Source organism: Falco biarmicus, chromosome 6 (assembly GCF_023638135.1).
Source record: "Falco biarmicus isolate bFalBia1 chromosome 6, bFalBia1.pri, whole genome shotgun sequence".
Classification (NCBI taxonomy): Eukaryota; Metazoa; Chordata; class Aves; order Falconiformes; family Falconidae; genus Falco; species Falco biarmicus.
In genome coordinates, this window is record NC_079293.1 from 5,743,620 (window position 1) to 5,887,798 (window position 144,179).

Sequence of the window (144,179 nt, forward strand, 5' to 3'; positions counted from 1 at the left end):
GTAAAGCAACCTTTGCCATAAAGTGCCTTAAATTCTGGGAGCTGGTGCCCAAAAGAATTAAGTGCTTCTTTCTTTATCTAGCTAAACAAGATTTGAGAGAACATTGCCTTTGAGAGTGCTGTAACTCAAAAGCTTCTGTGCTGGTTCTACTCAACAACAAATCAATTAAAAGACTCAAAGAAGCATTACGATTTCCCTTTGCAGTACCTTTTCAGTGTTATACCTTCCTCTTCCTCAAACACAAAGGGCTCTTTCATTGTGCATTACATTTCATGGGAAAATTTGATTTAAACCAAAATTGGTTTCACTCACATTCTCATGACCATGCACTCATAAGCAAGAGTATCCAGGTGGTCTGGCCAAGATTCACTGAGGTGACAAAGTGGACAAAGGAACACACCTATCATGTCCTCACCATATCTCCTGGGTTAGAAGTCAGGTTAAAGGGAATGGGGCACAAGCACAGCAATAATGCATTTATATAACCATCTAAGAACACTCCTGTCTGAATTCTTGTTTTGTGAAAACCTGTTGAATACCCCTGAATCAAGCTTTGAATCTAGAAAATATGGTTAGGGAGACCTTCTAGCTAGTTTACTTTAGTTAACAAGTGTTAGCATTTCAATTCCTCCAACCTTGCAGCCAGTGAAGGTCACAAGACAGAAAGAGCAAGTATTTGGCAGTCAGAAGTAAGATGTTATACCTTAAAGGAAGCGTTTTGGGACTTTCAAGAGATGCTTTCCAAGGCTATTTAAAGCTATGACTGTAAACAACAGCTTATGTAGATCATTTATCAAGTCAGGCTGGGAATGTAAGAGAACATTTATCCCACTGAACAGTATTTTGGAGCCAGACTCCTCAGTCATTTTCTCATGACAGTCAACTCTTAATGGTGCAATTAAATGTTCTAGTCCAGGTATCTTTTCTGAGAATTCATCTCCTCATTACCTTTATTTCAAAAGTCTCCAGATTTCATTTCTATATACAAAGGTGGTGTTTCTAATACAACAGAAAAAAGAAATACAATAGAGAAAACTATTTTCCTCAAAATATAGGAAAGGATACCTTCAAATAGAAACTATTATTGCTATTTGAAATGTCCTTCGTAACTGAGAAATGAGATGCAACATCTGAAAAGTCACCAAATGTGAATGGTGATGTTGTTCAGCTCGAAGCAGGAGAGCAGAAAATGGGTTTTGTGGATGAGATGAAACCACCTAGTTGATCCAGAAATAAGCATTTCTTGCAGACAGACAGATTTAGTATTTTAAAGGGAATGTCACAGAAGGGCTGCAGGTGCTCACTGGAATAGTGAAGTGTCTCACCATCAGATTCCTACCAATATAATGAAATTGTGAGATTCTTCAAGGTGAAGTTCAAGGCTGAAGGTCCAGATCACTGACTTTTAGACAGAACTGGATATAAATCAGGATGATAAACCTCATACTAAAGAGGGACTATCAGAAACATCAAAGATGGTTAACACCTTAGGTATTAAGTCAAAGTGGCTCAGATGCTAGCCTCAGAGTTAAACTACTCTTTTTGAGAACCTAACACTTGCAGTACTGGCAGGTAAGGAGAAAAACCTCCACAACAATCAGGAATCATTGTGGGATGCCACAAGCAGTATAGGGAAGGGACTGCAGCTTTTGTGGCAGTAGTACCCAGAGCCCTGCAACTGATCTGGCATCAGCAATATAAGTTCCTGGGAAGCTTTGACAGAAGACAGAATGAAGTGTAGCTTAAGTTCAGCCAGCAACATTCCATTTATAGCGTGGCTTAAGTCTTCAAATAAACAAGCTGAAAGTGCCTGTGCCTTTTTTTGAAGGTTTATTAGAGGAAGGAAGAATTTAATCTTATGAGAAAAATAATGGAAAAATGTGGTGCCTAGACACTTTCATGGGTAGGATTTTTCTCTAGTCACTCAAGTTTTAGAACAAGCATAACAAAGGACTACAAGCTGTATATTGTAAAAATCCAAGTACGCAAAAGAAAGGCAAGATCCAGTAATAAGAATGAGACAGCCATATTTTTAGAAGAAGACAAAATAAAGTGCTAGAGACCGTTCTAATACGAGCAAGACAAAGTGTTAATGATCATCTAGAAGAAAAGCCAAGATGTGGGCATGCCTTGTCGCCATTGGGGTACAGTACTTGGAGTACTACTTGGAATTAGTTTACTAGAAGTTGTTAGTCAAGCTGTTTACCTGACTCTTCGTTTGCCCACTGGACCAAAGAAAGCTAAGGTGATGTGTTAACTGCTAGTCCCAGTAAACGGCAGTGGAGGAGGCACAGGTTTCCTCACTCCCTAGGATGGTTCTATCATTGTTGTTGGCCCAGTCTTCCTTCTAGGATTTGGCTTTCCCTCTGGTCACTGCCGACATCCTCAGGCAGAACCCTGCCTACACATCCCCAAAACATCCATGTACTGTGCCTATTAGCCAATAGTAATGCTAGTTGTTCCAACATCTGCATCTCCCTCCAGCCACTTGATACATTTTGTGATTAGTCACTCACATTCCATTTCTCAATCTGTATTGTAACTTGCATCAAACGTAACACTGAACTGTTGTTAATTAAGCCCAGCAAAGGAAAACACATCAGTAACTTAAATCACAATTACTCGGTTTATATCTGTATGGGTACACTATATCCACGCATAGACAGAGCATATTCATTCTGCAGTCTGTTGCCCGTGAGGCGCTGCAGTTCCTTAATTGCCTCACACGCACAAACAGCGTGCACTCACACTCCAAATGCTACCAGCATGATTAGTTCCTTTCACACTTCATTTCTCCATGCCAGGCATTCAGAGATTTCACAATCTGCATATCCTCCTTTTAAGACATCACAGATCTCTTCTGCAGACCTTTGAGGGACTAACAAGCAAGATGTCTCTAGTTTATTAATTAGCTGCTTATCAGCCGTGTTCCACAGCTCCCTACTAGTTCAGCTGCTCAGTAATTAGAAAACCCACTTTTCAGTCTTTTATAGCATTGCCTTAGACAGAAAGTTTCACTGTGCCTGAGACTATGGTACTTTCTGGCAATTTTAGACATCTCCTGAATGACTAATAGAGAAATCCTGCTTTGTGTATTATTCATCACAGCATTACAGCTCCCTGTTTGAGGTTTTGTCTCATGCACTCTGCTGTCAATATGTGCCATCACTGGCACCCTAGCATCCAGATGTTATCTGAAAGCTTCTTTACATCATTTAGACCAACAGTCAAAAAGCATGTATTCATGCTATCTCTGATTCAGACTGCAAGTTAAGTGGGTAGTATTACTTTTCGTGCTGCAGTCCTCACACAGGAACAAAATCAAGCCAACAAACATATGCTGTCTCTGCTTCATGCAATTAAAGGCTTACTTGTATGTCTGAACTTCCAATTTTTATTAGCTACCAATAGCTCATGTGCTCACAGATTTCCTTAGTTAAGTATCTGACATGCAGAAGCTTACAGAATATGAAAAATGGCCTTTTTTCTTGGCTTGCCAGTCAACCATAATTAATAGTGTGTAGTGAGTACAACTAGAAGGGGAAAAAGAAATCTCTTAAATCAGGCTTAGTTAGATACTTTACCTTCTAAAGTATTTCCTCGAAATACCAGTGTCCATGGCAAATGGCTCTCCAGTTCACACAGCAATTCCACTGCTTGCTTTTTTGTCCATTTATGCTGCAGAGCTATGCACTTAGGCCAAGCTGTGGCTCCTTTCATCTCTACACAACCAAGCACACAGATTTCAGAGGACATGCTGTTTCTAAGCAGAGCAAACACAACTTCACCTTGACATTTGAAAGCAGTAAACCAAAATGGTTTTCCTTTCCCAAAAGGCAATGAGAAGCAATTCCAGTGTCTGACAGCTGTATATGCTGTGCATACACTAGTGAGTAACTCCATCCCAGAACGTGCCTGCAGTATATGTATGTATAGACACAGCTGACCAGGTCTTGAGCCCCTTCCACCTGTCTCCAAATATGCCCCCAAGGCTGTGGGTCAGGAGGGGCATGGGATGTGCACTCACAGGGGCCCTTGGTCTTGTCCGGATGACTGAGGTACCCAGGACTAAGGTCCACCACAGAGAACACTTGCCCCTGCAGCAGCCACGGTCTGCATCAGTCACTGCCACTGTATCTCAGATAAAAGGTGGACTAACCCTTTCAGACAGGGTGACTTATTTTTTTCTGAAACAAATGCTAACAGTAACGCATTGCAGAAGTATATGATGATTGTATTATATCTTTCTCAGCAGAGAACACAAAGATCAACTTATCTATCACTGTAAGAGAACCTGAACTATTTGTTCAAGGGGAGTTGAAGCACTTAATCGTCTTGGTTTTCTGATAAGTAAGATGCAGAATTGCCCCTCGTTGTCTCACGCACAGACACACACATGCAAACAGCATGTCTGGTAGCTGGTGCAGCCATGACCAGCAGCCAGCCCTCAAACCTCACAGCCTCTCAGTCACCGGCTTTGACCATCTGGCCCCTCAAGTAGCTAAATCTCAGGTGGTTTGGTCTCTCCAGTATCTTAGGTTTATGGCCACTCCACCACTTGGCTCCCTCACCTCTTACCCTATTTGCCAGCTAGCCTGTCTTGGTATTTGCTAGTGATTACACACTGACATACATATACACATAATATGAGTTCCAGTATCCTGAGCCCACAGCCCCTGTCATCTGTGGTTCAACTCCAGCTGCTAGCAGGTAGACCTCCATGCATACACGTGCACACAGACAAAGACCTGCACCCCGGAAAAAGTTAGAAATGGAGTTTAATGAGAAGACAGGACAGACTGCACTGATCAGGCACAGGCCATGGTCAGCTACAACCAGCCTCTGTTTACATGAAACCCTCCTCTTATACCACCTTACCCCTCTCTTTTCCCACTCTTTTTCTTCCCCTTTCCCCACCTTTAGTTCTTTCCCTAAACATCCCATGGTAAGATTTTCTACAATCCCAAGATGCTCTTCCCTCATCCCACAAGGAGTCCCATACCTCCAGGCTGTATCCACTCTCTGTCTGCAAGGTGCTCTAGAAAGCCTCTCCAGTGGTGGCTCTCACTCCCAGTCCATGGGGCTGATGCCCTCCTGGGAGGGGCTGGATTGCAGGCTTATTCCTCTGACTGCGTTGTTGGGGTTCCCCCAGCTGCTGCTGTGCCTCTGGCCTCTGCAGTGTGTGCTGAGGTGAGCCTTTCATCAGCTAACCCAACAGAAAGCGTTCATCAGCTTTAGCTATTTCATGATGCAGCTGCTATTTAGTTCCAGTATTTTACTCCTGCAGTTTCAAAAGACTTTTATGCTTGATGTACTTGTAAATGTTTTCTTTAAAAAAATGGCTTGTAGTTTATGGAGTATTTCAGACTGCCGAAGAACTGTTAAGATGTAAACACGAGTTTAATCTTGGGGTCTGTGAAGTTTATGCATTTGATTAGACAACTGGTCAACACGAACTTTGGATTCTTTTCATTGGGAGCACAAGAGGGGAAATAAGCAGGAAGAATCAGTTCTTCCACGACTCAGTGAGGTAGGGTCTTACAGGCATTTACGTCAGAAATAGTGCCAGAGCATGCCAAATATCCGTTCAAAGTATTTTATATGAACTAAACTGTTCCACAAGAAACCAGTGACCTCACTTGTCTTCACTTTTTGGTTTGGTACAGTGATGGGTATCTCTGAGATTATTCTGCTCTTTTGTCTTCTGGGGTTCTTTATGAGCATGAGAAAAAGAAGGCAGCACAGATTGCTTTTAAAATTCCCTTAAACAAGATGCCTATGGAGAGTTTCCTTCACCATATTATACTTTCTATCACCTACAGTAAAGACCAGCTCCTTTACATTCCCCAGCTCACGCTCAAGATGCTATACAGTGTTTTCAGAGCAACAGGTAAAAAATGAGATAGACACAAAGCTTCAGTGAATATTAAGTGAATGCTTTAAGAAGGCTTATTACACAGTGAAGACTAAGCAAACGTTTAGGCAGGCTGAATCTCAGACCCAATCGATGTATTGAAGCTGGCCTAAAGCCATGAGGCTTCAAACTTGTGTGAATAGATAAACTTGAGTTCTCCCATAAGAAAATTATTTTGTGTGCCTGCTGGCACATACTTTTTGCCCAAAAGCTGTCTCTCAAGCCAGGTGAGTTTTCTGCTCATGTAACCACTCACTTGCAAGTACTCTACATAGACATACACACTGTTACCTAGAATAACTGCCCTGTAAATCTCAGAACCCAAGCTGCAAGTGTTCAAAGCTTGCATGTCTTACTCTACACATGAGTATTCAGGGGAAGACAGTCCAAGTGCTGATGCTTAACTAAATGACAGATTTTCTGATCAGATTTTCAGATATTTTCCTTCTCAAGAAAAACTCAGTGGGAAGCTCCTCAAGTGCTACATATTCCAACCTCTGCCCTAGCATTTGCAAAACAAAAATTAATGCATAATTTCTAAGCATGTCTCATCACATCATTATTTAATATAGTGGTGGTTATTTTCCTCTGTATCATTCTAACCACACTCATATCATTCAGTGAGCAGAGATTAATTTATTTTTCAGCATCACCTATTTGTAGTTGTGTTTATCCATGGCTGTGAATCTCACACTTCTAATACTAGTTCTTTTATATTCCTTGTCACTGTCCTCTGCCTCTTCTGGGGTGTCCTTCTGCTCAAATGCTTTTCTAAATGGCAGAATAAAATCTCATTATCCAGGGGACAGATTAGGAAATGCGGCATCAATATACTTTTGAAAAGCTTGTCTCATTGCTTGTATTTCAGTTCCCAGACTGTCCTTCCAATCTGTCATCTTTTCCAGTTCTTGCATCAGTCTTTGCCTGTTCTTCTGCTGCTTTCAGCATAACCGTCACTTTTTCCAGCTCATGAAGATGTAGGGTCTCTGCTTCTTTGAGCTGTTTTTCAGTCCCAATCTGATTCTCTTTTCATGTGATACTCAGGGCAATATTAATCTCATGACATTTTTCTTTGTTTAATTGCTCTATACTCTTATGATATAGTTCCTCGGCTAACACACTTTCTTCTTTGAGTTGCTCTAAGTGCTTTCTATTTAAAAAAGAAAAAGAAGAAAATATTTGTAGGGAACACCTGTTATTAAAGATTATTTAAAAACCAATTTAACGGTATTCAGGTTGTTATAAAACCTCTCTTATTCAACTATAAATATACATGAAATCAGGACTTGATGTAGAACTTCTGAAATAAAATAGGGTAAAAGAAGGCCACACAGAGAAAGGCAGCTGCAGAAGATTCTACTTCTGCATGTGTCACATCCAGTGATAAATTAATGATGCCTGCTTCCAATGAAAAATATAAAGGATTAATGTTTCACTCTTCATTCAGGTCTCTTTTTGAGCTAGCACTTAAGTACATACTGATTTTCAAACAGACTTTGAACAATTCTCTCCTCAAGTAAAAATGCTGTCTTGAAGTGAAATCTAAGAACTGATTTCTAGACTATAGATTCATTTGTACTTTTAAGTGGTACTGAGAACACCTCTGTGCTAACACATCAGTAATAAAACATACAATTTATATTATGTAGTCAAAACGTTACGGGTGCTATTCACCAGAGTTGGCTCAAGGGCATATAAAGAATAGTGTATCAGGCATCCATTGAAGTTACTGAGCAAAATACTTCAATGTAGAGAAAACTATTTCTGCCCTCTGTTATTGCTCCCTCCAGTTTGCTGGAGATATTTTCCCAGAACTCTGCAAACATGACAAGTTAGAGAACAGCTAAATTTATGTGGATTGTCATTTACCTTTGTCAGAAAGGTCATGCTTTAATAGTGAAAACGGCTTTGTGATACTTCCTTTTAGGAACAAAAATTGTTTTATTTCTACATGGAGCATCAGTGAGAATGAGCCTGTGACTCCTGCTGGTCACTTGACATTTCCAAATAAGTTTTTTTTTTCTGAAGGGTCTAACAATCTCTTCCTAGAAGACCCACATCTGCACAATGCGGATGCAATTCCAGTCATTAGCATAGTATGTTTACCAGCCAAGTCAGGGGAAACACTAAGAGCACCTGTGCTGCCTGGCTGCTTCTTTCAGGGCTGCCTCCCTCTCCTGTTTCCTGGCTTCAGCCACACTGCTTGCATCTTCTCCCGGGCACACTCCACGAGGGCACACCGAACTCTGTGAGCCATGTGCTGCTCTGCAGCTTCAGCCTTTCTCTTCTGCTCATCCTCCATGTACTGCTGCATCTCTGCCTTTGCCTTCCTCACCTCTTCCTTAAGTGAAGTTAAAAGTACATGGAAGTAGTGACAACAGCTTATTGTCTTTACACAATCCCCAGCAAAACCCAGCAGAACAGACTTAAGGCAGATATTACGGGGCAATTACAGTGTCTTATTGCAGCATCATTCCACATCATCCCTGTTTTCTACAAAAGGCACAAAAAGTTCCCAATACATTTTCTTCACAAGCTCACATGGCTGGTGGCATGGCTTTAGTGTGACATGGAGGAGCAGCCTGGCCTTGGGTATGCATGTTAGCAAGATACTGCTTGGGCCGATACATAAAGGTATGACAACACTAATCTTAGGCGGTCCAAATGGACATAAATACATCTGGAATATCAGACAACTCAATATATACCAATATACCTCCGTTGCCATTATAGTCCACACCAAACCTGGCCATGCAGTAAAGCAATCCAACCAACTTAACTCACTGCCTGGTGATCTATGCCTCTTTACCACCATTCACAGTTCTTTCCAAGACCCCTGACAAGTGCACCTTCTGTGAAAGTGGCAAGACACTACTGGGAAAGCTTTGGCTGCTTAGATCTTGGTGGGTTTTCTAATACAGGATAAGCAGAGTTACATGAGGTCTGCCATAAATCTCTTGCACACACATGTACGAGCTCTGTATTCTGTGTATTTTCGTGAATACTGGTTGTTTGTCTATTGCTGCCAAGTGAAGTGACAAATAATAAGACCTGCCTGAAAGAACCCTAGCTTAAAACCATTTGATCATTAGTGGTAGTGGAACAGCCACATCAAGACTGCTGCAAAAAGTCACTCCTGAGGCTATCAGCTGAAAGCAGTTGTCTTTGACCTATCCTACATGTAAAAACTCACTTCAGTCATTCATTCAGTGATATGTTCTGTTGCCTGCCACTGTTGGCTTAGACAGATGCTAGGCAAATTTTCTGCCACCACCTCTCCAAACTAGCTGCTAGTGAGCAGTTAGCTCACTGTTAATACACCTCTCAAAATGAACTGCAAGAAAAAAAGCCCACCCAGCCTAAAACATCTTGCAATTACTTTAGTTACATCTGCCTCTTTTTTTGTTTCAGCTGTAGAATTCTGTATCTGCTCCCTAGTCCTTAGTCACTGATGCCAATGTTATCAGGAAAAATGGTACATGTTTCAAATTCTGAGCACTCAGGTCTATGAAGATATAGAATCAGCTCATGGCAAGTAATTGAATGGTTAAACACAAATTAAGCTTCTGCCAAGTATTGTTGGCAGACGCTATGACAACAAAAGACAGCTCCCATGGAAAACAGCTCCATAAAATGGAATGAACTCTGCTGGAAACTTAAGACTGCTGTAAACCTCCCTGCTTTTCCTCTTCAGATGCCAAGCACATTGCTTTGATTGCCTGCAGTATAAACAGATAGCTATTTTGAAACTCGTATAAAATAAAATTCCAAGGCAAAACACTCCAACAATTCTCTGTGTGCCCTTCATCCACTAGTAGCAGGCTGCAAGACTAAGGATGACAGGTGTTAGACGGACTGTGTAATGCCTGACCGAGAAGTGCCTGGATGCTCTAGTGGTAAAAAGCCCTGTGAAGTGGTGCAGAAAACAGGAAGGCTCAGATCCACAAGTCAGTTGCCTTCCTTTCTCTTTGTGTATCTCTGAGCCTTTTCTCAGATATCCAAACAGCCACATAAAGCATGTGCTAAGCATACATAGAAATATAAAGCTACAGGTTGTGTGCTTCATTTAGGAATATACACATGCTGGCAGTTTTCCTTCTCCTCCACCCCACTTAGGGTGCAGGTTCAGCAGATCAGTTAAACACCTTTCTAGCTTCGAAGGGCATGAAACTTCAGGACGGATTTAAAGTTAAGCCCGTATTTAACTGTCCTTAAGAAACACACCTAATCAAGTTCAGTGGCTGGCTGAATCAAGGCCTGACAAGGAATTTTCAACCAAGTCCACAATCTTCATTAGATAAATTTTTAAAAAATGTGAAACTTGCTGCAAAGTGAATTAAAAATCTAGCTAGCTCCAGCTCCATCTCATCTAGCACAAAGACAAACCTTTCAGGCCAAGTACTTCTCCTGGCACCAGAGTTCAAATCTCAGATGAGTAAAGGTCCTGGTTATGGCAAGCATTCAAAAACTCCAGTGAAAGCAAACTGGTTTATACCTTTAATTCCTTTCCAAGATTTTGTTTAAGGTCTTGTACAAATGCACTGTGGTTAGCGGCTGCCTCTTTGAGAGTTTTATCCACTGCATCTTCCCTCTGCATTTCAGCCTTTAAAACAAGTTACTACTTAAGTATAGCTGCTCACATTCTATTAACATCCTATTAAGATGAAACAGAGGTCACATAATCAATAGTTCTGTATTTTCTATTTAAGAAATCAGAGGAAGTTAAATTTAAAACCAGATGGCTAAATACATTTTGGCCCATTTGGCAGTTTTATTGCAGTGATTCCTGTTAGTTAAACCATGGCCACACAATAGCACTGAGGTGCCACAGTTGTAACCACTATATATATAAAACATAAAGGGCAGTTTCAGAACCTTACATAGCACTATGGGGAACAGCTTTAACAGCTGGTAACTTCTATGTGCTTTAGAGGCCATTTTCAGACCAGATGCAAAATTTGTTATTAATTCAAAGTATACTTTGTTGTGATCAGAAACTGGAGAAATATGTGTGCGCAGAAATCTATGAATAACGGAGGAGCTGAAAGTAATGACAGCTCTATAGCAGTGACCTCAAAGTTCTTTATTAACTGTTTTAGCACTATAACAATTACTCCAAAGAATAATTATCATTTAAATGACAGGAGCATAATTTAATTTACCTGAGACCAAAGTTCAGCTTTCCTTTTTCAATGCACTCTTGTATCTCTGCCTCCTTCTTTCCATGTTGTTTCCTTTGAATGTCTGCTCCGGCCTCTGCACAATCAACACAAGCAGATCATGCACAGCAAATAACCGGGGTGCAGGAACCTGTGCCTCTCTCCTGACCTTTTTGCTATGCTCCACAGCTGAATTAAAAATCAAAAGGCTAAAAAACATGCACCCTCACTTCACATATAGGAAAACACAATTATTATTCCTTATGCAGGTCCACAAATGTAATAGGAAGGTGCTGAACCCAACTCTCACCTTCTAGGCAAGGCTGTGCAACTGGAGAGCATCACAGGTTCCCCTCCTGACTCCTTGTTCTGGTGGCCATCTACACAGCACAAGCAATACTCACTCCTCAGCTTTCTTGGGAATGATTCACCCTTTTATGTCTGTGGCTAAACCTCATGGCAGCTCAGGGGATGGTTTTGCTCCCTTCAGGTGCTACAGGTGAGACGGTGCCCTCTTTGGCTCCCTGTGCCCTCAGAGTCCTCCAAGGTTTTCAGCAAGGTCTCTTGCTCCAAGATGCCCTTACATTCCTTCGTGCCACTCTTGGGGCACATAATAAATATTCTTGGCAGGATATGGCAGAACATTTCAGGTGTTTGGAACAGAGCATGCACACATAAAGCAACCCCTCCATCTCCAGTGCTGTTGTGTTTGTCCAGGTCCCGAGCAGCACCAGTGCTGCAGGAGCACAGCTAATCCCTTCTAGAAAGGGGGAGTGAAGCAGCACGGAGGTGAGCCACATAGCTTTCTTCACAGGGCCTAGGCCAGGGATGCTCCCCTTAGCAATATGGATGGGGTAGAAGCGAGATGTTAGCATCACCATCTATCTCTTCCTGTGGACATGCTGTAAAAGCAAACAGGTAGCCCTGTTAACTCATTTGAAAGGCTGGTCTTCAATTGCCCAGAAAGGAAGCCACTGCAGAGGGAGGTGGATAAAGATGCCTTCCTGCAACCCAAAACTTCCCCCCTGCCCCCACAACAGTAGGATTTCAGATCCTCTGCCTTGGCCCTTCCTACTCAGTGGCAAGCCTGGGCACTGCTTTGGATCCCATTCTCTGTGCTTGACAGGGCCACGGAGTCACATTTTCCTGGGTTATTATAAAGGAAAATGAAAAAGGACTAGGGACACAGGAGACCTGGCTTTCACAGAGGCACTGGAGGATTCAGTCTCCCTTTTTCATTCCAGTCCCCTCCCCGCTTCATACAGGTGGGCAGAGTCCCCTCATGGAGCTAACACTAAGTACATGGAAAACAGTAGCAGGGTGGGACAAAGGGGTCAACTCACAACAGCAAAATAGAAGTCCAACAGTGCATAAACCTTAGCAACAAGCATGTCGTGCTCTGACTGTGTAGCTTTTCCCCAGTCTATTATATTAAGCAGTAAACAGAAAATAAATTTCAGAAGATACTGTCTCTGGCCTTCTGGATGTGTTTTACACTGTGCGTGCCGATGTAGGGCTGAAGCCTTGTGTTCAGAGACACACATGGTACTCACCCTGCTGCCGGGGCTCCCAGGACACTGACAATCTCTTGATATTGTTTAAAATACAAGCCAAGCACACTCCTCTTCACAACACATGTTAATTAAAATGCATTACATAATTTCTGCAAAACTTAACACTGCTGATCAGAAACCTCTACGACAATTAGGCACAGCATATAAAGATACTTCAGAACCTTGTTAGATCCTCAAACATATGAATGCTACCATACGCTTCATCGCTGAGGTTATGATTGTGGTGTTCCAGAAAAAAATCAGACCTCAAGAGGCTCTACAGAGCCTCAATCCAAGGTCAGTAGCCAGAATCAAGTATAAGGCAGGATTCAGGATAAAACATCCCCGTTGTGTCCTGTCAAAGGATGATGGGATGATCTTTGCAAACATTAAGTCAACCATAGCTCTTCCCAAACTAGTTGAGCCTTACAAAACATTTGCTAATGGTCTTACAGGTAATTCTCTTTTGCACTTCATTATGCCCAAACCTGAATGCTGCCATGCACCACAGGACAGGTGACCCTGTCCCCACTCTGAATATACTGCATTTATTAATATTTAGAAGGTATGTGCAGTTCTTTCTTACCAAGATGTGAATGCCATCATGACAGTCAAGAACAAATGGACACAACAGCTCTTGGAGTTTTCCCAAATATCAAATTGTGAGGAAAGGATTTCCGAAACAAACTTACCCAGTATATCATGATGAGTGTAATACCGTGTTCTGAAAGGCTTATACTCCCGGATCCAATCAAAAGTAGCCTTGGAAGGTGGTAGTGGTATTATTTTGGAACACTCATCACAACGAAGAAGTCCAGATCAGGACTTCTAATCATTGTGGTATATACAGTTACTAAAATGTTGGAATTCCATTCCTGATAGATCTCTTGCTTGCAGGTAAAACACTTACGGTTGCTACAGAAAACATGCAAGCTGGTGAAGAGAGAAAAATCATTGACCATTACTTTTTACCGTTAGCCAAAACTTTTGCCTTCAAGCTCACACATGCTGACAACTCAGTAACATGCTGCAGGCAGATGATGAGGGAGGGCTGTATGAAGGGACCCCTTCCAGCCTTAATGCAGCTCCCTACGCAGCAACTGGTACTGGGCAGGGCTGGCCTTGCTCACAAAGAACTAACTTTCCCTCCTAACAGTTAAGTGGTATCACAGCAGGCTTTGCCTTTTTAATGTTTTGTTGTTGTTAAATGTCAACAATTCCTATTCAAACCATGTAGTCTAAGGAGATTTTAGGAGCAGTAAAATAGCTACTGTTCCAGATACCTGAATCCTAGCATTTTGTTCCTGTTATTGGTGAAGATGTGAAAGCCAGTACAGATAGTAAGCAATTGGCAAAAAACTCTGCCCAGGAAATCATTTTGACTCACAGCTCCTGTCAAGCCAGCTACCACCCACTGCAGATAATTATTACTATATTGAAGATAAAATTGAGAAAAGCAGAACAAAAGAAATTGTATTGCTGCCGTTTCTCCAGATGCAGAAGGGGAGCTGTGCTTTCAGAGCCGAGTGAACAAATTTTGTTACTGATATAGTTTTGTGTGGGTAGGTTTTTTCCCCTTTACCCCCCCTACACACATAGTTTTTATGACATAAATCAAATACTTAAAAACAGCAAATGCCAGTAATGATACTATAACACCCATTAATTTACTACATTCTCCTCTGTATTTGCACTGCTTTATCTCCTTTTCATACATAATTTTTGTAGCATTAAGAGAGTTACTTGTACAGCAGCTGCCACAAGTAAGTACGGAGAAGCTCCTTAATAGTAAAGACAAGTTTAAATACTCACTCTGCCTTCAGACTGGGCACTTGTTAATTAACCTGGTTAACAGGACTTCAGCCAACAGGTAAGAGGCCCTATCTCAGACAGCCTTTCTATGAAGTGCCGCTGGCATGCACATCACCTCCACCCTGCCCAGGTCAGTCCCACACCTTTACCTTCCACACGCACACACACACACACACATACCCCCTTTCCCCCAGTGACTTCCAGATACATACTCACTTCACAAAAATAATTCAAAATTTTAAGAACCCAAATCCTGTATTATTCCCAAGTATATGAAAAAGTGAGACTGGGCTCTCTCACTTCCAATCACCTGCAGGTATAAGGATCAAAGTGTGTACTTTAAAAGCCTGCAGAAAAACAGGTTAAAATGCTTCCTGATTTTGGAATAGTTTAGTCAAATTCATGCAAACATGCAAGATTTGTACACTTTAATAAACTGAAGAGAGCTAAAATCCTGTGTGACCCTGTTGTGAAATTGCTTGGAGGAGGTGGTAAATTGGACATCACCTAGAATTTAAACCTAGCTGCACCCAACCTCTCACCTCGGTGAGGAATGTTGGAAGGCAGGGAGGGGGTGGGTATTTCCTGCTAAATTACTCCATTCCCCTTTAAGGCAACAGACCATTTTTAAAAGAACAGATTAATTCTAAAGATCCATCACATCCTATCAAACAAAACATATTCTACAGGATATGCACAGTATGTGATAGTTACGAATATTTGATCAATTCACCCAGAAATTCTTTCACCAACCAAAAGGCAGGTTTTTGGATTCGCCCAAGACCTTGCTGTTGTGAGGCAGCTAGGCTCACAGAGGGGAATATGCTTTTAAAGGCTGTAAAAATGTTATTTTTTTATAGCTTTATCAAAGGTAGAGCTCATTTCCCTTCTCGGGAAGGAGGCAGCTAAGTAAGGCCCAGCTGAATTTAAGATACTACATTAGGATACAACTACAAAACACTAACAGGAGGAAAATCACAGGTTCAAAGCAAAGGATTTAGAGGGAGATACAGAGAAATCCCATAGAATAACTGCTGTTTCTCAAGGCAATCAGTCACCTTTTTTATCTTCAATAACAAAATCTTTCGATAACAAAACCCAAAGCAATTCCCAGAGTGGCAAAGCAGATGTCCCTGCATGTTCTTTCTTCCCTGGCCTGACAGAAGCCACCTTGGCCAGAAGAGGGTTAACAAACAAGTCTCTTGGGAGCCTTTGATGGGGTTGTAAATCTGAGGAACTGAGTGCAAAAATGTAACCAGAACATTAATAAGGTCCTGTGGTGGAACCACCTGGTATGCGCCTTCCCACCACATATTCTGGAGTTTCTTTTACTTGGACCATTGTTAATTATCAGCTTTCAACAGATCAAGAGATCAACTTATCCTTTTCACACACAATTCATTATGCTTTCTGTTTAAAAAATAAAAGACTAACCCGTTTTCACTTAATCAAAGCAAAGAGAGAAGTGAGCTGAATTATCACATAAATTTCTAAGGCACTTAGCAGTCTTGACTGCACATCTGAGGTAATTTCCTGTCTTCTGACATATTGTGGAGATCACAGACAACAATTCTTAAAAGCACTTTTATGTTCATATGTATCTCAATTGCAATTTATTTGTATGCGCACAGCATTTTATAAAGGATCTTAAATTGGATTAAATAGCAAGAAAGACATTCTTTCAATAGACAGAGAAAAAATAGTGTTGCCTTGAAAAGTTCGGCGACTGATTTGTTGACTTCCTTTCTTTAAGTCCTCAGTCCCACTTGGAAGTTTTCCTCCTCACATGCCTGGACCCCTCACTGTCAATTGCTTCATAGAGGTCCTTTTTATTCTCTACAGTTGCATGCAAATAACCAAGGTAGGCCACGCAGAGGGTAATTGCTATGAGTCCAAATGCCATCACAGGCTTGTTCTGACAAGAAAAAAAACCCACATATTTTTAGTCAAAACATTTTTCTTTCAACACAAACTTTACATTTTCCTATCTTAGCTTAGAAAGTGAACCGTAAACTACTGTGAGATCTGCACATTGCCTTCTTCTAGACTGATCCAAATTACTTTGAAAAGCCACAAGAGGGGAGACTTGATTTCCTGATGGCAAAAGGAATTCCCTTGGAAAGAGAAGACCCTTTCTGGAGACAGAACATCACATTGCCCAGTGCTCTTGTCTTCTGCTGGTCACAAATGCTGCTTGAGCACGAATGAACAGGCCAAAACCAATTACCGACGGTAACTACTGCAAACTTCTAACAGAATTCTTCTGGATATTCTGCTAGGGCAATGCATTCTGCTTCTGCCAAGCAACCTTGATTATATTACTAAAACAGATTATGTATTACTATCACAAAATCTACTTTTATTATATGCACAAAATTTCATCCGCTCTTGCTGGGTTCTGCAAGTGTAAATAAAAGCTGAGTATCATTGACTTAATTATAAAAGCAAGAAAAAGAAAACCCCAAAATATTGAAAAGCTACCAAAAATCCCCTCCTTTCACATAAAAACCCTTGCATTTTGTTCTCTTTCAAATATTAAATTTAATTTATAATATATTTGTATATATATTTATAGTAATATATTACAAATTTAATTATAAAAAATAAAAAAAAGGACTCCTATTACTTAACCTGTCAAATTACATGGGTAATATGCCTGTAAACAGTCTTTCTGAAAGCAACTTGGCTAGGCAGAAGAGAATCAGACAATATAAAAGTGAAATAAAAGCCAGATTAAACCATGTAATGTTCTGAGCTCTTAACGAACAGTGGGGAAAAAAAAAGTAAAAATATTTTTAGTTACGACTGGTTTGTATAACGAGAGATGGTTACATAATGCACACAGAATTGCAATGATTATTTTAAAGCAACTATGTCACTCCAAGCATATTTTGTTTCTCTCAGAATGAGCCTCTTACAGGTTTAATGAAAAGCTCTGGGTTCACTGCTCGGAACAGCATAGTTGTTTGAACACTCCTCAGTCCTGGTTTCCTCTCTTTGGGTGTTTCATTTTCGTTTGGAGGTTTGGTAGAAGACATTTTAATTGATGTTGAATACTTCCTAAGAACAGAATGAAAAATAGGTGTCATTTTTCCTAAAAACCTGAAAGAACTACATTCAGTGGGTACAAGTTTTCACTCAGCTTGTCTTCTTACAGCCTGAGTTTTAGTTTGTGTATATATTGATTGCCTTTTGTGTTACCTAATATTCCCAGTTTAAGCACAGCAATTTTCAATCTTGTCAGTTTTGTGCATGCTAAAACTAACTTTTGGAGATGCAACAAAGAGCTGAGATATCACTTACAAATAATCTCATGGACCGGACACAGCAAATCTAAGTCTCCTGATAACGGGCTTGGGCTTTTTCACTTGCCTTTGACTAGCACTTTAGCTACCTGTGCACCGAGCAGCAGTCTTCAGACTACTGGCGAAAAAGACAATGCCAGGGAACATTATTTCATTTTTCTAAACCTCACATGTGACAGGCCAGGCCAGCCCACACCCAGCTGTAGTGCTGCTGCTCTACCCACCTACCCCGACACCCTGGGATTCAGGTCTCACTTTTACACTCACTGCAAGACACAGAGGTGCCCAACACAGACCGGCGGTTAACCCCGGTTATGAGGGGCTGAGGAGACGCGGTGCTAAGGACCCCCTGTCCCGCCGGCTCCAGGGCTCCCAAACCCGGCCCAGCACTCGCCACGGGCCTCCCCCGGGCACGGCCCCGGGCACAGCAGGGAGGCCAGGGCAGCTGAAGGCGACCCCACGGGAACAAGGTGCTGCCAGGCACAGGGTGGCACGTCACCAGCCTATACCCGAGGCCCCAGCAGCTTCCCCGCACCGGCCACCGAGCAGCAACACACCGCCGGGGCGGCGAGGGCAAGGGCAGAAACCTCCCCCGGGGCGGCCGGCCAGCTCCCGACGCCGCTACTGGCTTTAAGCCGGGGACGAGGTGGGGAGTTTCCCAGAGGAAATGCCCAGCGGGGACGCCCGGGACATAACGAGCAAGGCCCGGCCGCCGCCACGCCTCAGGAGGCGGCGGGTACCGCGAACGGCCGCGCGCGCCCGCGCCCCCCGCCCCGCGCCGCCACTCACCCCGCGCCGGCACCGGGCCCCCCGCGGGGGGCGGGACAGGCCGGGCCTGCGCTGTGCGCCCCCTCCTGGGCGGAGGCCGGCGGCGCGGGCGGGAGGGGCTGGCGGCGCGGGGCGGGAAGGGCGGGAGAGCGCCCGGGCCCCGTCCCGTCCCCTCCGAACGGCGGGGCGAGGTGCCCCCCCCGGGCCGGGGCGGTGGGGTCCCCTCACCTCACCTCAGAGCTCCGCGTAATGAGGGGGCGGTGCGGGGGGCCGGAGCGCCTCACCTCAGAGCCGCCCCGCAGCGCCCGAGCAGGCGCGGCCGGCCCATCGTCCCGCGGCGCAGGCGGTGGCCCTGTGGCGGGCGGTCGCTGGCGGTGGCCCGCAGGCGCCCCGCGGCTGTGCCACGAGTGGCTCGTCCGGCCAGCGCCGACCTGGGCAAAGGGGCCGGCGGCACTTGTGGCTCACGTGTGGGAATGTAGAAAGGGGAGCGGGGGGACCCCGGCCTGCTGGCCCCGGGAGCGGTGTGCCGGGCCGGGCCGGGCCGGGCTGCGGCGCGGCCACCTCAGCAGGGAAACACGCTACGATTTCAGCACCCGATTTCTGGTATTTAGATCTGAACTCAAGGTCTCAGGCGTCTGGAAACTCCTGGTTACGTAAATGCTGCTTTGCAGCAGCGTTTTGGTTTCTATTATTTGTAAACAGTAAAATTAATGTAATTGCCTGGAGCCCGGAGGAAAGGAAGCCCGTGCGATCGCGTCTGCCTGCTCGAGCCTCCCTGGCTGCCCCTGCTGACCTTGATGCCATCGGGCAGTTTCAGCCACATAGGGTAGAAATTTAACTTTTTAGAAAAGCCAATACCTGGAGGGTAGGGAGAGACCCACGGTGGTGCTCTGCTAGGTATCAGGTAGGCAGAGCTGAGACGAGAGCGGTGACGTTAGCGGGGCTTGGCTGCAGCAGGCCGGGGGTCAGCACACGGGTATTTCAGGCTCAGTAACCCCAGTGCCCTGGCACGCACTTACCTGTGTCCGCAGGGCATACGAGGGGACTTCGGTGGGGTGCCTGGTTATTGCAGCCATGGAGGCAGAGGGGGACAGAGATATACAGACTCTCAGAACCACTTGCTCCATTTTCTTTTGCAGTAATCAAACTGCATTTTTTAAAAAATGACAGATTAATAGGATATTGCAGGTTAGCTTGTCCCTTCTAAATCCAGATGGAGTATATAAAGAATTGTATTTTTTTTTTTTGCCGTGTGTAAATATCACGAAGTGAGAAAAATAGTAGGGAAATAAATTTTGGTGTCAAGAGAGGATTGAGTGGTATATCTGGGTTTTGTGTCAACATTTCATTCACGACATACCATCTGCTAATCTGGTAGCTATTGTTTTGGCAGCATATGCCACACAGCTGATTTTGTTTGGAAACTATGGAGTAGAAAGTCACGTCTGAGTGAAGGTTGCTGCTCGCATTTGTTTTCATGTTTGTGTAATTGAAAGAAGCTGGTAAAAGGTTTTTGCATGAGCCTTGGTTTTTGGGAAGGTAGCTTGGTTTTCTTGAGGGAAGGGGGAGTTTTTACAGTACTGTAGGAGACCTGCATACAGCTCCCAAGTAACTGACACCTTGTATATGGGAATGTAAAAGATTTACATCATTAGACTGAGAAGTGCCCTTGCTTACCAGCCCATGCACCCCTTCCCAAGCAGTTACTGTCATTACCTGACCCCATCCATGCAAGATAAAACTTCTGACCCAAAGTCAGCCAGGGTTGTGACAGTATTTTCCAGGTCGCAATAGGATGGATTTATGCCAGAACACATTTGCCTGATAAGGACGGCAAGGACTGCTGCTAGTTCTCTAGCAGTTCCCATCTTTTTTACAAAGGACAAGTAAGTCCCAGACATCATTAGTGGGGGACGAAATCATACGCAGTTAAAAGAACACCATTGGCTGGAAAGAAAATATTCTTCATATCAAGAGTTGTGGGATAAGGCTTTATGTGTAGAAAGAGAAGCAGAGAAGGACTTAGAAATGGGGTTTGACATGAATGGTGGTACTTGGCATACATTGAGCAGGTGCTAAACAGATTAACTCTGCAGTGAAGAAAAGCCTGGACTCCTTACTGTCTCTAGTTTTGCTTTATGACTATGGGAAAGCATTTTATTTTATCTTTAATGTGAATATTATGTTGCTATCATCTGACCCAACAGGATGTTTAAATGCTCAATCCATCAAGGCTGATAAAGTTGTCTGGCATCTTTTTATAGCAGACACTCTGTAAAGGGTAGAATTGTAAACATCTGTGGTATTTCTGAGTCACCCACCCTCTTACTATATCTCTCCTGAAAAGTAACCATGCAAAAACCCCTTTCGTTTTCCAGACCTGAGGCTGTTACTGAGATTTATTTCTCTTTTAAATAAATTCCCTTGGGATTCTGCGTTTGGTATTGTGTTGTATGCCATGGCCATTCAGAACTTAATAGCAATTTCTGCTTATTCTTGAGACTCACATCCCCTCATTGTTTGAGCTGCAGGAGAGCCTCTGCAGAGAACAGAGCAAACCTGAAGCTGTGTCCCGCAGACGTCGTTAGCATGCGCTAGCCAGCCTAATGCAGTCCGGGGAGCAGCAGTGCGCCTCCACGTCTTTGCTGATTCACCTCACAGCTCCTGCTTATTTCAAGTACTGCACAAGAAGAGAGCTTCACATTGTGTTCAAAATAAAGATAGGATGCCTCAAGCTACTGATAATCTTACCCCTACTTTAGAGACACAGTTACAAAGCTGTTGTGGACAAAAAAAAAAAAAAAATAAATAATTCTTTTTGCATCAACACTGGGACTTCAGCACTGGTATGACTTGTAGTGAGAGGCGCCACTTCCACCACGCGTTTGTTAGGGTTTTCATATGTGAATGTGTAGTCTGTATTTGCATTCCTGCTTTGCCTGATTTTTACAATACACTGTGAGTTTTATGGTATTTTAATTAGAGTTGACAAATGGGACTTTTTTTTTTTCCCCTGAACAAAACCGGGGGAGAAAGGAACACAAAACTTATGAATTACAAGTGCTCCCTCCCCCTTACAGCTAACAGTGAGGGGAACCGTTATTGCGCTAAGGCATGTGAAACAGTATTGCTGTATTAAGGACGTAAATGCAGAAGAAGAAACAAACAGATCTCCAGCTAGACAGAGGCGGCATTGAGAGCTTTCTGTGCGCCTGTTGTTCGGCTCATGTCAGTCTCAAGAGCCCTTATTCTGCTTTTCAGGTGATATTGCTCATTTGTATAATTCCAATTGAAAGAAAGCAGTTTTCACACAGCAGCATGGAGTGGTTGGGACCCTACCACTGACAAGCCAGAACAGTTTTAAGGCAATATGCATTTTAGAAACAAAAATCTGTTAGAGTGACTCCTCTGTGTTTCGTAACATTATGTGTATGTCTTCTATAACACTTGTTAGCCAGATGTGTCTCTGAGAGACAAACAATCACCCGGCCATGCTTTCTGGCAAAGATTAAAGCAATTGTTATTCTTCAAGTACTGATCAAGCTTATAAATCTTTTTAACTGAATTAAATACAGAAGGGAAAAGGCACTTTGTTGTGTTCTATTTTCATTAATGAGTGGGCAAATTGTTTCCGACTGGGAACAGAATAATATCAAAACCCAAAGCATCCCCTCTGGAAATAAAAAGCTAGTTTCTACTAAAAAGGAAGAGCAGAAAAACATGTGCAGCACTGAATTTGCTCACTACAACAATGGACAGCCAGATAACCTTAGAATGGGGTTTAAAGAAAAACTGGAGCTAATCTAAGACTGCATCTCCAAAAAGGAGGGTGAAAAGGGAGACCTGCTTTCAGTTGTGGTTGCTGTGGCCTTCCTTGCATAGGAAGAATGCTTAGAAAGAAGAAACTCAAACTGCTCAGCCTTGGAGTGCATGAACTTATTCCATTACTTAGTTATTAAAAATAAAGTTATGGGCTTTCTGGTGGGGAGTGTCTTAGGTCCCAAGTCCAATGCGGGAATTGATTAGCATGTACAGTAACCAAAATACATTTTAGTAACAAAAAACAGGCTTCAGTAACTTGAGGAAATCACTGTAATTTAAAAATTTTAATAGAAAGACCTGTCTGGACATATGCCTGTTAGGCATAATGTGTGCCTAAAGAATATTTTTCTTTAGCAGACAATTTACTTGCTAAAGAGCACCCAAAACGCAAATCTGACGTAAAATGTCATAGAGGAAACAGGGTGGGAGTTAAGGCACTTAGGTCAGTTACCTGATTTCAGAAGGTTATCATAATTCCATACAGTGGTTTCAAGTTTTTCACGTGGACAAAGTTATCTGAAAAAAAATGTAGAAGCCATACTATAAAGGGGTGATGAGTCAAGAAGTGTATCACGAAGGCCTTTTTTGCTGTTTTGATATTGCAGTAAAGTTAATATTGAAGAGACAGCGTAAGCTGGATGAGACAAAAGTTAGTAATGAAGCAGCATCTGAAATGGGGAGCTACCCAGATCCTCCAGGTCCTTCCCGTAGGAATGGCATATGAAAGACAGGCTCTTTGCAGGGAGTCTTCTGCACACGTTCATGCATGATTGACTTGCTCAAGTGACTTCTTGGCTTGCAAGAGCACAGGCTGCATGGGTCTCATAGAGGGTCACTGATCATTGTCCGCTGCTTTGGACGCCCCAGCATGCATGCCTTCAGGTTGTGCAGTTGCTAACATGAAAGCACAAAGCATGCAGCGTTGGAGCTGATACCGATGAATGCTCAAAAGATGCAGATAAAGCCTGCGACTTTAAACAAATGCCATAGTTTCCTCCTATCTTTCTGATAATACAAAACACATCATGGTTCTGGTTTGAACAGTGTGCCAGGAGATGTGATCAGGTTTCACTCGTTTAGTTTATATTACCTAGGAGACGAGCAGTTTCCATTTTCAAGGCTTAGAGCAGTAACTCCCTTTCTCGGAAATGAATCGTTGATTGTTAATGCCACTAGAAAGCTGGGGTTCAGCTATAACTGATCACTGAGACTCAGGTAAGTTAGCATTTCTTGTTATAAAACAGTTTTACCGAACGAAAAGTTGTTTTTCTAATGTCAAACAGGCTTGATAAGAGTCTCGTGAAAGTGTCCCATCAGCCAGCATAAATCACAGATATAATCCTATTTTCATTGTGTTATTACAGTACTTTATAACTACTAAAGAGCTACAAACTGTAATGTGGCCATTGACAATCACTTGTTCGAGTGGAAATCTTCTGACTTAGTCAATTCAGTTTTTTTACAAGTTGATGAAAATGTTACAACAGTAGCCTGAATGGAGCAGTAATACTTAATGTTGAAGATCGTTTGATGTAGAGGGATTTTTTGTTGACATTGGAAGAGTATGGGAGAGGTGGCTTATCTCTTTGGTGTGAAGGTGATGAGAAATGCAGTAGTAGTTGTGTAGACGAAATACAGACATCATGACTTAAAAAAAAAATTAAGTCATTTTGGCTTTAATTTTTTTTAATTACATAGTTTACCAAAGTAACAAAGAAAACAGTGAACTGTGTCTGCCCTCTCTCAAAACCCATTCATTGCTGCAGAGGAGAGACCGCAGCAATTAGCAGCTGGCAAAGCATCACACTCAGCAGCTGCTGGGTTATTAAGTGGTGTTTGTGGTTTCCCTAAGTACAAAACAAGATGGGATTTTGCCATCACTGGCTATAAAAAAGAACGCCAAGCCTGCTTAAGGTTACAAAGCCTACTGAAGATGTAGTTTAGAAGTGATATTTTCAGAGAAGTGAATGTTTGGCAGCTAAGATCCTGAAGCCCAGAAAGGAAGGAGATTTGTCCCCAGCTGCTGTGGAAGCTTATGTGAAAGTCAGGTGTAAAGGCCAAAGCAACCAGCTCTGGTCTAGTGCTAAATGACCAAGTAAGCTCTCTTGCATCTAGTCTTTTCCTTCCCGTAGTTAGTTGGTAAATAAATACCTAGGCTAATTTTTATGACTTCTCTGTTTTCTCTTGTTGACTCTTTCACAAGTGCCTGGAAATCGCCTTACACTGGCACTCCCACTGTTGGACAAGAAACAAAGGCACTGCAAGGTTAGTGACTTGTAGCAATAGTTTTTCAGCTCCTATCACAGATGTGCAACGGTTTGGATAGCTGGTGCACACGCCGCTTGGTTGGGTGACTTAGAATGGAGTTACACTGCACCTTGGTGTAGCCAGGAGGTTTCCTGCTCCCCCTTCTTCTGTAGCAGAGCACTGGAAGAGATGCACTGTGCTGGGGTGGGGAGGCTAGTGGAGCTTCCATCAGTTTAAGAGCAGACTGAACTGTCAGGAACAGTACAAGCGCAACCAAGCCTTCTTGGGGCCAGAGAATGAACCAAATCTGTTCCATGGGTAGTCCATGAAACAAGTGCAAAGACTCAGTGACCATAAAATGGTTCCTTGTATCAGGAACCAAAGAAAATAAGGGGAAAATGCAGTTACTGAATGAACATCTGAAGCTAAATTTCGTTCCTTGTTGTTTATGGAACCCACTGTGGCAGTATTTTTTTTTCTTTTCCTCGTAACACTGAGATGATCCTTGGTGTTAAAAAAAAGCAAAAAAGAGCCGCAATGATGCTTTAGGTTGTAAAACAAAAACAACGGAGGGTGAACTCTCAGGATTGTTACCAGCTCTGCTTTTTTATGATCCTATATTCTTCTCCGTGATTTTCTACTTTTACTCTCTGCTTTATCATTTTTGCCACAATTTATGGGTCTCTTTCTTCCCGAAAAAAAAAAAAAAAAAAAAAAAAAAGCTAAGTTGTAGGTGCAGCAAAATACTCCCATTAGCAATCTTTGTATCAGAATAAGAAAGTGTTTTTCCATTTCTCAGCATGTGAGGATTATTCAGCTTGCTTGTACAGACTTCATACTATTCCCAAGCTCATGTCCTTTCTGTTATTTCTCACCGTTCCATCTCCATTTCCTATAATACTGCACCTTCTTCCTGTAATTTGCCTGCTGCCCAAGCTCCAAGCTGCCTGCCCTCTTTGTGCCCCTAACACTCTGAATGCTTTCCCCACTTCCTCTCTACTTAGTTTGATCTTGCATTTTCTTACTTTTTTCCCCATTTTCTTCTACACAAAGATACCTTTTCTGCTTTTAAAGTAATTAAATTAGCAAAGCTGATTGAAATCTAGGTGAACTAATTCTCTGAGTGCTATGCTTTTCAATGGACGCGTTGCTCAATACACATTAGCCAGCCTTCTGTAGACCTCATTGAATGCCAGAAATGATTATTTGATGAATATATTCAACAACAACAGCATTATTCAAACACTTTGCCCAATAAATTACATTCAGCACAATCAGAAGTTAATGGTGTATTCAGGTTGCTGTTTGCTCATGAGAGCATGTGTGCAGCCGTAAGGAGGGAAATCAAGTCACTGATAACATCTGAGGGAAACGGGCTGTGGAGGCTCTTCTGGTCATTTGTGTCTCTAGTGAGCAGGACAAACTGTGTGGGTGTTGGGGGGTGTGTGTGTTTAAATCTAGGGAATAAATGATACATGTGAGGAGGAAGAGAGATTACCTGCCCCATTGCCTGGCTGGTAGCAGAAGCAGCCCAGGCACTTGTTTTCACGCTCATCCCCAGTACTTCAGCTAGAAAGGAGTACAACGAATCGACGTATCTCTAATCTTCAGCTTCTGCCCGAGCTGTGGTGTGTGTGCGTGTATGTGTGTGGAGCAGGTGGTTGAAGTAAATTGCAATAGAGGCTAAGTCTTTTTGTGGTCTTTATGTCCACAGTGCCAAATAGATCCCCTTTTAACCCTTTTGTTGCCTTTTTTTAAACCTTTGAGTAATTTCATTGTTAGCCCCAACACTGGATATTACCTTGATGCAAATTAATGTCATCTACATTTTCCACGATCTGCTCAATTTCTTTAGCCAGCTTCCTTTCTTGACTCCCTTTGATTCATTCTGAACCTCCTTGGAACGCTAAGGGTGAAATTTCTCTTTGGCTACAAGGATTTGGATCGCATTTTTTCATCTCTAGTCTTTATATTAGTCAGAATATAATTTTGCTGAAGTGTCATGCTCTGACACTACGCTTGGCATCTGCTTCCACCTGTACTGCCACTTGCAGAAGTGTTGAAAACCTCATACACTGTCATCTTTTTCCTGCTGCTCAATTGTGTGCTTACTTGAAGATTTCCCTTTTTTTGTTGTCTGAATCCTCACCTTGCTCTGAATTTCATACAGCCCATGTAATGTCTTTGTCTCCTCTAGCCTCAGCTAACTTAACCTCTCATCAGTCTGTGCCTGCGAAGTCAATTTTATTTTGTTCACCTGTTGAGTAACTCTTTATCTTTGAAGTCCATTTTATTTTTCCCATTCCATATGTTCTTTGCAATGCTTCAGTGAATTAATTGTATTTTCAAAGGATACAAAAGCGTCAGTTAACATCCACAATCTTCTATAGGAACAGTGGTGCATAAAGCAAACATAAGCTTTTAAAGGCACATTTGCAGCTCCTTTGAACAGAGGAGCTGTGCTGGTTACAACCCCAACAATACCATGAAACAGGGTTATCCTATACAACCGCTGCTCGACATCAAGTGAGGGCTGCAAGTGGAAAAATATAACCAAAGCTCTGCAGACTTCTGGCTGCAGAAGCACCGCTGGCTACAAGACCTCCCCAGCAGTCCTTCAAGAAATGTCAGTTTCTCATCCACAGAGCACATAGACCAGGAACCACCTTTAGTTCTGTGAAGTCCCTGCTGCCTCACTGCCAGACATCTAGGCGGCAGAACGTGTTGCTGTCTTTCAAATAGCTTTGCAGAAATTTAATCCATCCGATCTTCTGGCTGGCTAGAATTTGCCCATTGCTCAGGATCTGCTGGACATTTTCATCAAATCCTTGATCTGCACTTCTTTGGGCAGGACTTTCTTTTCCCCTTCACATCCTCCTCCTCAACATAGGATTGGCAAAATAAAGTTGTTCTTTTCTAATCCCTTTTGTTGCTCAGGTAAAGAAGCAGTGGTTCAGCTTTGGGAAAAAAAAGAGACCTCAAGGTAAATGTCTCAGTCTGTGTTTAGGTATCTGCATGGCCTGATTTCCACCAGTGTTGGTTCCCACTGATTTTTGTGCCTTGCTGGTGACCCAGCATGGCTTTCATTTCTGTCCTGACTTGTTCAGCTGGAGGCTCAGAACTGGTGTAACCCCAGTCATAGATTGACAGCTGACATTATGGGTTTTATATTAGTAAAGGGAAGGAGCAGCTCTTACTTACGGCCATTAGCAAAAGGCCACTCACAGCTGTACTAATTTTCCATGGGATAACAAAATTCAGTCTTCCCTTTATCTTAAAATCCTAGGAAAGGCCTTTTGAGGTTTTCCTTCAGATCTCCTCTAGAGGACAGCTCATCCACAAGATGTGTTCATAGGTGTTAATATTCATGCTCGCTCACGTGAGCGTTTTGTTTCCTTGCCTGTGCTTTATCACATAGCAGTATCTTCATGCTTTGCCATTCACCTCCTTTGAGACTGATGTATTGACTGCATTACTTATCTAGAAAGCATTAAAGCCCTAGTGCTGATGTCTTGAAGAGCTTGATTTAAACTTCTTATTGAGCTCTAATTGCAGACATGGAGGACAGAAATAGCTCTTTAATGATAAAGTCACCACCCTGCCAAACATATTTAAAAGCATACAAGCGTATGTCTGATAGGATATAAACCAACTGATATTCCCCTGTTATTCTTTTTTATTTGCAGCATAAAGGAGTAGCTTGGTAACTGTTCTGCGTGAGAACACCTTTTTTTCAACATCCCTCCCAGTATAAATCAGCAACATACTAATTTCTGCAGCAGTCCCTCAGCTCCTCAAGTAAGTCACCAGCTCTCACGGTAGCCATGTAGCAACACCCAAATAGGCCATAGGCAGAGGTAATGATGGGCTGCAGAATCAAGGGAGAGCAAAAGAAGAACTTTCCATCTGTGTTAAGCTTTGTGATGCTGTGGCCCGATTACTTCTCGTACTTGCTCATACATCAGTACTAACTGCAGCTACAGCATTGGCAGCAGGATTTGCACGTGCCACTGCTGCCCCAGAGAGGTACATTTTTCTCTCCTGCTAGGCAGAGCTTGCAGGAGCAGTAGATAGGATGAGGACATTAAAAGATATTATTATATTTTATTCAACATATATATTAATATATATAATAAGTTACAATTATATATATAATATAATAGTATTATATTATAGATAATATTAAAAGATAGAAAACACAGATCTGGAAAATTCTCAGATTTCCCATCTCATGTCTCCCAGCCATTCTGTGTCCTGGGAATACAGCTACTTTTTGCTCTCACGAAACAAAGGAGCTTGGTATCCTTTAAGATCTGCACAGACTTCAAAGGTGGGGTGAGGTGGGAAGGTGACTGTATGCTTTCGGTGGTTATCTCAGGTCTTCTTTTGACTTTGAGTGTGGCTGCCAATGGCTTCTTAGGCAGCTCTTCTTTTCCAGAAGTGTTCTAGGACATGGTTGAGACTTGTGCAGAAAAAAAACCTATTAAAAAATCCCATTTTTGAAGTAAAGTTCAACACATTTCTTAAATAATGAGAAATATGACAAATAAAATCTAAGGAAGTAGGACAGGATTTAAAATATTGCACAAGTTTACCGAGAAGTTAGATCACAGATAAAAAGCAAACAATTTGCATTTTGTTAGTCAACTTATTATGGGACACGTGGCTCCTATACAAAAATTTGAACTTGAAATCTGATTTAACTGTGCTTAGTATTTGCATAACTGACAGGGCTAAGTTAAGTGTACCTCAGTGGTAGGCTGCTAGCCTGAACTTGCCAGAGAAAGCTCTACCTGACGCTTGGGAGACCCTTGGGAATAACAGGCACGTTTACTTGCAGAGGACAGTTTAACAGTACAATTAGGCTTCAGTCCAATTGACAAAACCTATTTTAACAGTAAATAAATTTTGTGTAACAGCCTCAGAAGGTACAAATTATCAGAACTAAGAGCAGTTTGTTGCTGTTGTTTTCCTTTTTAAATAATAATTTTAAGTTGCCTAGCTACTGGTTATGTTTCACCTTGAAATGAGTGTTTCGTTTTTCTTCACCCAAGAGAAAGCATCTCTCTGATCTTGTGTTTCTTCAATAGAGCTTTCCTTCTTTCCTTGAGAAGAAAAATGAGCTGGGGATTCCTACGTGACCTGCTGAGTGGAGTGAATAAATATTCAACAGGAATTGGAAGAATTTGGGTAGCAGTTGTGTTCATGTTCCGCTTACTGGTTTACATTGTGGCCGCAGAAAACATCTGGAAATATGAACATGATGAATTTGAATGTAATACCAAGCAGCCTGGTTGTGAAAATGTCTGCTTTGACCATTTTTTTCCTGTCTCCCACATCAGACTTTGGGCTTTGCAATTAATCATGGTCTCCACACCTTCACTCTTGGTTGTTTTTCATGTTGCTTACCGAGAGAACAGAGAGAAACACCGCAACCAGAAACTTTATAAAAGTCCAGGACAGATAGATGGTGGATTGCTGTGCACTTACCTTGTCAGCATTATTTTAAAAACAGGATTTGAAGTAGTGTTTCTTGTTCTGTTTTATAAATTGTACAATGGATTCAAAGTGCCACGTCTTGTGACATGTGACATAAGACCATGTCCCAATACCGTAGACTGCTATATTTCCAAACCCACAGAGAAGATGATTTTCCTCTATTTACTGGTGGCAACGTCATGCCTGTGCATTTTGTTAAATTTAAGTGAATTGAGTTATCTCATTTTCAAATACTCCATAAAATGTTATCTGAAGAAGTACATAAAAGAACATCAAGGCTTGAAAAGCAATTGCCACAAATCAAAAATCATCTGTGACGACAGACGAGCAGCTGCAGGACATTTCCACCACAGCTCCCTGTCCTTGTCTCTGAATATACAGGATGAATGTGGAAAAAGTTCCCTATTGCCTTGAAAGAAGGCTAGAGAGCACCTTCCTGTTACACAAGATGTATCTCATGAATTGTTTTTCCAATCAGTGCTTTACAGAACTGGAAGGATAGCTATGTAAGAAATACTTTTTCTCTATTAGTTCCTCCTTACTTGAGCAGATATATTCAGTTGCATTATGTATGCCATACACAGAATAATCTAGATCTTTTCATGATGAAACGAGAGGTGTAGCGGTCTGAAAATTCTGTGAAGTTTTAATATAAACACAGATGCTTATGATAAATCATGTTGAAACAATTGCTCAGACAGTTGTGTCTTGAGTATTACACAAATTGCTTTGGTACAAGCAAAGAGGCTTTTTAAATGCAGAGCTGGAAGAACCTGGAATTGATCAAGACACTGAACAGTACGGTGCTGTACAGCGTTTGTCAGGTGGGTGGATGTGATAACTCTTGAAGTTGCAATTGGAAAGTGCTAGCATACAGTGGTTGCTAGTGTCTTGGAAGTGAGCTGGATGCTCACAAGCCCATTCCACTCTACCACTGTAAAACATGTCCAAAAAAAAAAAAAAAAAAAGAAAAAGGAGCAGATAGACACATCTAGTTTAGCCCGTGGTGATAAAGACAGACCTGGTTATTTAGCTATTTGTGGAGCACCTCCTTCTGAAGGTATGTGAGTCCTTTACAGTTTTTAGGGTATTTCTCATCAGAACACATCGTGTACAAAAAGGTACTTGCTCAGACTTCTACAGGCAGCATATATCAGAGTACGGAGTTAACTCCTGGTCACCTGCACGAAGCAGCTCCTGAGCCCCCAGACTTTTATTCTGCTGTGCAGCTGTGGCATTTAAGGGAAAAGATCATTCCTAGTTCCCTAGGATCTGAGTAGAGAAGTGTAGACTGCACAATATGGCAAAACAGTAGCCAGTAATCCTAGTATTCAGTAGCCAGGAATCTGGTCCCTTTAGTAAGGCTGAAGGCACTGCTACTCCTTCGGTAGGTTGCTCTGCCATAGAAGAACGTGTGAAATCTAAAAATATGAAAAGCCTCCAGGAGAAGCAAAGTAAAAAAACTCCACATCTATTTCCCCCATATCCCCCCCCCCCCCCCCCCCCCTTCAGAGCATCTCTTTGACACCACACACCTCTGCCCTTTATTATGCGTTGCTTGGGCTAACAGGAAAGGGACAGAAATTAGCCAAGACATTTTCTGGTAAACCTAAACCTAGACTTCTGAAACTATCCGGACTTCTGAAATGATAGAAATTAGTGCCAAAAATTACTTATTTCAGGGTAGTGTTCTCTTTCCATTGCTGGGATGAAAGGCCTTCAGATAAGTACTGAGCCTCACTGAAATACACCCTTTAGAGATAACCACTGCCTGCAGTAAGCAGAGCTGCCTGAATGTTCAACCAATTTTATTGTGACAGGATAAAAAGAAACAGTACCAAAAGCATGTAACCCTTTTTTCACTCTAAAAGCCTCCAGCTTTAGTTACAGTGTGTTACTTTTATGAGTACTGGGGTAGCGGTTATTGAATTAAGAACAAATGAATAAGCTATCTGCTTTTGACTCTGATTTTCAAGCTTTTTTTTGCTAACGTAAATCTGCTTTTATAAAAGGTGAAATAACATTTGTTGCTGCTGAACTTAAGAGAGACAGCTTGCCAGCTTGTGGCCAGTTAAAGTTTTACATCATGAGTGGCGCTGAATCAGTGTGTATATTGAGACAATGCACTTTAGACAATTCAGAACATCTTCTGTTAAATCTCTACGTACACAGAATATGGCTTATGACAGAAATGCCGTTAGAAACTCTTGCAGCTGCTGAGCAAAACCCACCAAGCAGTGCATGAAGCAAAGCCATTGCCCATCAGCCCTGTGTAACCGTGACCGCCACAGTTTGAGTAACAGAACAACACGCAAAATTATCTTGGCTCTTTTGTACCCTAATGCATCATTTTTTAAGACAAGGGCAACACTATCAAAATAAAAAATGCTTCCAAAATGTCTGTTTTTTACTTATTGAGGCCAGATTTTAAGACAGTACATGAATGAAAAAGTATTCATTTGTTTTTTAAAAACAAGTTTTATTTGAGGGAAAACAAAGAGAAGCAAACACAGTTTACTCAACACAGGTTTCTGATTAATTTTGTGCATTAGCTGCTCTCTAATAAAAATGTATATTAAGTCAGGGCTTCAGTGGTTTTAGAGCATCCCCTAAAGCCCTGTGGCGTTAGAGGTTCCCACTTAGACCAAAAATTTTCCTGTGAAACAAGAACTTTTAATTCTTTGGAATGTATATTCAAGGTTTTATTTCTATCTTCAATAGCCATGAAATGATAAATAAAATTCCAAAATCACCAGGTTTTCAAGTCTTGGAGGATACTTCAGTATGGACAAAGCCAGTACCTTACATAAGAAATATTCTGAAAAATTGTGTACAATCTTTGTGTAACCCCTGATGAACTCGTAGCAAACCACCAAGTGGCTTTTATGTCATGCGCTGCAAAATTAGGAGTGTTTGACAGAGCTGCTAATGAAATGAGCATCACACAAAGCAACTCTGTCAGATCTATCTAACCTGAGAGAACAGAAACAAACTAATCTACTTTCTGAACCATTGTTCTTGGCCAGTATTTGATCTTTTACTGGCTTCTTCCCATCCACAATCCTTTCCCCCACCTTTATACTTCTTTGTGCTCCAGTGTAATTTTCACTCACCCATCCGTCCCTGAAGTCATTTGCTCTTACACTTTTGGTTCAAATGAGTTTGTAGGCTCAGTCCCTAAACTAAAGGTTTAAGGGCTTTTTTGTGTATTCAACTTTCAAGTCACTTGGACAAGTTTAAGAAAATTTCAGTTCAAGTGGTATGGTTATTTATGAAGTGTAAAACTATGTCTCCTCAAACACTCAGCAAATGGTAGGAAGCTGATCTAAGCCCACACTGTAATGAAGAAACATGATCACTTCATACACATTCATACAAAAAAATTACTTACCTCGCTCATATTTCAAAACATCTCTGCAAACACTAAAAGATCCAAGTCTTATATAGATCCTCATTTTCTTTAAAAGCCAAGTAATCTCCTTGCCTTGTGACAGCTCAGGTTTGAAAAAAAGTCACAGAAAAAAAAAATTGTTACTTGCCAATAGTTCTTTCCTCTGCTCCCATCTCCAGTACCCCTGGCCCTGTTTCCCACCCCTTCTACAGGACCATCTTCTCCGTACCAAGGCTCCAGCAAGCAGCAGGCAGAGCAGGAGCAGAAGCAGAAGCTCCTCTCGCCCAGCCGGCCTCAGCCTCGGGGCAGCGTGTCCCTGCGCCCGCAGCTGGGAGCCCCAACCAACTCCTGGGCATAGAAACCAATTGCAATACAGCCAACTACTTGTCCTCACCTGAACCAGTGGCTGTTTCTAGAGTTAAGTTTTACAGGCATCGCTCCCTTGCTATCTAACAGCTGTAGGCAGGACATCCCAGCAGAATACTCTAGGACCAACAGTCCTTCCATCCCGCTGATGACAACCACCCCAACACATGTGAGGACAAACGCACTACTCAAATTAGGCCTCAGACAATTTAAGATTTCTTTAGAAACAGCCAACCACAAGAGGCTGATTGCCAGTTTAAAGATGTCTTTCCATCACGTAACAGTCTGTATCCAGACTCTTTTGCCTTGGTTGCTTCCTGATCAGCAACTCCTGTTGTAGTCGTCATATTCCTCATGGTGACAAGGGTTTCAAAAAAAAGCACCTCTGCTCAAATGCACCACTGATGTCTGGAAGACAGAGACACAGAGGGGAAGGAGAGAGAGGGGAAGAGGACGGAGAGGGAGCAGGTGTCAGGGCAGGGGCCAGCAGCACCTATGGGTGTCAGGGCAGCCCGCAGGCTGAGGTGGTGCTGGTACAGCTGGGCTCAGCCAGCCCGCAGCCCCATCCTGCCCGGCAGCCCCAAGGGCAGGGGTACGGCTCCAGACTCTGCAAGAGCTGTCAGTTCAGGCATGCTACTGCACCTATATAGCAGGAGATTCTTATACATCAGTCATCATAATACAAATACCGAATATATTTCCTCAAAAACTTTTGTTGGTGGCTTCACTAAACCACAGTGCCCTCCCCTTCCATGACATCATCTTAAATCACACCCTGCCTTTGGCCCCTTGCTTTAAGTTTAAATTTGCATTTTTTTTAAAAAGGAAAAAAAAAAATCATGATAGCTTACCTGTTGGAGAGGCTGTCAATACCCACATAAAAGGGAGTGTGCTGTGGAGGGCACAGACTATATTGGTACTACATCTACTTTAATTGGATTAATTGGGATAAGAATGAGACAGTATTTGAAATTTCATTCTCAGAAATTCAGACCCTACTTTCAGATCCAAACCAGAAATTATTTCCTGGCTATTTAGGACACTGGATTTTGTTTTTTCTTTTTTAAAGAAATAGTATTCTAGTGTAGCACTGTGGAGCTAAATAGTTGTATGCTATTCTCAGTCTAAAAACGGCAAATGATGCACTACGTACATTAGGAATGTCAATGTTGAAACTATTTAACTTACACAACACAAAATTATTCTAAAAATTAAGTTGTGAGGTCTGTCAACAGTTATTACAGTGGTTAGGTACATCTGAAAACATGATTTCAGGCAAGCTTTGTGAATCCACTCCAGAGGAGGTTCTTGGTCCTCTTCTCCCCTGCAGAAGATCCCCTCTACAATCACCGCGGCTGGCATCCAACAACAACCCCCATCCAGGGAGACGGCGCAACCTCTGGCAGGTAGAACATGGTATCATGTGCTTATAGCAAATATAATGATCTCTCCTCAAGTTAAAATGTAAGGATTTCTTTTGGTTTTATCATTCTCAGATAGCACCTTTGATTTACTAACTTTGCAGAATTATCAGTTTAGTCACTTGGGAGGGATTAAAGCGAGAGGAGCGAAGGAGCTTCGTTCAAATGGAAGCACGGGCCTCCTGTGCGGGTATGCAATTTAGCACCAGGTAGGAAACCAAGGGCTATGCCCAAGCTGAAATGTTGTCGCCTTTCTGATTTTCATACATAATCCTCACTCTCACAGGAAGTCGCTTCATTTGGTTGTAGGAATGTGCCCTCTGCATTGATATTCAAGTAAACTGTCAAAGATTCCAGGTGAATAGCTTAAGAGCAATCAAGTGTAGCATTTAATGCAAAGCTTTACATGGCAAGACAAGTTTATAGAAAAAAAAAAAGTATCAAGCCAATCTCTCCCAAGATAAAGACTATTTTATATTACTGAAGGTAGGTCACATCCAGTAATGAGAATAAGCCAAGAAAAATTTTTGGTACCACACAATCCAGCTGGCTCTTCCCAACCGAGTTAGGCATAATCACGCATGAAAAACAACATTTGAAGATTCCTGGGTACTGACCACTCCCACCAACGCATTCACACTTTTGGTTACTCAACAAAGTGGATACCTGTCATTTCTGTTAGCAGCATACAGAGAAATTGCTCCAATCCCGGGCACTACAAGCGGCACCGCTTCTGAGGCTTGTTCCAGTGTGGAAAAGAGAGAGGTGGCGAGAGTGCTGCCAGATACAGTCAGCGAGAGGCAGAAGAGCACGGAGGGAGTCTATGCCATCAATAGAGCACAACCACCGAGTTTATCTGTAAGATCACAATCTCACTTCCCTTTCAGAAAGTGCCTTGTTTATTCAGTTTTTAATGGTATGGCATAAAGACTCACGTATTCTATAGATAGATACCAAATTGGTATTATCAAAATAAACCATCTGTTTTATAAACCCACTATTTACAAAAACGGTTTCTGAAGTTTTTTTGTTTTGTTTTTTTAACAAAAATTAAACTATACACCAATCTAAGTTACAGAAACAAAAATAACCTTTATAAGATCACATGTATAAAACAAGAAATGAAATGTGATTTTATTTAAGGCAATACTGGGCTACTTCACAAATCACCACCTCAAATATATACACTGCTCCACACTACTAATTTTCTATCACATTCACAATGGATTCTTTAATACCAAATATTGTTTTAAATCTCCAATGTAGCAAACTATTTTTATTCACATTTCCATTTTTATTATGGAATCATAAATGCTTTGTATCCAATTAAAAGCAATGAAAAATGTAGCTATAAGAAAACTATTATATTTATGTGTTAACTACATATGAATATCATCCATAGATACTGGATGTTAAAATTTACAAAAATGAGAGCGTGTCAGTACGTTTAACCTATGAAATGTGATCTTATCCAGCTCCTCTCCTGTAAATAAATGCTTTATGCAAAATAAACTGGATATGACAGACTTAGCTAGTTTTAGTTCAAAAGTTCTTAATTTAAAATGAGTAAAGGACAGCTTTAAAAACTTGCTTACTTAGTTACAAATTAAAATTCCGAATATAAATGTGTCATTTAATAGTTTAGACTTACAGACTGCTGGTGGCAGCAAATGATTTACAATAATAAATATATACAAAAAAAATGTATCTACAAATAAAGAGTACTGTTATATAGGAGAAGTAACCTGGTGAAAGATACCAATCACAGACAACTCACAAAGATTTAGTTCATGGAAAGGACATCTGATAGAAAGTTGAGGTTTCGATCAAGTATTTACAAAACTGAAGCAATTACTCTGTTCTTCAAGTCCCATAGGGATAAAAACAAATAAGACATTTACATGACTCATGTCATGTTTTTTGCTAGATTAAATCACTTCAAAATAAAAGAGCTCCACAGTTACTAGCATGCTTGATGGCTTCCTATTCAAAATAAATTTTATTACAGATCGTGGTTAAACACATTAGGTTTTCAGTATTTTGCCTCCCCTTCCTCGGCACCCATAACAATTACTTTTGCAGCTGTAACCTCTGGATTATCCTCCCAACGTCCTTCGAGCTTTCTCAAACTGACGATAGGTTTCATTTCCTGAAGTTGCTTCAACACACGCTCAGCGCAGTCTTTAAGAGTCTTGTCTAAAACTATCTTTACATTATCACCACATGGAAGCCGTGATGGGTTGGCAAACGGTACGAGGGTTTCAGTTTCAGAACATGACCAAGTGACATTACTTGCTACGGAGGTCTTCTCATTGGACTTTCGCGAGTTTGAATGGGATCCTTTTTTGGTTCCGCTGCTATGGTACTCTCTTTCAGTGTTTTTCTTTTGCTTCACAGCAGACTCTTCAAGGAACTTAAGGAATGACACTTCAAAACCCATTGGCTTAAATGAGCTCCAGTCAAAAGCTGCAGGTTGCTCTTCAGCCGTTTGAATGGCGACCGCGGTCTCTTCCTCCCTGGGCATGCTGCTCACATCAGCAGGCAGTACTTCCTCAGTTTTTTCAGCTCTCCTCCTCTTACTCTGAGATACATTTTTTTCTTTGTTTGCTCTTTTTAAGTTGTTTGATTTTTGCTTTTCTGAGGGGCAGGAGGCGGTTTCCTGCAAGTCACTATTTACACTAGAAGAGATTTTCGCTTGATTTTCAGCGCTTGAACAATCCTCGTTAATCAGTTTAGTAATGAATAGTTCTGTCAGTTCATCAACTTCATCCTTCTCACCTTTTTCAGTTTCCTTTTGCGGTAACATAGTTGTGCTTGAATCATTATTGCTCACTACCACACTCTGTTCAGGCTCTTTCACATCACTTTTTTTCTCAGTCTCTTGCTCACCAGAGGCTTCCTTCACTTGTGAGACAGAGTGCTTTTTAGATACAATAAGCAGATTTCTGTGCTGGGAAGTAAATGCTTTGGACAGCTTGTGACATTTGTAATGCCTTATTATGTTACTTTCGCTTGTAACTACAGATGAACATCCCTTTATCATACATGGATACTGAGTTATGAACCTGCTTGTACATTCCGATAACGCATCGTTTCTAGCCTTTATTGAATAAACATGCTTGCCGCGTTTCAGTGAATAGGCCTTATTTTCTTGAACTTGCATTCCTTTTGAGTTTTTGTTTTCCAGGCTGACATTTTTCTTTCGTTTTGTTTTCGCTGACAGCCTGTTACCTTCTTTTCCCGATCTGTTTTTTAGTCCTCTCTGTTTGGACTTCAATGGTTTCTCCTGATTTGCTTTGCTTGAAATGTTTTCCTGACCTGGTGTCAGTCTCCTGGGTCTTATTAGGTGATCTTTATGCTTGTCATTATGTTTGTTAAAAATATGCCTCAAGAGGTTAGACCTAGTAGCATAAATACGGTCACAGCCTTCACAGTCACACTTGAATACACCGTCATCTTCTACTTTGTTTGGCCTTATCTTAATACCGTGATCTGCCTCAAGATGTACAATGTAGTTAAGATATGCTGTAAATGAAGACTTGCATTGAGACTGATCACAAGAAAATCTTCCTGCCTCTGGAGCAGATTTCATATTTCCAATTTGCTCTGGGGTCATGTCATGAAGCTTCATATAATGTTGTATCAAGCTGGTAACTTCCTGGAAGATGCGAGAACAGTCGCTCACCTCACACCTGAATTCTCTGATGGTGGGTTTGGTTTCCACCTCATTGCGTTCCTCTTTGCCTGGCTCGTTCTCCTCCTCCACTTCAGCAGAGAAGGCAGGGAGGTCTGATTTGTGCACAGCTTGGTAATGAAGGATTAGGTTTTGTTGTATCGTAAAAGCTGCGAAGCAGCCCTGATGGACACATCGGTACGGTCTATAAGGGCTGTATCTAGTAGGAAACTCCAGAGATTTTGTTACGGGTTTCCTACGTTTCCTCTCCTCTTTTTCCTTCCTGTACCTCCTAACCTTCCGTACTTTGGCTTGTGCCTGTGTACTACCAATAGAGGCTCCATTATGTTGCCCTGGTGGAACAGAAGCCACTTGGGGAGGTTTTTCCAGTCTTTCAGGGATATTGTTTTCTGGTGTAAGTTTTTCCAAGATTTTTACAGGCTCTACAGCTTCCTTTATCTGAGCTTCTTTGACCAATGGAGGTGCAGCTTTGTTTTCTATTACTAGTGTCTGCAAAGTTTTTACATCAACAGGTTGTGGGGCTGTGTTTACAGTCTCATTTTGAGATCTTCTGCCATAAGGCCTTTTAATTTTTAATTTTACCATCTCCTCTGTCGTAAAATGATGTACAAGCTGACAGTGTGCTCGGAGATTAGAGTTTCTTGTGAACGTTTTTGGACAGGTAGCTACAACACATTTGAACGGGGCATACTTCAGTTGATGTTTCTTAATTTCTAGTATCATTTCTGCAGTGTACTGATGAACCTTGCCATAGTGTTTAAATAATGCATCTTTTGTCATAGCACTGTAATTGCAGCCTGGATCCTGACATACAAAAGGCTTATTAACTTTATCACTAAACTGAATGTTACTTGCCTCCAAAGATATCTGGACAAGGGGTTTACTTTCAGTTGATGATACAACAGGAACTGCTGGTGCTAGCGTATCTGCTGGAGGACACTGGGAAACAGGCTCAGAGACCTGAATGGGTGAATCATTTTCTAGTTTCAGTTTTTGCAAGCCCTCCAAAATTTCCAGTATTTGAGTATCATCCTTTTGAGATGTCTCAGACTGAGCAGGGCTACTCTTTGCAGTGGTGACATTCCCCACGTGCACAGCAAATTGTGTAGGAGTAGGTAATTTTACACTATGTGCAGAATTTCCCAAGGAAGCCTGTGCATTATTTGCTTGTAAGCTCTGTCCTGAAGCAGCAACGGTATCCTGAATTTCAGTTTTCACTTCAAGTATCTGTGAATTCATAGCAGTTTTGATTATTTCCAGGGTTTTTTCAAAGTTCTGCATAACACTGTCTTCTGAAATCTGCTCCTCTGAATTTGCTTGGACACAAGAATTTACAGCCATCATTTGGGAATCCCCATTTTCAGTTTTTACTCTTAAAGGGGGTAGCATTGTATGAGCATCGGTATTTGTTTTGAAGTTGTCTTTGATATTGGCCACGAATAACTGATTGTCAACATTATTAAGTTTCTGTGTGAGATTTTCCACCACTGCTTGAGAGCCACAATTTGCCAGTAAGTTGGACTGAAAGCCTTCCCCCTGTATTTGCACATTTCCTTCAGTGCTTTTGGTTAGAAGTTCCATAGTTGTATTATTTACTGCTACTTTCTGTGATATATCAGGTACAAGCAAGGGTGTAGTTGCTTTCCTCTTCCTCTTTGAAGCACTGGTTCCCTTCTTATTCAAGTTGCTTGATCCTGAACTCTTGGGACTACTTATAACTGAAACTCGTGAACTGTTCCCTGCGAAGTTGTGTGCTGCTGCAACAGCATTAGAAAATGAGCTAGGACATAAGCCATTTTCAATAGTCTTTCGCATTAAGTCCTCTGTTGCAAGAACTGGCAAACTCTTGCATTCGTTTATTGGAGGAATTTTGGCATTGAGGGTCCTGTTTTGGTCTGTTAGCAGGGTACTGGGGTTACAGACTGTCTGCAGCAGAGGGGACGCAGATGAGTTGGAGAGAACAGCTGCATTTATTGGAGTCGTATCTGTGACGCAACTTGTTGTAACCACGTGTGGAAGTACTTCTGTATTATCAAAGGTACTTGGGATGCCTGCAGTTTCCAAAGCTTGTTTTATAATTTGATTTCCTTCTTCATTCCCACTGGTATTAAAGTTACTCACATTGGCCCGTGGAAACATGGTCTGCAGCAAGGCTGCAGAACGATTTTCAGCTGCAAGTAACTGCAGGAATGATGGATCTTTAAAACATGTCTCTGGATTGAAAGCAGACTCCTGGGGCTGCTGCAAGTTTAGTGAATTTGAGGAAAGAATCATACTGGCAAGCAAAGACTGTCCATTCGCTTGCAGAGCTTCTGGAGAAATTTCTGATCCTTCAAGAGGCTTACAGTAAGATCTCTTAGACAAGTGACCACCAAGTGATCTAGGATTAGTGAAAGCTCTGAAGCACCTGCTACAGATAAATTTGCCATCCCTAATTATTGCTGGCCACTTTGCCCGCTTGTTATGTTTTGGCTTCCTTTCTTTCCCATTTGGGCCCCGGCCACGATCTTTTTTTACTTTTTCTGAAGCTGCATGTTGAGAGCTAGTTTCACTGAAGTTATTTTCATTACCCAATCGCGAGGGAAATATCTGATCAACAATTTCCTCTTTTGGGAAAGCAGAACTAGTGTTTCCTTCTAGTTGTGATGAAAAGTTATTTGTGTCATTGTCCAATTGTGAGAAGACTGAATTTGGAGGATTCTCTGCTGATGAAGGAAAGAGAGACATTGGACCATTTTCTGCAGGCAAAGGCAGAAAAGGATCTGAACCCCCGTCAATATTCAGAGGCATAACTGTTTTTGCCAGATCGTCCAACTGGGAAGGTAAGGTTGCACCAGACATATTTTCCATTTGTGAACATAAAACACTCTCAGGCTCACTTTTAATACGAGTAGACAAACTTGGATTTATGACACTTTCCACTATAGGTAACATAGGACTGGCCAAATTCTCTAGGTGAGTTGGGAAAAGTGTACTTGAGACATGTGGCACTTGACTGGAACAGGTGGGATTCAAATTAGGTTTGTTCTGTGCAGTAAAAGCAGCACCACTTGCATTGCCCACTTGTGATGGCAGAAGATACACAATCTTCCCATCATTCAGCACATTTTGCAGATTGCTGGATTTTCGTGGTTTCTTATTTTTACGCTGCATTTTAAAAGCAGCATATTCATCAGGGTGTGCTGCCTTCATATGTTTGCCAATGCTCTGTGATGAGTTGTATGTTCGAGTACACCCCTCAACCTGACAATTAAATTTCTGAATTGGAGCTGCTGGTGACACAGCTGGAACTAAAGAGCTGTTTATGTTAGGCTGCGAAGGAATAAACGTAATACTTTCTAAAGTTTTTAAAGGCAGGTTATATAGATTAGCGGCAGCCTTAATACTGTCTTCAATTTCAAGTTTGGGAATGGGTACGCTGTTTCGATATCCTGCCTGATTCTGCATGCTGAATGGATTTACAATACTCACTTGTCTTTCTAAGCTTTTTGATTCAAGGGCTTCTGGTTTTAGTGTGTCTGAGGTCACAGAAATATTCTGAATATTCTGAGTCTGACTGAGACAGTCTTCTTCCTTTCTCTCTTGGAAAACTGAAAGACAAGAGTCAACCGACGAGCACAACTGCTGGGCTCCAGGTTTAGTGGTATCTACTTTAACGGCAGTAACAGCCAATTTACCTCTTTTTACAAAGTTATCTCGGATCTTCTGGTTAACAGCAGGCACCTTAATGCTGCTTGCTGGAATTGCCACTTCTGTCTTCACTGAGCCTGCAGGAGACTGCTCCAAACCAGCATTAGGTAAGGAATCGCTTTGCCGCGGTATACTCACTGAAGTATTTACACTTTCATTCCCTTCTGGTTCTGCTTTGATTTGATTCCAGCCAGTGTTTTCTCCTTCAGTAAAACTACTCTGGTTGTCCGCCGGAGGAGATGTCAATTCCTCTTTAACAGCAACTTCGTTGGTATTTTCATTAGCTTTAGAAGACTGACTAAGATCAGGCTGATTAGTCTGGCTTTCAGGCTGTTGCACATTTTCAGGCTGCTTGTTGTGATCGTCAACGTGCTTTTCCAGTTCATTCTGAGAACGGTACACCTTTCCGCAGCCTGTGACTTTGCAGGTGTAAGTATTATAGTGTTGTGCTTCATGATCATAGAGTAAATAAGCTTCAGAAAACACTCTGCCACATTTAGGAAACATACACTTTGCCCTGAAGACTTGATGCTCTTTCCTATGTGTCAGCAGCTCAGCATAACTGTTAAAACCAGCCTTACATTTCATCTGTATGCAGATATAAGGTTTGCTGCCACAGTGCATTTGTAAATGATCATTCAGGTGAGTAACACTTACGAAATGTCGTCTACAGTACTGGCAAATCACTTTTTTGCTTTGCATTTCAAGAAAACGTTTAGCTTCTTCATTATCTTTATGCCCCTTTGCATGTGCTATCAGATTTTTAAAATACTTAAAGCCTTTTTTACAAAACGTTACAGGGCAGGTGAATTCATTAACAGGGAGTGGCTTTTGAACTGGCACTATCTCTGGTACATAAGGTTTATCTTTGTCATCATTTTCATCATCTGAGCCATCGTTATCGTTAAACACAATGAAATCTGTTGAATAGAGACTGTTCTTCTTAATGGGTCGCTGCTCCTGTTTGGATACAGAATCAGTTTTCTGATTCTCATTGGCAGCTGCTATTTTAGGAGGTCTTCCCAGTCTCCTCAGTGGTTTCATAGCAGCCAATCTCTCTTTGCTGGACTTTTTAACATGCAAAGTTACATGGGGAACAAAGTTTTCTTTAGAATTAAAATTTTGGGCACAAATAGGGCAACTGTAAATTCCATCTTTATAATGTTTTTGTGCATGCCTAACTATTCTATGACCTAGGAATTCTTTGTCACATAACACGCAATACTGCATATAAGCTTGCCAGTTCCTAAATCTAGCTGATATGAACCCCCTCTCTCTGAGTTTTTTAATTTCTCTCTTTTTCTGCTTTTCATCTCTGATACCCTTAAGGAGGCTTGTAGCTTCATCAAAAGTGCCAGCAAGCCCATTCACAGAAGTTTCTTTAGTCTCTTCTTGGCAATCCTCAACCTTCTCATAAACTTCACTATCGTTTAGTTCGTCTATTGATGACACGATGGATGCCTCCTCTCCCATAAGTGCCAGACACTGACGCTTGAGAGTTTTCCAGTCCCAGAATTCTGGATCAAAAGGCCACTGAGTTTTCAGTACAAGTAAGAGCTCACAGCGCAAAGAATTTGGTATTGGAAGATTCTCTTCATCATACTTCTGGTCAGGTTGATTATATAGCATTTCAACAGCATAATATGCATCCACAGTGGGTTCAAGAAGAAATTCACTCAGCTGACAAGCACGTTTAACCTCCAAATCATCCGGAAGCAAGCAGGAGATAGTCTTGCAAATAGATATCTTTACATCTGTATTTTCACTGGATTCCAAGCGCAATGCTTTCACACACAGTTCAATGCAGGTTGCAAGTCCAGCACCATCAATCTGTAAAGCAAGACTAATTTTAGTAAGTCACCTTATCTTAACCCTTTCTGTATTTGTAAATAAAAGATATCATTATTCAACCCCAAGTGTCAAAAAAAAAAAAAAAAAAGCACCTGGAATTTGTAATACTACTTTTTACTTTAAGAAACATAGTGGTTTGCCTTTAGATGCTATTCCCTAAGTTTCGTAATTTGTCTTCATGCTACTAAAAAAAAAAAAATAATGTGAAAGTTTACATACAGCTAAAACAAATTAATTTTATGTCCTGTCTAGTTTGAGGACTTCAGGACTGTATGTTTGAGGTGTCCAGTTTAGCAATATTGAGCCTTTCCATGAAATAAAGCCTGCCAGTTGTGTCAACATCACTTGAGATGAGCTTCTATGGAGCCTTAAATTAACACTGGGTAGAATACAAACAGTAAAAAGTGCTACAGCTAAAAGTAAGAGAAGCAAGAGATCTTCTAAAAGATCTCTTAATTTGGAAAGCACTTAAGATATAAAAATAAACCTTTATTTTTAAAGATTATGTCACTTCAAAGTCAACTGACCTCAACTGAACACATAACTTCATTCCAACTGAAAGTGATAAGTATAGTTAAATGTTCCATCATTAAAGTGTTCCAAATGTCACATGGTCTTTTCTCATTCATACCCTCAGGCAAGGTAAATTACATTTACATCCACTTTACAGTCCCTTTATGCTGCCAAGGCTGCACAGAGAGACTGTGGCATACATGTGAATAAAGCCCAGCAAATTTATGAATACACAAGCCTACTACCCACATGGTCTCCAGTTTCTGCCATCAGTGAAATGATCCACGGCTCATGAGAGAAAAATCAGTATGGCATAGAACGGACAGAGCTCTTATGATCACAAGACTCTATGAAAGTTATTTTCCTCCCCCTCTCTAATGCCAATTTAGTTCAGATCTTTGGAAAAAAATAATCTTTAAGATTAGAAGTCCATGATTAGCCATACCAGAACACTGCAACAGTTAAAAAGGAATTTTTATTCTTAGAATATACCAAATTACAGAAAATCTCCCAACTAAAAGATTTTGGAAGAGCTCAGTTTAGCTATAAGCATTAAATAGTGCAACTACTACTACTAACTACTGAGAGGAAACTAGGAAAATTAGATGACAAGGTTAGCCGAGATAGATGAACAGAGTTTTTAATACAACATTGGATCTAAGTCCACAAAAGGCAAGTACTTCATTTATCAAAACAGACTGCATTCTTAAGTGGCAATTCAAAAGGGTTTTTTTTGTTTGACTGGGTTTTAAGCTTTTGTAATTTTCTTATCTACTAATATACAGCCTCCATTTCCTCTCCTCATAAGCTTTTCCTCACTATTTTCTGTAACAGCTGAAATATGGAAAATACTGAAAAGGTCTGTTAGGACCTGCTAACAGAAAATACATTTAGAGGACATGGACAATAGCAGAGGCTATAACCCCAACCTTCAGTTCTCCTTGATCTCAGTTGTGGCGTCCAGCTCTTCTGTTTATTCCCTTTTATTTTTCTCCAAAGGACCAAAGAAATTTTAATGATTCAAAAGGGACCAACTGATAGTTTACCTGCAAAAGGAGGTTGCTACATCCTTTCCTAAAACCAATTAGGACTGCCCCAAAACTGATGCTACAGAAAGAGACAGAATGTCTAAGCAGCTTTCATAAATTTTCCTGATTACAGTTGCATTAAAAGTGCCAAAAATATTCTTTCAGGAGTATCCTTACCTCTGAATTAATTACTTTAATCAGGAAGAAAATGTGATAAACAGTCTTAGTTAACACAGAAAGTTGGCGACATCTCTCTAGATACACTTGAATAGAAGGCTCTACCCTTTGCTGCAGTTTACTCCAGAAAAGAGTCAGTTCCCTAGAACAAGAGAACAATATTTCAGGGCCAGCAACACAACCACTAATCTGATCACAAGAAATGCAAGGTTGAAAACAGTTTCTATTTTTTCTTTGGGAAAGGAAAAAAAAATCTGAATTTATTCACACCTTATCTTACAGGGAAAAGCTTTTATTAATTTACCCACAGTATTAGTATCTGATTTTCAGAATTATTACCATGACTCAATTCTAGAAGGACAGATCAGAATACAACCAGTATTATCACAGTTTATGCTACATAATTTACAGACTTATGATGTGTCTTGAAAAAAGTCTTGCAAAGTAGTTTACTCTTCACAGAACAGAATTTTTACACCTCTGAATCCTTAGTAATTACTAACAGCTATAGGAGGATGGCTTTTCTCTGTTGTAGATACATTTTTCTTGAGCTGCTCTAAGAGCTGAATCTGTGATTTAGTGAGAAATTAGAACCAAAGCCAAACAGTATTACTGCATCTACATTAAGTCACTAGTTCATTCCTCCTTAGGTGCAAACAGCCAGGGGTATTTAGTACCTTGTGGAATGGTGTAACCCCCAAAACTTGAGCAGAATCTGTTAAAGCAAAATCCTGCATTAGCAGATGTTCCCATGCTGTTGCACATAAAAATGACATGCACAAAGAAAGCGAATTGTACAGGTTTGGAGTACAACCAAACTCAGCAGTTGGAAATTCAGACCCTAACAGCTCGAACAGCTGCCAAAGACCAGTTATTTGTTCTCACATTAATGAGAGCAAGCCTTAAAAAATAAGTATCTTCATCTAACTTATTATTTTTGTTATAGTAGCATAGACCTCCTTTTCTAGAAGTTTGTTAGAGAAAGAAATACTGTGTTATGATGTAAGGACAGATGGGAACTGCATTTATGCATTAAATGTTGACATAATGCTGACTAGCTGCCTGCAGATATTAAATTAGTTATTTCTACAGCCTAAGATTATTGTCAAGAAAAATCATTAACCAGCTACTGGTATTTGTAAATGCCTCATCATACCTGCAGCCTTCAAATTCCCATAATGGAAGCTAATCCTGTCAAATATTCTTTTTGTTTTAGCTTTGAGAGCCACACCTCCTTCTTGTTTAGCTCCTGAATTTTATCACCTGAAGTAAGTTAACTTATGGCTTACATACAAAACTAATTTTTGTTCCACTAGGCATAAAGCAATATTCAGACTCACCAGGCACAGTACATCTCTCCTTGCTGCAGCTGGCGAGATAGAAATGCTGCACATAAAATTAGAGCACTTTTTTCATCTCCATCAGATTCTAGGTTACAGATCATTTCTAGAGCATCTTTACAATCTACTTCCGCGATCTAGAAGGTAGGAAAGAACACAAGACTAAGAAAGTGGTTTTGTTTTCAGACACACAGTCATCTGATGATTTGTAAAAAGATAGACTGATTATGCCACCAGAAGAATTGTTCTATTAAAGTGAACAAACTTTTTCTTTTGTATCTACACTTCCTAAATTTTTTTAGGTACAACATTAATTATTAAAATACATTACATACATATGATAATTATAACAAGCAGATTTATAACTTCAAACTGCAGCATAACACAAAAAGATTATTACCTGAAATTCTAACATAGATTAGAACTAGTCACTGATATTACTACTGCTTTAATGCAATAGGCTGGGCTATTAATGAATCCAAAGTTTACCATGAACATCCCAGTATTTTAAAAAAAAAATCAAAGATAAAAAGAAGAGGAAAGCTGAATGCTCCTCTAGAAGAGCATTACAGTCCCTGCAATGCAACTTATTTGTTCAAGCAATGATGGAAGCACCGTATTTTTGTAGCAAAACAAAGGAAAAAACAGTCACCCAGTACTACTAGACTATCAGTCCTGAATCAGCACAGCTGTTACAACAACTACGATCTAATTCGATTTCCACTAGACTGGTTTGATTACATCAATCATCACATCTGGCAGGACTTGCTGGTATTTATTCTTTGACACAAGCAGTTGAAGAATAACTTGACCACTGCAACGGCACTGTCAGAAGTCTCTCTTGAGAAATCACATCACCACCCAAAGCAAGAAACAGAAAGGCCAAACACCAGCTAGTTCAGCACTTTGGATAAAGTGGCAGCACAGCTTGGGGTGATCACCATGGTATCCAGGTGTCGGTCCAGCAATCAAGCTACAATTCTGAAGGGTAAAGGAACTCTTTTTTCACCTGAACTGACATTTTGTAAATATACTAATGACCCTTCATTGAACACCATTTAAGGTTTAGTAACCTCAAAGTCATCTTCTAAAGAAAACTGCATTTCTCAAGACCTTAGAGAAGATGCATTAAAATAACTGTTGTACCAATCTAGACTGAAGGTCTGCTTTGCTGAGCACCTCATCTCAGACAGGATCCATCAGTTCAAACCACAGGGAAGAAGATGGGAAACTGAACTTACAATAAAGGGATTTTTTTTCTGAAATGCTTTTCCAGCCCCTCAGAGTTCCTAAGGGACCCAGCCTGAGCAAAGGTCTGTACAGGTCCAGCCATCACATCTGTCAGTCTATCGTTTCACACACTGCAGATTTGAATTCTTCACATAACTGAACCAAACCATTAGACTAATCCAAGCTGAAAATGAGTTCAAATGCTACTTTTCTGCCTGTTCTGAATGGGTATCAAAATTCCCACACCTTCACAGAGTGAGCTATACTTCTTTATGGTTTACCTTTTTTTCCCCCATTTTCTTATTTCCTCACACTACAAAATTACTATCCTTCTCAGTTCAGAAGTTCACCTTGACATGTTTATAGCATATCTGTCTTCTCCTGGTAATACACAAACTTTCCAGAATGGTTGGTAATATTAGCTGAAGCTCCAAAGCTAAGCAATCCAAGGTTTGGAAAGTTCTGAATTAGGTTCTCTGTGATAACCCAGTCTGAACTTATCTGTATGTTATGGCATCCTAAGAAACAAGGCTACCCCGTTCTTTTTGTCCATGGGATTCACGGCTCACCCACTGACCATTCTGCTTTGGGAGCATGGTGGGGCTGAATAATGAAGGCAGCACGTTTGCAGGGTCACTAATTCCAAATTCCATTGAGTCTTCAGCAAACAAACATGAGACTGGCACAGCCTTGTCACAGCTCCTCCTGAGCCTGTTCTGGCATGGCCTACAGCAGCCAGGGCTGGCAGGGTAAGACCAATCCCATCCTACTGAGCATCAGCAGAATGTGCCCAGTGAGAAGCTGTCATCTTAGACCTTAGCCTCTATCTAGGGTAGGAGACTTCCAACTCTAATCACTGCATAGTTTTCATCCCTTTAAGATCAATTTTAAGATGCTTAATACTTATTAAAATAAAAAGATGACAGAGACAAAAAGAGAGCAGAGAGATGCAGACAATCAAGAAAACTGACAATTGCAGTTAGTTTTCCTTTAACAACGAAAAAAGGTCAGACGGGATGGGGTGAGAAATTAAGACATCACCTAAAGAATGCAGAAGAGCAAAGCTGTTATCTCTTCTTTGACTTCTGCATTTAAATAAGAAGGATTTTGTATTTCAAGCCAGATCAAGTATCTGATTTCACCTTCACTTTTACCAGGGCATTTGGGTCAAAAAATGCTACTTTCGGTTCAGAGAATAAACGTTAACATCTAAAGGGCCCCATTTATGTATGGGGTACTACACAAAAAGCTACAGTTAAAATAGTAGGAGTGGGAAAACCACTATCCTCACCTTACTAACAAGGTCTGAGGCAGAGTTCTAAAATACTTCGAACAAAAAACCCCATGAAGTTGTGGCAAAGCCAGAAATTCCTGCTAGCAACCTAGTATTACGCTTCCACAAGTGTTTTAATCAAGTCATTACTAGTCCATTTAAAAGTGACTTAAATGAAAAGAAAAAACAAAATATCAAAAATATTTTACATCATATTTTACAAGAAAAACCTCTTCTACAGAAGAACAGCCTACAATTGGTGACTTTATTATCATTAAAGAAATAAGTCTAAGAAAGTTCTTCGGTTTTTTACTTACTTCTTCCATTAGCTTTTCATTTGGTGATCCTGAACAAAGACAGACCAAGTACGTTTGCTTGAAATTGCCTTTTGCACTGATTTCTGGATGGTCAGAGCACAGTTTTGCCAGGGCAGTAGCCTGCATTAATTGCTTTGTTTTCATTAGGTGCTTAATTCGCATATCCAGCAGGACGGGACCTTCGAACACTAAAAATTCATTCACTTCAAAGAAAAACAAGCCAAATTATTACATACACATTTCACAGCAGGTCATAAGAGTTAACACATGTCATTTACTCATTCATGGTTAACCTCTAAAATTTATACAAATCACAAAAGCTACAAAAGGTATGAAACAAAGATGAGAAAAAGCATCTTTGAGAACTGTACTTGTTTATTATAAGGATTCCCTGCTACAGACCTTTTACCTACTTGCAGGTTTTAATTCATTCTACTTTCTTGGCAAAACAGCTGCATACAAAACAGACTTAAACATACACTTCTTAAAATATTTAGATACCATTTGATTATATTCTATAGAAAGACAACACAAAACCACTACTCTCACAACCTTCTTTATACATATATACAACTATTAGCTATGCTATTGCTAATAGTTGCCTTTTTTTAAAGACCTTGCTATGAAAGGATAAATGTGACAAGTGTAGAAGTATCTGAAGTCCTTTCTATTGGTGTTAAATATTTTGTATTACACATTCACAGAACGCAGTCAAACTCCTTTATAAGTTTTTGTAGGAAACTTACTTGGCTGAAAAAGAGGCTTATCTTGTATAAATTTGGCTGTTTTATAGTTTAAAACTCAAAAGACACAGGAATGGCTGTATTTTATTCAATTATATTTTGCAGGTATACTACTACCAGAGTTAAAACTGTCTACACTAACAACCCAACTCCAGGTGCTTCAGTGGAAAGTATAAGAATTCTACAATAAGAAAGGGGAAGCATAGGTTAATGTTCCTACTGTTACATATACATCTCAGGTCTCATCCCGATCTTCAAGATCAGAATTGCTTCAGCTTTGAAGCATGAGGTTTAGTATTACTTCCAAAATATTTAAAGTCAATTATTAAAACTAAATAGACACGGAGACAACTGACTTCATTTAAACCTTTTCACATCAACCCCTCCCTGTGACAACTGTTTCCATAAGCTAGTTACAAGCTGTGTGGAAAAATCTTTTTTGGTTTTCAGTTATCCACATCTTAACTGCATTCTCTCATCTCTTAAAACCAACAGGTTTCTACTGGGTTTTTTTTCCATTCATTCACAAAAACCGGAAGATACATAATAGTCTTTCAGCATTAGGGTAAAATCTTGGTCTTTTCTAAAAAAAAAAAAAAATAATAATAAAAAAATATATATTTCCATCCTTTGAGTATTTTCTTCATCCTTTCTTGAAACCTTCTGGACATTTGCAGTGCTCACTTTCTAACACATAGAAATATTCATTACATCCCTCTTCATTTACTTGCCTTGAATTCCACTTGAATTATGTTGCCCATTCACCTCATTTTTTTTACTTCCAAAGTCCTGTTTGGTCTTGATGAAATAATTCAGTAATTTCAGCATATGCAAAATTAATTGTCTCTCTAGTATTTTCAGTATTAGTATACCAAACAGGTTTACTCAGCGAAGGAAAAAGAAAAAAAAAAAAAGACCATCTCATTTTATTCTTTGCTTCCTTCCATCCTAGTTGGTTTTTGATTCATGCCTGTCTTTCATTTTATCTCATGATTTCTCCTTCTTCTAGCTACTTATACAGGATATTACTAAAAGCCCGTCTTGCAACAGAAATTAGGTCAACGGTTTTCTTTATCATTTTAGTGCACACAATTTTAAGACAGAAAATACTGCCTTTTGCACAAAACAGGCCTGTTAGACCCCATCATTATCTTTCATGCATTTTCAGATTCATGGTTGAATTACCATTTCAACCAACTTAGTTGGTTAGTTATTTGGGATCCTTGTGCATTATTACAAATGATCAGCCATGGCTCACTGATGTGTAAGAATATTCAGTCGAATATGCGCTCTTTCTTCCTCTCTCCATGTTGATGAGTATATGACCAGATTTTTGTTCATGCAGAAATAAAGGAAAACTAGAGCGCAGTAACAGACAATTGGTAGACTATAACCATTTTTGTGTTTCTTAGAGGACATCTGCCTTTTAAACAGTAGAATAAACGTTCCTTTAATGTCATTACCAATGCTTCGTACTCAAACACTCATACTCTTTTGTCAGCCCACAAATGACCCAGCGATGAATTAAATTCAATAGTTTTAGCCTTGCTCTTCCTTCTACCAGGTACCTGTAATCCTTTCACCCACAGCATTTATTCCCACATAGTTTGCCTGGAATAACATTGGAACATTTTACCTTATTTCCGCAACAAGATACAGGAAGACCTTGGACTTTAAGCCATGTTGGTAACCCAAGATGTTTTGCTCTGATTTATTATTATAATTACTGCATTTAATATTGCAGAGACTGTGTTCTGTCTGCTAGTCCTCAGTAATCCTCCTCCTCTAGTGTTTACTGCTTCAGCCAGCCTACCTTGCATAAGCATCAGAACATTTTCCGTTATCTTCTCAATAAGATACAGGAAGACCTCAGGGTTAAAGCTACATATTAGCTCTTAAGCCTTTATTCTAATCCAAGTGATTATAATCATTACAGTTAACATTTGAAAGCCAATTCAAAGCACAAGTTTTAATTATATTTATTTCATAACTGAACTATGTACTGCATTTTGAGACAGAAAACAGTGCTGAGGTGGCAGAAGCAAGTCTATCATGAGGAAGAGTCTTAAGGACAAGATTTTGGGGTGTTTTTATGTAACACTTTGTAAACATATATTTATAGTGCAATGTCTATTTCCAAAGTTATTGTAAACAAATGTTTAGTTTACCATAACAAATACACCTTCACAAATACGCTTTGAGGCACAAGTGCTTTTTCAGTGCAAGTCAGAGCCTCTATGAGCACAATACCTGAAGTATTTAATGAGAATGATCTAGTTATCAATGGCATGGTTCTTGGAAAAATTATGTCATTTTTGTGCAATGCTCCACCATTCATTAAAATTCATAAACTTATGTTTGTGCAAGGCGCGTGCAGAATTCATATAAGATTACAGAACTAACATGAGAGGAAAAAAAAGACTAGCAGATGACATCTGACGGATGATACTATGATCTACTAAATCCAGCAAATAGACTTGGAGATACTGGAATCTAACCTTTTAGACACAGTTTCCCTGTTATTCCTTTGAATCCTATAGCGAGCATCTCACATCATACTACCAAGTGATTCTGTGTCAAGCCCGCAAGAACTACTATGAACTTTTATAGCAGGTAACACACCATACATGGATTAAAAAAAAATATGTAATCCATAGATTAATAGCACAAAAGAGCAGCATGAATAAGCCACAAGCACAGTACTGTAGTAGGAAGTTCTCTATGGTGGACAGTTCACACATATGTCCTGTTTTGGCTGACTGCAGAAACTGTAGAACATAAAAGCAGAGAATTTTTGCCTTAAAGCACTCAATCCTACTACTCTACACCAATTCTTGGGTACGTATAGATTAACCTACCATAGACCATGTCTTCTCAACCTCATTCTGGCCAAGGAGGATGAAAGCAGGTGAACGTACATATGGGCTATCCATCTCAAAGAACTTTAGTTACTAGTCAGTAACCTCTTTAGCGTTAGTCCACATGCATGTTCACACTGTGGGTGACTCTGAACAGTACTGCACACTTCCATATTTATCTGGAGCTGGGTCTCAGAATCCTTCACACAAACACCACCTTAGCACAATTCTATTGAATGCAGCACCAACCCTGGATGCTCCTATAATGGCATATTGTTTGTTGAAAGGGTAAGAGAACTTCCAGGTGGCTGTTTTGAATACACTCAGGATTTTTATTATTTTTTTATTATTTTTTTTAAAGTGAGGCTGCTGGTATCATTTGATTTCTGGTGGTGGATGCTCTGATTACTGAAAATTGTTCCATGCTGGCTGTTTAAGTTCTAACCTGCCTGTTATCCACCTTGATAATCTCTGAATAGCGATGGTTGTTTCCTTGAAGCTCTTTTCAGTAGGACATACTTCAGAAGTATGCCTACTATATTCAAACTTAGGAAAATTTCAAGAACTTACTTCTTGGCACCCAGGTTTAAATCTCTAAGGATAATCAGAATCAGACAAAAAAAGCAGCAGCCATCTGGCTTTTTGTAGGATTCTCTCAGATATTTTCCTTCACTCGCCCTCAGTACCAGCTGAGGATACCAATGACAGCTTTGAAGGATTTGACCATCACTGCAAGAACATGATAAGAACAGAAAGATAGATTCACATTGAAGAGCACAAGCCACTCTGACAAATACTGAAGATGAAAGCGCAGTAGAGTGTTTTAACATCATATATAGGCTACCACATAGCCCAAAACATTGGGCATGCTTCCAATTTTCAGTCTTTGGTGCACTAAGCATTAAGGCCATACAGATTAGCCACACAATGTCAAAAAACCATAAATTTTGGTTGCCATGAATGCAGATCAGCCTCAATTCAAGATTAAAATCAGTCCCGATCTCAAATTAAGCTATCTGGTAGTTCAGAAGGAGGCCAGTAAGACAGAAGACCTACTGTCATGTGAAGAATTAAGATCAGCTTAAGGTTTCTTTCCCTAATCAATTAATGAAGCAGGGAAACATGGAAAATTCCTCTCTCTAAATTTAAGTGCTTCTTGTTCATCATACACAATCTCAAGAAAAAAGTAGTCACGCAGCTGAAACCTCAAACAGTAGCAGGTCCAGTCAACACGCAAATGCAATGCAACATCTGATAGTAATATGAAAACAGCTGACAAGCGCTAAAGCAGGTGAACCATTTACTTTCAGACTACTTAGTGATCACAGCTAATACTGCCATCTTGAATTTAAATGATGTGGATAATTTATTTTCACACATCTAGGATACCTTTCCAGATTTCTTTCTGCTTTGGTAGTGAACTTTTGGTAGTTGCTCCCACTATTTGAGGTGGAAACTGGTTGAGCTGTGCTCCACAGAGAGAATGTTACCAAAGCACTCAGTAACAGATCTATGAAGTGTTATTTTAGAAGACTAGTACTTTGCTATCCTCATGACCTGATGGGATCATGTAACTTTGGGTGATCTTTCAAGTCTAAAATGTCTGTATAGCATCGTGGACAAAACACGAAAATTTGATAGACATTCTTTAAATGCACAGGAGACAGTTTTAGGTGAAAAAGAAGAAAATTCGCATGAAGAAAACCCAAGTAGTTTATAGCTCTTAAGCGCACTTTAAGAGATAATACTGCTGAGGAACCAGAATTTGAATCAAGAAGTTGCAGGCCTACTCACGTAATTGTCGTGGGTCCTGTCAGGTAAAGACATAGGCAAGGGACAGAAGTAAGAAACGATGTGTAACTGGGGGAAGGACTTGACTTTGGCACTGAACTGCTCTGAGGGAGCAGAAGGTTGCCTGGGCATTCTTCAAATGAATGTAGATTGATCCATGACACAATACCAAACAGATTCAGGAAACTCAGGTTTCTCTCAGATGGCAGTCATGAGTAGTGCTATCAACTCCAGATGTCCACCTAGGGGGCCCACAAATGACATCCAAAGACCCTGCTTACAACTTAGTTTCTGCAAATAAATTCTCTTTGGAGTCACCAGTCAAGAATAAGAAAAAAATAACACTCCTCAGCTCAGTAGGAATCCAAATTCCCATTTCCAGGCTAGTCCTCCATACAAAAGACAAGCACAATGTGGGAACAAACACAGTCCCAAATGACAATGCTGATGTTTCACTTGCAGGGGGAGAGAGATAATTTTCTTCAGGAACAACTTAAGTGGGGTATCAGCATTACAACAGCTCCCAAGAGAAGATTTTTTTTTTTTTTGGTGACATCTGTTGCACAGAATTAGGTAACTTAAAGCCAGGTTTCTCAACATCCATGGTCAGAGACAGGGCAATGTCAATGTTTGTCACCCAAGCAGGTGGCAAATCAAGTGGTCAAGAATATTTCCAGTGCAAAAAGATTTTATACAAGGACACAAAATCTGTATCTACTGTATGCATGAACTGTACTGTAAGAACTACAAGACAGACTTCACTATTTTATATCATAGTACTGTATGAACATCTTGTAGTGATGCAGTAATACTCATCAGCAAAGAAATCGGTGGCAGACATACTGTTCTTGTCAGTGCTTCAAACAACTGGCTATCCACCCTCCACTTCTTCTGAGCTCCTTAGTGCATGAATCCTTACAGACATACATTTGTCAGAAAACTGAGCTGTGCCCAAGGCAGTCAGGAGTAAGGCAATTACTTAATGACATGGCACTCAGAACGGTCTCCCTAACCTCTCAGCGAGTACTACCTGCTCATATTTAGACGGAACTCATGCAACAGCATATTCCCAAGAGGAAAAGAAGAGTCCAGTTCAGACAAGCCTGCATTTGCTTGACTGTAATCAGAACAAAGCAGCTGTGCTGTGGGGTCAGAGAAAATGAATTTGTCTCTCACACTACATCCTGAGTTTGTACTACTTGAGAACAGAGGAATTCAAAAGGATCTGAAACAGACACCTAGTTGTGCTTCCTAAAGGGGATGCAGAGAGGCAAACTGACCTTCAGGAGTCAACAACAGTGTACTTCAAGAAGAGTACTTCACTGACCTAAAATTGAGCAGATACCCAGTTATGTCAAAGATACTGAATAGGTCATAATTGAGACTACCAAGACTGAAATAAAACAAATATGAAGCAACAACTAAAATACAGGCAACAAAACCTTAAGAGAACGATACGAGGAAAACCACTTTGTCTCAACTAGTTGTTTTGTCTCCAACAGATGTTACACTAACCATTACTCAAAGACTGAGTTGATCAAATATGCCAAATTACAACATCTCAGTGTAACAAGCTGACACCCTAAATACTTGGGAACTTCTGAAATAGCAAATGGTAAAGGCAACATTAAGAACAAACACAAAATCCTGTAAGCAGAGTTTACAAATATTCCAAAGACTGTTATACCAGAGTTAAGGCTGAAGACTGCTGAGACACAGCTGTCCACTGAAAGAAGGTAAGTGGTAACCAGTGGGGGTGCTGGATTACAGTCAATGAAGTAGCTCTCCAGGCAATGGAGTTTTGGTATTACTAAAATGTCCTTCAAATTAGCAAGACTGCATAAAACCATGCAGTATTACAGAGCATTACAATAGCTACACAACAGCTTGTCAACTGAGTAACAAAAATGTCATATGTAATATGACAATCTTGCCACTGATACAAGTAACTGTAGCAGGAGTCAGTAAAGTCCAAGGCAGAAGCACCCCTGGGTAAACAACACTCAGGTGGCAAAAGGAATCTTGAAATATCCACCAAAAAAACCCAACCCAACCAAAAAAAAAGCTATGCAGGAAAACACCAACAAAACAAATAGTCATCAAAACCAGATTCATGAGGGAGTTCTTAAAACCCCCTCAAATATAAGGCAAGTAATATATTAATTAAACCTCTCTTAGAAGTACCTTACTGTTACGAGGACTAGAAGATGGTTGATATGAAGCTAGTGTAAGAATACTCTGGGGGACTCTGAGAACTGCATACCAATCCAAAATCTGTATTAGAAGCACAATAAATTATTAAAAGAAGTGGCAAAATGGAAATCTTGTGGAAGAGTAAGCGTGACTTTTGTAAAAAAAAAAAATAAATTGCATTATACATTTACTGGACTTATCTGAGGGAGTTATGATAATATGAATAAAGGAGATCCAGTTAGTTTTCTAAAGGTATTAAAAGAAGTCTCTCAAAACCCCTGAAGATACCAAACTATGTTGGCAGTAAAAAGAATATCCTCATATGGATAAATAATCAGGTAAAAGAAAAAAAACCTCAGTGAGTTCCCTGAGGATCTGCACCAGCACCTCTGCTGTCCAGCATTTTTATAAGTATTTGGAAAAGGGGCATAGAGAACACTGTGATAAAACATGCTGATAAAAGCAGGGTAAGAACATGCCACCAGTTATGGGAAAATCCCAACACTGAAATAGGTACTACTTCTTAGGAAAGAAATTGGACTAAACCAGACAACTTTAAATAAAACATCAGTTCAGTGCTCAGTCAAGAAGCAAGTCTACTGCTAGGAAACATTATGAAAGAAATGCAGAATGAAGCGGATGATCAGTACATCTACATGCTGACTGCTTTGGGCCCCCATATGAGGCATGGGACAGTAAAGCTAGAAGGTAGCATGGAACAGACTACAGGAGAGAGAAGATGGGATGTGACAGCAGTCTAACAAATCACATCTTATGATGCATTCATTAAAAGACATGAGAACAGTTTACTTAATAAATAGAGAGTATCACATGAAATAAGCAGGCATCAGACTAAAAGCAGGCAGACAGTAAGAGGAACTACTTGATATGAGAACTGTTAACTCTGCCAGACGCTTAGGTGTGATGGTTCATATAGATTCTAAAACCAATTAGGCAAAGAATCAAAAAGAGCAAAAAAACCAGCTAAGACTTATTAACACAAAGATACCACTTCTGAATTGCAAATCATTAACAACAGAAATAATACACCACGAAAATATCATTGTAAGCCTCTGCTGATCATACACTCTTCCCTGAGCAACTGCTGCTAGCCATTCTCAGAACTCTGGTCTAAATGAATCTTTGGTAATGGCCCTCTTTACATTTCATAACTGAGTAAATGCCATTGTCATCTTAAAAAAAGTATTTTTTATTTTATGTCAAGTAATTTTTGTATAACAGTACTGAAGCTACCCCACTGTAAAATACCCTGCATGTAATCTCCCTTCACATGGCTTATGAAGAAAATGGCAAGATATCTACAGGTATGATTACATTTTATGCAAAATACCAATGTTAAATAAATAAGCATTGCCTGAATTAAGAAAGTGTACTCCTAGGCATATACAAAGAATTTATATATTTATGTATTTATATAGCTTATAAATTATCACAAACTATATTCAACAAAAGACTTCCACATATCATAATAATGTTTCAATGTATTATAAAATTTAGGCATATTTTATCCCAACCATAATTTAAATTTTACCTTTATCTGGATCCAACTGTTCCTGGGAAAGAATAGCACACAACACTGGGTTCTTCCACACTCCTTTCTCTTGTGTAAGTGTAGTTAAAATGTGCAGTTCCCGGCTGCCATTTTCCATCAAGTTTTTATGAGCCACCTGAATAATATATATTATGAAACAAAGTATTGTTACAAAAGATACTAAGAATATGTGCCTCATTTATACCTTATGTCAAAAAAGAAAACCCCAACATCCTTATCACATAAAGATTAAATGTATTACAAACCAACCTTAATATTCAGCCTATATAGGCTTTATTTCTGCCTAGGCTAAGAAACCAAAACAACTGAGTGCTCCAAACTCACCTTGAGATTTATTAAACAGGACGGCTGCTTGGGTTTCTGAAACTAAATTTTAAAATAGGCCTTCCTTTTTAAAATGGATGAGCAAATTCTCTGCTCCACATAATGGTCCGGCACCAGCTGCCTAAATTCTTATTTTGGACTCTTTGGCAGCTCAATTTTTATGCACCCAGAGACACTGAAAAGAATATTTTTGTAATGGCAGAAGACTTAAACTCTAAGACCTCACCTGCATGGTTATATGCAAATGTGATGAAGGCAGGCTGGAGTCTTAAAATCAATTAAAATACTTTCTACTACATTTAGATACTAGAACAAATTCTGGAAGCAGATGTATGCTCGGGGGCAAACTAAATACCTGCACAAATCTGTGGCTTAAGTAGCAATGCACAACTAACACTGGTCCTTAAAAAAAGGGGGCTCATGTTTTTCTCTTCACTTTTACTTTTCCACCTGTTCTGAAGGCTGTGAAACCTCCCAGCATCAGATGCATCCCTTGAGAATTGATTTATATCAGGCAGTTGCTAGTCAAAATTCACTCTAAAAATCAGCCTTGCACTTCCTGTGTTACTGAGGCCGAGAATCCTGAGGTAACTGTATCTAGGTTTTTTTCACTATTACTCCTTTCTCCTCCAAACCCCCCTTTTTTAACTGTAGGCAATACCTCCCAATGCGTATTTCTAACAGATAGCGAGGACCAGAATTGTTTCAACACTCTCCTTTCAAGCAGAGCTCTAATCCTTAACCAGCTAATGCCCTGTGGGATATCTAGCAATCCTGCAGTATTGATAGATTTTTCATTCACAGTCTCAAATGTAAAACCATAACTAGTAAAGAATAATGTATTACTTCACTTCTAACAGTGTTAATACACAATCACCTTTTAAAACATGAGCTTTCTTTCAGGTATCTGAAAATATTGTTTTCTCCACAGCTGCCACATGAACCACGACAGACAAAAGATATGACTGACAGCAATTACTGCAGAGTACATAGGATTTCCAGCTGAAGGCCTTGATCTACATCAGCCACCAGGAAACAAGTCTTCAGACATACTACTTAACATCCCCGGGTTTCCAAACCATTCTTAAGAGCTGTTAAGTCTTTATTTCATGAATAAAACTCACCTGTACAAAAGCCTGAAATTCTTCCCATTTACTTTCAGGTAAATCAAGAGGCAGACACAGAAGTAGTTCAATACAGCTTCTGGAAGTGAAATGGAAATATTATTTGAGGTAATTTTTGGTTTTTAAAATGTATAATCAATTCTTTATTCTAGTAGCCAAACAGTTGTTTGAAACACCAAAGTCACAAACTAGTTTGGTTTCTTTGCACATATAAAGAAGAGGCAGTCACGTACACTTGCAGAAACTATAAAAGCAAACTCTTTCAAAGACACAGATTAAAAAAAGTAATTAGATTCACCATTGAAGTCCAAACCTGTAACAGCCTGCGCAAATTTATGCACTTTCATATTGCATGCAAATTAATAGTAGCGAAGTGTTTCAAGCCAGCGATGTTGGCTTGCCCTAGATCAGGAGTCACTCTCAAGACTGCCCCATTTCCAACAGCCAAAAATGTTCCCTCTCACATACAGCATTCACCATGAGAAAGGTAGGTGCTTCCCAATCTATTTAGAATTTCTATAGATTGTGAACTGGATTGGGAAAGCATTTAGGCAGTAAAAAGTTTATACTGTACAGGCTGGGTTTAGTAACTGAAAAACATACTCACAGTGCTAAACGTTCAAGCACAAACGCTACATTTTCACACTCAGAGGTAAGATAAGGTCGTGCTTTAACATAACTTCGGATAGCCACTGTATACACCTCTAACAGGGGCAGAGGGTCTTCCGATGTTTTCCACTTCTCTGCATATTCCAGCAAAGTCTGTTTAGGAAAAGGAAAAAACAACCCCAAAATTCAGGAACATATTTAAGTTTTTAGCTTCATACTCCTCACTAGTAGATTTTCTTTCTTAATGATTACATCTATCTCCCTAATATGAATTACATGTTCTCAAAGCATGCCTTTTTTCCTTTAAATTTACTGTTTCATTAACAGTTGGAACTTAAAAGAGTCCCCACACAATCATTCTCTGATCACATTAAAATGTTACGACTGACACTTCTGCCCTACGGTATCACCATATAATTCATTTTAAATTCATATTTTCCCAATATAGAAGCCTGAAGAGCATTATCTGGGAACATACATACTTTCCTTTTTTTCGGGATGTCACAATTAAGGGACTGAAAACTCAGACATTCACTTCTAACAGTTCAGCTTCTCAAGCAAGTAAATTTGAAAGTATTAGCCTTTACTCTAACTTCTCTGCTTTTCAGGAACAGTTTTACATTCCTTTCTCTTGCCGCCTTGCTGATACACAGGAGACTGATTGAATCACCGCCACACAAAGTACAAAAGGCTGCCAATCATTTCAGTCAGGGCCAGGGGACTCGGACACACATTGAGGTACAGTAGCTAGAAGGGTTCTCATGCCACCATCCAAATCATAGTCCCCTTGGATCTCTGCTCTCAAGCCTGGGACAGCTTAACAAATTGCCAATTACACTATGGCATGTTGCAAGTCCGTCATATTAAAATGATCAACTTTGCTGTTTCCTTCTTGCGGGGTGTAACAGATAGAAAGCTGAGAGTAACATAGCAATTTTGGTTGTCTGACACCCTGCCCTAAGCAGGGCCATTAGAGTAAGTTTTTTGGAGTGATGTCCGATGGAGCTGTACGCATCCTGAAGAACAGAGACTCGACAGCCTCTGTGGGCAACCTGCTTCTGAGTCTGGCTAGCATTTATTGGGATTTCACCCCATCAGTACCTGGATGCAGTCCCACAGGTTCTCAGTAATGGCATTTATCTCCCTCAACCTGCTGGCTGCACTCTTGCTGAAGGTGTAGCTGATGCGATGCTGCACAGGCACACTGGTGGCTGTTCAGGACAGCTGGGTTGGTGTCCACAGAGCTGCTCCCCAGCCACCAGCCTGTTGGTGCATGGGGCTACCCCCTATCACACATAGGGCTTTGGGCTCACCTCCGCTGAACTACGTCTCAGCCCGTTCCCCCAGGATGTTGAAGTGCCTCTCAATAGTCTCCCTAATCTCCCATGTATTGATTGCTCCTGTCAATTTGCAAACATAAAGAACATACTTAAAATTCCCTTATTGGGCAGTGTCCAAAAGAAACCCTCTCAAAAAATGTCAACTATATTAAACTGAACAAAAAACTGTTTAGTGTGGTTGCTCACAGTCACAATATCACCACCAGGTTACAGCACAGCCAAAACATGGACCAAAGGTATGCCAGTCAAGGATGTAACAGGTAAGAAACATGCAGTTTCTGGTAAACTGTTGCATTAAAACCTATTTTGGTCTTAAAAGGAAGTCTTCATACACAGTCATCTTAAAAGAAGTTACATACCCTACCTGTCTGCTGCAGCACAAGATGCTTCTGTAGCACCTAGTGCTCCCTACTGGAACCTCAAACCCAACGGGAGTATTTATTGTCTGTTTTACTGTAACATCCAATACGATGCTCTCCTAACAGCAGCAAAAAACCACCGCAGATGATGGCACAGAAATCAAGAAAGAATAAAACAGAGGAGAAACACGGAAGAAGCAACAAAGGAGGACTGAATAAACAACGTAACAATGTTAGCAAACATCTATTTCGGTACCATTTGGCAATTTTGATCAATACACTAGAATAATCAGAACAAGGGAGTATACTTGAAATCACCTTGAAAGAAACTCCAGTAGAAAGTCTCCCTCTGCCCAAATGCTTACATAACCAGATGTACTATGATTTCAGTTATTGATTTGTCATACACGACATGTTTAAGAATGCTAGCGGTAAAACGGCTGCAGTAAAATAACGAAGCTGAATCCTTCACTCTCTGGGTCCTGAAGCAATATTTTGGATGGAACAGGCAATGATTTCTTCCCCTTGTCCAGCTGATACAAGTATTCACATTAAAAGAGTTCAGGTTTACATGAATGCCACAGGCTTGCACGAGAAGCCCTTTCTCCTTAACTTGATGTTGTTTCTTATTAAGAATACAGAGCAATCAATGAGAGCACCTTTAACAGTATCGTACTACAGAAGATTTACAATGAAAAGCATACTTGTATAATCTTTTTCCTTAGAGAATAAACTTTTCCTTAAGTGCTCAGGTATAGCTTGTATTTTTGCACTGAAGAAAACACAGAACTGCTTTATGTGAAACGAATATTACAGCTTAACCAACCTTACACTTGCTTAACAGAAACAATTCTCCCTGTAAAGGAGAAATGCAAAACCAAGTGGCTGGTGACACTGAATAAAAGATGGACTAACATGATGACAAAACATTCTGTGCAGCTTACTGTTCATACGGATTCTTAAAATAATGTGGGAAAATTCTTTGTGCTAGCTTGGAATGCTACCTAGCTCAAATAGAGTCAGCTTCAAAACCAGAGATGAAGAGTAAAAGCTAACACTGTCATAATGAATTACTTTCCTTTTTCGATTTAATTTGAACAACATATTTCTTCTTTTAGAGTAAATATTAACACTCCCTTCCTGCAAAAAAACCCCAAACACTCCCCCAACCAAAACACCCAAGCAGAAGCTAGCTTAACAGACCAATGCAATAACAGGTTGCATAAACTACCATTCAGTTTTATCCAGCTGATTGTCCAAACTTGCTAGAGCTGGCCTGGACATCACGAATCTGCCAAACAGCTTCTGCCAGTAAGGTAAGTTCATATTTAGGAAGATGATATATGAAGTAATTAATCCTGTTTAATACTAGAAACACCAGGTTTACCTGTTAAAGACTCAGTGTATATTTGAATGTGGCCCATATACTATACTTTACTAGTGTCCTGTTCAGAAGACTGCAGCAAGCAACAAAATTAATGCAAACTTTGGTAAGTGAAGGCTACCAAGCCAGGACAACACATCCTGGAAGTCTCAAAGTGTTAAGTAGAGCAGAAGAAGGAAAAAGACAACAACAGGGATGAGGAAGGAGAAGAAAGTGGGGAGATGTAACTAAGCAATTGGTCATCCGAGAAGCATGACTGAAGAATTAAAGAGGATTCTTACCAGTTGTTGCAAAGACAGCAACACCTAAAAATCTAAAGAAGAAAACAATAGCCTCGGCAGAGAGACACTGATTCATAAAGCAACCCATGACAAGTGACCATGGAGACCTGCAACACCAGACCAGATCTCATATTTCATGGGGCAGGAAAGAGAGACCTTATAGGTATTCAGCATGCTAAAACCCCTCCAGCTCGGCAGTATCACCATCTGATCTGCACAACAGAGAATACTGAAGACTGCAGGCCCCTGATGATGAAACCCAACTGGAATTCTCCTAAATAATTAGGAACTTTACTGAAATACCATGTAGTCATTAATAGCAGAAAATTCCATTGGGTAAGAATTACAAAAGCACTTGCAGAACCTATGAAAGCCCAACTAACACTACTCCAATCCACATCCAGATTAATAAGGATAAACTGAAGCAAATAAAATTTAGTTTTGAAAATACGAGGTTTAGTAGTAGTTAGCCAAAACCAAAGTAGATATAATCAACACTGACAAATTCTCAGAATCCACCACCTAACAAAAAAGTATTCAGTATGTTGGTGAACACTTACTACCAGTATAGTCCTCTAAAACCAGTGTGTACAGATGCAAAGACACTGTGTAAAGGAAGCAAAGGCATTTGCACTATAACATAGTGGCACTTATTTCAGTATTAGTGCTATTTTTATGGGTTTTGTATCTATATCAGACACTTCCAAGCCATTATATGAACTATATTAAATACTTACACCCACCACACCCTTCAAAAGTATTCATCAGTATGATAGATTTCCTTGTCTAGATGTCCCTAGACTATACAGCACTGCCACTGTACAAAGAAAATCAAATTCATTCTGCTTTGCTTAATGAATCATTGTTGTGCTCCGCTTACAACCATAAAAAGAAAGAATTTTACCCCCAGCCCTGGGCCTCATTAAGTTATTTATCTCCCTAGTCAGGACATGCTTGTTAATCAAACCAAGTGCTGTATTCAGAGCACAGCAGCAAAGTTCTGTTCCTCTGTGAAACTGAAACGGGCATTTTATTTCAGCAGCAGCTCACACAGGCAAGAATGCTCCAAAAAAAATAGAATCATCTCAATTTGTATAGTAAAAATCAGTACGTATTATATCTGTGATTTAAACTGTGGAAAATATTTAGCCACGGGTAATATTCAGGCAATACATCTTATCCTTTTCAATTATTATCAGAACCCTTACGTGAATATTGCAGTAGAAAAGCATCCTCTGGTGGGTGCACTGCTACTTTCAAAAGTTATACTGAGCAACCTGCTTTGCTAAAACTAGGCCTACAACACCAAAGTTGTGTTAAAATATGTTTCATACTAAAAGGCAGCATTATTCACCATCCACATATTTAACTCTTAAGATGAAATTCTTACCCCTGTAGGTATCTGGGTAAGGGCAAGCTTACTTAAATAGGTTAGAACATAACTGGGACTGCCATTTCCATTCCCTGCTAAGCCCAAGGGACTAAGAGGCAGGGAAAGTGACAGACAGTGGTCATACGATAAGCTGCATCTCCCAAACCACTCCAGTAACCAGCAAAACCTCTATTTCAGTGATGTCCCTCAAGCACACCATGCGGAAGAGTCCAAGCAACAAGCTTGATATGATAAAGTTATCTGGAGATCCATCTTTAGGAGCTGCACACAGAGCGGCTGCAAGAACTCCCTCCTGAAGTCAGCTTCTGCAGCGGCAGAGGTAGCCAAGTGATGACTGAGCTCCACACAAACAGCCAGGTTCAGGAGCAACAGCACTTCCCAGTGAGATCGGTCTCCCACTTCACGTTCACGTGGAGCACATTCCCACAAAGGTATGGTTCCCCTTTGGCTGGCACAACCCTCCAGTACCTGCCAATCACTGATTCAAAAGAGCAGATGCTTTCTACAGATACCATCAAAGGGTATGTTTCAAGAAAACAGGGCAAGCTTTTTTCAAAGCTGGTAAAGAATGGCTACAAATTCTCCTAGCATCAACAAGAACTTCAAAAGAAAGTGAAAGCTACAGTCAAGAACGAGAAAGAAAATGAGTGAAGCAGGTCTCCTATATCGACCATGCACATGACTTAGAAACCTTTTTCTTGGCTTAAGATTCTCCCCTCTGAAGAAGGCAGGTACGCGCTAAAGACCAGAGCCATTCCCAGGTTGTAGTATTAGATGGATCATGACCAAATGAAAAATTAACTTGGGATCCTGAGTTCGGTATCATCATACAGAGTAAGATGCAGAGATATGCCTAACGAGCCCAACACCATAACTGCTTCAGACAAAGCAGCTTCCACTCACTACTCTGGACTCGTTTATAGAGTTGGATGCTAGGATTAAAGGGAATGAAGGGAAGAAGACATACCATAACTAATCCAGAACAAAAACATCGTACAGATCAGGAGAAAAGCAGCTGACATTGCTTACTAAACTCTGCTAAATAACTTGGAATGTCAACAAACCCAAAGTATTGAGTGCAGCATGGTAGATTAGGTCTATCACAGTAATGTGGTTTGACATGCCGTATCAGGAATAACGTGTAGCCATGATGTGTCTGTATGGCGAGTATAAGGGATCATTCAAAACAAGAAACACTTTCAATGGGATATTACCTGCAAACTGAAGGCAGTCAGCCTCGAGACTTGTACACAAAGAGCACTTACATCAAACAGGTATTCAAGAACAGCTTATGTACAATGCCACCAGGCAGCACGCTGCAAGTGTGAGCGCACGGTCAAGGTCTGTTAGATTCCACTCCTGGGTAGAAAGCCCATCTACATGAGGCTTGTTAGTGGAAAACACCAAGAAGTGAATGTTAACAAAAGATTGCTAGTAGTGATGATGGAAGATGTAGCAGTTTGAGTAAAGGAACAAAGGCATTGCAGCAATGACTGTGGAACACTTATTTAGTCTTGACAAATGTCCTAGCAGAAAACCCAAACTAGGTGAAGTCCCCTTCCCACACCCAAATACTGAACTGGATGGGGCAGGGACATAACCTCTAGCAACACTTCAAGGATAAAGAAGTTTCTCTGTCTTAATATATACGTAATTCGCATATGCACAAATACATACACAGGCTATCATACCAAGACAAATCTCCTTTCAGTTACACTTTTCTTGCTTTGGAACTATGATAATTTGGTTGTTCTTACACCGGGTTGTTTTTTTTTTGTTACCTGAAAAGACTGAACAAATAAGCTACATTGCCAAAGGGGGTATAAATAAACTTAAGAAACTAGCATACCTCCAGAGATGGAAGCCTTAAGGTATGTTGTCAGTAAAGTATTTCTGTAACCACCCAAAAAGATGTGAGTCTTATGGTTCCTCTGTAAGAAAGCTACTCCTTTTCTAAATTCCGTATTATCAATTACCCTAAAAAACCCCAAAGACAACCACATTGGCTAATATACATGGTGAACATTTTTGGCTAGCATAATGCCATCTGTGTAAAGTTCTAAACTCAGCTTTGTGGCATCTGGAAATTTTATATAGCGAAACATATACTCTGTGGTATATAAGACATTTAAGTTCAGCAGTACTGGAATAAGCCAAACCAAATAGAGAATAATTCATATAATTTGTGAGTGTACTCCTGTTTGGAAAGTGTATAATTTTTTTGGTGGATGGAGATGATTTGAGATTGGTGGCGGGGATAATAAAAATAAAGCATTTACAATAGCATGAGAGATCTTCCAAGTTATAAACTCTCTCATGGACTCCTATCAAATTTGGTAAGTTCTAGAGTTGTGCTACTTAGTATGCATGGGAATTACTGCCAAATTATTACAGTAATACAAACAGAGCACCATGCTTCAAATTAGAGTAGCTATACCAATGCTTCTCCTTTCTCAGATAAGACTGTTGTGTTTCCCCTCAGTGTGTCAGAAAGTAAGGTAATTTAAATCTCAACCAAAGAAAGAAGCAAGATTCTTCACAATTACTGTGTGTAAACCCACAGACACAACCACAGAATATGACTGTTAATACCTACACTCTTAAATACAAACCCATCAAATCCACACATTACTTAAATAGCTAAGCTAAATAATATTAAATAATTATAAAACTAATTATCAAGGAGGGTGTGACACCCTAGGGTGTTCACTGACATTTTTGAAAAGTTTTGACTTTGTCTTCATTCACCATCCAAACACTGTTAAATACTAGGTGTATCAGTGAAGCACCTAAGTCAAGCTCCCAACCTTTCACTTCAAACTGCCTGAAATCAAAACTCATCTCTAATGTTTAAACAAAAAACCATGATATTTTTCTGCCTGTCAATGTGACCAGCAAGTAGTTCAGTATAGGAATAGATCTTCCAGGTTTAATAAGTACACACACCACAGATGTTGAAGGAGTTTTGATTACTTACATCACACTGCCAGCAACTGCAAAAACATAAAGTAAACATTAGTTTAAAATATGACTATTTAGTATTTAATTTGTGATGTCGTAACATTTCACACTTGGAACAAAAAATTCTGGTTGTCTAAATCAAAAGCCACCCAGATTTTTGGTATCCTGATAAACTTCCAACTTCATGTAAAATCTATTATCACAGCACTTATATTTTGTTATAAAACATGATTTCATTTAAGAATTAGCAGCTTGTGAAAATATTTATTTTGTCACTGCTTGTATTTTCTTGAAGATCTGGACTTGAAATAGAGGCTTATGATTACATAAAACACAGAATGTCTCAGAAAGAGGTATTTATCAAGACACCAGTATTAGTACCAGTATTAGTTAGTAGGACAGAGCTGATTTTGTGCTGAAGACATCATGAACATCCTCCTGTATATGCACAAAAATATGTGCAAAACCAGGTCCCAATACACTGATCCAGGCCAGAAAAATCAACCCTGGAGCCTGATCCACAGGTCTACAGCCCACAGAAGTCTTTGCTTTCATTTAAAAAAACCCACCATTTCTGGCTCTTGGTTGTCTTTTCTCCTGATGTTAGCTGATATGATGATATTCAGCTCTTCAAATGGCATACAACCTGCCCTTCCCCACAAAACACCAGCTCAGACCAAGATCCCTGAGGCAGTACTGTGAATTCAATGACTTCACTGACTCTCCCTCCCTATAAGGTGTCGTCATGATTTCTAAACAGAACACCGGAGAAGTAGCAGCACAGTATGTAAATCATTTAAATAAGTAATTCTAGTTTCTTGCATAGGCGAACTTCACAGTCTTTACTGCTTACAGTTTCATCACACGGGGCGAGGGGGGAACCCAAACCAAAACCAAGGCCATTGCCAGCTTCTGCAACAGCCCAAGATACACAGGGTAGACATGACCCCAGCTCACTGCCCTGTCTTTCTGTCTCCTCCAATGTAAGGCTATGGCAACATCTTCATTCTTCTATTGTTCCATGGTGGAAAGAACAGTTTTGCCCAGATTTATACAAACCAAGAAGGAACAGCTTTTTCAATTTCTTTCTGCAGCACAAGTTTTTAATATGCTCTAAAGAACAAGGACTGAAAGTAAAGATTTTACCCAGTGCTTCCAATAAGGTAAATGGCTTGTATCTTTCCTACGGGCTGCAGTGGTCCAAAATACTGAATTACATCTTCATCAATAAAGGAGTATAAATCAAACTCCCATAAGCAGTGTAGTGTTTTCTTTCCTTTTTTCCAGCATTACTGACACTACTGACGGTTTAAAGAAGTTGTAATTCTGTGTTTACTAGTAGCTTCACTTGTACTCTGGACAGCCATTTTCCTAATGTTTGTTTTGTATTATCTTTTAACTAACATTTATGGAGTAAGGGCTATTAGCACCTTAAGTCCATGACCAGAGCTAATCCTTCATCAGCAAGAAGTAAGTTTTAAGTCCTATCAGCTCCCCAAATATGCTCAGTGTGTAGGTTCAAGCGCTTGTGCCAGCACAAGCAAAGCAAGCAGAATAATTTCTTTTCAGGAAGGAAGTCTTAAGATGCTTAAACTACTGCCCGAAAACAGTAGGACAACTGATTTATCCGATTTCTTCTTTGAACAACACTAATACAAGCAGTGACTTCATAACTGCCTGCAGGAACACGTGTACTGCTTCTATGTTCCCTAATTTCATCTCCTGTACGCTGATACTTGTAAAACATGCAACTCAGATCCACTTTAATGCATTTTTTTGAAATGAGCAACCAGAATTTCCTTTAAAACAGTATGAAAATCAAGAACTGGCCACAGATGTTTCATATACATTCAATTCATGATTTGTGCATTGGGTATGACTAGTAATTAGAACTACCAAGAATTTCACTGGTCAAACCTAAAATTCCCCTCTTTGCTTAAGAGTCTTCTGAGTGCATTTTCTAATTCACTTCACTATTCTTCAGCAATCTATGTATGTTACTAAGTTCAGCTGAAGACCAAGCATCTTGTAGAAACTGCACCCTATCCAGAGCAACCCACTCGGGCATCATCTGCAAAGTGACAAGGCTAGATATAAGCCCCAAAGAGTTACTCCCCTGGCATCAGACAGGCTTCTTCTCTGGTTTTGTACAGTCTGTGTCTGCTTTATTTCTCAATTTTCAAAACAATCTTGTACAAATACTGTTATATTCAAACAGTTCTGATCGATTTAACGTATTGTCTCACTAAATTGAGAATAAAGGAAATCTATCTGTGGTATTTTTGCCTCCCTAGAAGATTATAACCTAGTGAAGAGAAATTAAGCAGCACAGAAAATACACATCCAGGACTTCTTTCTGTATTTGCCTAAAGTTTGTCTCAGACTTTGAGTTTACGACTGCTGTGGGAAAAATGTCAAATCATTATTCTTGCCAAAGAGTTAGCTCAAAAACATTTACTGCCAAAAATCTTTTCCTCTTTCCTTTTCTAAAAAGTACATGAAAACATGTTGCTTGTCACAATGCTATATAACTTTTCAGATACCAAGAAAAGCAGACAATTCTCTAAAAATAGCTTTGAATGCCAGAGATATGCACATCACACAGAAGTAAATGGTCAGTTAGTATCCTGAAAAACAAGGATTCTTTTTAACCTGAAGAAATAAACCACCTCACTGTGGCAATACTACTATCTAGCTACAAGACTAGGAGAGTGAGATATGCAAATTGATATGATTTAATAGATGTTCTTTGGAAGCAGCTATCTTCTACATTAGATCTTCTTAAAAACTCAAATCCATTGCCAGACATTGCCTTTTAAAAACATACAATAAAAGTGAAAGGGAGTAAATTTGTAGTACCACGTACTGTTTCCTCCATGTAAGCACTGCTCAAGTGCTACTCATCATCTGTGTAGTTTTCTTTTTCCATGCAAACTGTGGAAATACAAGGCTGTGTGTATTTATTTCCTGCAGGTCACGAAATACATTGCCTGGGGTCAGCTAACGAACAGCACAAAAAAGAGTGGTAACTTTAATACTGACCTTTAAAAGCCCCATGTTACTATCTGCTTGCAATTATTTCAACTCTTCCTCAGATTTCTTGTGCAATACTTCAGATGAGCAAGAGCTACCTTTCAAATATGCACAACTATTTTAAGAATGTAATTCACAATAATAATCTAAGATACCTCCTGCTTGTCAATGTTCAAGTTACTAAAGCATGCAATGATGAGACAGGTGAACTAGGCAAAGCCAGACACTGCCGCTGTAAGGATATGAAAATACTTATCGATGTTTCCTGATGTTAACTGACCGCTGCTGAATGTGAAGAACACTGACAATGCAGTCATACTGACCTATGAAGGAAACAGAACAGATGCTGCCTCCCAATTTTTGTTTTTATAGCACAATCCTCTCTTTTATATTACAAAATGTAAGCATAGTCCTGAAAGTAAGCTGTAAGACTTTTACAAAAACATCAACTGAAATTAAAATGGAAACTTTGGCCACTATACCCCAATACCCAGCACTCTACACTTTCCTCATTCTTAAGCTGCCATCTTTCCACTTTTGACACTTCTAAAAGTAACAAGCGAGATTTATTATTTCTCTTGTAAAAAATGTTTCCCCTTCATGAATTTATACTTCATTTTATCATCTTTTCCATTTATCTCTGTACCTTGCAGATAATCACTAACCGAACATAAGGATTTAAAAGTCTGACTAGTAGGCTTAGGTAATTTCTTTGCTGCATTACTTCAACAAAGGATCTGTCTACTATTCAGTTACAAAAATAGACCAATTTGTAAGATTAAAGACCCCACCAATACTAAGTCCAAGGGTCTGTAATCTTCAGTCAGTTTTCACTTCCAAAACTAAAACCTACCCGTTCCTCCCTGAAAATGTATTTTCCAGGCATATGCCTCACATTGTTGAAGTTTTTGGTATGGGTTGCAATTGATTGCTTATGTTTAACTACTACTCAAAAGAAAACAAAGAATGTGTTTATTGTTCTGTTCAAAAAGAACAGCATTTGAAACTGCTCTTAACTTGCCTTTCCCAGGGGAATTAAGAGCACCATAAAATATTTGTTAACCCAGTGAAGTTCTTGCGGCATTCATGGTTCTGCAAGAGATACTGTTCATTAGCCCTGGAACACGCACACAGGCACAACTCCATGCTCAGACTTGAGAGGTCTCCACCAGTTACATATACACAGCAGATGTATTGAAAGCTCTTACATTCAGGACCAGTATCTTAAAAGAGAAACAGAGGCATCTCAGATGTGCAGCACTAAGACAGAAGCATGCACAGCAACTGTGTACAAGCACAGTTCTAGATGCGTTCACACTAAGGGTGTGCACACATCCTGATGCTTGGGACACCAAAATATTTTGAGATTTCAGTATAATTTTGGTAGCTAGGCCATCAGATATAGAAGCTTCAAAAACCATTTCATGAATATACAGGTTTATAGAGTTGCTTTGAGATATCAGAAGCAAACATATTTCTTTGAAAAATTAATACACTGATTTTTTTAATACTGATAGATTTACTAGTTAAATATCTACACGAGATACATACAAACAAGAGGTATTTCACAAATCAGTGGGCTAGACTATTTCAAACTGCAATATGAAAATAAAGCTATTATACATAAAACAGTTCCTCAGATCAGAGGCAGAACAAATTTGGTGAGAAATAAAACACCTTTATCAAAGGAGTCAAAAAACAGTGAATGTCCACTGTGTAAGACACTGCTTTCCAGGAGTAAAGATAACAGGATAGAATGCTTTCTATTAGTTTTAGGATAGGCAAGAAGAAATTTCTCAACTTGCATGCAGAGGTGACAAGCCCCTAAACAGCAATAGAGCATGGGTCCTGGAGAGTAATCAAGTACTAAAAAATTGAAGGACAGCTTAGTTCACAGCAAAGTCCCTGAATCCTAAGAAATGAAACATGAGGAACATGATGACTTTATCTGTATTCTCAATCAAGTAGCTAGGTATACCGTCGTGATATTGATGACGTCTTCTGATTTAACACAGGAACAAAAAGTTTGGGGATTTTTTTCTGGGAGACACAGCTAATATGCTAATTCTTGGGCTGGAACTAGACATTCATCTCATCCAAATTTCATTTTTGAGGGCTGTGTTTTTCAGAGTAAAACTCTGTGAGCCTGAAGCATGATCTCGCTGGCTGCCACAACCATTAAAGAACTGAGCATGGGATGAAAATAGCATTGTTCAAATTCCTGGAAAGCTGTTAACCATCTACTTCCAAGGTGCAATTTATGCTGGTTTACAAACTAAGCTGGACTTCTGGCCTCAGCTCTTCTGTGCAACTCCAGCCCTGTGCCAGCATCATTACAGAATCAAATGAAGTGCCAGCCACGGAACTGAACCGGTAAAATAAAAACAAACCTGTAAATAACTGAACAGATCTCTCCTTTCGAAATGAAGCATTAGTCCTGCTTTGCAATGCAGAAATCATCCCTGTCCCAAGAACCCACTGCAATTTAGAAGATGGCTAGGATGATAGGCAGGACCAGTGGGCAAAAGAAGATGCACTGGGAAGTCATGTCCTCAAACCTCCAGAGCATCTAAATAGGAGTTGGTTCAAGAAGCATTTTCAGACCATCAGAACTTGGTTAAGTGAATGCAGCAACACTACCTGCGACAGCTCTCTTCTGTACCATGAGGAAAATGGGATTGACTTGTTGAGATAGCTTCATGGTTTGTTTTTTTTTTTTTAAAGAAGTAGTTGGGATACTAAAAATATGTTAGATATCCCAGTTTAGACAACCCTTAAGTCACGCTTTGGTACCAATGCATCAGTACACCAGACGATCTCTTTCTGAAGCTCCACAACAAAGTTACGTCCTAAAGGGACATGAAAAGAATCTTTACAGGTGTTGAAATACCATTCCTCTCAGCCTCAATGATCTACAGTTCCTACACCGAAGACCGCTTTTTTTTTTTTTTTTTTTACATGACCTGCTCTCTCTCCTCCTTGTTGTTCAGCATTTTACCAGAAGATGGAGAACAAGTCTTTCATCACATAAAAAGCAGGAGTCTTCGATAACTGCTGCAAGTTGGGGGTTTTTTTGTTTGTTTTTATTAGAAGTTGTTAGGTTAAGGTTCCCATGAAAGGCAATTTAACTGGAGTTGGCTAGAGGCAGTTAAGGAGTAGCTGGGATGCAACCAGCATTATGTCCACATTATGTGAGGACAGCCTACCCAAATAAGATGTCAACAGAATAGTCAAGTAAAAACTTGATTAGTTTTTGAACTGCAATAGTTCTGCATGTCAAAAAAACCTTAGCAATACAATGTCTAATTTAAACCAAGTCTACCTCAGATTGCCCACGAGACTTCACTATTTAAAGAATTAGAAATAAATACTATGACAGATGATTTTAGAAGCATTTAAAAGAGTAAGCTAAATGTTTACATACAGTAATGAACCCCATTATACCTCCTGTCCATTTTGAAAAGCATGGGGGTGGGGAAGACGAGTATCCATTCCTTTTCCTGTGGTATGACAAACCTCTGACCAAGGCATTTCTCCCTATCACCATAATCATAATCCATCTTTATTTCCCTTTCACCTCTGCCTCCAACAACGAGCCTCAAACTTAAATGATCTGTTTCCATTGTAGTTTTTTTCTTAGTTGGGATGCTCTAGAGGCAAACTGATTTTTAGACTAGAATAAAACTTAAATAGAAAAGCATGGATATTTCAAACCTGCCCACTACAAACACTAGACAGAACAGCACCATATGAATTACCATTGCCCTCACAGATATGCCAAAATAAAAGGTCAAATCAATATAAGTCAACAAAATCAGTTTCTATTTAGAACAGTGCATGGAGAGGTAATTTTATATCAAGTCAAAACTTGATATAGAAAAAAAACCCAAAGCATCATACTTCTAATTAATTTCCAAAGCAGCTTAAGTAGGCAAATTAAAACTGCTACTAGTTATCTGATTCAGTATTTGTTTACCGAGGCTTAGTACTGCTACCTCAATTTTGTAGATAAGACAAATTCAGCAAGAGTATTAGCTCTTACATGTTTGTTATAATACTATAACACAATCCAGAATTGAACAGCAAAACTTCAGCAGGTACAGAATGAGACTGCATTTTCAAAACTAAGGATGACAATCAAATATAATTATCTTTCCTAGTGTACAAGTACTATTTAAATTATGGTTATGATCAAAGAAGATCAATCCCAATTTGTACTCAATTTTAGTTTTTAAACCTTTCAAGATTAAGTTGTTTGTGTGCTGGTTTTACTTTGAATGTGCCTTCCGAATTGTTTCACAACAAAAATTGTTAAGCAAAGCATAGCTCTAGAAAGACAAGATGCCTTTGGCTGAAGAGTCAGCTGATGTTGCTTTAATTCTGATGGAGATATTGACTTGTGCCCAGAGGAGAGGGCTAAAGCCAGACTCTTAATTCCATCACTTACTACAAGATTGTATTTAAGCAATTGTTTTCATTCTCAATTTCTGCAGGTGTGGTGCAGAGCTCTCCAATTTTTTTTCTTCCCATTACTACTACTCTTCTCCACTGATAGGTTGTAGTTCCAGTCTTCACTGTTTTTTGCTCTTCCTTCAAATGAAAACTCCAACTGCTTTTACACTGTACACCCCCATCTTAACACCATTAGCTTCTCTATCCTGCAGTTGAATGCAAATTCAAGATCAGTGAGTGCAAGAAATTACTCACAAAGTCAAGACAGAATCATTCAGAGATAAAGTTCAGCACTTAACTGCAAACTCAGACTTTGGTTTTGATCCACAAAAAGCTCACAATAGCTACAGCACTTCAAGTGCAATGCACTGCATAAGGAGCAGATCCATACAGCAGAAAAGCTGGTGCTGAGAACCCAAGTCCCCAGTGTATCCATCACAGGAGATCTTATTTCGGACTAACTTTCAGCTGGCTCAATTAACTGGATACTTATTAGTGGTTGAAATAGATTGCCTGCAGTCAGTTCTGAAGCACAGTTTGTGGTTTAGTTTCACCCAAAATACATTCAATTCCCACACTGTAAAGGTGCTCCATGATGTAAAACAAAGCGTTTTAAGCAGGTATGATCAGAAGATAAAGAGAAGTTCTTGTCTGACCCACAATGTTAATATACAGGCATCTGCTATTTTGGTTTGCATCTATCTTCTATGGATATGTTACCTTATCTGAAAACTGTTCTTTCAACCATTCGCCTTCTCGTTCATCTACTGAAGAGCAATATTCAGAACAATAAAAGTAGTTTTGTTACAGTGTACGAGCATTTAAGTTTTCATACTGTTGTCTCCATTACAATGTTTCTCCTTCCATGGAGGAACCCACACACACACACTCTGTTGTGTACTCACAGCGAAGTACCACCTACACAATGGCATTGATTTTTGTTACCTATGTATCTGGGTGTTGAAGATACCAGTATGCACTCTTTGGTATAAATAACTATCATTTATTAAGAACTAATGTGTTTAGGTGTTATTTAAACAAAAAAATACTCTAGCTGAAGTACTAGTTTTCTGAGCAGTTTTAAAGGCAAAAATTCTACCCTTCTATGAGCCTCCCCCCCCCCCCCAACACTGTCCTCTCACCATCCTCCTCTTAACTTTATCTGTTTTCAGAACAACGATGTAAATTTGAAATGCTGTCTATCAAACCAGAACACAAAGAAGAAACTGAATAACTGCACAATTTTTCTGTGGCAAAACTGGAAAAATAAAGATACAGATCTAAATTTTATGCTCAAGCCTCACCAGAAGGGGAAAAGTAGATGCAGAGAAAGAGCAAGAAACAAAGTCTTACACATATATCTTGCTTGTGTTCATGCTGAAGGAAAGCTATCCTGGAGACTTTCAGAGACAAGAGGAAATAAGTTCAGAGAAACACACATATGGAAAAGGTAATTGTTGAAGAATGGATACTAACTTCTATTTTTTTATTTAATAGAAGGAATTAGAATACAACCAGTAAAGGTGATCAACTAGAGTGACAGCAGCCCTGAGAAGACAGACTTGGGGGTGTTGGTGGACAAGAAGCTCAACGTGGCCCAGCAATGTGCGCTCAGAGCCCAGAAAGCCAACCATCTCCTGGGCTGCATCAAAAGAAACGTCACCAGCAAGTCAAGGGAGATGATTCTCTCCCTCTACTCCACTCATGTGAGACCACATTTGGAGTACTGTGTCCAGCTCTGGGGCCTCCAATGTAAGGACATGGACCTGCTGGAGAGAGTCACAAAGATGATCAGAGAGCTGGAGCACCTCTCCTATGAAGACAGGCTGAGAGAATTGGGGTTGCTCAGCCCGGAGCAGGCTCCAGGGAGACCTTACAGCAAAAGGGGGTCTACAGGACAGCTGGAGGGGGACTTTTTACAAGGGCGTGTAGTGATAGGACAAAGGGTAATTGTTTTAAAATGAAAGAGGGTAGATTTAGATTAGATAGTAGGAGGAAATTGTTTGCTGTGAGGGTGGGGAGGCACTGGCACTGGCTGCCGGGAGAGGCTGTGGGTGCCCCATCCCTGGGAGTGCTCAAGGCCAGGCTGGATGGGGCTTGGAGCAACCTGGTCTGGTGGAAGGTGGAAGGTGTCCCTGCCCATGGCAGGGGGGTTGGAACTGGGTGATCTTTAAGGTCCCTTCCAACCCGAACTGTTCTATGATTCTATGAACTACCCTGCAGTGAATGATTCATTTTCTCTGTTCAATCCCTACACATTCATACATCTTGTAGTAGTTTATATAGTGTGTATATATACACACTATATATAGTTTATTATGCAAAAAAATATTAATTCTTTAATACCATTCAATGAAAATTACAAAACATCAAAGTTGAGGAAAGATAGAAAGTAAGAATTATGATTAGCTATTTTTAGACTCTTGCCTAAAAAGATTTTCCCCAAATAACCACATCTACTTAGGTCTCCTCCATGAAAATTTTATTTTTAATAAATCTTACTACAGCCGTAGTTACCACGAATATGTAAAAACTACTCAAATATAAATGTTTCTGAAAATGCAAGAGTGCACTGATTATTTGAACCCTTTACCTACATTTATTTACACCACCTAAGGCGCTGAGGACCTTGATGGTTCTTAAAACTATTTCGCTGTAACTCACACTCTCCAGTTAAAAAAAAGTTAAGACTAATTGCAGGAAGAATCCATGTAATGATGATCGACAACATAAAGAAACTCACCCTTAAGATTAACTTTTGAAAAATTTTTTAACTATTGTTACAGTTCAATCATTAGCACCCTGAGTCTTCAGCACACAAGCACAAAAAAGTTAACTGCGTATCTCATCCAACTATTCCTACTCTACCAGGCAGATAAAGTAACAACAAAAAAATCCACGTTTGTCTTCTGATGTACGTACCTTTGAATAGTGGGCAAGTACCACTGCCCCCAGTTTACAAATACAAAACCAAGACAGATATTAAATATGCCATCAAAAAGTACATTTACATTTCTAATGCAGAGTTTACATTGGAGGAAGGTTTGAAAAAGAGCACCTCAATAGATACATAAGCAAAAACAGAAGAAAAGCTTGTGGGGCTCTGCTACAACTCTGAGTAGTAATTATGTCATCTACCATCACCAAGAAAATATCACAGAACACACAGGAAGGAAGAGACATGACTGACTGCAGAAAAGTTAATTACCAAACACAGAACCTTCTGTTAATGGAGAGATGTTTCTCTCTCTAAATGCAAGTCAAAAGGCACAAGCAATCTGGATGTTTTTCACCTGGGCATGCTGAACATACTGCATGAGCTCAGGTTTCTAATTATTAGATTGAAAGAAGGAAAACAAAAGAGAAATCACCTTGGTGTTACTTTTCCTGTTATTCTTTAGTCATTATTTTGCTTAAAATTCAAAACCCAGCTAGTTTTTTTAAAAAGAGCTAGAAAAACCTAGAAAATGAACAGACAGTTTCTGCTTACAGCCATAAACTGTTCTAAAACAATTATTGTAAATACCAGGAAGTAACTTCATTAAGCCTCATGCTTTGTCATATACAGTAGTTTAATTATCATTCTTTAGGCTTGCCTTTCATCTTTCAACATTTTGCATTCAAAATGCTCTTTCTGATCTTGCCAGTAGTATCTGATTTCTCTCTTACATCCTTACATAAGGAGTGAATTTATAGTCCTAGGCTACATTTCTCTCTATTCAGGTTTTCATTCAGGTCTCAATTTAATGTTGTCATCCCATCCTTAATATTTTAGCCTGTTTAGTTAAAACCAGTATTCTGCAATTGGCTATTTAACAGGCATTTCAGGAATGTGTTGGGATGGTAAACTTTTATCCACTGCCAGGAAATCTAATTTACCTGTTAATTATCAGACTGGCATATGGGCAGATTAAAAATAGGAAGATAGCCAGAAATAACTTCTAATCTGAAAATATGAGCATTTCCTGCAATATAGGTGACTTGAACCTGCTGTCTTAGTCAAGTGAAATGAGACATTACAAATACTTCTGTAGTTCATCTCTGTTACGTTCTCATATCGGCTATCTTTATCAGTTGAATGCAACTTCTCCCACTACTGCTTCAAACCTTTTTAATTCTGATGAGAACTTAATTGATAATCTTCTTCCTCAGTAGAAAGGCTACTTAACTGCCATTTTAAGCTTGTCTATTCAGCACAAGTCAAATTGATATCCCAAAATATGCTTTCATCTGATTTAATTTTCTGTGAAAGAACAAGGCAAAGTCCACCCGATTCACACAATCTAATACCCAATTGTGTCCTTATACTAGCATCAAGGTACTGCCACACCGTGTACACGTGTGAGGAAGGAGAGGAGCCAAGTTTATACTTTCTCCCGAACATGTCAGCAGCCCTGAGCAGAACTTGAGGAGTTCCTGCCATCACACTGATACCGTTCATGAAGTCTGGCTGGGTATCCAAAAGCAGGGTTCTATTGCCATGCCAGTTTCAGCTAGATTATGCAAGTTCCAGGTCTGCAGAACTGGGATATTTATCATCTTCACTATTATGGATTCATAATCAGAAGTGACTTTTCTCCCAGCTATTCTCTTCATAAGAGCTACCTTCCAATGATTAAAGTAAAAATGAGGTTCAGATTATGCCTTTTGTGATTCTGAACATTTAATCTCTTCCTGTCCTCATCCTTGTGTTCATTCTGTTATAAAAATGTATTATCATAAGCTCCTGAGACAAGCAGGAATCACAAGACTGAGGAACTCCTTAGTCGTAATTTGATTTAATGCCTGATCACTGAATGTACTTTACTGATTCATCAAAACAGTATTCAGTGTATTAGGTACATAAATATCAAACAGGATTTAACTATTCACCAGAATAAATCCTCTCCATCGTTTTGAGTAACAGAAAACAAAAGAAGTCCTATCAAATTCTGTTCTTTATGATATACAGGAGACTGAGAAAGCAACACCATATTTGCTGTCAGCTCAAATGAAAGCTCTAAAGTTAACTGCTATATTCAACCTAAAAGACAAGAGAGACTTACAAAAGAAAAACTGGTCTTTACCCTAAAGAAATCCTGAAGAATTTTACTTCAGGGAGCTAAGTTTCTCAAAGCAACAAATGCATCTGTCCAGCAGTTAGGAGATACTGAACGCTAGGAGTCAGTATCTAAAGCTGGATGGAGCTTTGGCAGTTGTCCATGTTGCATGAGTCCCTATAAGGGCAAAGAATTGTGTACTAGCTCAGAATAATTACAAAATAATCAAGTGAAAACTACATGAGTTAGCACAGGATTCTCCTGATTCTCTGATGAAAGATTAATTTACTTTACCTTCATACAGAGCATCATGAAGCCAGAAATATTATATACCAGAAGACTATACAACAGTTACAGAAGAGAAGATAGAGAAAAATTTGATCAAACTATTCTTATCAAAAACTACAGGCACATGTTTTTGCAAGTTTATCCAATTTCCTATTGGATCAGGCCTATTTTCAGAAAATAATTTTATAAAGCTCCACAGCTTTTTTGATGTTACCTATACCTTCTGCCTGAATGTCTTTGTTCTGCCAAGTACTAGGTGTTATTAGATTAACTCTTCCCAAATGGAAGCAGTGCAGTTCATCCTTAGAGATAAAAGATTCCAGAAATAATAGTATAATAGAGTTGTCATTAATGCATATTTTGAAAGGCAAATAGGAAAAAAAATATTCCACACCTCAAAAAACACCTGCACACGTCTTAATATGTAAGACATTAAGTTCTTTATATGCAAAAGCACAGACCTAATAAAAAGAAGAGTACCATTTCAAAAGACAGTTTCAATTCAAATTGTTTACCTGTTATTTAAACTCAAATTTGCAAGCTGTTGTACATCGTCATTTTAGAGAAGCTGATGGCATAGGAATGTCATGCTAGTTTCCCCCATGAAAACTAAATTATACACACTGTACTGTAACTACTCAAGGACTTATGTGGGGGCCTTTAAAAAACAATTATATCTATCAAAATTTTTTTGTTAGCAATCAATGCCTGGAGCACTATTTCTTGAAGACAGGCTCCACACCTATACAAATTTGAATAGTTTATTTGGCTTGTGTATCATTTTAGGCAATACATCACACTGAAGAAACAGTATGTTGATGTCTCCTAATGGTTCCAGTTCGATCCCTGATTTAGGAAAGTCTCATGTAGAAACCACCTACAATATATTAGTATGTCTGCATAAAGCCTGGAGTAAAAAAAAATAAAAAAAATATGACATTTAAATGGCAGAGTAAACTGAAAAGGCCAGATGAAATTCCCCGATTCTTAATCACAATGGAAGCAAAGAATCCCCAGAAGTACGCTTTTTTTTTTACTGTCTCCCCTCAAGATCTGTGGTTTATGAGGTATTCACTCTCTAACAAAACCATCAAAAAAACCCACCTGAGACAGAAAATGGACTGAACATTCAAATAGATATATAACTTCTTTATCAAGAAACTGAGACACACAATGGGGATATTTTGGTAAAACGAGATGCCTTACTGAACATTAATATTAACAAATACATATATATAGATTCCTTGTACAGTCCTGCACAATAAGGAAAATGTTTTCCACAGTCAATATTTAATGTTTTTTAAACAGTGAATCTTCAATAATTGTAGTTTCAGAAAGCAACCTAGACAATGATACACATTATTCAAAAGCGGGGAATAAAGTTTGGATTTGTGGGAAAAGGTAAAGGCAGAAATATACGTGGCAGTACAGAAAGTAGCTAATAAGTTTAGTTATGCTAGCATAGATGCACAGCTATTGTTTACAGTCAACTACTATGAGTAAATTGAAATTTACAGTAAGGTCTTCAGATTTTTTTTAAATGGCTGGAGGACTGCATTAATCAGAATGCCTCTCACTCAGAATGGGCAGTAAGAATCAAGGATATCATGAAGAAAAACTAATCAACCACACTTCATACCCTGTAAGTATTAACTTCTGGCTAAAAGCATCTCTTGGAGAAATAGTAGTTTGCTGATAGTAGTTTTCCAGTAAAAGCAGCAAGTAACCAACTCAACAAAAATTGTGCACCACAGTAACTATGAAATTAAGTATCTATTTGCTGAACTGAAAGCTTTTTTCTTTCCCACAGTAACTAAAGTGGAATGCTTGATTTTAGTATCAGATGCAGCACCTTAGATAGAAAGGTGAGCTTTTGTCAAGATTCTTAAGTTTTACTAATTTTAATCTCTCCATCTACATTTTGTCATCTTCTTAACTACCTTCATTAGTTCCACTTCAGAGAACTATCACTCTTCTGTGGACTACTTGTACTTGGAAGGATAAGTAGTATGTTTTACAGGAAAAGTACTCTAAATCCTAAGTCTTACATGGGTTGTCACCTTCTTACCAAGTTTCCATCAGATTGGTGCCCTTCCTGCAGGTAAGAACTTCAAAACTGCATAGATTCCAAGGATATAGTAACAAAGCAAAAAAGAAGAGAGGGGGGCGGAATTTAAAATCAAAGACTACAAAAACTTTGTTCAAAAAAGTGAAAACTGGAGACTGAAAAAAGCCCTGAAAAAATTAAGAGGTGCTTCCAACAGAAAAGGAGCATGCTACTTTCCATGTCTACATGGGATAGGATAAATCACAGTACTCTTAAATTGCAACAAGAGATTAGAGATCCAGTTAGACTGCAAGGGGTGGGGTGGGGGGTGTTTGAAGGCAAAGATAACTGAACTAAAATGTATTATCCAGGGAGGCTTTTGACTCTCTCTTACCAGAAAGTTTTGAGAACAGGTTAAACAAGCATTTGTAGCTATGGCTTACCAATAATTAATCCTGCTTTGGAATCATGGTCTAGCTGACTGACTTCGATACAGGGAAAATCTGTATTAAAAAAAACCTTACAGTACAGAGCTCAGAACGAAGACTAACTCCAATCTGGCATGATCCTGAGGCTTGATGCCATTTCCAAGGACAAGGACTAAAACAACTGTGCTCAGTGGTTAGGGTTACCCCTAAGCAGTAGGGGGCTTTTTTTCTAAGCACAAACACATTATATCCAGATATGCACACATACTATTTTATTTGAAAGCAAGACAATTTCCCTGACTCCTGATAGTTTAACTTAAGAAAAAAAAAATCAGAGGGTGTTGCTTCCACCCCCCCAGGTCAGTAAGATAACATGACTGTTTGACATGGCAGGTCTTACAGTGATGAAGGAGCACAAAAATGCCTGAGGCAGCTCCAAGTTTGCATGAGATGACACAGTGATGACAGTTGTTTTTCTTCATGCACTTGGGAATCTGTGTGCCATACTATACTTTAGTGGATTCCTTGTGATTTCTGGGAGCTGTACACCTCTCCCTGAACAGCAGATCATCCGGAGTTCACAAGTATGAAAGCAAAATGGAAAAGTATTAGAAGTTATGGTGGAAATCTTACACTTGTGGTAACATACACTGAAAAAGCTAGCAACTGTGAGACCAGGAAGAAACACTGCGGTAGAGGCAAATGCACAAAGACAGAAACATCAAAACAGAAGCTTTTAAGAGTTAGCTCAGTGCAGAAAGCACTCACTGGACTCAAAAGAAAACACTTTTTTACTTAAGGAAGTCTAAGTTGTAGAATTTGTGTGTACTCCAGAGACAGGGACCTGGTTACACAGGAAATCATTAAACTGAAAGTTCAAAATAATAGAACCTTACCAACACTTATTGCAGTAATTTGCGACTATATTACATAATGATCACAATTAGCTGTTGAGCCAAACAAAATCAAGGGTCAACATCTACCTACACACTCAATGCGAAGTTCAATGAATGCTGTCTGGAATAAGAGACCAGATGTGATATAGGAGGAAATGTCTTCTCTACTTGTATTAAAAGGGCAGCTCACGTTTTGCTGATGGTATTTTTCACTGTCAGTGAATGCCAATCTTACAGTCACATCAGGAGGAAGGACATCAGAACCTAAGGTGCTTGGTGAAACAGCAAATAAGTCCTTCAAAGACCGTCGAGGTGTTTATATACAGAACAGTCGGCAAGGTATCATACTCTAACTCCTACAGGGAAAAAATAAAGAAGCCTACTAAAACACTTCTCTGTCATTGGATTAAGACAGACTGGGTTTAGATAAATCCAGAAGTAACTAAAACATTTAAGAAAGAATTGGAAGTAAAGCCATAAAACCTATGGACAGAACTGAAGATTATTTCTGTCATTTTGAGTCTGAAGAGGAAGCTGAGAATACAGAGACTAAAAGGGAGGAAGATGATGACAATGAGAGGGTGACAACACTAGAAAATTGTGAAGTCTGAGGTGTGAAAGCTGGAAGTCAAATGTAGTAAGGTGTAAAAGAACAAAGTAAGACTAACCTCCAATGGAAACATAAATAGTGAAAACTTTATAACTATTACATATTGATTACAGGTATGTAATGAAATAAGCTTTTTGTGTAGAACTATGCATATTTTCCTTTAGGAGGGAATCTTATATTTAGATTAGTACAGTATATATTCCCCAATATTACCAAGATCTACTCTAGCATGTCAGCACACAGAAATAAAGAATAGGACCTTAAGGTACTATCCTAATACTTCACTAGAACCTCAACACACAATAAAAAGTTTAAAACAGCAGAAAAACTCTATGCAGTCACATCAGTTAAAAGTTTCTTTTAAAAGAAGATTTGGGGTTTCTTTTGAAGTGGCTAAAAATCTTTCGTGTCACACACACCCCCCCCCCACACCCTGCCATTTTTTTTATCAGCATTACACTTTTGCTGCTAGTGTTCGTAAAATCCTAGGTTACTATTAAGTAAACTGTCTACACTAGAAGGATATTAATGTCTCCTAATGGCCAAGCACACTTGTTAACATATTTTAACAGGATTTTTCTCTTAATAGGCAGTCCTGACAAGACAACCAACAGATGAGACAAAAAGTACACACAAAGTTATTGAGGAAGGACCACATGACAGTCCAAATATTTTCTTACATATTTGATACAGGTCACTATATGTTGACAGCTTGTACATTAGTACAACAAACCTGACCACCTTACAGTTTTGAGGAATTTGTACCACAAAGCACACCAGAAGAAAAAAAGAAAATAAAAGGCTTCAGAAGCAGATTCAGAAGAGAGGAAAAGTCAAAAATACCAGTGGAGGGAAGACCAATAAGCTCAAAGATACAAGTACGTCAACTGTAGAAAAACCATCAGGATAAGCAGAGGCACCGCAAAGATTTCACAACTAATGAGCAACAAAGGAAAATTTGTTACCAGCCTGCAATTTGGTATTGAAGAAAATAATGGTCATTGGGTAATGACCAACCAGAAGGGAACACAGCCCACAGTGAACAGCTGTGATATAGCCACCAGCATCATGTTCACCTAGGTCTCAGGAAAAAAACCCAAACGTTTTGCTTTTCTCTAACTGAATATAATCAACAGATCACCCTTCAGAGCAAAGCTTAAAAAGAATCTAATCAGCCCCCACATGGTGACAAGAACAGCAATCTTTCTTTGGTCTATTCTGAGTTCCTGTAGAATTCACACTTTCAATTTTTAGTCACTACAGCTGAAGATACTTGTTTTGTCTGCCCCAGTGTGCACACATATTGTTTGTGACAACGTAACTGTTTGTCACAGATTTGCTAATTACCAAATTGCAACAGAAGAGCATGAATCACAATCAAAAAGTCATTTTACATATATCCATACGGATATGAATTTCACTTGATAGCAATTAAAAATAATGCTCTCTACTGCATGCTGACAATGGAGAACACTACTACATTCACACAGATATGGTACAGGATTAAGGTCCACTCTATAATCCCCTTAAAATTTAAGAATAATTGCATCATTTCACAGTGCAATCAGCAGCAAAACACAGAAATATTTATAGCTAACGAAACGCTGCATATAAAATACATCAAAGTAAACTTTATTCTTAGGAGAAGAAAACATACGGTTTCTGTCAAGGTACAAGGGGTCCAGTTTTTCTGTGTTTGTAACAGCTGCTCTACACTGTTTGGTTATAAACGTTTAAATAGTTTGAATTCAGATTTTTTTTCAAAACCAGATAAGGGATTTGGCTTTACAACTCCCACTTCGTTTAATGAGAGTACTTAAATCCCTTATTCCTATGAACCTAAGGATCTTTCAATGCCCTACTGCACATTCTTTAGCTTCCTCCATTATGAAAATACACTTATTTCTCAAATACTATGCTACCCACCTAATTTTAAAAAAATAAGTAAGTTAAAAGTTGATTTATGGCAACAAGCAACGTGGTTGCTGGGCTCCAGAGTCACTATCTGGTAAAATAAAATAAGGACACAAAACTTTCCAAGTTCTGTGTAGTTATCTCATGCCTAGAAACTAAGGATAAAGAAAAATAACAGGTGAAATCATACAGAGATAAACAATAAAATATTTCTTCAGCGCTACACTTCCAGACTTAGGATACAAGTAAGACCAAGTTTTGTATGTATGACCAGTCAAATTTCTAGAATAAAGTCTTTGAATGCATGAGAGAGTAATGATGGCAGATGCCTTTAAACTGTTATTTAAAAGAGATTTCTGTTATGGCTTTTACCATTACATGAATTTTCTGTAACCTGTCATGCAATGCAAGCTAAGTAGCTAGGCCTACTATCTGAATCAAGAATACTATTTTGTGTTAGCCCCACTAAAAATGACTAAAACCATAGATGAGGATGAGTAAGTATTTTGGCACCACCAGCACAGGTGAACATATTAAAAAAAAAAACACCTCTGTTGAAGCAGTATTAAAAATATCTGCCAAACACCACCACTACCTAATACATTAAGCATCTGTTTAGACCTTGGTTTAAAATTTGAAAAGCAGGATCTTTCAATATTGAATGGGATGTCTCAACTCAGTGTTACTCACTAGTCTTCAGCCTGCAAAACCTGACACAGCCTTCCTATGAACCTTGGTGCAGAAGCGACAGTAACTCATTCCAAAGCAGCATGGATTCTTACCTAAGGCAGTTTCTACACACCTGTTTTGTTCAGTGAGATTTGTTTTAAGAGGTCTATGTTTAAGAAAATTAGTAAACCTGGACCTTACAATGGACTTTTGCAACAGCCATTAAAACAACATTAATTTTTGTTAAACTTTAAATCAATCAGCTACTGAAGCCACTCACTAAGCACAAGCAGCCAAAATTTCAGTGATAAAACTGCTTTAGACACCAGTAATCTACTCTGCACATGTCAAGGATGGCATCTTCATTCCCACCTACCCATCTACTTCAGTTCAATGAACAGCTCATTCACAAGTTTAGAAGTCAAGCCGGAGCCAGGAAAGCCAGATTTCCACCCCCCAGCGTACGAATTTAAGAAAGTAGGCACAAAGATTAAATAGACTGAGAACACAGTGATCTGAACCAACATAAACCAATCTTGTTTCTGTGCATCTACACAGACATTCTACCCAAATGCAAAACGAGGTAATTTTTGACCAAAGAAAAAGCATCTGAAATACAACTCTGATATATATGGAATAAAATATGAGAAATATGCTTAAGATACTTAGTAGTCAATCTCCCTGGCTAGGAAAAAGTAGATCCCAGTTTAATCCAGAAGCGACAAGACATCTAAATCAGCATGCTACAATGGCTACCACCAAGAATCAACTCTTTAAGGGAACAGACACAAAATCACAAATAAAACGCAATTCAAACCGACCACCTGAACTCACTCCTACCCGTTCCACCTTTTAACAATTTGCCTAGGTTTCATGAATGAGTGACAGTAACGTGTAAACAAACATTATCACTTCTACCAGATACTGTTAAACCCATAGTAAAGCTACAGAAGTAGCTGTTTCCGTGACTTTCTGAGGCCTAAAATATTTAGGAACTTGTTTTATACATTGGGTCGTACCTAATGCTAGCTGAAAAAAGGTCAATCCAAGATAAACCAGTGCAACATATAGACACGTACATGACTAAAATGGAGCTGGTTGTTTTTAACTGTAGAGCTAGGACCACTAAGTTTGTTTAAAAAGGGATACTCGGCAGGGTCTCCAGTTCAGAAGAAACACCTGCACGCATCCCTGCTTCGGGAGCAGCCCATGCCCTCGGGAAGCAGGCCTTTTCCCGGCGGCAGCCGCGGGCACGGTAATTACACACAATGGTGCTTCCAGCGGTGCCAGCTCAGGAGCCCTCTCCCGAGGCGGGACTCGCTCCCCTGACAGGGCGAGAAAACGGCGAGCAGCACCGCAGACCCACCGACCCGCCACCATCACCGGCGGCACGGTTCAGCCCGCCGCCGCTTCACCGCCTTCTCTTTCCCAGGATGGCAAGAACTCCGCTGACCCTCCAGGATATGAGACGGGGAAGGGAGAGGGGCAGGAGCGAGGGGCCCGGGGGTCCTCGGGCACCGAGCAGGAGCCCCGCGCAGAGGGGACCCAGGGCGGACTTTCGGCTCCTCCCCGGCCGCTCGGCGGAGAAGCGGAGCCCCCATCTCCCGGGCCGCCCCCCCCCCCGCCCTTCGCCCCGCGCTTCGCCTCCAGGGGAGGAGGGTGCCGGAGGGAAGGGGACAGGGAAGGGGGGGGGGGGCCCTCGGTCCGCCACCGCCAGGAACAAAGGGCCCTTCGATAAGCCGAGCCGCAGAACACAACAAAGGGGCCTAGAGACCGCGAGAACCGGGGCGGCCGCCGGGGAGGGGGGAGGAGAGGCGGGGGAAGGGGATTACAGGCCCGGCCGGAGCGGCTCCCGGCGCAGGGGGGCGGGCTGCCTCATCGCAGCCCACAATGAACAGCGGCGTCAATCGCCCCGCGGCGCCCGGCCCGGAGCACTAACTCCCGGCGCGCCCCCCCCCCGCCCGGGCCAACCGCCGCACCGGGCCGTTGGCTGCGGCTCCCCGCCCGGCGCCCCGGCGGGGGCGGCGCTGCTCCCGCCCGGCCCCCCGCCGTCCCTCTCACCCGGGCACACGCACACACACACCCCGCGGGGGAGGGGAGAGCGCGGGCGGGGGCAGGGAAGGGTAGAGGCGGCCTGACCTGACAGAGCTGCTTGCAGTACTCGGTAGCCGCTTGCACTGCCGGCTCGGGGCTCTCCCGCAGCCCCGTCTCTAGCTCCACCAGCCGCTCCCGCAAGCGCCGCAGCTCCAGGAGGCCGCCACCTAGGCTACCGCTCTCCTGCTCGGCCTCCTCGTCCGCCATCTTCGCACCCCGCTCCGTCGCGTACGCAGCCCCCCCCTTCTCTGCCTCGGCCTCCCGGCCCCCCCCGCTCCGTTTCCAGGTCACGTGATTACACAATGCCACGTTCCGGGGAGGGGTCACGTGCCGTTGGAGACGGGCGAGCGCGCGCGCGCGCGCGCGCTCTCCATCCCCCACTGTGCAGGACCGGGCCGGGGAGGGGCGAGAGGAGGAAGGGGGCGCGCCCCCGCGTGTCACGTGACGCCACGCCACGCGCCCGGCGGCCGCGCGGCCACGTGACGCCCCTCCCCGCCCTCCCGCCGACGGGTTTTGGCGGCAAACGGCAGCAAATGGCGGAGGGTGGGGCCGGCGGGCCGTCTTGCCTGCCGGGGTGCCGCCGAGGGGCCTCGCCGGGCCGGGCTCGCCGCCTCCCCTCGAGCCCTGAAGGCAGCCATGCTGGTGGCAGTGGCAGTGTACATGCGGCCCGGCTGTACCAGGGCCACCTCCCCCTCGCCAGCCGCCACTGAGCAGAGCGGGGCCACGGCTCAGCCTGGCGGCCTGCCTCCCCGCTCCTGCCCGAGGGTGCCAGCCACTGCTGGGTAGGCCACGGGGCAGCACCACTGGAGCAGTGTTGCACATTCCCTCTCCTATCATCCTCTGCGGGCAGCAGCGGGGTGTGTTTGCCTCAGGGGTGCTGCCAAGTTGTCTTTCTGTACCTGGATTGTCCTGATTTTTTATTATAATTTGAAGTGAGGAGTGCGGTTTTGCTCTTCAAATGGTGCTGTTCAACAGCGGGAGGTTCTGGAGGGCTTTGTTGCCTGTGGGGCCTGGTGGCTGGGCTAAGTGCCCTCGCACATACTGGTGCTGTTCTCAGAGCAGTGGAGAGCTCCACTGATGGGCACTGACCTCCCCTGTATCTGCCCAAGGAGCTGAGGAGATCCTTTCACCTGTCACCAAGTATTGGAAATACTGGAGATTGACTTCAGGTATCGAATTGGATGATGAGGAAAACATGGACCTGATGGGCACTGAATTGGCAGGGGTACATGTTTTGCAGTCTTCTAGGCTGTGTAGGTTGACACAGGTTGACAGCTCCACACTCTTTGCGTTGCCAGTGTTCGTCGGGGAAGTGAGGAGGAAATGTGTTACTGCAGCAAGAACACTGTCGTGTCAGGACTGGATTATTTCTCTTAGCCAGCAAGCAGTGAGAGAAGGTGCACCATGTTAAGTTGGGCATTTCACATCATCTGGAAAATGGGGAACACTGGAATTTTGCACTAACATGAATCAGGTGTAACACTTTTGGCTGGAAGAGACTGTAGCTACAGACTCCTCAGTATTTCAGGCAGTCTTGCTCAGGCCCAGGTTTAATACAATATCCTACACCCACCAACTTACCTTGTATGACCATCGGACTGATTTGATGATTATGTTTTGGAGGGTTTTTTTGTCACAAAGGAAAAGCGGTGCTACCTACTTCTTGCATACAGTTGAAAGTTGAGGCCTATGGTGGAATGAACACTAAATTGGAGCTGGAATTAGAAGAGGTTCCTCTGAGATTGCAGGAACATTAATCTGCAAGTGTAGACATTCACAGTGATAGTACTGAATATGCAACATTTTGGAGACAGGCCTGGGAGTCTGGTCCAAAACTGACCACGTTTTGGGTCATAGCAGTGGTCAAAGTAGTATGTTTCTGGTTTCCCATACAAGCAACGAAGTAAATACCTTATTTGCCATTGTAAACCTGAAACCTTTTAAGTTTCTGAATTTTACAGGGTACATGTGCATTACAAGGTACAGAAACCCATTCTGTTCCAAGCAGAAGAAAACTTTCAGCTTTCCCATTTAAGGTTTAATGTAGTACCAGAAAGTGTGACTGGTTTGCATGTATTCCTCACCACCAAACTGCCTGTAGCACCAGTACTAATGAGTGATGTAAATACTAGAAACAACTGCACAAAGACCTATTTATTCTTCTTCAATCACTTAATTTATCTGCAGGAGCTAAAATAGCTTCTCCTCTGGATAATTCTTTCAGTCCTATATTGCGCTATTTGTAATTATTTTCACTTAAGGGTAAACCACAATAGCCAAATTCATATTCATAGCCTGTCCGTGTTTTAGCTTGTTGTCTTGTTTCCTCCTTGCCCAGAGGGTTTTCTGAATTGAGCCTGGGCCAGGAAGGAAGGAGTAACGTGGAACATGAGTTTCTTGCTCATGCAAAGGTTCACACTTGGGAGATGGTAGAGTAAGGGTTTGTTTTGTTCTCATCAGGTTCAAGCAGAAAGGAACACATCCTTCAGCTGGCCTACCCTGAGGAGGACTTGCACTTAGGCTTCCAGGGGCCTTGTGCAAGGGAAGATTCCTGTCTTCAATCACGGTTCGCAGGCAGTTAATTGCTAAGCTTATACCTAGGAGATCAAGGGAAAAGTTACTAAATAGAAGGAATGACCACAAACAGCAGTGAATAAAGGAGGAGTTCCCTTTTTTCTTGTTTGACAATAGTGAGAGTATGATGACAGCTACTGAGGCAAGTGTGGCGGTGGCCTGAGGAAGAGGAAAAAAATGCTGGGCACAGCTAGATACAAAGCTGTGGTATTTGTCCTGTCTTTGAATCCTGACAGAAACTACACAGTGGTAGATAGAGCTTGTGGAAGAGAAGAGGTGGTGCCTGACAGCGACAGGAGGGAAAGATGCTGTGCACAGAAGACAGTCTTTTCAGATACCTGTTTTCTTCATGGAGTTATGGGGCAGACTATGTGACAGTGAAAGAAAGTAAATATAAGAGAGAGGATGCTTACTATTGCAGGGGAAATACAATCAACGAAGGCATTTGCTTTACTGGAAAATACAGAGAAGAAAGAAGCAGGTGAGGAACATGTAGGTACGCGGAAGGACAATGAATCCCCTGGGAGAGGAACCCAAATCAACCAAAACAGTCCAAGGAAGAAAAAGATGGTGGAGGCTGAAAGAAAGAACAGAAAAAAGGTGGAAGACTGAAAGGGGAAGGACCCAAGTTTACACCACTACAAAGATGGAATTTGTTGTTAAGAGAAATTGACAGGCTTATTATTAGCATGTGCTAGAAATAAAGATTTAAGTTAAGGGCTTGTGGCAGTAAAGATTCCTTATTATCAAAAATTCTTTTGGAATTCAGATACGCTCTTCCCCACTCTCTTGTCACTGCCTTGACTGACTCAGTATTTCCACAGTGCAATGTGTTCCTAGCTCCACACTTCTATTCTCATGTCTCAAATAAACCTAACATGAAGAGGAGGCATATCCTATGACTTCAGATACTCTGGTTGTGTGTTTTGGGATGCTGGACCTGGCTAGAAATGCATAAGAGAAAAAGGAGTCTTTGTGATCTAAGCTCCCCTATATGTGGGTTATTTACCTATCAGTTGTTGGAAATAGCCTTAAGAAACAATTTATGTGATGTCCCACTACTGGTTTTAAGATGTTGGAAGAGGAAAATAAAGTGAATAGCAAGAGGAGTACCAGAGGTTAGGGCAACAAACAGCAAGAAGAAGGGGTTGGAGTAGTGGTGACAGTATTACTTAGACTGTATGTAGCTGAAAGTCAGGAGGAGGACTATTAATTCTTCCAGGGAAAATGTTGTGTTAGCAAGAAACAACTGTGATATTTGTGTATCATTGGACCCTTGGCAACAAAACTAGATCTTTTAGGGATAACAGAAGGTATGACAGAACAAAAATCAGGACAGGAACACAAAAATATTGAAACACTCATGGTGTTTGGGAGGCAAAGGGGGCTGATAGAGGATTAGTTTTCTCAAATGTGATAGATATTAATGAAACAAACAGCAACAGGAAAGATAAAGTAGAACTTGTCTGAGTCAGTTTGGGGACTAGTGGAAGGTGTCCCTGCCCATGGCAGGGGGGTTGGCACTAGATGATCTTTAAGGTCGCTTCCAACCCAAACCGTTCTGTGATGAAGTGAGTTGGTGATGACAGCTGCATCTAGGTGGTCGAGGACTTACATGCGGAGAAGACTTGGCATCTGTCAAGTCTCTGAAAAAAAGTATCTGGAATTCATATCTCAGACAAGAGGGACATACCCAGCTGGATAAATAGCAACTTCAAAGGGGTTATTGGGAACAATCAAAAGCTTGAAAGGAATGGAACAAAATGATTGCTTGAAAAATATTAAGAAGGGTAAGAATAAAGTGAGAATTGTCAGAAGCCCAGCTGAGTTTCCTTACAAAGGAAATTAAAGCAGGGGCTAATGAGAAAGAAGAAATGAAAACGAATGTTTCCACATTTGAGGTGAAAGCAAAAAACCTATCACATACCCATCTGAAACATCAGAAGATCTTTATTCAGCCAGTAATTTCCATTAATGAAGTAGGTACAAAAATATGAGCTGTAATAATGAAATGTGCTGATGACACAAAAAATAGTGAGACTCTTTCAATATGAGAAGGAGCAAGACTAGATGACCTTGAGAACCTAAATAATAGAATGGACTAATTTTAATAACACAACATGCAAGGAGACTGATAGCAGTACTTTCTGCTAGGGGGGAACCTCATTAGTTAGAAGTGACAGTGGATAGAAAGTGCTTATTGTATTAGTTGGCCAAGTCATAAATATGATCGAGCTACAAAAAAAGTTACTAAAATCACACAACATGCCAGGTCAGCTATTCCCTTTAGATACTGCAGATAAAAATATTGGTCTCATCTCATATGAGACAATTTGTGCAATTCTGGTCACTATTATTCAGAAAGGATGAGATTGCACTGCAGGGGGTACAGGGAAGGACTCAAAGGATGATCAGTAAAATAGAGAATCTGTTTTATGAGAGGAGAATAAAAACAGTTCATTTAGCTTAGTGAAACAAAAACTGCAAAGAAGTATATTTTCAGTCTAGAAACACTAAAAGTAAGCATCCGTTAGGACGAAAGCTTTTCAAGCTAAAGGGATTGTACTGTGTGAAGAAAAACTGGTGTTAACTTGAATACGTCAGAACAGACATAGCTATCATGTTAGACAATAAATAGTGTTATTTCTGAAGCACTTATGTGTTCCTCCACAACATTACAGAAGAAACTTGTGAAAACAGTAGAAAGGTAGATTTGTGCAAGGTGATCTGATCATGAAAACTGATTGCAAATGAAACACAAAGTCCAAAAGGGGGAAGAAAATTAATCTCATATAGTCACAACTTTCTTAATGATACTGCTGGCTTCTGTCAAGCCTGGGACCATTTTCACATGTATTGAAAATTACTGATGTAGGTTTATATATTGCTCAGTAATCAAAGTGGTCTAAAAGTCAGCAAGAAAAAAATCAACTGTGCAGAGTGTGGTCTGTAGGTTGTCTTCTGCATGAACAGGGAGGAGGAAAGGAGGAAGTTTTTGCAACATCCATTTTCATATTGCATGGAGACTCTTTCTACTCCAGAGGGAGCAAATTAATGATGAGGAGGACAGCACATTTGAAAATACAGCCTTGGTCATGGCTGGAGCTGTTTTCTCAAAAGGCAATCTTGCAAAATAATTTCAGAGCTACCTTAAAAGCAAGGGGGTGGTTATGTTCTAATTTTACATAATTTAATACAAACCACAATACTCTTACCTGTAATTAATGGTGCCTTTCTACTTTTCCAATTGTCTTTTCTGTTTATCATTTTCCTTTGTTCGCTTCCCAGTGCACACTGCCTGAAGCTTCAATAGTTTTATTGTCACTGAACCTAACAGAGTTCTAGCTGTACTTCAAAAAAATATTAAAAGAAAGGGTGTCCTGGAGATGGAGATGTTTTCTCATATTTGCACTCTTTTCTTCATTTCCTTCCCCATTTGACAAGATAGCCATTTAAATGAGGAGGATTCCACAGAAACACTTTATTTTATTTTATTTTAATTTTGTGTCTAAGAATTGGATCTTTTTCATGAGCCCAGAAAAAGGGATTGTACATCAGGACAGGGCACCTCTTTTGTACAATTTGGGGAGAATGGGGAGAGAGTTTATTTAAAATAATAACTGTGAATATCCTGCTAAGAGGTAAAGCAAGCATTTGCTGGTAGGTGTGAGGTCAATTAAAGGAAGTTTTGGGGTTTTTTGTTGATCTGCATTCCTGACTTGGTGAGTTATTTTACAATCAGTTTATTACTTAGTAGTGGGACACAGCCCTTCACTGTGATAAAGCTGAAAAATGCATTGCAAGAGTATGTTTTACAGCAACATAATTATTTTTAAAAAGACTACTTCACTGAATTTTTCATCAAATTAGTACTGAAAACCTTTGGTGTAATGCAGATTCCAGTGTCAATAGAAAGAAAAAAAGGTACAGCCTGCAAAGGGCAGGAGGACAAGGTAGAGGGATGGGTTTTAAGCACGGGTAGTATAAATGTTCTGTAATCCCTTACCATTCTCTGACTGATGATGAACTACATGTACTGCCTGTTACAGCAATATTGATTGCAATCAGATGATAAAATCATTGCACAAGAGAAAGAAACCACTGCAGTGAAAATGAAAAGATGGAAATGTAATGAATTCTTGATTGAAAAATGATTTCTTGGAATAAAATGAAAAACTCATAGCTGAGGGTTAGTCATGGGAATAACAAAATGCTGGAAAAAAATAACCATTTTTAAATAAAATTCATTTCAAATTATGTATTTATCTTCAACAGCCATCCCACACTTTTCATCAACATTCCTGATGCTGCAAATTTTCCTCACTCACAGCTTTAGCTTTACTTACAATTAATCCACTGGTATTATAGTGATGGAGATTCTTGCTGGAATGCATTAACTTCCTCTCCTAAATCCCCCCTCAGGCAAACCACTTGAAAAATATTTCCTTTGTCTAGGGGACACAGTTTAGTAGCTCTCTTTTTACAGTGAGATAGCAGTTCTTTTGGAGTGATTTATGCATGCTATTCAAATACAAAAAATTCATTAAATTATGTTACGTTAAAAGATCTGAGATGTGCATTTCATTACTTAGGCACCATTGTGTAGGGGAAAATGTAGGTCTAATCCTGTTGCTGTTAAAGCCCATGCTTACAGAAACATTGAATCATTGTGGTGTGGAGTTGCAATGAATGTGAAGTTACTAGGAGCTGAGTAACTTTTGACTTACAGATACCAAACAGACCTTTCAAACTCATGGATGACCACATATACCTTTAGTATTTTTATTAATCACACAAATAAAGTTGCTACGTGCTATTTCAAAAGAAGTAGGATCAGGACTTTTGGAGGGAAAACTTCACAGCCTCTGAAATAGCCTGTTTCAATGCTCCACAATCCTAACTCTTTGAATGTAATCATAATACCCGACTTAAATCTCTGCTGCAAATTCATCTTATCTTTGTCCTTCCTCTAGTTGTCACGGTGGAACAATGGCCACCAAATCTTTTATGGCAGCTTCCTACGTTTTAGAGTGCTGCTGTAGTGTTCCACCTTGATCTCTTAATTTCTCAATTTACTGCCCTGTTTCTAAGCCACATAAACGTCATTCCTTTAGCTTTCCTCACAGCTGGTATTTCCTAAACTCTTCTTGCTGTCATACATCCCCCCTGGTTGATTGCCCTTATCTTTCGTGGGCTACATGACCAATGCCAAAGCCAGTACTACACTTGCTGGGACTTCACCAGAACTGGGTTAAGTGGAATAATTCACTCTTTGTCAAAGTCATCTAGTACACCGTTGACTCTTTAGTTTGTGATCTCCCACATTGTGTTCTGCCTACACAGTAATTTCCCTTTCTATATTTAACTTTCTGTCCTTGTTAGATTTCTCTTTCCAAAGTGGTGTTTGTATTTTGTCTGGTTGATTTTAGGCTGTTTCTTCAGTTTTGGGGGCCCATTTTTAGTGTTATTTTCATACTTAAAAGCACTTTGCCACCTCCCCCAGGCTGATGTCACTGCCAGACTGTGGCAGTGCACTCATCTGCTGTTACCCAGGATGTTCATGGATGTCGGGAATAAAAGTGGCCCCAGGACAAAGTCCTGTGACTCTCCTCTGGAAAAACCTGCCCAGAATGGCAGCAAACCACCAATTACTGAACTTTGAGAACAATTTTTCAAATGCTGTGCACCTACTGGCTTGCTAATTACCTCTGGAATGCACTGTCGTGGCTTGCTTAGGAAAATGCTGTGTGGGACAGTGTCAAAAGCTTGTCATTGTCAAGATGCATCATATCTGCTATTTGCACTTATTTGCTAGAGCAATTATCCTGTCAGAGGAGGAGATTAGCATCAATTGGTATGATTCCTTTCATGACAAACCCATTTTGACTGTTTTTTAATAATTATCATCATCCTCCAGGTATTTACAAATTCTTTATTTAATAATTTGTTCCGTTTCAAGGGGTGAAAGTTAGGTTGACAGGTATAAAATGCTTTAAGTCCTCTGTCCTCTCTTTTAAAAATAAGTCTTGCATTTATGCTTTTTGAAAGTTTGAACCTTCCTTGCTTGCTGTTATTTCTTGAAAATGATCATCAGTGATTCAAACATTGCTTCAGCTAGTTCTCTGAACATTCATGGTGAATTTCTCACTAATACAGCTCACATAGCTCACTAACTTAAACACCTCTAATGTCTTTTTCCCCTAAGTATCTCTAACTTCCTGCCCCCCACCCCCCCACCCCCCACCCCACCCCCAGTATCATGGGATCAAAGGCTGGGCTCTCTAAGCTTGTACTTGACAATCCTGATACCATTCTGCGGTGTGTGTGCTTAGTGTCAAAAAATTGTTGTAATCAGCAAAGCATGTGTGCTTATGTACAGCCCTGCTCAGCCAACGTGTGGGTACATGATTAAATGCTTCTGAAATCACTGGGACTTGCTACATTACCAAAGTTAGCAAGACTTCACACCAGTGGCTGCTCTACAAACAACTGCACATGGCTCAGCTGGGGATCTGGTGTGATCCCCTGCACTAAATTGTATTTGACTGTCTACTCGCTGTTGGAAATTACATCTTTTTCTGCATACCGGGATAGAAGGAGAGAGCATGTTGGTGGGGAAGAGAGAGGTAAGCGTGGTCACTGCTGGATGTGCTGGGCTGCTGCTGAGGTGTTAGGCTAGGATATGTGCCAGCCTAGCCTCAAGCACCGAGCCTTGCCTTTGGCCTCGGGCAGATTGCTTGGGTGAGCTGCATGCCGAGCAGGGAAGCGTGTGCAGAGGTGCCTAAGCCATGCTGGTCCTGGGTACACGAGCAGTACAGCTGTACCGGGATATCTGTGACTCTGGTGACAAGCCTTGCTTCTCAGCTGAACTCAGTCATTCAGATGTGGCAGCATGCTGCTGTGTCTCCGCTTCTTTTGGGACCGAGCTGGTGTGTTTGTACGGGGCATACCACGCTGGTGGATGACCTGGCACTATTTGGTGTCTGCAGGATGCCTCTAGATCTGCATCGATACCCTCCTTGGCCCTTTTTAACCTGCTTTCAGAACCTCAGTATCTGTAGTGATGCTCTGAGATGAGCTGTAGTGGTTGAAATAGGGAATAGATACAGTAAATTTAGGCAGCCTTTTAAAAAATGAGTTTTAGTCTTTCGGGGCTTCCTGTGAGCTTTATCTGACCAAATGTAAGAATCTGAAGTACAGCGGTGGATGCCTACATTTGAGAGAGTTGTGTAGGTTCCCCTTTTAACCAAGGAGAGTGATCAGTTTATCTTGTCCTGAGACAGTTGTCAAAAAGAGGTCTACAAATGTCTTTTTTCTCTTTTGATTCTAAGGGAATCTAGACAGTCAGCTCAGGTGTCTATATGGCATTGTAGTTGCCTGCATTCGATGAGACAAATCTCTGGCTTATTCTAGTAAATTTTGCACACTATGTGTAGCCATACCCTCAAAAATGCATACCAAATACAGTAAATAATGAAAGTATCAGTTCATATCCACGCCTGCTCTTTTTCTCATTTCTCTTCCCCACTCTTTCATCTGCATTCAATTTTATTTTATTAGACTTTAATTTGCTAGACTGATGAATCACTTTCTCCATGGTTAGTGCTTGCTCATTCCTGGTTTGTAGATGGTACAGACTGCAACTTTGTATGTAGGATTTGGTTGAGTGGAAGGGGAAGCATGTGCATAGGATTTTAACAACTTCTTGCAAAGGTTTGCTAGGCCACCACCCAGATACCTCGTGACCCAGCAGTTGTTTGTGGACAGCAGGATGAGTAACATAAATCAAAGGTAGGCAGAGAGGACTCTTTTGTATACCCTGTGAAACGGAACCCTTCGCTCACTACATTCCCTGTCCTGCCTGTTTGCACAGAGCAATTCTGTAAGTTGTGCTCTGAGGACTACTGATCGTATGTCTATGAGTTCACAATTTGTTTAATATAGCTTTTTAAAGCACACTACTATGAGTATCAGGGCTGAAAAATTTCCCAAGAACATTGCTTCCTCTGTTTCACTGCATATTAAAGCAACATCAGTGGAAGAGCTAAAGCAGCCAGCCAGGAAACTGTTAAAACACAAAGACATTGGCACTGAGCTTTACTTTTCCCTGTCAGAGTGAGCTGATTTCACACATGCAATCCTTTAAACCGATAAATCAATGGCAAACTCGTGACTTTATTTGCTGTAATGAATCAGTTGTATTGCCCTGTTCTGCAGCATATCAAACAGCAGCAAATCTGGTTTCACTGGCCAGTGCACTCCGCCTGCTTCAGTGCTGCAGTGAAGCTCTGCTTAAAATAAAAAAATTCTTGTTTCAGCTTGATAAGGCATATCAGATATTAACATTTGTTACCTAGTGATACTTCACTTGGTGGTATTTGGTACTGGCCAACAGAAGTAGCAGAGTTGTGCTAGCTCTGAATTACCCATCTAACATATAGCTATGACATTTTAAATTTTAAAAAATATCAAAACAACTCTAAAGGATGTTCCCAGGAAAAAATGCAGTCAGTTAACAAATGGTGGCATTGAAATGTTTTTATTAACTTGCTAACCAAAAGGTCTGGCTGCCTTTTTGGAGCAAGGTGTAGCACACTGCTGAAAAAGACATCAACATCCCAAAGTCAGAGCTGAGGGTTTACTTGGAGGATTGTGTGTGGCACTCACCGGCATCATTTTGCTCTGGTTGGTGAGTGTCTGCCTGTACCAAAGACTAAAAGCTGAAGGACCTCAAAACAAGTTTCTGTGAAATCAAAGCAAGTACTGTTAAATGCATTTTGTGTTAGTCTGTGGGCTTCTTTATGCCTATCAGGCTCTACGTCTCTGTGAAGTTATCCCTAACTGGGAATAGCTCTGGGAAGGTGATTACGTTTCTGAAAGTCTGCTTACTGTCATCACAGCAGCTGCACTTGCAGCACCATCCTTTATAAGGATGCGGTGCATTACCTTCTTAACATCAAGCAAGCAGAGTGTTGGTCTGTAATGGTTATACTGTCTAGGAGCCCTGATCATGGGTAAAACCAGATTGAATAGAAGGATAGCATTTGCTTCAGAGAATTTTCAAGCTAAATATCAAATGAGTCAAGAGATGACAAATGAACACAAGCAAAGGGAATGAATCGAGGAGGTAGTTAACAGATAAGATCAATTCTTGCCTTCCTCCCCTTCCTAACCTCCTAGATGGGCTGTAGGAAGTTACAGAGAACTTGGGAAACAGCATGGACCTCAGATAGTCTAAGTGTAAAAAACCAAGCATGATTGGTTTTCTGCATATTAGCCACAAAACAAAAGATGCTTTGGGCTGGATTCATCTGGTCAAGTGCAGATATCTAAAAAAATGGATACAACTATTGAAGCCATTTTTTTTGACCAGTCTATAACCAGTGGAGAGAAACAAGCAATTGTAGGACATCACCCATTTCATCCTAAGGAGAGCGCTAAAATAGATTAGGTGAACTGCTCTCTGAAAATGCCTGTCTTCCCATTGACTGTAGAGGTAGCCAGACCAACCAGCTTGGACACTGTCCATCTGTACCACAGATGTCTAAAGCTGGGAGGAATTGAATCCCACTGTGGTATCTTCTCTCCTATGCACTTTGCAAGGGTAAAATATCAATAACCTATACTTCTTGACAGCTTATTATTGAAGTGCATCCAGAAGTTTGCATGGACAAAATAATTCCTTACTGTTGAAGCAGGGAGTGATCCCCTAAAGCATTTCCCACTGCATTTTCCATGTCTGTAAAGAGGACACACGCACCATCTAGACTATTTGAACTAGGAGATTTTATTTAAACTTTTCTCAGCTCTTTCGTTTTATAGTCCAACCTTAGCTAAGAAATAACCTGGACCACAGAGCAATATAAAATAGCATCTTTAAAATTTTTACTGGTTTTTGGACCACCTTCCGTGCCCTCTCCCTCCCCATAAATTTATAGCTTAGACCTTTGCAGTCAACTTAGATAGACATTTAGCTTAAATTTGAGGCATAACTGTGATTCATGGCTGGCCCTCTGAGGACAGTCACGTAATGTTGCTGGCAGTGGATGGCTACTGTTCTGCCTCTTAGAAGTGGCTAAACTTCAACAATGTGGGAAATCAACTCTCAATATCCAGCTTTCAAAGCACTGTAAGATCTATGTTGAAGTGTTATTATGTAAATGTAAGCCCTTTTTATTTCTGAAAGGCAACTGTACGGAGGTGGGCAACATTGGCCTGCTTTGCTTTCCAATGTGGCATTAATTATAATGCACTAGCCCATTTTCCATGCACTGAGTCACACTGATAACCAAATACCGCATGTAATTCCCTTCATTTTTTGCTCTGAAAGTCTCTGGCAAATGTGAAACATATGCTACACACTGTTCCTCTGGAGGGGCAAGTGGCTGAGTGAAGGAATTGTTTAGATGTGTGATCAAACGAGACCACTGTGAGTGTGGGAACTGACCTACAGCACCGCATAGACCTAGAACTTCATCTGGAAATTTTGGTGAAGCCAAGAACATCAGTTTGAGGTCTGATGTCTTCAGAAAAATGCCCAAGTGGGTGGAGTGGGAGGAGTTTGAGGGAACAACTTTACTCCTCCAAAGCCAGTATGAGATGGCGAGTTCTCTGGGGCAGAGGACTGTCTCTGCTTGGTCTCGATGTGGGTTCCTTAGCTGCTGCTGCAATATGGTTCATAAGTATGGTGGATTTTTTATTCAGCAGAATAACCTGGCAGCCAGGTTTCTCTCTGCAGTGACACCAGAGAGGGTGACAGCAACCTGGTAATAAACCTCTTGGTAATGTGATAGAAATAAGCTATTTTCTTCAGAATCCCTTTTCCAGTTACGTTTCTATGTCAGTGCATTTTTTTTTATTATCAGCACTGTAGGCTGCTTCTTGCTTACTGCAGTTTGATTGGAATTTGATGAACTTCAGCGATTTTTCTGCTTTCATTTGTAAAAAGCAAGAAATACAGTTCTATGAAATGTGAAAGCAATTCTTAATAGAAATGTCCACTAATGGAAGAGGTGATACGGTGAGCACATGAACGTGTTCAGATTTCGGGCTAGGAAAAGATAAGAGCTAATTGTCTGAACAATTATTTCTGTATTAGATAATGAGAGTTGCTGAAAGTGCTAGTTGTATAAATGAGACATCCTGCATTATTGATCAGGCTTCTTTGTTTTAGCTGCTCTGGATATACATTCCACTTTTACATGGCAATTTATCAGATCTAAACCTGACATGAAATGATCCATTCATATGGTAATTTTTTTTTCATGAAAAAAGCTAAATACTGAAATATGTTTAAAGTAAGGCTGCATTATTTATCTCTCATGGACTACCCTTATGGTGCAGGAACATTTTGACATAATCAGTTTGATCAGCAGTCTATCTAGTCTAGTGTTTTACCCCTGTCTGATAATAAGCACTTGACGTTTCAGGAGTCTAACAAACCTGGTTACTTCAACTGCGCAATGTTATATGTAGCAGGAATAGTCCTTCCTGACCTTGTGAGCTGGTTTAGTCATCATATGAGGTGTCGTTACTTTTATTAATTAACAGTAGAGATAAAGAATATTGAAATACAATCTCTAAAGCCCTTGAGGTCAAACCTACACGTTAATGGCATTTTGTTTGCCATTCCACAATGCTGTGACAGTTGTAATATTATCTATTCTAATTTTGCTCAAAGAAATTGGATTTCAAATAAACCTATTCCAAATAGAAGCATGAAAACAGAGCTAAACAAGCCATCATCCTGTTAGAACCATAAGTTGCCTAATAATGTGTCATCATTAAACATTTTGACTTTGACAAGTTACAATAAAAAAGGGGGAAAAGCATGGTATTCCTTATAATCTTACTATTTTTCTTCAAAGGCACAATTTTTACTTAGCTTTGGTGAAATAATTATCATTGCACATATTTCTGAAATGCAATTATCAGTAATGTTAATTCCTTTGAAAACAAAAAAAAAAAGATATGTATTAGTGAACCCACTTTACACTATGGTTTTAGAATAGGAGAGGCTTTGCAGTCAATTATTTATGTGCAATAAGTACTGAAAGCCTTATTATCTCAGAATAATCAATGTTTGGCTGAAGGTTGAGAACACTAATAGCTAATCTTAAAAGTCCTGATCCAGTGTCATTTGAAATAATGGCAGAACTCCCATTGATTTTATGTGAAGGAAGATGCGGCTGAAAAGTATTGCTTTGAGGGATAATTTTAGATAATCAGTTGCCAACATCTGTAAAAGAGCAGAAAGCTTGACTTTTGCTTTCCACATATTATGGTATGAAGTATTTCAGCAGACAAGAGCTCCTGACTGCAGAATGGTGTATATCTGTATTTTCTGTTGCCTTGGGGAACCTTGTCTAAGTGTATGTCTACTCAGCTGGTGTTCCTGTCTCTGGGAATAAATGGATTGCAACTGGAAAATTTACGAGCAAACTGGGAAGGAGAGGGGAGACTCAGTGAAATATTGAAATACCTGTATATCTTTTTGTTCAACATGCAAATTACTTCTTTTTTCCTTGAATCCCCAGCAAATTTTTCTCTCCAGGATATGCTCTCTCTCATTCTGGTGGGGCCATTTGTTGTTATCTCTCTTCAGCAACTCCGATAAGTTGCCTGCATCAGTGCAGAGTAGCTTGTAGTATGTGGGAACCTCTCTCCTCCTGGTATGCCTGGGAGATAACATGAGAAATGAAGGAAGTGACACCAAAAATGCAAGAGATAGTACCAGTGCTTCAGGATACTTTCTGGTGCAGGGTATGGTGCAGGCTTGGGCTCGTGTGTGCTGTGTCAGCTTGCAGGGCAGGGCTGGCCAAAGAAGCCAAGGAGGTATTCACAGATTGCAAGGGGATAGGAAAGAGAAGCTTCTGGCGTTCAGCGAGCCATCCCATTCTCAGGTTGGGGGGCTGCTGTTTTCTGAGTTTGGTGAAGGGTGGATTTTGGCTGTGTTTGGAGGAAGTTCTGAAATGTGATTTGATTATTATTTTTTTTTAAATTCCTCCAGAACTCAACCTGCTTGTCCATCCAAGCCAAAAATGCCATCAGAACTTCATTCCAAAGGCTGTTACTTCTCATTTGCTTATCTACAAAGAGTAGGAAAACCAAGAAAGAAGGCAGGAATGGTTCTAATTAAATTAAATTAAATTTTTAGAAAAGTAGGTGTGCTCTGTACTGTCTCTTCTGTTGGGGCAAGGTATAGGAAACCTTGTGTTGCCCTTATTAAAAGTAGGTAGATTCTGTTTAATAGCGCTAATCTGTGACCATGCTTGTGTGGGTGTGTCTGTTTATTGATTAAGTGGAGTTATTTTGAATGGAAGAGTTTATTTTCTGAAGCGAGGGAGCCCTTTCCCGTTCTTTTGCTGACAGCAGGGATGCCCAGCACTGTCAGTGCTGAATGGCAAAGTAAAAAAGCTTTCCTCTAGGGAAGAAGAGGCGGCATCAGGAAGCAGCCTGCAGATAAGCAGATATCACTAAGTAGGGAAGTAGGACAGATACCCTGAGACAGCATCTGGCAGAGCAAGGGAAGAGACATGAACTCTCCTTTCCAGAGAAAGCCAGAGAAGGAGCTGTAGGGACCCAGCTCCTCGAAAAGAGCCAAAAGTTCTGAAACTCCATAGTATTTAGGTATCAGCTCACACTGATTTCGGTCTTAACAAGTGCTATATTTAGTTTCATTTACGGTTCTTAGTAAAGTCCCAGTCCAATTTAGGAACATAGCAGCCTCAAAGAAACTTGAACATTTTAGCAGTTTGTTACCTTTCTCCACCCCTGAATAGGAAGCAAAATACTGACCTTGCCGAAGCATGTTCGATGGTCCAGTTTGGTGCACGTATTTGCCTATCTTTTCATCCATATACTTATACAGGTTACAAAATCATATCAGAGTGTATCAAAAAACCTGTTAGAGTATTGTTAAGCGATTTGAGAACACCCTGTTTGATAAACTGGAGCCCCCCCTCCCCAAAACAGTGAGCCACATTCTCTCATTTCTCATTCAGTCACACATTAAGACAGATTTGACCAAGTATTTTTAGTTGGAGATTTGGAGCGGCTAAACTAAGAAATCCTCTTAATAAAAATAGGAGCTTTTTTTAAACTGTCTTTTATACCAGTGTAATTCCATTGACTTCACAAGATTTATTCCTAATACATTCTGATAGGAAAAGAGTACCAGGTTGTGGGCACTTTTATTTTTCTTTTACACTGTGGGGATAGCCTTGTCACTGTGCTTGAGTCATTCTAATGAAAGAACTATTTTGTACAGCATTTCCTTTTTACTAGTTGATGACATACTGCAATACACAAGCAAATAAGTACCAAATATGAATATATAATACAATCATTACTTATTTTCCTGCTGATGAAGATAGTTTTCTGGGTTTTGTGAAGCATCACAAGTCATCTTGGGTTTCCCTTTGGACTGCAAGCTGGAGTGAGTATGAGATGGGCAGCACAGAGCCAAGTCAGAGGCACTCTGTAAACTTAAGCAATTTTCATCAATTTGGTTTGAATGACAAGAAATATTAAGCTTCTGCCTTCCAGGGGAATATTTCTCAGTAAACTATGTTTACCAATAGCTTTCAAATGTCAGCCTTATGCTTTTGTTATTAAATGAAGCAAGACTGTAGGGAGAGAGACTTTTTTTATTATTATTTATCTTTTATTAGACCAGCTCATTTTGTTGGATAAAAACAAGACAAGCTTCCAGGTACAGAAATCTGTCTTCAGTTTTGAAACAGAAGCCAATTTCAAGCTGAGCGTAAGCTGGGGACAATTGTTTTGAGTTTAACTTTGTTATAGTGATCAGTTGAACAAATAGAAGAGAAAGAGGTGTCCAACCCCTTGAAGCAGGTGAGGATGTTAGTGAAGTCAGTGATAAGGTTGCAATAAATGTGTCTGAAATAACTGAGTCAGGGGGTGCTGCCTGTATTAGAAAGAGAGTCAAGGCAAGGGACAAGAAAAGAGAACCACAGAAATCTGGACAGGTGCAATTCATCAAATCTGCCTATATAATAAACATTCTGGAAGAGACTGAATGGCAAATCAAAGCCTCATTTTCATAGAACATAAGAAGCTACAGGGGTCCCATTCAATATTGCATCTCCAACAACGAGTGACAAAAAGTAGGTGCTTAAAAGGTAATTCTAAGCCTTTTGATGTTTAGGAGTTTCTTAAAGCTAATAAAATGCTCGTAAATCTTTAAAGATGAGACAGTGAGCAGTCCAAGCTAGTTACCCTGGGCTCTCAATGGTGAAAAATAGGTGCACTGGAAAAGTAACTTGGTCTTGTATCAAAACAGATGTTTAAGGCTATTTCTCTCCATTGACTATAAAGGCAGTCTAGAGCAGTAACTCAGGTTTAGACAGCTAACTTCTGAAGTGAACTTCTGACAGCTGAAGTGACTCTCCTTCATGCCTCCAGGACCTGAAAACACAACAGAGTTGCAGGAATGGCCTTAAAAATGACCCAGGACTGTCTGCATTGCCAGGGGCTGTTCCCGGTAGGCTTTGGATGTGTGCCTCCCCTTTGGGAAGGGGAAGGGAAGAGCTGAGTGGATGCAAGCCCTGCTGTGCTGCTTGGCCTCGGTGCCAGAAGGTAGAGTGGGACCTGTCTTATTTAGCCAGCACTGGCATAGACTCTGTCACTTGGAATTGAGGACATAAAAGTCCCTAAGCTTTTAGAATCTGCACCCTAGTGCAGTTTTCAGAAGTGCCTCCATTGCATTAGCTTTACTAAAAACAAGATGAGATCTTGCCAGAAATCTTACCTTTATTAAGGTAATCTTTCTGTATTTATCCCTGAATTCATTCTCTGGGCATTAAATTCAAATGGAGATTCATCTTGTAAATGTTTGTATAGATCACTGCTGCTCTTTGTTTTGTTATTCTTTGCTAAAAAAATGCCATTGCTGTACAAGTGTTTTATTTTTGGTTGGTTGTTTGTTTTTTTTAAAAAAAATATTATTCTCCAGTTTAATAAGAAGCATTAGGAAACCTTAGTAACTCTTCCTTTTTTAAAATGAGATTGTGTTCACTGAAGACTGCAGCAAATGACTGGATGCTTGATATTTGAGTTCCCCAGGAAACTCATACAGCGTTGGGTTTGTGCTCGTAAGCTGACCTTTCTTTCATTATATAAGGAAAAAAAAAATCTTTGTGGAAGTCAAGTTGCAGATAAGATCAGCATGGTGGGCTGGTAATTACATAAAGTAATGTTCAGTCATTAGGTAAAATGTACAGTTGATCCTATGGCTTAGATGTGGGCGAGGAATGTAATCTAGCTTTACTGGTATAAAAGAAAGATGCAACTTTTTCATACATCAGTTTCAGGAACGTACATCCAAGCGTCAAGGACAATTTACCTTCAAACACCATCCTGCAGTTTCTCAGCTGTCTGATTTATTCTTGTTGAACAACTGAGGTAATATATTTTTAAATTTTTGTTACTGTTAAAGAGAAACAATTGCATGTGTTTTGACATTCTCTTCCCCTTCTCTCCAAAAGTTTTCTTCTCCTTCCATTCTGTCAGTTTTTATTTTGAAACTTAACTTAAGGATTGCTTTTAGACTAAAACATCAGTGCTTTTGGTTAAACTAGCTTTGTAAGTAAGAGAAAACAAGGTTTTAGAATTGTACTAATGTTTGTATTTTGTGATTTCTCCTAGGGTCTAGTAATTCTTAATCAGTAACGTTGTGTTTTTCTCCTTGGTCAACAGTGTTGCTGTTAAATGTTGAATGTTACACTACCTGTGGTGTGAATACATCTTTTACAGTCTTTAAATTGCCAGTCGTGATTAAACATGTTAAGGGAAGGGAAAAAAAACCCCAAACACGTTAGTGAAGGTTTCTCGGTCTTCAGCAGTTTGCTAGCCGATTGCTGTGTGCATGACACTGGGCTGCAAGTGGAGCACTGGCAGTTGTTCATTGTAGCTGTCACACAGCGGTATCTCGTGTCCAAGCATCCCAGAAAGAAATGAACACTATGTGCAAAGTGTTTTAACTTCTGTTGGATATGACAATACCACCCTATGAAAAAGTATGGAAGGACATCCCAAGTTTACGCTGAAAACATCAGGTTATTTAGCACAATCAGTACAAAGGATGCCCGCTGAACAGAGCTTGCGGGCATATCTGTTCCAGGATATGGACCACAGGGTTAGATGAGGGATTCTGATCCAGTGGAGCCTCAGGTGAATGTAAAAGCATCCACTGAGTCCCGTGTGTACCTGAACAGAAGACCTGTTTGCAAATACAGATGATCCCCTGTCTTTGTGATGGTAACTGGTAACATGACAACTTATTTACAGGAAAAGACAAGATATTGTAAATAATGAGGTGAGACTTTTAACTGCTAGGGAAGACTCAAAATTACTATTTTTCCGAAGAGATGCTGAAATTCATGCATTATATAATGTTCCAATCGCTTAAGAAAGATAATATTTAATAGGGCAAAGTAAAAGCTTCCTTTGATGGTGAGATGAAATGTAGTTAGTGTAGACATTAACTGGGTTAGCAGCATGGGCACAGTCAAAGAACCAGGTAATACCATTAGGAAAAATGGCTGTTGCAATGGAAGAGTAAAGGAGACCACATCTGGGTGTTAGTGACAGCTAGCTCTTTGGTGGTTTTGGTATGAGCCTGACAGTCCGACTCAATAGAGGAAGTGCAAAACTGCTATTTCAATTCCCCTTTTGGTTATTGTAATGTAATGTAAGTTAAAGAACTTCCCTCTGGGATTGCCTGAAACACTTGTACCAAATCGTAGCATTGTGTGTTCTTGGAAAAATTGGGATGGAGAGTGCCACCGTGCCTTCAGCAAAGAGCATGAAATCACGGAATAATCAATCAAGGGTTATTCCTGTGGATGCCATCTCACTGGAGCCATTGGCACATCCAGACTATCAGAAGGCTCAGGATGGCGTGGAAACAGGTAATTTGGAAAAGGCTGTCTGTCTTCTCCTGCTGGTGCATGAGCCCCTCCAGCCGGCTTCTCACGCTCCGGGGCATGTCCCCTTGGATAGAGCAGGGCTTGACATTAAACTGTGGAATTGTGTCCCACTGTAGACAAGTCTGCCGGCAGTCACACCCCCTCCATGAGGCTGGAGAGAGTATATATAAATAACCTTTAAAAAAGCCTTATTTACTAGAGAGAGGGATCCAGACAATTTATTCAGCACAACTCCATAGATGCAGCTGAGCTCACTTCAGTTCCCAAAATGTTTGGCAGGACCGTAGGAGGCTGTGGATCTAAGTGGTGTGAGGGATCACCTTTCTCCTGAGGACACAGGTACTCTTGTTGAGGGAACAGGGTGCAGAGAGCTGGCAGCTGCTTCTCAAAAACCTGAGAGCCATGTTCAACATTTCCATGGATCTACCATGTTAATGGCATCCCCCGTTTCCTTTGTTGCCTGTTGACTAACATCACAAGACTATTTCTCGTACTTGAATGGGGTTTTGGTAAAAGCTCAAGCAGAAATGAGTAACTACAGGTTGCGCTCAGCCTGCATGTGTACATACATACATTGAACTGGCTTTTTGATACCTCTTCCAAATGCTTCTTTCCAGTGCTTCCACAGCTGCTGCCCGCGGGTTTTCTTCTTCATTACTGGCTCCTTTCAACTCCTTTGTGCTCTGTTTTCTGCCAGCATGAACTGACTCACTGGGCAGGTGGGAGGGAGGAAGCCAAGTTACTTGTACCCAGAACCCAGCCCTTGCCATTCATTAATTGCAACCTCATTGGCCTCTTAGCCATTCAGTTTAGCTGGGCTTTGGATTGGTCTCTTATCTCTAGTTTTTGCCATCTTAAATAGAAAGAGGCTTGTTTCCACTTTTGCACATCACTCCTGCTCATAAACTTTGTTTCTTTCCACTTTGCTAACCCCAGTCAGGCAAGGGCCATGTGATTGTCATCCTGCATTTGGTTTCATCCTCACCTGCCAGGGCATGATCTTTTTCTGATTGCTGCAAGGATGGAGCTGTCTTTGATTTTTTTTCCGGGTTTCAAAGCTAACTTCTAGGGCCTGTGCTCCGCTGCCATGTGAACTGCTGCCTTTGATGACTGTACTATAGGTCTGTTTACTCAATGAACCAAGACCTGACCTGTGCGTAGCAGCCTCACATCCCTATATATCTCTGGAAATTTGTGTAGTGATGGAGCATCCCTTGCTCATCAATACAATTTTTTGCACACATGCAGGTGTGCCAGATAATGATATCGGGCAAGTGGCTTCACTCGTTGGACCACCTCAGGTTTCCCTCTCCCTCCAGATGTGCGCAGGCATTATTTGAACATTTGCATCATTGTGGCAGTCCTTGTAGGGATTCTGCTGGGTAGGTGCAAAATCTACAAAGAAATGCATTTCCATTATGTGAAAGCTATCTTTGTTTAATTACACTTGATTTTCTACCATCTTTCCCGGTTTGGGTTGGCAGTGCCTTCTCTGATCAGTATAGCATGCTTAAATGACGTCTACACCAAATCTCAAGATCAATTTCTTTGTTGCTGGCAGAGTTGTCCTTCTCATTGTCTCCTCATTTTCAGAAATATTTGGGGCCATAATTTGATCTGTCCCTGGATAATATTTATCATGGAGCAGCAGCATTGACTGGTGTATTTGGAAGAGAGCCTCTTAAGTAGTTAAGGACTGAATGCCTTTTTTTTTGCTTGCTTGCTTGCTAAGCACTGTAGTTTTTTAGTATCTAAAATGTATATATCTGTTGTCAGCTTGGGGCCTTATCCCACAGATCAGTCATTAGCACATCATGCTCTTGTGTGACAGTTTTAGTCTTTTGAAGTCAAGGGATCAGGTGATCTATGCAGGCACAGAAACACTGTCCAGAAGATCCAGTTGCAGTCTGGAGATGCCCTCAGCACTGCAGCTCCGGCTGTGCCCAGACAAGTTGTGGGTTAGCTCCAGGCATGGCCTGGGGCATTGCCTGCAGAGGTGGAGAGAGACCTGTGTGATCGTTTCTGAGAAGGCAGGTAAATAGTCTGGTGATTGGAAGCTGCTGGCTTGGGATGCTGCCTGGGGTGAAGCCAGTCACCAGCAACTGGGGCCAGCGAAATAGGCACTGCTGCTCCTCTCTCTTCAAGGTGAAGGTGAGCGGTGCTTAGCCCAGAATCCCTCACACGATCATCTGCAAGGGCAGGGGAAGTCCCCCTGTTGAAATGTGCTCTGTGACTCAGCAATAAGAAGACCCTGAAACTCAATCCCCCAAGGCAAGGCTGTCCCCCAGCCAGCCAGGCTGGGCGAAGGAGCGCTGCTGTCTCTGTCACCTGCACAGGCTGCCCTGCTTTGGGAATTTAATACTTCAACATCCTTTCTACTCCTTTGCATATATCCTATATCCTCTTTTGTCCACGGACTCAATTAGTTCACCATGGGATATAAGTAATTCCTGTTCATCTCTAAAGGGCGGGCTCAGCTCTATGCTTTGGAAGAAAATAGTTTTAAAGGGGGAAATTCTGCTTTCTGAGTGAGAGATTGGGCCAAAATGGTCTTTGCTTGGGCACAACAGAATTGTCAGTACAATAAGGAGGCTTTAGTGCTTGAGAAGGAAGGTTACAAACTTCATACCTAAATTACTACATTTTAATACTGACAAGAGCAGAAGTGAGGCTCAGTGTTTTTTTATGTGTTCTTAGCTCAGCTGAATCCATGATTTTTGAAAGTAGCGTTAGCTGACCAGTTGTTTATGACATGGAGATCTGAAAATATGTGTGGCATCTTTAGCCTAACTTAGATCCTGCCTGACCTTCCAGTAAGGGAGGTCCTCCCATAGGCACACAGCAGTTCTCTGGCTCAAAATAAACAACAAGTTTTTATGACCATTTTTTTTGTCTGAGCAGGCTCGTACGAAATACTTTTTGGTAACTACCACAGGACCTTTAAAATTATTCTGAAGCATCGTGCTCATCTTCATGTAGCCCTTACTTAGTAGATCTGATGTTTGGATAGAGAGAGAACTGAGGTTTCATTCCCCCCACCCTGACCAGGAAATCTCATTGTGAATAATAATGAAAAAAGTAGATTAATTTAAAAAAAAAAAAAAAAAAAAACCAAGCAGAGAATTTTGTATGATATTCATACTGTTACAAACTATATATTCTGTATCTTTAATATTATGGTTCCCCCAGTTATTCGTATCAGAGATATGCATTACCCTGTGGCATAGATTTGATCTGGATCAAATATAGCCACACAACTACATTTCTGTTGAATTACCCAGAGAACAAGCGATATGCTATTTATGGCCACTTCATCTTGTGCGCTAGCTGTAGAAGGACAGATGTGCAGTGCTGCATGTAGCCTTCTTGCACAACATTAATCTATGGAAAAAAATCGTAAAAGTTTGAGCCAACCAGGATATATTTATATCAAAGCAGCTTTCTGTTACTCAGAGCCCAAAAGCCAAGGTGCTGCCACAGTAAAATGAAGCCTAAGAGCCTAAAAGACCCCTGACCCTGGGTGGTGGAAGTGGCCCTGGGGCTGTTTCAAGCCCTCCTGAGCTCGGTCTGGCACTGTGTCTCCCCAGGTGCTCTGGAGCACGGTGTGCAGTGCCTCTCTAATTACATAGATCGGAGGAGCTTTCTCCCGCCAAGGGACAGGACTGTGAAAATCCGTTCATGGGGACTTTTGCACTAAAGAGATCATAGAATCACAGAATCATTTAGATTGGAAAAGACCTTTAAGTTCATCGAGTCCAACTGTTAACCTGGCGCTGCCCAGTCCGCCACTAAACTGTGTGCCCAGACATCTGCCTGTCTTCTTAATACCTCCAGGGATGGTGACTCCACCACTTCCCTGGGCAGCCTGTTCCAATGCTTGACCACCCTTTTGTGGAACGAAATTTTTCCTAATATCCAGTCTAAACCTCCCCTGGCACAGCTTGAGGCTGTTTCAGGAAATTATGTCCTGATGTGAAATTATTTTCTCTGAAATTAGTCTCTCCATATCCCAGATTCTGCAGATTCTTTCTTCTTCTCCATAAGCACTTGCTGGATTTATCCAGTCTACCATAAATATTAGACAGTTATGACATTTGATATTCCTGTGTTGTGGCTTATGTTAATATTCAGAAAAAAATTGTTGAGGCCAGAAAGAAAGGCAGATTTTTGTTCTTGTGATGAAGGCAATTTTCTAAGCCCATAAAATGCACATCAGTACACTGCATTTTCAGTTTCCGGTCCTGGTTCTAAATTGTCTCTGTTACTTGCACTGAACGCGCTGTATCGGTGTGTAGCCTGGATACCAACCAGTACTACACCCAGTTCAAAACAGTCCTTTAAAGATGTGTGTGTTTGTGTTTCCAGACAGATCATGGATTGCTACGGGAAGTATGCAGCTGTCACTTTGACCATTTTGTCTGTATTTCTGCATCTTCTTCATGCTTTCCCCGATGGAGAGTTTCTCATGCAGGGTAAGCTGCTCTCAGCATTCAGGAATAGGGCAATTAGTCGTAAAGAGTATTAATTAAGTTTTCACATGTTTTATAAATGTGGTCATAAATCTTATCATTCAGTTGCGTTTATTGACACTGAGATATGCAGGTATAATAAATCAAGGTAATTTTGCTATGAGTATGCTTCCTATTTCTTCTCTAAACTTCATTTCTTCAGGTCAAGAGTCTCCCAGATGACTGTGCCTTCATGTTGACGTGGGTGATCTTAATCCTTGAAACATTATCAAATAGAAGCGTTTTGGTTTCTTGTACTCCTGAAATCTAAATGGCAACATAATGTCAGGAACAGCAGAAGCCTGGCTTCTCCTCATAATATGCATAATATTTTCCCTCTGTAGATCCCAGAATATGGGATGTTGGTGGTGTAGCAGTCTATAAAAGGGGCGTATTAGGAAGATTTTATTATTTTTGGGGGGGCGGGGGATGCGTGTGTTTGAAGGTTGTGGTTTTTTTTTTATTCGGCCTCAAACTGAATATAGGAAAATGCAGCTACAAAAATCTCGGGATCACTGGGCATTTTAAAAACTTGATAACAGAGTCTTGCCTGAAAACAGGGAGCGTCTGAGAAGCACTACAGGTCATGCTGGCGCTATTTATCTCTAGCTAATAGGAAGTTCTCTCGGGACAGCTAGTGCAGTAGGACATACAAAAAGCCCTCCACAACTGTCAACAATAGTGAAAAGAAAAGCAGAAAAGATACAATAATGCTTTTGCCTTACCTAGAAAGCCACGGTCTAGTTTTACAGCTGGTGTGTGTTGCAGAGCTGAAGGACCTTGAAGAGGGGATCTTTGGTGTCTGTGACTGTTCTGCAGACAGCAAGCAGCAGAATGTAGCCAGTGCTTCCTCTTACTGCCCGCACTTTCCCTTTCTTCTTGGAAATGAAAATACAGCTGGAGACCGAGTAAAAGTCTTTTCCTTATATTTTTATGGCAGGTTGTCCAGAGTGCAAGCTAGGGGAGAACAGATTCTTTTCCAAGCCAGGAGCACCCGTTTACCAGTGCACTGGGTGCTGTTTCTCCCGGGCCTATCCCACTCCGATGAGGTCCAAGAAGACCATGCTTGTTCCAAAGAACATTACATCAGAAGCAACGTGCTGCGTAGCAAAGGCTTTTACCAAGGTGAGGGTGTGAATGAGACCCGTTTAAGCTTCTTTTAGGATGCAGTGTGTTTGACTGAAGCAGTGAATAGAAACAGATATGTTTTTGCTGGAGGACATTGGAAAACTATTTGAGGGAAGCATCCTTGGCATTTATATCCTTTGCAGTTGGGTTCTTTCTTTTTTCTCAAGAGGAAATTAAAGTGTCAACCAGTACTGAGGCTGATATTAAGCTGGGATGTGGAAATTGGTGCAATGCCACTGACTTCAATGAAACTGCTTTGTCTCATGACACCTGCAGTTCTGGTGGTGGACTTGTCCCCTCGTTTCCAACTCTCCTACATGTGCACCTTGCCCTTAAATGCAGTGTGCATTGGATTTTAACAAGTCATTTTCCTTGCTTCTTTCCTGCATAGGCAGGAGTTCTCCAGGAAGGTGGCTGGTCAATACTATCAATTACATATATGGGAATGAGGGACCAAAACCATCTGTGCTCATTAGATTAACTGAGATTGTGTTTTAATAATATAACCAAGAGGAAACTGTAAGCATGTGCAACTACTTTGAGCATTTAACACACTCATCTGCAAGGATCTTTTAAAGAGAGATTCTGCTAAAGTTGATTATATTGGGAGTGATTCTGCTCCTGGTAAAGAAACTTTAAATTGGATGTAATAAACGGTGGGCTAGTTGAAACAAGCTATGGTGTCTATCCTATGGTGATCTGAGTCAGGCTCATTAAGTGTGTCAACTGGAGGCTCAGTTCAGTTGGCCACTCACAGATCTGGTGCCATTTGAGATACCCTGGGGTGCTGAAGACACCTGTGTATGGCTGGCAGACAGGACCCATAAAAGACCTTCTAGAGTGGCACCTGGAGGGTTGGCGAGATCCCCTCTGACATCTCAAATGGCAATTGACAGCTCTGTGTGTGCAGCTGAATGGAGCGCTGGCGCTCCACTGGCTGTGATGAGAGCCCAGATACCTGACTTACCTACAGCTGAACCCATCCTGGCTCTTCATCTGAGTAGAGCATAAACCTTTTTCTAGACCACCAATATCATACTTGCCCTGAGGCAGCAACTAGAATTTGATTGACATTAAAAATGAAGATGACTTGTTGTGTTTGTGGCCTCAGTTTTTTTAATCCCCATGTGAAATATTATGAGGACACTTCCTGATTTTTCATAGATTGGTTACTTGACATCTTTTGAAAATTAGAGACTTTAAGATATGCCAAATTAAGGACACCAGACTATGTCACTATTGAAAACCTTCTCTTTATAGCTCCAGAAGTCACTGATGATGTAGCTTCACAGGCTGGCATCCAGAGGCTGTTCTAGTACACACACCCCAAGGAGTCTGTGTACCTTGTGGCTAAGAAAAGGGCTCCAGACAACTTTCACTTGAGAATGCTGGTTTTACTGTGTAGCTAAATCTAATTATTTGTTATATGTGTGTGTTTTCTTTTTTTTAAGATTACCCTTAAGGACAATGTGAAGATAGAGAACCATACAGACTGTCACTGCAGTACCTGCTACTATCATAAATCCTAAAGCCAGTCCGTTTGTTAATGATCAAGGACAACGGTGAATGGATTTCAGCTTTTATAGCACCGCTGTGTAAAATCTTATGTTTTCTGGTCAAGACACTGGGTAGTCCTTTGAATAAGATGGATGGCTGTTTTATTTCCTCTTTGCTTCTTCATGCATATAAGTAAGTTTAATTATTTCCATTAGGGATAAAATACAGCACTTGCATCACAACCAAACGCTTGATCTATTTTTAAAATAAACTGTCAGTTAGATCATCAATGTTTCTTGAGGAAAAATGATGATTTAATAGCTTAAAACAAAAATGATTCTGCTGCAGTTAATTTCTAGATTATTTTTTTTTTTTGTGGGAGAGGGAGGGAAAGAGGAAGGGAGGGATGGGAAAGTGGACAGAAAAAGAAGCAATAATTTCCCCTTATTCATTTAGCAACTAGATTTTTTGAAGACTCAACAGTTTGGTTCTCCTGTTTCTCTTCTGGTTTTTTCTTTACCTTATGGGCAGAAAGTGTAACAGCGTATCATCTATGCACAGTGCTCTGTCTTTCTGTGCCATCTTTTATTTTTCTTTGAAGTTAATCTCCTCCCATATAGACGGGTAAATGGATGCAGAATCAGTCATTATAAAGGATTTTACAGTTTCAGGTAGCAATGTGGAATAGTGGAATAGAGGAGCGGTGCAATAGTAATAGCTGTGTAAGGTGTGTCTGAGCAGCATGGTACAGGGCTTTAGTAATACCCAAATACAATGTGCTGGACCCAGATACACAAATGGGAAAGGCAGGAATTATGTTAGATGAGAAGAGAACCACAGAATATGTACTCAGAATCCATGACCTTAATAACATAAACTGGGATTTTAGAGATAGTATTTGTTCAGTTCTGGTGGGTTGGATTCAGGTCTCTGGAGGAACGGCTTGCAGGTCTGGAGCCCACCCATGGGAACTGAAGTGAGTGAATTCGCCTGCTCCTTTCCCTAATTTTTGGGGTGAGAACACCAGCCTTGCTATGGTCGTTAGCTGCAAGGGTTTAAATGTGCTCATTCAAAAAACCTCAGATACATTTGTGGGGGATTTCCCTGCAGCAGATGCTGTGAGGGTAGGAGTAAGAGCTTCTAATGGGGACAGGGAAAGCTGCCTGAGGTGAGGCTGTGAGGGTGGCTGGTCTGTCCTGGGGCACGGCCATAGCTAATATGTGCTCAGTGCCAAATGACTGAAGTAGTCTCCAGGGCTGAGCTGTGATGGGGCATTTCAGCAGCCCAAGACCAGGATCTAATGATGGTTTAAAATCCACGATTCATCCAGTATGTCTATCAGAGTGCAAATTCAGTGCTGTTTTCTAAGAATACAATCATGGGGCTTTGTGGGGAAGAAAAGACCTCTCACAAATAGGGAAGATGAGGTTCTTGGAGAACCATTATTCAGCATATGTCCAGTAAACCTTATTTTCCTGATCTCCATGCCTTAACCCCTTGATTCAGCCTCTCCCCCCTGGGACTCACTGATCTGGTCCAGCCCCACGTCCCAGCGCAGAATCAACTGCACTCTGCCATTCCTGGGAGATGTTTTGCCTGACTTGGTCTTGAAAAAAACCTCAGTGGTTATTCCAGAATCTGCCAAGGAGACCGATCTTGTTGCTTCACTATTCTTACCATGCTGGAAAATTTCAATCTTCTACAACGTTTTCCCTTAATGTTTTATCTATGTCTATTTGCTTTGACATTACTTTTGGTAAAAGGGGAGGTAGTCTGGTAGGGTGGTCTTTAGGATGAGTTTAATAACATCAGCAATACAGGTTGTCACAATAGGAAGTTGAATTTCTCATTCCAGATCATCACTCAAGACATTACAGGAATACATGTCAAGCAGCTGCTATAGCTGACTCATAATTCCAAGTTGTTGCACAATTTTATTAAATGTGATTGGTGTGGGTACTTCTGCAGGAGAGCCAGGTCCTGCCTGGGATTTCTGGGCAACAAGAGAGGAGTGATTTGAAGCTGCAAGGTGATTAGGTTTGGGAATGGTATTGCATTTTCTCATAACTTTGACAGGACTGCAAGGGAGAGCGGAGAAACACATTCTCCGAAGTTCACTTGCAGGGGAGATGGACCTTTTCATCTTGCCAAACTTCTTGGATGACCTCTTCTTGCTGAAGTGAGCTCCTCTGGCAGTATCAAGTATTTGCTTGTCTATCCATGCCTGTGCTGCCCACAGTAGCAGGTTGGTGACATGATAAACTTCTGTTTGCATCTTCGGAATCGGTTTCTGTATTTTGCGTTGTAAACCCATAGAAATACTGAAAACCAGTAACCAGTTGGAGTGAAACCCACGCTTTAAGGAAGACCTGAGATACTGTAGCCGTGTGTCATTCTAGGATGCCTCCTCTGTTTTTCAGCGGCTCTTCCCTCCTGCTTGTTACAAAGTCATTTAGTCATGAACTTCTCAACTCACGATCTCTCTCCCCCCTAAGGCGACCTCGGGCATCAGGAGCTCGCGGGGTGTGTATGGGGGGGATGTGGAATGCGGGAGCATTGCCTCGTTAAGTGACCCGGCTCCCACTCTTCAGAAGAGATAACAAGGAAAGTGACAAAATAAACACGCAGATACACAAACCTAACAGCAGGCAGTAAGGGAGACGATACGGAAGACCAGACCCCTTGGGCCGCCGGTTGATGGGCCGTTAGGGCCGGTGGGGGAGGGGCAGCCTGAGCTCTCCGCTTTGGGGGGGCGGGCAGGGCTGCCCCCGCCGCGGGGTGTCAGCGGGGGGCACGGGGGGGCTGCGCGAAACCGCGGACGGGGAACCCTTCGGTACTTGTTAGAGGATGTTCAGAGGAAGGGCCAAAGGTGGAGAAAGGTGGTGGCGGGGGTGAGGGTGGACTGAGAGGAGCAAGCGTGGGAACACAGGGGAGAGGGGCGGCAAAGGGGCCGGCCGTGTGTGCAGGCTGCCCGGCAGTGCGCTCGTGTGACCGAGCCCCTGCTGGATGCTGCAGCCTGTCCTGCCTCCCCATTAAACCCTTTACTTAACTGGTTTGGTTTCCTGTATGATCTCATTTTGTATCCCACGTGTGAGTGCTGCAAGGTGCCAGTGCCAGCAACTGGGGAAGGGACTCGCAGGTCTTGGCGGCAGCATCTAGAGAGACCAATGTGCAAGAGAGGCGTGGGGGATCCCGGCTGGAGGAACCGTGGGACTCATGGAACTTAAGGCTTGGTAGCTCCAGGTGTCAGCAACTGGAGGGGCTGGGGTGTATGTTTGTGTGGGAGAGGTCTAAATAGCCGCACCTGTAAATACCAAAGTCTGTTTATTCCCCCCCCCCCCCCCCCCCCCCCAGTTAATTTAATCCTGTGTGTACATGTATGTGCAATTGTAAAGCAAATTTTAAGCTGGGCTAGTTGGTGAGCAGGAGGCAGCCTGCATCTGGAAGGAGTTGAGGTCCGAGCCCATGCTGGGTGAGGGGACCCAGGGTCTGGGCACAGGAAGACTGAGGAGCTGTGCTAATATTAAAGGAATCCATGGCTGTGTGGATGCTTGTGAGACAAATGTGTAGCGCATATATCTGCCTGCGAGCAAACTTCAGGCTGGACTGGCTGGAGAATGGGAGGAGACCTGCTTACCTGGTAAGGGAGTGCGGGCATGGGTGTTCGAGGGCTTTACAGCTGTGCTGGGCAGGTATTCGAGGATCTGTGAATGTGACTGGGCTTGCGATTCTAGAAGGTGAGGGCGTGTATGTTTTCATAGGGGACTTCAATCTGATCAGCCAGAGAGGAGGAACAGGACTGGGCTTACTTACCTTTAAAGTGAGGGATGTTGGGTTTTGTGTGAGTGCGGCTGAAGACAGTGGTCTGTCGGGTAGTCTGCATGTCCAGCTGCCTTGGTGCCCTCTCTGTACATGTGTGTGTGTGCCCGTCTGGGACAAGTGCTCACCTTCACTGCTGGCCAAACCTGCACACGGGGACAGGACCCGAGTCCATCAGGCGGGGATGGAGAGACCTCCTGAGTCCCTGTGTGCCCCTGGCTGGGCTGCAGCAGTCAGCAAGGAGGGATCCCTGGGTCCTGGAGTCCATGGGATTCAGCAGCCAACCTTTACATCCTTAACATATATTCTCTGAATACATTTTTTGAGCTCATAGCTGTTAGAATCAGGTCAGAATTTAACTGTTTTTGTTTGAAAGTGAGCATAAACCCCCAAGCCATAGTCAGAAGAGTGGTGGTGGTAGGTCAGTGAGCCTAACACAGCCAGGGCTAGGAAAAACCATGCTATGTGTCGGTAGGAAGTTAATACAGCTGACAGTAATAGAGAATAAATGGGATACGAATGGAAATATATGCTGGAAGACAAGCTAGATTTACGTCTGTAAGGATTTAATACCAGATTTCCGGTAGAAATGGAAAACAGAAAAAAAATACAATATAGTTTCCTTACAATAGCAAATGGCTGAGACAGAGGCTAAATCAATCATATATATTTGAGAGGGCATGGAGAGACAATGTCACAAAATCAGAAGAAAGACTGATCTCTTGTTTACACAGATAGCCAATGTGCATCTGTATTTTAAGAACAGGGTAAGAGATGCATAGAGATAAAATGAAGACCTTGTCACTGTGGTTTATAAGTAGTAATAAATCAGTCATGCTGATTCCATGGATTAAAGATGCTGAAGATCAAGCAGACTGAAGATGAAAATGATGTGTCTTTACTGTCACAGTGACCTATATAAACCTACATCACCATAGTCCTAGTAACAAACTCATTCTGTGAGCAGAGGGTCCAGTGAAGCTTGAATCCCTGACGGTCTGTGCCCTGCCTCACCAAAGTTCTGTTTTGCCTTGCCCTCAGCAAACCCCTCTCCCTCCTCCCTGGGCAGTCCCATGGGGTGCCCTCCTGAGCTGCTGCCGAGCCATCAGCCAGAGCCAGGGCTGCGCTGCTCTTGTGTGTTTGGTGTGTTTCCTTAAGGCTGCTACTGATTTCTTTTCAATCAGACCCCAATTTTTATATTTTGCCGTTAGCAGGTGATGATTTTCACAAAGCTGGTAAGACCTTCCGAGGGCTGAGGTCATTACCCATCACCGGAAAATGCTGAGAACTGACCAAAGGGTTAAACAGCTGCTGCGGATCAGCTGTCTGACAGCTGTGTGGACAGACAGACAGACAGTGTGAGGGCCTCGATGCTTCAAGGTGCCAGCCTGAAAATCCTTTGGATGATTCACAGATAGTGGGACTTCCAGTCCACAGCTGGTGCATGCAGGAAGGGTGTCTCCTCAGCAGAAAGATAAAGCTGTCAAGCTGTAGGGATTTTAATGAACTGAAATTTCAGACCAGACTTCTTACTCCTAGCAAGACTGAAAAGTGCCAAGTGAGCAGTAGCCTTCATTTTCGCTCCCTGTCACCCTGCCTAAACAATGATTTTAAATAGTGGTGAGGGGGAAAGAGAAGGTTATCTCAGGGCTTGGTTGGATAAGTGCAGGCTGTGCATCTCCCCTTTACAGCTGGGTGAAAGTTCCTTACTGACTTGGAAGTCACTAAAATATATTCATGTATAATAGGAGCCTCTTGCAGCGGAGGGGAAGTGCATTTGGCTGTGTCAAAGAAGATTGCCATTAAAAAAGAGAGATTTGAAGATGATGTTAGCAAACATGTAAACACATTTGGTGATTTAATAAAACTAACAGTTAATCACTTCATTAATGTCTGGTGGATTTCCCCATTTAAGGGGTTTCCCTGTTGCTCCACGGTTTCCCATGTCTCTGGCATATGTTAACCCAGCACTTGGCCCGTGATCAGGTTGAAATAAGATGCCATCTCGTTATATGCACATGTGTAAGCAGTAAATCTAACAGTTACTGTCCTGCCAAACCATTCTGGGTGTTGACGTACGAGAGAAACCAGTATTCTTTTGGTGGAGGGAAACATAAAAGCCAGAAAATTTCAGCTCAGTGTACTTCCGTGGGAATTGGTTTTTTATTCATTTGATTATTTGTTTTTACAATCATCTGTCTCTCTCCATGATTTGGATGGTCTAAAAGCATAAGAAGTGCCTTTCTGGTCAAAGCAATCATCCTTCTAGCCCAAGTACTGTTTCTGACGCTGGCAATATCAGACGCTGTTTATGGGAGCACATGGGTCTGGCCAGTTCTTGCAGTCAGTTTCCCCTGTGCCACCCCCAGTATCCACTGGGGAGTATTAGAGGGTACTTCTCTGCCTTGTTCTTTTCATATCTACCCATGCACTTCTTTTCTATGAATTTATCTAGTCTGGTTTGAACTTTCTGATATTATCTGCCTCCGTAACCTCCTGTCACGATACGTTAGAGAAGTATAGAAAATAATCTGTTTTAAACCAATTTCCTAGATATTGCCTTCATTATTTTGTAACACTCAGCTGTTCCTCTTCTTAGTGTTTTCCTCTCCATCACAAAGAGCTCAGCGTTTTTAGGCTTTCCCTTGTCAGGCAGCTGGTTGATCATTTCGGTTGGTTTTCTCCATACCTGCTTTAACTCTACTACATGCTTCTGGAGATGCCGAGAGCCGACCATGTACTGTACTCAGGTGTGGTTACACCAGAGTTTTATGCAGCAGCAAAATGATACCCTCCGTCTTGTTCTCAGTACCCTTCTTCATGATCTGCTTTTGGCTTTTATAGATGACCAGAGACTTACTTGTCAATGATGACTCTTAAGATCTTTTTTTTCTCTGGCATGCCACTCTGAGTCCTATATTCAGCATCATGTAGGTGTGGTTTGGTTTATTTTTCCCTAAATACATAACTTAAATATATTTACTCTGAAGCTTATCTGACGCCTGTTTGCCCATTTTGTTTTGTGTGGTGTTTCTGGGGTTCTTCACAATCAGTGTAAGGGTTGGCTGCCTGAAAAAGAGTTTAGTACAATCTGTGAATATGGAGATCTCACTGTGGATTTCCTTCACTAGGTCTCTGATGAATATATTGAATAAAATTGATTCTAGCATTTTCCCTTGAAACTAAAAAAGCCCCGTTAAGCCTTACCCTTTGTTTCCTATCCTTTAGCCAGCTTTTACTTTCTAAGAGAAGCCTTTCTTCCAACTCTGTGGCAACTTGAGTTTCTTTCAAAACACTCTTTCAACATTATTTTGGCATGTCTTCATTTTCTGCAGTGTTATAATTTTAAAACACCCCAAATCTTAGTATCCAACTCAGGTTGCCTCAAGCTGCTGCTTGACTGAGATCGAAAACTGCCCAGTGACTACTAAGACTGCCTTCACCCTGCCGCTGGGTTTGGAGTCAGGTCTCCTTTCAGCTGTGTCAGTTTTCCTTTCCTGAAAATTTCATAAGGGTATTTTCTTTAGGAGCAAGCCTAGTTATAGTTAGGCTCAGAGACAGCAAGGCTTGAGCTTTCTAGCTGCGTTGCCGCTTCCTACACCTCTGCATGGAGAGAGCCTGGAGAAGAATCTGTCCAGAAATAAAACCACCACTCTGACCACGGCTCCTATCCCTGCTTCTCCTCTTTCCAGAAGTGATTATGCTAAGTCACTTCTAGCCTGTATCAACACAGTAACTTCTACCACATGGTCACAGCTAAGCTAACCGGTGTTTAAAGAGGAAGAGCCAACATGGTCTTTTTTTCTCTCTTTTTTTTCTTTCCATTTTCTTCCCCTTCATCATTCTCTACCCATCTCCTCCATCATGATACTCGAGTGAGTGCAGAAGCCCATCAGCTCTCATCCTCAGCAGACAGGGAGACAGGATGTTATTCCTTATTCTCCTTGACATGAGTGTACACTCATTAATTTACCTCGTAAGGTAAGGCCAGATGAGGGCATGAAGGAGGAATTATTTTTTTCCCTGCCTGTAAGTTTTTGTGTTAGCTTGTTTTGGAATAGCCGTGTTTTTACATGTGTTTGTAATTTCACTTATTTTATGTCTTGGTATTAAGGCATAAAGGTTTTAGGGGTGTTTGGTTGCTGGTTTTCTGGAGCGGCTCATGTTGGTCTGTGGGTCTTTGATATATAATAACTTGTAATTATCTCCCTGATAGGTTATGAGGCCTAGAAAGAAGGCGATGGAGTTACAATAGTCCTGCACGTACAACCTTGTTCTCCCAGCCTGTGCACTATTCTTCACGTCAGGGCTTGAGGGCAGGGAGAGGCTCTCAGGGAGCAATCTTCTTGTCTTCTTTTACACCATCTGCTCAGAGGACTCCTTATCAGATACAGACCCTGTCATAGAATCATAGAATCATAGAATAGTTTAGGTTGGGAAAGACCTTTAAGATTATTGAGTCCAACTGTTAACCCAGCACTGCCAAGTCCACCTCTAAACTATGTTCCCAAGTGCCACGTCTGCATGTCATAAGTGGTTCATAACGTTCCTTTCATGCAAATGTACTCCCAGAGGAGGACACAGCAACAACGCAATTCTGAAAAGTCACCAAAAAAATTAAAGTGCAAAACACTGAGCCATGTGTTCTTGAAAAGACATAAGGGTGTGCAGTTGCCTGGGAGCTTGAGGGAAAGAGCTCCAGCTGATGGGGCCTCCAAGTACAGGGCTGGAGGTAAGAGTCTGAAACGGCTCTAACAACATTTTAAAGAGATGGGTAGTTGTATGGCCCTTAGTAACATTTGCAGCTATGAATGCAATGACATCCTGGCTTGTATCAGACACAGTGTGGCCAGCAGGACCAGGGCAGTGACTGTCCCCCTGTACTGGGCACTGGTGAGGCCGCCCCTCGAACCCTGGGTTCAGGTTTGGGCCCCTCACTACCAGACAGACACTGAGGTGCTGGAGCGTGCCCAGAGCAGGGCAGCGGAGCTGGGGAAGGGGCTGGAGCACAAGTCTGATGAGCAGCAGCTGAGGGAACTGGGGCTGTTTAGCCTGGAGAAAAGGAGACTGGGGGAGAACTTACCGCTCTCTACCGCTACCTGAAAGGAGGTTGTAGGCAGGCGGGTGTCAGTCTCTTCTCCCAAGTAACAAGTGATACAATGAGAGGAAATGGCCTCAAATTGTGTGTGGGAGGTTTAGATTCGATGTTAGGAAAAATTTGTTCCACAAAAGGTTTATCAAGCATTGTAACAGGCTGCCCAGGGATGTGGTTGAGTCACCATCCCTGGAGGTATTTAAAAGACATGCAGACATGGCACTTAGGGACATGTTTAGTGGTGGAGTTGGCAGTGGACTTGGCAGAGCTAGGTTAACAGTTGAACTCAATAATTACAAGTTATCGTATATCAAAGACCCAAGGACCAACATGAGCCTCTCCAGAAAACCAGCAACTAAACACCCCAAAAAGCTGTGCGTAGCTGGGTTTTAAGATACTACCAGCTGTTGTGCGGAGAGCACTCCACATGCCACATGGGATGTCTGAACAAGGACACATCTCCAGGGATGTGAATACATATATATCTTTCATGAGCTACTTGAACGTTACATACACATTTGCTGCAATAGGAAGATGAAGCCCCATCAGCTGTATGCTTCTCTTTGTTGCAGAGTGCCCTATATAATACCTGGAGAAGGCCACATTTTAACTTAGGTATTCTCAGATCCCCCTCTTTTACCCTCTAAGGCATCTGTCCCCTAAGCCATGGCAAAATGCTCACCAGAAGCAAATGTATCCTGTAGCTGTCGTGCCCCACATGGAACTAAACTGCAGCAGAGCGGAGTCCTGAGTGCACCACCAGAAACGCTGTGACGAGCACCCCAGGCACTGCTGCCGGAGAAACGCAGCTCACCAAACACCTCGGGTGAGCAAGACCAGGCCACCACCAGCAGTCACACTCTCAGCAAGTGGCAGGAACAGTGGTTTCCCAAGGCCGACTTACAAAAAAGAGGGAACTCAAATTCATAGCTAGGCTTTGTTGCAGAAATTAGGGACTTGGCAGGAACGCTGGTTTCCTGGAATACTGCAGCTTTTCCTGATGAGTCTTTCACTGCTTGTACCCCATCTTTATACTGCAGAGGCTGTGGCTCAGTCACCGCTCCTCTTCCAAACCTTTCTTGTACTACTGTGGTGAGCTGACCCTGGCTGGGCAACAAATGCCCACCAAAGCCCCTCTATCACTCCTGTCCTCAGCTGTAAAGGGGAGAGAAAACATGACAAAAGGTTCATGGGTCGAGGTAAGGACAGGGAGGTCCCTCAGCGACTGCTGTCATGGGCAAAACAGACATGATTTAGGGAATTAAGTTTAATTTATTACTGTTCCAATCAGAGTAGGATAATGAGAACTAAAAACTTAGAAACACCTTCTCCCCACCCCTCCCTTCTTCCCCGGCTTAACTTAATTCTTGATTTCTCTACCTCCTCCCCCTGAGCGGCTCAGGGGGGCAGGGAATGGGGATTACGGTCAGTCCATCACACGTTGTTTCTGCCGCTCCTTCCTCCTCACACTCTTCCCCTGCTCCAGCGTGGGTCCCTTCCATGGGAGACAGTCCTTCAGGATCAGACTGCTCCAGCGTGGGTCCCCCGTGGGGTCACAAGCCCTGCCAGCAAACCTGCTCCAGCCTGGGCTCCTCTCTCCACGGGTCCACAGGTCCTGCCAGCAAACTTGTTTCAGCTTCCCATGTGTCACAGCCTCCTTCGGGCACATGCATCTGCTCTGGCATGGGATCCTCCCCGGGCTGCAAGTGGGTATCTGCTCCACCACGGACCTCCATGGGTTGCAGGGGCACAGCCTGCCTCACTGTGGGCTGCGGGGCAATCTCTGCTCTGGCACCTGGAGCATCTCCTTCCCCTCCTTCTTCACTGCCCATGGGGTCTGCAGAGTTGTTGCTCTCACATATTCCCACTTCTGCCCCAATTTTCTTGTGCAGATTTTTTTCCCCTTCTTAACTATGTTATCCCAGAGGCGCTACCGCTGCCACTGATGGGCTCGGCCTTGGCCAGCAGTGGGTCCACCTTGAAGCCGGCTGGCATTGGTTCCATTGGACATGGGGGAAGCTTCTGGAAGCTTCTCACAGAATCCACCCCTGTAGGCCCTCACCCTGCTACCAAAACCTTGCCACGCAAACCCACTACAACCACAGAGGTGCAAACTGTCCTTTTCTTTAAAATCCTTTAATTGGTGAAACTCAGTAAATATTGCCTGCTTGCAGCTAGCCTGAAGCTTGCTGTGCTCTTTCAGACTTGAGGAGATGCTCATCTGTTCCAGAGCTCACCCTTCTTTCCTGGGTATATCAGCTGGTGTGTAAAAGCAGCTGTCTTTCTGCAAGCCTGACCCTACCTGCACTCCCAGACACTTCTGGCTACACCCTCACAAACACTGTTACTACTGTGGGGTGTTCTTATCTATAAAAAGTAACTCAGTCTGTCTTTATTCTTAATGAGGCTGTGGAAGTGCAGGGTGGTTCAGGTGAGAAGGGACCCCAGGAGGTCTCCAGCCCAACCTTCTCACAGCTGTGAGATGTGGTGGCTTTTAATGGTGCTGCCTGGTGGTAGGACAGGTCTGAGCTTTAAAGAAGGAAGACAAAGGCAGAAATGCTTTAAAGAGCTTTTTGTGTGTGCAGGTATTGCACAACCAGGGCTTCATGCCTCCGTCGACCCAGGGTCAAGTTAATACGTCTCACTTTTTCTCTCCTTGTTGGGTCTACATCTGGAAGGAAAAGCAAAAGTCTCACCCAACTGACTCCTGCCAACCTGTATTAGTGTTGGTGTAGACTCAGATGCCTAGATATGACTATTGGATTCTTCTAATTGAAATACCGCTTTCAGATCTCCTGTCCTGTGTCCTACAGGCATATTCGATTGCATCTCAGAGGAAAGCTCCTTTCTCCTCAGAAACTGTTTTTTCATTTTTTCCGGATTTATTTCTTTGGAACTTCAAAACCATGAATTTATTACAGAAGCATTACCAAGAATCCAGAGGCTTTGGACGCTTGGTGTTTTTAATTTTCTAAGAAGCAATTTCTTTTGCTGCAGTTCCTGGTGTATTTATGGCCCTTGAATGCCATCCAGTGGTGGAAAGGCAGGGCATCCCCAGCCTCCTGATAAACTGCCTCCAGCCACAGCAAGTTCACACGTAGAATTACTTCTAATTAACAGTGTATCATTCCTGTGTCCTATTTGTAGTCAAATCAGAAACCATAAAAATATCTTTTATATGGCAGGTCACAGCAATAGAAAAGCCATCTGCTGTTTCACAGTTTTTAAAATGTGAGACAGAAATACACCCTATTTATAATTTGAACTTTTCTAGCTTTAAAGCTCAAGCTTTAAAGAACTGCAAGGGCTGACTTTTTCATCTTCATCGCGATTATTTTAGGCAGATTTTTTTCTTGGGATTTGCTAGATCAGGAGAGCTTAAATGTGAACTGGCTTGGAGGGAGACTGCTTCATTAACCATATCCATGTAGGGCTTTGGAATAACTGGGTATTTCAGAGACTTGACATGCAGAGATTGCAAAATATGCCTTGTTGAGAATATATTGTTACTTAAGTAAGAGTACTTACTGACTTTCATATGGTGTGGATTCAGTAAGGATTTGATTCTATGCAATTACAAAAACACAGACTGCAGGTCAAAACAAACTCCATCAGTTCAGCCTGTCTGATAAACAGCAGGTTTGTTTGGAAGTGAAAAATAGACAGTTTTTTGAAAAGTTTGTTTTTTATAAAAACACCCAAAGAAGAAATGTATAGAATAAGCACAGTTCTTCAAATAGTTGTCGTTGCTCAGTTCTTAAAGCATGGTTTAAAAAGTCAGGTTTATAGTGTTTTCTCACTGCGCCCAGTTTCTGCTTTTCCCCATCCCTGCCACTTCATGACGGCAATGTAGAATGAACAAAGAGGTAAACGACCAGAAACCAGAAAGAAACAATTAAAAAACCACCCCAAAACGACAATAAAAAGGCTTCTATGTGGACCCCTGCTCACCAATTGCCTCGCAAGGATTTGGAGTGTAGAGATGGATGGATATCCACGTTTCCACCTACCAGGTCCCCTCTCCCTGGCTACCCTCAGACAGTGGCAGGGGACATCCCCAGCTACTTGGTCTCATACTGGTGACCTGTTAGCACAGTCCATGATGTCATGTTGGTTTATGCCATCCAGCAGAAGTCTCAGACCTGCTTCTGGAGAGAGCACTGGGGACTGTTCCAGTATGGCTCCAGTGTTGGAGGACAAGTTTGGAGAAAGATGGAAAGCTCCTGAGCTGGCCTCAGGAGCTGGGAGCAAGAGTTTGTACTGTTAGTTGGCTGTCTGTGCCTTTTGTGTACAAGCCCTGGGCTTCCAGCATATAGTGGTCACGTATCGCCCTGAACCCCAGACACTGTTTATAGTGGTTTGGCACCGGCTTTAATGGCTGCTCAGTCCTTAGCTGTTGTGTTGAGGCACTAAATGGTGCCTACTCCTGTTTTCATTTCATCCTGAGTATTTAAACAGTTTGCATGTTTGGGAGGACTGCTGTGGGATGGGGACTATAGGATCTGCAATGCCACTGACTTCCCTAGGTGTAAATTTCAAACAGTGGCTTATATTTTGGGATTAATGCTCCAAGTCTGCCTGTTCCTGAACACTAATCCCAGGAAAGAGGTATTACTGAGTTCTGTTGGTGCTACTTTTCTTTACTGTTTGCTTTGACAGGCATATTCCCAATGCCTTTTTCATGAAGATCCTGCGTACACTTCTCTTAAGGCAAGGCACATCTCTCTCCTATTCGCCGCATTGCTCAAGGAACAAAGTGCTCTTAGAAACCAGGGTTCGTAGCAGTTCTCCAAATGCTGAGCAATAAGAACAGATCAAGCCTCAAAAATTATGGTTGTAGCGTAAAATTAATGAAATTATTAGCAGCAATAAATTGTAAGTTTATTTGCCTGCTAGTTTTACAGCTTTTAGTGGTACCATGTTTTGAAGCTTCCCTGCTTTCCTTGGACCCCCACATCTTGGAGGAAGGCACCCAAGTGGAGACAGGTAGAGGCAGGCAGGGCTCCCTATGGTCCAGGGTGCCTGGTCCTTCCAGCATCTGCCTCTGCTCCTCACTTCTGACTGTCCTCTTCAGGCTGCCCAGGGCGTTCAGCGTCTCCCTCCATTGTTGGGGCTAGCCAGGAATTCCTGGTAGAGGGATAGAAGAAGCTGATTCAAGAAGCAGAGAGGGAATGTGCCTTCTGCACTGAGTTAATCCTGACACAGGTACCGTTTGCACGGCTGTTTGTGCCTGCCTGCAGGATACCCTGCAGTCATTGCCACATGCCCTGCTGGACTCAGGATGGTGGCGATGCCAGCAGGCAGCACAAATCTCCAATGTCGGCAGAGACAGCCCCAATTTGTGCCGTACACCTGCTTTTCTGCCAGTCCTACGCAATCAGAGGCGGTGGCTCTCGTGTCTGGAGAGGCTGACAGGCACATTTTGCAGCCATGTCGAGACCTGTGCTGTCCTAGTGCCGCACAAGCATGCTTCTGCCTTGCAGCAGGGCTTCTGCCTGGACCCTCTCCTAGTATTTCTGAGTAATGTGCAGTTTGATGTGTTCCTCTCTATTTGCATGTAGTGTAGGTAAATGTTAAATGTAGTTGCATGTAGCATTTGCATGAAGTGTTGCTTCCGGCAGCGCAGGAACAAGCTTGGATGCTGGGTAGAGATAATTTCCTCACAAAACATCCTCGTTTTCATCGGGACCTATCCTTACAGTTCTGTCTCACTTTGTTTCCTGTAATGGGGGTGCAAATATTCCTGTTGACAGTCCGTGTCTGCTGGCTCCTCTCTGCTTCGCAGCAGCATATCCCATGCCTGCCAGCAGATGCCATCAAAACTAATCAAATGTGAGAAGCTACAGGTTCAGGAGGGGAGGACAGCCCTGCTTCTTTGCCACTTTCTCCTCTCTTCTCCACAACAAGGCCAGAAGGGGGAAGGGGGGATTAAAGAACAGACTAAAAATAATTCAAAGAACAGGTCAAAAGAACATGTAAGTTTGACATCTTCAGGCTGACTGCGTCTGATTAAAGAAGTATGGAGAGAACTAGTCAAAGCCTCCACTGTGTGATTAACAACTATCACAGGGAATTAAAGGAGTGTGGGGAGGCTCAGTGTGCTTGCGTTGAAGAAAAGGGCAGACAGGGCTCGAATAGTATCATTCCTAAAACACAAAAACCTTCTACAGGCCCAGCCAGACTGACTCTGACACCTGAAAAGATGTAGGACGTACTTTTAAGTAATCAAACTGTATATTCTGAAGCAAAAAGAAATAGTTGGCATAGATTTGTTGAAAATAAATTGTGTCAAAGAAAACTAGTTTCATTCTTTGACAGGATAATGGCCACTCTATGAGGGGAAGTGAGAAATGTAATCTACCTTGCATTTAAGTCAAACTCTGGTACAGCTATTGGATAAATTACTTTCAAATCATTTCTGGGTCCAGAGAAGATTTTCATTCCTAGATGAGTGCACAACTAACTGAAAAACTGTGCTCATAAATAATTTTCAAGGATTCACTGTCAAAGGAGGAAGACTTTGCAAATGCAGTCCTGTGGGACAAGAACTGAGGGCAGCTTTAGTCATTATTTTTATTGATGACTTGGATGATAAACTACCTGGGACTTTTGCAACATTTGCGGATGACATTAAGTAGTCAGTGGTTTTATGTAGCTTGAAGGAGGAGAATTCACATGGATTTTGATAAATTGGGCATATGTTCCAGAATCAAGGAGATGAAATAAAGACAAAGGCAAGTGAAAGCGTAACACGTAGAAAGTCTAACACAGAGTACATATCTAAAAATAAATATCTCTACAAAAGCATTTCAGCAGCAGAATAAAAGCCCCTTGTCACAAGCTGCACGGAACAAATCTGGCATTGCTAACTCAAAAACAAAAAGCCAAAAGACACCTCGTACTGAATGAGATGGACAGGAGTCTGCAAGAGAAAAAAGTATTTGCTTGGCTGTGTTCACCTCTGGGGGAAGAAGGCATTTGTGGGCAGATTGTGTCTTATCAGGGGTGCAGGACACAGGAGGTGTGAAGGAAAGCTGGAGGATGTGGGCTTGTTTGGCCCAGGAAAGAGAGAGCTGAAGGGAACTTAATAACCTCCTGGCAGAACAAAAATTCTTGTATAGACATCAGTAGAAAAGGTGGTGGGACAGGACAAGAAAAAAAAAGAAAATGTCTTAATGTACAACCAGCAAGGTTTAGGTAAAAAAAATCAGGAAGAAAACTGTGGGTACAAAGGCCGCTGGAGCAGGTCATCGCTGAGTGGATGAGACCAAGCATACCCCTACCGGTGGCCAAGGTGCTTGGAGCAGCAGCTGTGCAAGGAAGAGGAGATCATCTCCCACCTGTGTTCCTAGAAGTGATTACTGAATTCATTGAGTTTTCTTTGGGTGCGCTTGAGTTTTGTTTATGTCCCGTTCATGTGAACCCAACCTGAAGTCAGGTGAAGAGGTTTTGTTGCTTTTCTGTGGACTGACCTTTTCCATCATGTAGCTCAGCTGTTCTCCTGAAGACTTCTTGTGGTGAATTACCTGAGTACATGGGTGGGGTGGGTGGATAGTAGATAAAAAACTGGGACTGCAGTGTAATCGCCAAGTAGCAGGAGAGAGAAGTTTGACTTTAGTCAGTGCAAAGCTAAGGTTCTACCCTTGTGATTTGGGAACGCTCTTGGGGGAAGAGGAGCCTTAAAGGTCAGTAGGCTAGAGAGAGTCAACATTGGAGACCCCAAGGACTAGGGGGATCTGAAATTAAACAAACCCGTAGGACAAGAAGCTGAATCAGATGGCACTGTCTTTCCCTTTGTAGAGGATAACTACACTGTTTTACACTTTGTTTCTTTGTCAAGAGAAATCCAGGGCCGAAACATCTTCCCTGTAGAAGGTGAGTTTGGCAGAGTTCAGTCCATCGAGGATGGATGGGAGAACTTCCGTGAGAAGGTACTGTTTTGTGATGGCTTGTTAAATTTTTAACTAGAAACCTCTTCCTGTTGCTTTACTGGAAAATGCATTAATATTCTTGTCCAGAAACCATCTGCAGAGCTTTGACAAATGCTGCCTGTCAATGCTCTACTGTAATGCAAATGAATGGAAACTTTAGGTGACACTTCATGAAGTCGTTTACTTTCCTGTTCCTTCCACAGCCACAAATGAAGCTTGGACTTTGATTTTTCTGGGGACTCTGCCAGTTTTGAAAACACACTTTCATGGTGTTTCTGCTACTTGTTTCATGGAAACTTTTTTCAAGGAATTGTTAAGATCTGACAAATAAATATTAGTGAGTTAACACTGAGGTTAATTGGAAACACTGCTGTTTCAAGATGCCCAAAGCATGAGTGGCGGATGGCTGTGCTGCTGGTTTGTGTTGAAAATCTCCTGAAATAGATTCCTTTGTCTAATTTTCTCCAAGGGAGGAATTAAACATTTGAAAATGGACTTTAGGAAACATGATTGCTCTGGTCTGTCTTTGATGTTGTTTTAAATTCCCAGTGGTTTGTAGCTGCCACTGCACTGTGCAACAGTGTAGGAGGAAGAGGAGAATGTGTATAGTTGCATTAAGGCTATCTTAAATACATTATTAAATCACTGAACTGTAAACTGCTGAAGAGGAGATATTTGTGTTCTTAAGCCACCCTGCATCTGCAATGGTTACCTGGGGAAGAGAGGTGGAAACACACATAAGAGCTACAGCTGTGCCAGCTGAACTCACCACCCAAAATCAGTCAGTGAACGCTGGGAAGAAGTTTAGAAGATGGGGGGCTGGTTTCTCCAGGCTGAGATTTTGATTATCACACTGGTATCTTGGAGTTAAAAGATGGAGAGAAGCTCAAATTCTATATCCAGATTTTAAGTTTGGTTGAGAATGATGGGCATGCCCATATTTATGTATTTCAATGGAAATGCTGTAGTGGTTATCACTGAGGTATGCACAGGCTGTTTCCATCAAGTAGCATGTTTAGGACCACTCACGAAATCTTAGCGTGCCTTACTAATTCTGCACCACTGCTAGCTGTTACAGTTGAATCTCCTACCAGTAATAACCAGATGTGGTGGGTGCTGTATTGGGGAACAATAGAAGGCATTCCCTGACCATGTTCTGGAAGGAAACTAGAACTTTTTGTGTGATTTACAACCAAAAGAAAAAAGAATTACTTTTTCAGAATGGTCTGAGGCCCTGAGCATGGTCCATGTCTACATTCAGAAAGCTCAGTGCACAGGGGATTGAGACTGCTGGTCTCTGAAGTGGGGTGGGGTGGGTGCAGAAGCAAAGAGAAGTGAGAAATTACTATTTACATAGAAATCCTAGTCAGTCAGGGTAGGCTGAAGCCTGTCTTAATATAAGTGTTGACCACTACAAGACAAAGCTTATGTCAGGCATGTGGTGCGATAAATTCTTGCTCTTTTGCAAGGAGAGGGAACCTGAAGGCTGTGACGCTGTTGCCTTGTGTGCTGTGATTTCATTTATACCTTTGCAGAAGAGCTCAGAAAAGTGACAAAACTGGAATTTTCCTCTGGATTTCTAGTAAACGGACCTGAGTTTTCTCCCTGTATTGGTTCTGCAGCTCAGGCATGGTGAGAGACAAACTTAGTCTTACCCATTTTCATGTATATACATGACAGAATCTCATTGTCCCTTGGGACAGAGGTAGGAGAGAGGTCCTTGGAGTATGTCAACACAATGCAATGGAAGTCATGGTCTGCTGGCATCATGCAGCAGTTCCTGTGGTTGCCTTGGTTTGTACATGGGCTGGAAGGACGAAGTGGCTGCCCAGTGCAATGGCAAGGGTATGATGCTGTGGGTGTCTTCATGTGCTTGACTACCAACTTCTGGGAGCTAATCTGGGGAACTGTCCCAAATTTATTGGAAGAAGAAGGATGTGTCACAGACAGCTGAGTCCACCAGCTTTCCCAGCAACATTACGTAGACATACGCCCTCTGCAGCTGTGATAGCCCAGGCTGTGTTTAAGCAAGCACTGCTGTACTCAGAGCCCCTGGAAGAATTAGAAACTGAATAGTAAGCTGTCACGTTTGTCCATTCAGCAATATTTTGATAGCTCAGAAAGCCATAATGTAGAGGTAAGCCCAAATCTATAATGCCACCAGATGGCTGCTGAGGAGCAGCCCATCCCAGCACATGGGTGGAGGACCACTGAGCTTCAAGCTCCCACCAGCTCACACTGTCAAATCAGTGGGATTTTGGAAGAAACTCCTGTTCTAAGGTGCACAAAGAAATAGGAAAACTAGACTCAAGTGCATGTGGTCTGTTTGTAAAAGACATGGTATGAAACAGCGTTTGGGGGACGGCATCAGGGCAGAGACATGGATATCCCATCCAGTCCTAGGTTTACAGATATGCTCTCTCTTACCTCGGATTGGCTCTGCTGCACAGCGTATGTGGAGCAAGGAGAGAGACAAGACTGAAGTGAGAAGGGCTGGCACTATTGTACAAGTTGGTCCTAGATGTGCTAGATGGCTGGATTGCCATGCCAGCTGCTAGCTGAGCCGGGAATCACTTGAGCTCTCCTTCCCTAGTCAGAGCCTGCCAGGGATATTTGAGAATGCCACCTAAGGATAAACGCTTAATTTTATATACAGGGCTTATGTACTTCACTGAAAAACAACTTTTTCATACATATATGCGAGGCATATGAAAAGTGATTGGCTGTAAAGCCTGGAGCTGAGAGATGTGCCTGAGATTCCTCTTGCTGCTAAAGGTTGTTTCTTTTTCTGGTAAACATGTGCTTGTTTAAATGGTGTGTTTCCTGGAATAGTTCTCTGTTGAAATAAGAGTTGCTGAAGAATATTCTGGTAGCTAAATGTATGCTGTGTGGGGCATTTCATACTTGTAAGCACTTCTTGTAATAGGCACTCAGCTGAAGAGGGATAAAAAGAAAGTGTGTCATTCTGAACCGCTTGTTGAATGTAGGCTGGTTTCTCATCTTCTGCTCCTGTTGACTCGAGCAGGAGTTGATGGTCGTCTTTTTCACTTACAGCTCACGGGTCTCAAAGTCCTTGGGCACTGAGACCTGCAGAAAAACAAGCATCTTAAGAAAAGGTACTTTTGCAGTGAGGCTTTGATACTGACCTTGACATCTTCTTTATTACGTGTGAGATGGTCCTATTTTGTTCAAATTCTGTTCCTTGTTTGAGTTTTGTTGGAAACTATGTGATATCCAGTGGCTTTGCCATTGATGATGCAAACCGTTTCTCTTCACTGGGAGTGGGATTTGTTAAATTGCCTGGGTACTAGGGCTACCCCTATAAACGGTGGAGGGAGGCACGTCCCTGTACAGGGGTCATTTGTGTCCTTGTCACATAGTGGAGAAGACTACATGAGTAGCTCAGGTGCCTCATTTCTGTGTGGCCAAAACTAGGTGAAACGAGTCCTGCCTGTTTCCTACAGCACCGTTTGCTAACTGGTGAGATGAACCTCAAAGTCCTGCCACCGTTATACATTGTGATGGTAAAGCAGCATCCCCCCTGTTGAGCTGTGCTCATCTTGCTGGTTTGGGCTCTGCAGTGGCACTACTGGGACCTGAGACAGAGAGGAGGGCACTGAGGAAGAAGAGATGGTTGATGGTGCCTCAAGGAGGAGGCTGGTGGGTCAGGAGATGCAGAGCACTAAGGAGTCCAGGAGGCAACTGCGGGTGAGGGTGCAGGTAGGAGGTGATGGTGAAGACTGATCTTAAATACCTTCTTTTGCAGTGTGTGTCTTCCTGCACTGAACACTGAATGCCTGTCTGCAGAAAAACTTTTTGCCATGCTTCCCATATATTTTTGTGCAGCCAAAGTTTATTCAGCAAATATTGATATTAAGCAAATTTGAAATTTGCTGTCAGCAAACAGTCTCAGCAGAAGCTGGAGTGTAAGTATTAGTGCCTTCTTCCGTGGCTGAACTGAGCAGAAGAGGTCTCAGGGGGTTTAGTGAAATAATTGCAGCAAACAGCAGTCTTCAGATTGGAAACCTTAAAAACACATGATGCTTTGAGGGAAACTTTTCCGACCACGATGTCCGAATAGCTGCAATCTGTTTGTGGGTAAGTCAGAAACAGAACAGGAAGGAAGATGTGTGAGGTGAAAGTGTTCAGAGGCTGCTGCAAAGAACAGTGCATTTTTCTCCCCTCTTTGTGATAGACAGGGTGAAAAGCAACATGCTCCAATTGCAGCAAAGGAGATCCAGGTTAGATAATGAATAAAGCTTTCTGTTGCTGAAGGAGGTGAATCAGGGAAATAGGCTGAGGAAGATGAGGCATCTCCATCACTGGAGGATCTTAAGAACAGATTGAACCAACATTTGTCAGAAATGACGTGGCTGCAGGTGACCCTGCTTGAGGCTGGGGAATGGATGAGGTCCTCCCAGCCTCATGATCTGCTGGCTGTCTGAGATGGATTATCTACTACGGACAAGGCTGTCAGCATCAACACTACAGCAATGTGTTTGTCAAACTGTTAGACCACTGCAGGTACAAACACTAAATCTAACAGCCACGAGTTTAATGCTTTGTGTTTAATTGAGGTTAATTTCCTAAAAAGGAAGGGAAGGAATTGGGGAATCTGTTTAGGAAGCCTATTTCAGAAGGTCTGAGTCTAACACTTGCTGCTTCTAATATTGCAGACTGGGGTCATTCGGCACTATGCTTTCTGAAGAACTGGGGGGTGGTTGTTGGTTATCTTTGAAGCGTGAGTTATTCTTCATTCACTTAGGACTGGAATGGTGTCAGACAGACCTGTGTGAATTACAGCGTCTTCTGACACCGCCTTGTGCCTGCTGCCCCTTCCTCACGTGCTCCCTGTGCTTCCCTTCCTGGCTCTCCCTTTCTTGTTGGGCTTTTGAACAGAGCCTCAGGTAGCATGATATATGTCCTTTATGGGACCTACATGGACCAAAACTGTTTCCAAGGTGGTCAGCTGGCTGGGTAAGAGCCCTCCACACTGTCTAGTCTGCTTCCACCTACTCAGCATCCACTTCCCACCATTTCGCCACAGTGTGTGAAATGCACGGATTGGTGACAGTGGTCTAGGCAGTCTCCTTGGCTCTGGCTGGTCTTGTAGGTAGTACCAGCTGGTCTTCAGCCACCAAAATCTGTGCTTGACAGCGTCAGGTGGGAAATGGCAACACTTTTGGTCTTCCAGTGAACACTGTGATTGCTACGATGGTAGAATGATGGTAAAAATGGTGATAAAATTGGCAAGTGTCATCATCATTACACCCTAGGTGTCAGTATAGGTACATGTCTTACGGAAAGACCAGGGCTCCAGAGTTCGACAGCATGGTATTTGCAAATGATGTTGGTATGTGTGAATCGTGGCAGTGGCTGGTGGACCCTCAGTGCATGAAGAAATTGCTCGTCCTGTGACTGCAATAACCACTACGTCGCTTTGAGGGATACTGCATGGGATATAGGTGTCCAGTCAATGGCTCCAAGACAGTTGGGCGTACTGCTTCTATGGGAAGGGGTGGTGAGGTCTGAACTGGGACAGGGGAGGAATGAGCTGGAGAGGCGGCAGATGACAGTATGACTTGCAGGCTTCTGTGATAAAGATGGCCACCATGAACTTGCTAATGGTTAGCTCCTAATGTGGGGCAGAGGGGATAGGAAACTGATGTGACCGGCATTCGGAAGCGAGTAATTACCCATATCTGTGCTGGGATTGAGGTCAGGACATTGGTGAGCTGTCACTACAAAGCTGGTGGCTGTTCTGGGCCCAGGACCATGAAGATCCACATCCTCAAATTAGTGACTTAACACTCTCCCAGATCAGAAGTATAGGGTAGTCCCAACAGGGTTTGTGGTGTGTCCAGAACAGTCAAGACATAGTAGGTCTATAACGCATGGCAACAACTCCAGACAATGGGCCATACTTTTGGTATGTGAAAGACGAGCTGTTGCTGGGAGTTGCTGCTGGGGCTCCAGCTCCTAAGATACACCTGGGATATCTGCAGTACAGGTGACAGAGAGCACTGTGGCGTGACCCCATGTGCCTGGAGTGTGCAAGGATCTCCTGCTGCTTTTCTCTCCCTTCTTGAGTGAGTGCAGGAGGATGACTGGAGGTGAGACTAGGACGGGAAACCTAGCTGGAGTGTGTCACCCAGTAGCCTGTGACTGATATTACTCTCTGTCCAGCAGTATTCATGTGGTCGTGACAACCTGACAGAGCAGTGAAGCCATGGTCCTAGAGACTAATCCCTTAACCATGCTGCTTCTCAAAGCGCTGATGCTTCTCTCTTGTGCAGCTGTGCAAACCAGGCCGTCCTGGAGAGCACCTGCATGAGGCTGCGGCTCATACATGGATGCATGGCTATTGCCGATTTCCACCGTGTTTGCATTTCCTTTCTCTGCCTATAGACTAAAAGATGTTTTTATACAGTCCATTGCCACATATTTCAACAACACAGATACACTGTAAAAACAATACCCTCAAAGAAAACTGTGTTAACACAGCCCATGTAGCACATGAGCTTGTGAGCAGAGAAACTGTACTACCTCGGCTGCAACAATTATTTTTAAGCACCTTTTTTTTGGTACAGAAACTTATTTTTACCTTCAGGTTTTCACATCTTTTGCTTGGAAGTAGGTGACCCATAAGACTGGCTTTGTTTGCATCCCTTTTCCACTGCGTGCTCATGTATTCACTACAAAAAGGTGGCTATTTCCTTCATCTGAACATAGATTCTCACCTTTATTTCCTTGGGTGGCCTTGCTGTTTCTAGGACCCTGTTGATTTACACATGACTATCTTGAAGAACTGAGGTAGAAAATACTTTTATGTGATTCAAAGAAAGACCAAAGCAAGTGCCTAGTGGGAAAAAGAAGAAAACTGTCCCTAGAAGATGGGCTGTTCATAGGCAGCATGCTTCTTAAAGACTTCATTTTAAAAAGGTCACACTAGAAAACTCATTCTTGGATGATCATGTTTCACAGTTCAAGTGTGTACATGTAGTGGCCTACAGACAAGGCAGAAGTCCGAGGTCCCACTGGAGCCAGTGAGAATCTAGGGCTTAGTTCAGTTGCCCACGGGTAGGCACCTAGTGATACCTGCGGTACCCTAGTGTCCTGCTGTGGCTTTGCAAAGGTACAGATCTGTGAGGCTTGTGTCGTGCTTGGGTGCCGGTGTCTCCTCCAGGATGAAATGAATCACAACTCTGACTCCAAAGGCTGCATTGGACAGATCTCTTTTGGCTGTAATGGGAGCTGGCAAACCCAGCACACATGCAAGTACTTCTCAGTATACATGTAAATTTGGGTGTCTTTGTATGCAGCCAGATCCCGTCCCGTCTGTCTCCACTCCAGGCACTCCCCGATATCCCTCTTGTGCTCCTGGTCTCAGCCTCATTAGGCTGGAGATATGGTGCAGCCTTGACCATCTGGGATTTCAATTCATTTTGCATCTGCTGGCAAAGAGCAGCGGAGCTCTATGCGCTCTCGTTTTTAAGCAGCGAGTTAGATGAAATAATCCGAACTTTCATTTTTGTCTTTCGAAAGCAAAGTGTTGATGAACTGGGCGCCAAAAAGCTTTGGATCGTTGAAATTTCTATACCCCAGAAAGCCAAGTACTAAATTTCCTGGTCTAGCAAGGAAATGAGGTTTATATAAGGCATAATGCAGCAATTACATCGACAGGAGTTAGAAAAAAATGTGGCAAAGCTGCTTTAGAGTCAACGAGAGGTCTTACAGCTATGGGAGCCTTTGATTTCTGCTGTTTAATTAATGTGGCTTCTGAAGATGCTCTCTTGTCAATCACCTTAAATAAAATGGTAGATAGGTTAAAAAGATCATGAAATTGGGGGTTACCAGGAAAAATGAAAAGGCTAATGTGAAGAACTGTGTGCCTAACACACCTGAAGAGCAGTGAAAACAATGTGGGCACTGAGTTGGTTAAAAGCCAGAAAACTGCTATTGGAAAGTATTCAGTGTAAGGTAACTGGGAAGGTTAGAGCATGGAGGCAGTTTATCAACGTAAGTGGAGGCCTGCAGGAACAGATTCATCTCCGAGCACCCCTGGCTGTTTCCTTCTACTTAGATCAAAATGCCCTTAAAAAAATATCATTTTTCTGCTGCTTTCAATGAACATTTTAAACGGGTTTTGCTTGGTTTTTAGGCTTGTGCATGTTAATTTTTGGTAACACTTTGGCAGATTGTATGTCTAACAAATGATGTTTGAAGCCTGTTTGTGAAACAAACCCTCCTAGTAAGAAGAACGTAATTCTTAACTTAATAAACAGTAGCTTGCCTTTTTCAGCCCAAACTCCTGTCGGGGTACTGTAGCTCTGCCACAGGCACTTGTTCACACTAGAAAGCAAGCTGGGTGTTTAGGAGTCTTTCTGAAGGTGACAAGCTCATGGCCACCCTGAGAAATGGAAGTTTCCAGCTGCGGGAGCTGGGCGTGCAGCCACTGCCTTCTCATCCATGACACCGACGTACCCCTGGGGCTGGTGGCTTTGCTTTTGAGCCCGGGGGGTGTGCCTAGCGGGGTCAGTTGCTGGCTGAGTCATCAAATTCTTCAGTGATGTTACAAAAAGTATGTGTTGTCAGTTGCAACGCGGAAAACAAAGTCAAACTCAGTATAGGTACAAGTGCTGTTTCTCTAGCTTATAGCACATGGGAGAGCAAAGTGCATTGCCCTGCACCCAGCTTCCTTGGGGTCCCCAGCCCCATGGCAAAGTTCGTTGCAGCTGGATGGATGAGAAACAGGCTTTGGCTAGAGGCTCACTTCCATACCTCTGTTTGCCCTGCAATGTATCATCTGCACCCTGCAATCATACTCCTATGCAGAGGAAGACAATAACTTGACAGCTGTGAGCTAAACCCAGACTTAAGCTGTGTCTGTGTTCAAGGTGAGC

At 41.4% G+C, this 144,179-nt stretch overlaps 5 protein-coding genes and 1 long non-coding RNA gene across 13 annotated transcripts; 3 read left to right on the plus strand and 3 right to left on the minus strand.

The window, feature by feature from the left end:
- Positions 1-4,928: 4,928 nt before the first annotated feature.
- C6H6orf163 (chromosome 6 C6orf163 homolog) lies at positions 4,929-15,878 on the minus strand. The gene is given in 9 exon segments (XM_056344526.1): positions 4,929-6,832; positions 6,834-7,064; positions 8,051-8,112; positions 8,115-8,255; positions 10,410-10,517; positions 11,077-11,099; positions 11,102-11,170; positions 13,319-13,432; positions 13,435-15,878. Coding segments are annotated over 9 exon segments (1,167 nt in total). The 5' UTR covers positions 13,589-15,878; the 3' UTR covers positions 4,929-6,567.
- A 130-nt stretch (positions 15,879-16,008) lies between these two features.
- Positions 16,009-18,680, minus strand: SMIM8 (small integral membrane protein 8). Of its 3 annotated transcripts, none has more exons than XM_056344523.1 (3): positions 18,533-18,680; positions 17,357-17,498; positions 16,009-16,353 (listed from the first exon to the last, which is right to left on the minus strand). In XM_056344523.1, exons 2-3 carry the CDS (start codon positions 17,474-17,476, stop codon positions 16,195-16,197), a joined length of 279 nt encoding a protein of 92 aa, XP_056200498.1. In that variant the 5' UTR covers positions 17,477-17,498; positions 18,533-18,680; the 3' UTR covers positions 16,009-16,194. The 3 variants fall into 3 exon arrangements, with proteins under 3 accessions (XP_056200498.1, XP_056200500.1, XP_056200499.1); XM_056344525.1 differs by lacking the exon at positions 18,533-18,680 and adding an exon at positions 18,516-18,522; XM_056344524.1 differs by lacking the exon at positions 18,533-18,680 and adding an exon at positions 18,011-18,479.
- A 10,837-nt stretch (positions 18,681-29,517) lies between these two features.
- GJB7 (gap junction protein beta 7) lies at positions 29,518-36,971 on the plus strand. Of its 3 annotated transcripts, none has more exons than XM_056342986.1 (2): positions 29,518-30,340; positions 32,998-34,299. In XM_056342986.1, the coding sequence occupies exons 1-2, from the start codon at positions 29,699-29,701 to the stop codon at positions 33,049-33,051; spliced, it is 696 nt and encodes a 231-aa protein (XP_056198961.1). In that variant the 5' UTR covers positions 29,518-29,698; the 3' UTR covers positions 33,052-34,299. The 3 variants fall into 3 exon arrangements, with proteins under 3 accessions (XP_056198961.1, XP_056198960.1, XP_056198959.1); XM_056342984.1 differs by lacking the exon at positions 32,998-34,299 and adding an exon at positions 36,048-36,971 and having other exon boundaries at positions 29,520-30,392; XM_056342985.1 differs by lacking the exon at positions 32,998-34,299 and having other exon boundaries at positions 29,518-31,486.
- ZNF292 (zinc finger protein 292) lies at positions 36,607-91,158 on the minus strand. Of its 2 annotated transcripts, XM_056342981.1 has the most exons (8): positions 90,819-91,158; positions 61,584-61,738; positions 60,977-61,055; positions 59,508-59,643; positions 50,371-50,573; positions 47,551-47,687; positions 46,211-46,352; positions 36,607-44,471 (listed from the first exon to the last, which is right to left on the minus strand). In XM_056342981.1, exons 1-8 carry the CDS (start codon positions 90,978-90,980, stop codon positions 37,290-37,292), a joined length of 8,196 nt encoding a protein of 2,731 aa, XP_056198956.1. In that variant the 5' UTR covers positions 90,981-91,158; the 3' UTR covers positions 36,607-37,289. The 2 variants fall into 2 exon arrangements, with proteins under 2 accessions (XP_056198956.1, XP_056198958.1); XM_056342983.1 differs by lacking the exons at positions 46,211-46,352; positions 59,508-59,643; positions 60,977-61,055; positions 61,584-61,738; positions 90,819-91,158 and having other exon boundaries at positions 50,371-50,512.
- On the plus strand, positions 41,672-64,759 carry LOC130151157 (uncharacterized). Of its 3 annotated transcripts, XR_008822520.1 has the most exons (5): positions 41,672-41,773; positions 61,015-61,084; positions 62,194-62,323; positions 63,132-63,185; positions 63,411-64,759. It is a non-coding gene; the product is annotated as an uncharacterized LOC130151157 (long non-coding RNA). The 3 variants fall into 3 exon arrangements; XR_008822521.1 differs by having other exon boundaries at positions 63,132-64,759; XR_008822519.1 differs by having other exon boundaries at positions 62,194-64,759.
- Positions 91,159-115,670: 24,512 nt separating the features above from the next.
- On the plus strand, positions 115,671-118,783 carry CGA (glycoprotein hormones, alpha polypeptide). The gene is made up of 3 exons (XM_056344150.1): positions 115,671-115,770; positions 116,747-116,931; positions 118,386-118,783. Exons 1-3 carry the CDS (start codon positions 115,671-115,673, stop codon positions 118,461-118,463), a joined length of 363 nt encoding a protein of 120 aa, XP_056200125.1. The 3' UTR covers positions 118,464-118,783.
- The last annotated feature ends 25,396 nt before the right edge of the window (positions 118,784-144,179 follow it).

Coding starts and splice junctions, on each gene's coding strand:
- ZNF292 (XM_056342981.1), bottom strand. CDS start 90,980: ATGGCGGACGAGGAGGCCGAGCAGGAGAGCGGTAGCCTAGGTGGCGGC. Junction 61,056..61,583: donor GTGCTTGAACGTTTAGCACT/GTGAGTATGTTT, acceptor TTTCACTTCCAG/AAGCTGTATTGAACTACTTC. Junction 59,644..60,976: donor AATTTCAGGCTTTTGTACAG/GTGAGTTTTATT, acceptor TATATTATTCAG/GTGGCTCATAAAAACTTGAT.
- SMIM8 (XM_056344523.1), bottom strand. CDS start 17,476: ATGTCTTCTACCAAACCTCCAAACGAAAATGAAACACCCAAAGAGAGG. Junction 16,354..17,356: donor CAGAGCTTTTCATTAAACCT/GTAAGAGGCTCA, acceptor TTTTCTTGTCAG/AACAAGCCTGTGATGGCATT.
- CGA (XM_056344150.1), top strand. CDS start 115,671: ATGGATTGCTACGGGAAGTATGCAGCTGTCACTTTGACCATTTTGTCT. Junction 115,771..116,746: donor TGGAGAGTTTCTCATGCAGG/GTAAGCTGCTCT, acceptor TTTTTATGGCAG/GTTGTCCAGAGTGCAAGCTA. Junction 116,932..118,385: donor TAGCAAAGGCTTTTACCAAG/GTGAGGGTGTGA, acceptor CTTTTTTTTAAG/ATTACCCTTAAGGACAATGT.
- GJB7 (XM_056342984.1), top strand. CDS start 29,699: ATGAGCTGGGGATTCCTACGTGACCTGCTGAGTGGAGTGAATAAATAT. Junction 30,393..36,047: donor CCACAAATCAAAAATCATCT/GTGACGACAGAC, acceptor TGCCAGATACAG/TCAGCGAGAGGCAGAAGAGC.